Genomic DNA, 143,582 nt, shown 5'->3' on the forward strand with positions numbered 1-143,582 from the left:
GGGGACGTAATAGAGGTGTTAGCAAACACTATTGTAGCAATCATATTGCAACACAGAAATGTGTCAAACCAACACACTGTACACCTTAAACTTACACAATGTCATATGTCAATTATGTCTCAATTGGGAAAAAAAAGGAAGAGAAATGATATTGGGAAGGCAATCAACACACCATTTATATACCATTGACCTCAAATTTATAATTCTATCTCAGACCCCTGCACAAATTGAAGTTGAGTTGAGTTTATGCTGGACTCTCTTTCCTGTTGCAAAAGTATTACTGAATAAAGTCTAGCCTCACCACTTTAGCTAGTGTTCAGCTTTGCTTATCTTTTTTTTTTTTTTTTTTTTGCGGTACGCGGGCCTCTCACTGTTGTGGTCTCTCCCGTTGCGGAGCACAGGCTCCGGACGCGCAGGCTCAGCGGCTATGGCTCACGGGCCCAGCCGCTCCGCGGCATGTGGGATCTTCCCGAACCGGGGTACGAACCCGTGTCCCCTGCATCGGCAGGCGGACTCTCAACGACTGCGCCACCAGGGAAGCCCCAACTGAGTAAAATTTAAAGCCCTCGTTGGCTTTATTCAGAGGTTCATAAATTGGGGAGCATCAATCTAGCAATAGATAGATAGGAACCTCAAAGAACTATACAAGGCAAGAAATGTTACAGGCACAAGGGAGCAGGAACAAGGAAGTTATACTGGTCATTTGCTGATTTGTTAAGGCAGGGTTTCTTTCCTTACATGGAGCAAAGGGAAGTCTTAGAAGAGCTGGGCCAGGTAATTTGTGCTGAGCAGGCAAGAGCTGATGGGTTGGCTTAGGTCTTCCTTTTCCAGGAGAGCCCAACATAAAAACTTAGTGACGTTTTGGTTTGATGACATGTGGTTTAGCGTGAGTGACTCCATCTTGGCCCTAATCTGGTTACTTTAACAGTCTTCATCTTGGTTTACTGCCTAGCTATTGCCCCAACTTACTCCAGGTCAGGTTTCTCATTGTGATCTTTGTCTGACAGCTTTTTAAATTTACAAAAATTTCTTCAAACTGAAGTAAATAGAGTGGACTTGTTTGGGGCCCACCAGGGGGTCCCTTTTGCCCACCCAACCTTCAAGCGTGCTGTATTAAGACTTTTGTTTCAATCCCATCAATGTCCAGTTTTATTTATCTCATTTCTAAGGATTTCCATCCTGCTGGGACGCATCCCTTGATCCGCCCCTCCCCCCACCTTTCCACATTCTCTTGTTCATTAACCTAGAGTTTTTATTAGCATCTGTAAAGCCCATGAGGAGAAACTGAGACAGCAAATTCGATAAGGCTTCTGAATTATTGCTGATTTTGCAGCAGTAAAGTTACACAGGGTGCCCAGTGAAAAAGGGCACCCCTTAACCACAGAATTTATCATGACCTGGGTTACAGGTGTGAAAATTGATAAACAGAAACCTCATTTAAAATGGAGTCAGGGGCTTCCCTGGTGGCGCAAGTGGTTGAGAGTCCACCTGCCGATGCAGGGGACACGGGTTCATGCCCTGGTCCGGGAAGATCCCACATGCCGTGGAGCGGCTGGGCCCGTGAGCCATGACCACTGAGCCTGTGCATCTGGAGCCTGTGCCCCGCAACGGGAGAGGCCACAACAGTGAGAGGCCCGCGTACCACATTAAAAGAAAAAAATAAAAAAAAAGGAGTCAGGATGAGACTTCCCTGGTGGTCCAGTGGTTAAGACTCCACGTTTCCACTGAAGGGGGCACAGGTTCGAATCCTGGTCGGGGAAATAAGATCACACATGCTGTGCGGTGTGGCCAAAATAAACTAATTAATTAAATAAAATGGAGTCAGGAGGCCAGAACGGGGAGCTCTTATGCACTACCACTTGTAGTCAATTGCAGACCCAATAGGAAGAGACATACCTTTGCATCTCCAACAGGAAGAAGATTACTACTTTACTACCGAGCAGGAGAAGGAAGAATTTCTCCTCGCCCAGCAACAGCCCAGCCAATGAGAGGCTGTCACCACTCAGCCAATGAAAAGCCACTACACTTGGAACTCCCCGTTTCCTCCAATGGACTCTTTATTTACAACAGCCCTCCCCAATACCTCCTTTTCCTTTATAAAAGAACATTCTTTTCCTTTGTTCTCCAGCCTTGCTGGTGCTTCGTCAAAGATTTTATGTCCTGAATTGTAGTTCTTTGCTGTTCCCAAATAAACCCATTTTGCTGCAGGTGAATACCCTGGTCACCATAAAGCCAGTCCCACACAGCTTGCATACAGAGCATATCAGCTGCTTCATGTGCGGTGTTCACTTGGCCTTTATAGGGAGAGTCAGACTGTCTGCCTTCTCAGGGTAAAAAGACCTCACATTCACTTTTAGTCATTCACCAGACTGGTGTTTCCTTGGGAATAGGCTATTATGTTTCTGAATCTTGCACAGCCACCTGTGATTGCTCCATCGTGAGCTGTGGGTCCTACATCCACCCAAACATGCTCTTCCACTTTGCAGCTTTCAAAACCAAAGACAGTGCTCCTAAATTACTCTCATAATCTCTTCTAGTAAAGGTTCTTAAGGAAGCTGATGATACCAATCCACAAAATAAGATTCTTCGCGCTGTACCCTCTAGTTTCAATTGTTTCTTGATTTTGCCCTCCCCCAATGTGGACCACCTCCTTGGTGACCAGAGGTATTGGAGTTACTCTCTGTTGTCCCCACATAATCCATACTTTTGGGGTGGCTTTGAGGCTTGAGGCTGAAGCTCAGACTGATAGAAACGTGAGCATGGTTCAGTATCAAGGTCTGACCCAGCACTCTCTTTTAATATCATTTTAGTCTTATAGATAACAATAACTTAGGGACTGTGTGTTTTGCTTTTTTCTTATTCGTTTGCAGTTTTTTTTAAAATTTTTTATTTATTTATTTTTGGCTGCATTGGGTCTTCATTGCTGTGCGTGGGCTACTCTTTGTTGTGGTGCGTGGTCTTCTCATTGCGGTGGCTTCTCTCGTTGTGGAGCATGGGCTCTAGGCGTACAGGCTTCAATAGCTGTAGCACGCAGGCTCAGTAGTCGTGGAGCACGGGCTTAGTTGCTCTGCGGCATGTGGGATCTTCCTGGACCAGGGCTCGAACCCCTGTCCCCTGCATTGGCAGGTGGATTCTTAACCACTGCACCACCAGGGAAGCCCTCGTTTGCATTTCTTATGTATCCAGTGTACCAACTCCCTGGGAGCTATTAATTTTTACTGTTAGTAATTTATCCCACCACAGCTGCTGCTCCTTACTGTGGATGGCCACATGACTACCCAGGGGTTAAAGGTTCCTTATACTCCACTCACTTTTCCTCTTCCCAAATCACATGTTTCAGTGAGCAAGGCCGTTTTAGCAAATCCCACATTTTTTCTGACACTGAAAGAGCTGTTTTAACACACAATACTTGTGATACCAAACATGGGTTTTTTTTTCACATCAACAACCAATTCTCTGATTCTCTGACACCAACTAGGTGTCTTACAATTCAACTCAATTCTAACACTAACCACCCAGAGTCAGCATCAGGCCCACAGGTTTAAGGGCTCAGTCTCATACATCAGACACTGGTCACAAATGGGGTGGTTAGGGTACCCACACTTCTATCTAAATTGGCTAAAGTTTGGGGGTTCCTACAAATCCATCTCCAAGGTTCAATAATTCACTAGAACAACTCACTCAGGAAACAATTTACTTACTATTACTGGTTTATTATAAAGGATACAACTTAGGAACAGTCAAACGGAAGAGATACGTAGGGCATAGTATGGGGTGAGGGGTACACAGCTTCCATGTCCTCTCTAGACACATCACCCTCCCAGCACCTTGATGTGTTCACCAATCCAGAAGGTCCAATAACTGGAAAGCTTTATATGAAATACTATTAAATGAAAAAAAGGGTAGGATATAAAATATAAGTACATGATGACTAAAAACACATAAAAATTAAATTTCCACATGGTGCCTGAGCTTGATCGCTCTCTTCTTGATCCCAGATGGTAAGGCTGAAGTTACGAAAGAAGGCGTGAAACTACCATGAGTCCAGGAAAAGTATTGGGGAGGTAGCTATTCTTTACAACTGTACTCAGACAGTGATCATCAGGAATAGAGAAAATTAAGCCAAGTGACAAATGGGTCACTGAAGAAATCAAAGAGGAAATAAAAAAGTACCTAGAGGCAAGTGAAAATGAAAACACAACAATCCAAAAATCTATGGGGCATAGCAAAAGCAGTTCTGAGGGGAAAGTTTATAGTGATAGAAGCTAACCTCAGGAAACAAGAAAAATCTCAAATAAACAACCTAAATTTACACCTAAAGGAACTAGAAAAAGAAGAACAAACAAAACCCAAAGTTAGTAGAAGGAATGAAATCATAAAGATCAGAGCAGAAATAAATGACATAGAGACAAAAAAAAAAATCAATGAAACTAAGAGCTGGTTCTTTGAGAAGATAAGCGAAACTGATAAACCTTTAGCCAGATTCATCAAGAAAAAAAGAGAGAGGGCCCAACTTAATAAAATCAGAAATGAAAAAGAAGTCAACACCAAAACCACAGAAATACAAAGGATCATAATAAATTACCATGACACAATTAAACACCAATAAAATGGACAACTTAGAAGAAATGGACAAATTCCTAGAAATGTACAACCTCTGAAGACTGAATCAGGAAGAAACAGAAAATACAAACAGACCAATTACCAGTAAAGAAATTGAATCAGTAATTTTAAAACTTCCAGCAAACAAAAGCCCAGGATCAGATGGCTTCATAGGTAAATTCTATCAGATGTTTAGAGAAGAGTTAACATCTATCCTTCTCAAACTATTCCAAAAAATTGCAGAGGAAGAAATGCTTCTGAACTCATTCAACGAGGCCAGCATCACCCTGAGACCAAAACCAAAGATATCACAAAAAAAGAAAATTATAGGCCAATATCACTGATGAATGAACATAGATGCAAAATTCCTCAACAAAATATTAGCAAACCTATGCAACAATACATTAAAAGGCTCATACACCATGATCCAGGGGATTTACCCCAGGGATGCAAGGACGGATCAATATCCACAAATCAATCAAGGTGACACATTAACAAACTGAAGAACAAAAATCATATCATCACCTCAATAAATGCAAAAAAAAGCTTTTGACAAATGTCAGCATCCATTTATGATTAAAAACTCTCCAGAAAGTGGGTATAGAGGGAACCTACCTCAACATAGTAAAGGCCACATATGACAAGCACACAGCTGAACATAATTTTCCATGATGAAAAGCAGAAAGCACTTCCTCTAAGGTCAGGAACAAGACAAGGATGTCCACTCTCGCCACTTTTATTCAACATAGTATTAGAAGTCCCAGCCACAGCAAGCAGATAAGAAAAAGAAATAAAAGGAATCCGAATTGTAAAGGAATAAGTAAAAGTGTCAGTGTTTGCAAATGACATGATACTATACATAGAAAATCCTAAAAATGCCACCAAAAAACTAATAGAACTCATCAGAATTTGGTAAAGTTGCAAGATATAAAATTAATATACAGAAATACGTTGTGTTTCTATACACTAACAATAAACTATTGGAAGAGAAGTTAACAAAATAATCCCATTAAAATTGTATCAAAAATAATAAAATACCTTGAAATAAATCTAACTAAGGAGGTAAAAGACCTGTAGGTGGAAACTGTAAGGCACTGATGAAAGAAATTAAAGATGACACAGATGGACAGATATATGGTGCTCATGGATTGGAAGAATTAATATTGTTAAAATGACCATAATACCCAAAGCAATCTACAGATACAATGCAATCCCTATCAAAATACCAATGGCACTTTTCACAGAACTAGAACAAATAATTCTATAATTTGTATGGAAACACAAAAGAACTTGAATAGCCAAAACACTCTTGAGAAAGAAGAACCAAGCTGGAGGTATCATGCTCCCTGACTTCAAACTATACTACAAAGCTACAGTAATCAAAACAGTATTGGGCTTCCCTGGTGGTGCAGTGGTTGAGAGTCTGCCTGCCAATGCAGGGGATACGGGTTCATGCCCCAGTCCGGGAAGATCCCACATGCTGCGGAGCGGCTGGGACTGTGAGCCATGGCTGCTGAGCCTGTGCGTCCGGAGCCTGTGCTCCGCAACAGGAGAGGCCACAACAGTGAGAGGCCCACGTACCACAAAAAAAAACAAAACAAAACAGTATGGTACTGGGGCTTCCCTGGTGGCACAGTGGTTGAGAGTCTGCCTGCCAATGCAGGGCACATGGGTTCGAGCCCTGGTCCAGGGGAATCCCACATGCCGTGGAGCAAGTGGGCCTGTGTGCCACAACTGCTGAACCTGCACTCTGGAGCCCGCGAGCCACAACTACTGAGCCCACGTGCCACAACTGCTGAGGCCCGTGCGCCTAGAGCCTGTGCTCCGTGACGGGACAGGCCACCGCAATGAGAAGCTCGCACACCATGGCGAGGGTTGGTGTGTGTACACTCGCCGCAACTAGAGAGGGCCCACGCACAGCAACGAAGACCCAATGCAGCCAAAAATAAATTTAAAAAAAAAAACAGTATGGTACTGGCACAAAAATAGACACACAGATCAATGGAGCAGAATAGAGAGCCCAGAAATGAACCCACACTTGTGTGGGCAATTAATCTATGACAAAGGAGGTAAGAATACATCATGGGGAAAAGACAGCCTAATAAATAGTGTTCAGAAAACTCGACAGCTACATGCAAAAGACTCAAGCTAGAGTATGTTCTCACACCATGCACAAAAATAAATTCAAAACGGATCAAAGACTTGAAACCGTAAAATTCCTAGAAGAAAACATAACCACTACACTTTTACATCAGTCTTAGTAACATTTTTTTGGATATATCTCCTCAGGCAAGGGAAACAAAAGCAAAAACAGACAAATTGGGCTGCTTCAAATTAAAAAGTTTTTGCACAGTGAAGGAAACTATCAACAAAATGAACAGGCCACCTACTGAATGGGTGAAGACATTTGCAAACAATATCTCCTATAAGGGGTTAATATCCAAAATATACAAAGAATGCATACAACTCAACATCAAAAACACCTCTCAATTAAAAAATGAGCAGAACATTTTTTCCAAAGGAGACATACATATGGCCAACCAGTACATGAAAAGATGCTCAACATCACTAATCATCAAGGAAATGTAAATCAAAACCACAGTGAGTAGATAAATAACAAGGACTCACTGTATAGCACAGGGAACTATATTCAATGTCCTGTAATTACCTGTATTGGAAAAGAATCTGAAAAAGAATATATATATATATATATTTATATATATATATATACACACACATATATATACATATGTATATATATAATATACATATGAATCAGTAAATAAACTATACTATGATTTATCACCTCATAACTGTCAGAATGGCTATCATTAAAAAGACAACAGGGGCTTCCCTGTCAGCGCAGTGGTTGCGAGTCCGCCGGCCGATGCAGGGGACACGCGTTCGTGCCCCGGTCCGGGAGGATCCCGCATGCCGCAGAGCGGCTGGGCCCGTGAGCCATGGCCGCTGAGCCTGCGCGTCCGGAGCCTGTGCTCCGCGGCGGGAGAGGCCACAACAGTGAGAGGCCCGCGCACCACAAACAAACAAATAAATTAAAAAGACAACAAATACCATGTGTTGGTGAGGGTGTGGAGAAATGGGAACCCTTACGCACTGTTGGTGGTAATGTAAATTGGTGCAGTCACTATGGAAAACAGTATGGAGGTTCCTCAAAAAATTAAAAATAGAACTACCATATGATCCGTCAATTCCACTACTGGGTATTTATCTGAAGAAAACAAAAACACTAACTAGAAAAGATATATGTATCACCTAAGTCCCAAATGAAACTGGAAACATGAAACTGGAAATGCACTTCTCCATTTCTTAAGTAGGTTCCAGGCTTCCTGCGTGATGCTCATAATTTAGTTTGGTTTGTCGAATATTTACCGCGTGCTCTTATATGTCAGGCATTGGGACAGGTACTTGGGATCTGAAGATGAGTAAGACACATTCTTTTATTTGTTTATTTATATTTATTTTTAAACATCTTTATTGGAGTATAATTGCTTTACAATGGTGTGTTAGTTTCTACTGTATAACAAAGTGAATCAGCTATACATATACAATTATTCCCATATCTCCTCCACCTTGCATCTCCCTCCCACCGTCCCTATCCCACCCCTCTAGGTGGTCACAAAGCACCGAGCTGATCTCCCTGTGTTATGCGGCTGCTTCCCACTAGCTATCTATTTTACATTCAGTAGTGTATATATGTCGATGCTACTCTCACTTCGCCCCAGCTTCCCCCTCCCAAACCATGTCCTCAAGTCCATTTTCTGTCTACCTTTTTATTCCTGCCCCGCAACTACGCTACTCAGTACCGTTGTTTCTGTTTGTTTTTTAGGTTCCATACATATGTGTTAGCATATGGTATTTGTTTTTCTCTTTCTGACTTACTTCACTCTGTATGACAGACTCTAGGTCCATCCACCTCACTACAAATAACTCAATTTCGTTTCTTTTTATGGCTGAGTAATATTCCATTGTTTATATGTGCCACATCTTCTTTATCCATTCATCTGTTGATGGACACTTAGGTTGCGTCCATGTCCTGGCTATTGTAAATAGTGCTGCAATGAACATTGCGGTACATGTCTCTTTTTGAATTATGGTTTTCTCAGGGTATATACCCAGTACTGGGATTGCTGGGTCATATGGTAGTTCTATTTTTAGTTTTTTAAGGAACCTCCACACTGTTTTCCATAGTGGGTGTATCAATTTACTATGGATTGTAAATTGATACCTTTTTGTAAATTGATACCAATTTACCTTTTCACCACACCCTTTCCAGCATTTATTGTTTCCAGATTTTTTGATAATGGCCATTCTGACTGGTGTGAGGTGATACCTCATTGGAGTTTTTTTTTTTTTTTAAATAAATTTATTTATTTATTTTTGGCTACGTTGGCTCTTCGTTGCTGCACACGGGCTTTCTCTAGTTGGAGTGAGCGGGGGCTATTCTTGATTATGGGGCGTGGGCTTCTCACTGTGGTGCCTTCTCTTGTTGCGGAGCATGGGCTCTAGGCACGTGGGCTGCAGTAGTTGTGGCATTTGGGCTCAGTTGTTGTGGCTTCTGGGCTTAGCTGCTCCACAGCATGTGGGATCTTCCCGGACCAGGGCACGAACCTCTGTCCCCTGCATTGGCAGGCGGATTCTTAACCACTGTGCCACCAGGGAAGCCCCCTCATTGGAGTTTTGATTTGCATTTCTCTAATGATTAGTGATGCTGAGCATCTTTTCATGTGCCTCTTGGCCATCTGTATGTCTTCCTTGGTGCAATGTCTATTGAGGTCTTTCACTCATTTTTTAACTGGATTGTTTGTTTTTTTGATTTTGAGCTCCACGAGTTGTTTGTATATTTTGGAGATTAATCCTTTGTTGTTTCATTTGCAAATATTTTCTCCAATTCTGAGGGTTGTCTTTTTGTCTTGTTTATAGTTTCCTTTGCTGTGCAAAAGCTTTTAAGTTTAATTAAATCCCATTTGTTTATTTTTGTTTTTATTTCTGTTACTCTAGGAGGTGGTTCAAAAAAGATCTTGCTATGCCTTATGTCAAGGAGTATTTTCCCTATGTTTTCCTCTAAGAGTTTTATAGGGTCTGGTCTTATTTAAGTCTTTAATCCATTTGGAGTTTATTTTTGTGTATGGTGTTAGATAGTGTTCTAATTTCATTCTTTTATATGTAGCTGTCCAGTTTTCCCAGCACCACTTGTTGAAGAGGCTGTCTTTTCTCCATTGTATGTTCTTGCCTCCTTTGTCATAAATTAGGTGCCTGTATGTGTGTGAGTTTATCTCTGGGCATTCTATCTTGTACCATCGATCTATATTTCTGTTTTTGTGCCATTACCATACTGTCTTAATTACTGTAGCTTTGTGGTATAGCTTGAAGCCTGATTCCTCCAACTCAGTTTTTCTTTCTCCAGATTGCTTTGGCTATTTGGGGTCTATTGTGTTTCCATACAAATTGTAAAGTTTTTTGTTCTAATTCTGTGAAGAATGGCATTGGTAGTTTGATAGGGATTGCACTGAAGGTGCAGATTGCTTTGGTTAGTATAGTCCTTTTCACAGTATTGATTCTTCCAATCTATGAACATGGTATATTTTTCCATCTGTTTATGTCATCTTTGATTTCTTTCATCAGTGTTTTATAGTTTTGAGTACAAGTCTTTTGCATCCTTAGGCAGGGTTATTTCTAGGTATTTTATTCTTTATCTTGCAGTGGTAAATGGAAGTGTTTCCTTAATTTCTCTTTCTGATTTTTCACTGTTGGTGCATAGGAATGCCAGAGATTTCTGTGCATTAATTTTGTATCCTGCAACCTTACCGAATTCATTGAATAGTTCTAGTAGTTTTCTGGTGAAATCTTTAGGATTTTCTGTGTACAGTATCATGTCATTGGCAAACAGTGACAGTTTTACTTTTTCTTTTCCAATTTGTATTCCTTTTATTGCTTTTTATTCTCTGACTGCTGTGGCAAGGACTTCCAAAACTACGTTGAATAAGAGTGGCGAGAGTGGACATCCTTGTCTTCTTCCTGATCTTAGTGGAAATGCTTTCAGTTTTTCACCATTGAGTATGATGCCTGCTGTGGGTTTGTCACGTATGGCCTTTATTATGTTGAGGTAAGTTCCCTCTATGCCCATATTCTGGAGAGTTTTCATCATAAACCAGTGTTGAATTTTGCCAAAAGCTTTTTCTGCATCTACTGAGATGATCATATGGTTTTTATTCCTTAATTTGTTAATGTAGTGTATCACACTGATTGATTTGCGTATATTGAAGAATCCTTGCATCCCTGGGATAAATGCCACTTGATCATGGTGTATGATCCTTTTAATGTGTTGTTGGATTCTGTTTGCTAGTATTTTGTTCAGGATTTTTACATCTATGTTCATCAGTGATATTGGTCTGTAATTTTCTTTGTTGTGTGTGACTATCTTTGTTTGGTTTTGGTGTCAGGGTGATGGTGGCTTCATAGAATGAATCTGGGAGTGTTTCTCCCTCTGCAATTTTTTGGAGGAGTTTGAGAAGGATCAGTGTCAGCTCTTCTCTAAATGTTTGATAGAATTCTCCTGTGAAGCCATCTGGTTCTGGACTTCTGTTTGTTCGAAGATTTTAAATTATGGTTTCAATTTCACTGCTTGTGATAGGTCTGTTTATATTTTCTAATTCTTCCTGGTTCAGTCTTGGAAAATTGTACCTTTCCAAGAATTTGTCCATTTCTTCGTGGTTGTCCATTTTATTGGCATATAGTTGTTTGTAGTAGTCTCTTATCATCCATTTTATTTCTGCAGTGTCAGCTGTGATTTCTCCTTTTTCATTTCTAATTTTATTGATTTGTGTCCTCTCCCTTTTTTTCTTGATGAGTCTGGCTAAGGATTTATCAATTTTGTTTATCTTCCCAAAGAACCAGCTTTTAGTTTTATTGATCTTTGCTATTATTTTCTTCATTTCTATTTCATTTATTTCTGCTCTGATCTTTATGGTTTCTTTACTTCTACTGACTTTGGATTTTCTATGTTCTTCACTCTCTGGTTGTTTAAAGTGTAGGGTTAGATTGTTTTATTTGAGATTTTTCTTGTTTCTTGAGGTGAGGCTGTATTGCTATAAGCTTCCCTCTTAGAACTCTTTTTGCTGCACCCCATAGATTTTGGCTTATCATGTTCTCATTGTCATTTGTTTCTATGTATTTTTTAATTTCTTCTTTGATTTCTTCCATGATCTCTTGGTTATTTAGTAGTGCACTGTTTAGCCTCCATGTATTTGTGTTTTTTACAGTTTTTTTTTCCTGTAATTGATTTCCAATCTCATAGCATTGTGGTCAGAAAAGATGTTTGATACTATTACAATTTTCTTAAATTTTCCAAGGCTTGCTTTGTGACCCAAGATATGATCTATCCTGGAGAATGTTCTCTGTGCACTTGAGAAGAAAGTGTACTCAGCCACTTTTGGGTGGAATGTTCTAAATATCAATTAGATCTATCTGGTCTATTATGTCATTTAAAGCTTGTGTTTCCTTATTTATTTTCTGTTTGGATGATCTGTCCATTGGTGTAAGTGGGGTGTTAAAGTTCCCTACTATTATTGTGTTACTGTTGATTTCTCTTTCCACGGTTTTTAGCAATTGCCGTATGTGTTGAGGTGCTCCTATGTTGGGTGCATAAACCTTTATAATTATTATATCTTCTTCTTGGATTGATCCTTTGATCATTATGTGGTGTCCCTCCTTACCTCTTGTAACAGTCTTTATTTTAAAGTCTATTTTATCTGATACAAGTATTACTACTCCATCTTTCTTTTGATTTCCATTTGCATGGAATATATTTTTCCATCCCTTCACTTTCAGTCTGTACGTGTCCCTAGGACTGAAGTGAGTCTCCTGTAGGTAGCATATATATGGGTCTTGTTTTTGTATCAATTCAGCCAGTCTGTGTCTTTTGGTTGGGGCATTTAATCCATTTACATTCAAGGTTATTATCAATATGTATGTTCCTATTACCATTTTCTTAATTGTTTTGGGTTTGTTTTTGTAGGTCTTTTTCTTCTCTTGTGTTTCCCACTTAGAGAACTTTCTTTAGCATTTGTTGTAAAGCTAGTTTGGTGGTGCTGAATTCTCTTAGCTTTTGCTTGTCTGAAAAGCTTTTGACTTCTCCATCGAATCTGAAGGAGATCCTTGCTGGGTAGAGTAATCTTGGTTGTAGGTGTTTTTCTTTTATCATTTTAAGTATATCCTGCCACTCCTTTCTGGCCTGCAGAGTTTCTGCTGAAAAAATCAGCTAATAACCTTATGGGGATTCCTTTGTATGTTATTTTTTGCTTTTCCCTTGCTGCTTTTAATATTTTTTCTTTGAATTTAATTTTTGTTACTTTGATTAATATGTGTCTTGGTGTGTTTCTCCTAGGGTTTATCCTGTATGGGATTCTCTGTGCTTCCTGGACTTGGTTGCCTCTTTCCTTTCCCATGTTAGAGAAGTTTTCCACTACAGTCTCTTCAAATATTTTCTCAGACCCTTTCTTTCTCTTTTCTTCTTCTGGGACCCCTATAATTCGAATGTTGGTGTGTTTAGTGCTGTCCCAGAGGTCTCTGAGGTTGCCTTCTATTTTTTATTTAATAAAATTATTTTATTTATTTATTTTTGGCTGCATTGGGTCTTCATTGCTGTGCGTGGGCTTTCTCTAGTTGCGGTAAGCAGGGGCTATTCTTTGTCGCAGTGCGTGGGCTTCTCATTGTGGTGGCTTCTCTTTTTGCAGAGCATGGGCTCTAGAGCACAGGCTCAGTAGTTGTGGCTCACAGGCTTAGTTGCTCCTCAGCATGTGGGATCGTCCTAGACCAGGGCTCCAACTCATGTCCCCTGCATTGGCTGGTGGATTCTTAACCACTGTGCCACCAGGGAAGCCCCCTGTCTTCAATTCTTTTCCTTCTTTTTTCTTTATTCTGCTCCTTGGCAGTTATTTCCAACATTTTGTCTTCCAGCTCGCTTATTCGTTTTTCTGCCTCAGTTATTCTGTTATTGATTCCTTCTCATGTATTTTTCATTTCAGTTATTGTGTTGTTCACCTGTTTGTTTGTTCTTTACTTCTAGACCTTTGTTAAGCATTTCTTGTATTTTCTCAATCCATGTCTCCATTCTATTTCTTAGATTCTGGATCATGTTCACTATCATTAATCTGAATTCTTTTTCAGGTAGGTTGCCTACTTCCTCTTCATTTATTTGGTCTTGTAGGTTTTTACCTTGCTCCTTCATGTGTGACATTTTTTTGTCTTTTTTTTTTTTTTTTTTTTATGGGTGGGATTGTGTTCCTGTCTTACTGGTTGTTTAGCCTGAGGCTTCCAACACTGGGGTTTGTAGACTATTAGGTAGAGTTGGGTCTTGGTGCTGAGATGAAGAACTCTGTGAGATCTCACTCCTATGGATATTCCCTGGGGTCTGAGGTTCTCTGTTAGTCCAGTGGTTGGGACTCAGAGCTCCCACCGCAGGAGCTTTGGCCCGACCCTGGGCTCATGAACCAAGATCCTTCAAGCTGCCTGGGGCAGCAAGAAAAAAAAAGTAAAAAATAAAAATAGACTAGTAAACTAACAGATATGTTAGGAAGAATATAAAAATAAAAATATAGACAAATCAACAACCGGAAGGTACATCAGTACTACAATAGTAAAAAGGAGGAGGGAAAAGAAAAAAAAAGGGTGGGGAAAGGGCTTGGCTGTGGAGGGCAGGGACTAAACAAGGGAAAGGTTTGGGCGGTGGGTGGGGCCAATGCTCAGGACCCACAGAGTCAGAAAAGGCCCTGGGAGCTGTGGGGTGTGGGGCTTAGGTTCAAGAAACAGAAGGGGCCCAGGCGCACCACCCATCCCTGGTCTCAGAGGGCAGGGGACCTCACCTGGGAGCCCAGCAGGCTTTCTGGGCTCAAATGGGCAGGGAAAACACCCTCCTCTCCTCTCCTGCTCCTCTGGTCTGGAAGGGCCCCTCCCACCTGCCTCTCCTGATCTCCGGTCTCCCTCCTATGACCCCCAAGGACCCGTGTGGCCTGGAGGGGGCTTTGGAGGGCGCTTTTGAGGGCAGGGGATCGGCCTGGGAGCTCAGCAGCCTCCCTCTCCCGAGTGGGCGTGGCAATTGCCCTCTGCTCCTCTCCCACTCCTCTCACCTGCCTCTCCTGTTCTCCCCTCGGCTTCCTTCCTATGCCCCCAAGGACCCACATGACCTGGAGGGGGGTTTGGAGGGTGCTTTTGAGGGCAGGGGATCAGCCTGGGAGCTCAGCAGGTTCCCCAGGCCCAAGTGAGCATGGAAATCACCCTCCGCTCCTCTCCTGCTCCTCCTGGATGGCTCCTCCCACCTGCCTCTCCTGATCTCCCCAGCCTCCCTCCTATGCCCCCAGGACCTACGTGGCCTGGATGGGGCTTTGGAGTGGGGGTACCGGCCTGGGAGCTCAGCAGTCTCCCCGGCCCGAGTGGGCAAGGCGATCGCCCTCCACTCCTCTCTTGCTCTTCCTGGAGAGTCTCTCGCGCCTGCTTCTCCTGATCTCCCCGCTCTCAATGGCGCCAATCCTGTCTAGCCTCCACCTCTCCTCCCCCACTTAGTCCCCCTACATCCTATCAGTTCACTTTGGCATTCCTCCCATCTCCTTGGGCATCAGAGTCCCCCACCAGCAGCCGGCAGGCGCCCTAGTTGTGGGGAGATGCTAACTCCGCGTCTTCCCACACCACCATCTTGACTCCCTCTATTTTATATATAGTAGTGTGTATATGTTAATCTCAAACTCCTAATTTCTCCCTCCCCCCAACCTTTCCCCTTTGGTAACCATAAGTTTGTTTTCGAAGTCTGTGAGTCTGTTTCTGTTTTGTAAATAAGTTTATTTATGTCATCTTTTTAGATTCCACATATAAGTGATATCATATATTTGTCTTTCTCTGTCTGACTTCACTTAGTATGATAATCTCTAGGTCCACCCATGTTGCTGCAAACGGTGTTATTTCATTCTTTTTTTATGGCCGAGTAACAGTCCATTGTATATACATATCCCATCTTCTTTATCCATTCCTCTGTCGATGGACATTTAGGTTGCTTCCATGTCTCATGTATTGTAAATAGTGCTCCAGTGAACACTGGGGTGCATATATCTTTTCAAATTATGGTTTTCTCCATAATATATGCCCAGGAGTGGGATTGCTGGATCACGTGGTAGTTCTATTTTTAGTTTAGTTTTTTTTTTTAAAACATCTTTATCGGAGTATAATTGCTTTACAATGGTGTGTTAGTTTCCATTGTATAACAAAGTGAATCAGCTATATGTATACATATATCTCCATATCTCCTCCCTGTTGCGTCTCCCTCCCACCCTCCCTAACCCACCCCTCTAGGTGGTCAAAAAGCACCGAGCTGATCTCCCTGTGCTATGCAGCTGCTTCCCACTAACTATCTATTTTACATTTGGTAGTGTATATATGTCCATGCCACTCTCTCACTTTGTCCCAGCTTACCCTTCCCCCTCCCCATGTCCTCAAGTCTATTCTCTATATCTGCATCTTTATTCTATTTTTAGTTTTTTTAAGGAACCTCCATACTGTTCTCCATAGTGGTTGTACCAATTTACATTCCCACCAACAATGTAGGAAGGTTCCCTTTTCTCCACACCCTCTCCAGCATTTATTGTTGCAGAGTTTTTAATGATGGCCATTCTGACCTCTGTGAGGTGATACCTCATTCAGAAGGGCTTTCGTATTGGCACTCTCTGCCTACAACCTGCTCGATTACCTATCCTACAGCATAGATAGACCTCCATAAAGTGTAACTAACCTTGCAACAGATGGCCCTAAGTCCGGGGCACAGCTCCTCGTGAGAAATACAATTCTTGTTCTTGCTATCATGGAAGACGTTGCTCCCAAGACTTCTGCAACAGTGAACTACATCTGCCAACAAAGTTGGAAAGAGAACAGCACAAATGAAAAGGTCAAGTTTTTGAAACGAGAAAATGTGGCAAATTTTCATGCACAGATACGGCAAAAAGTGGGTATCACTGAATGGTGAAATCCCAGTCAGAGCCAATGAGGAAGACAAGCACCTGGAACAAAGCGAACTCAAGTGCAGCTCAGGGACTGCACAATGTGGAAGAGGTCCATGGTGTTCCTTCCTCATTCCTGCTCTGGAGTGCTACTCAGCCAAACAACTAGCGAACCCTGAAGGCCTGCCCTGTACCAGGGCCCCAGGAAGTAATCACTAGAAGACGGAGGATCACAGAGGACGGGTAGAGGGCTATGAGACTGAGTAAGGGGGCTGCTAACTTCCCAGGGGAATCAGGGAAGGCTTATGAGAGAAGGTCAGGTTTATGCTGAAACCTGAAAGATGAGTAAGAAAGTAGCTACGTGGGGAGGGGCAGGAGGTCTTTCAATAAGAAGGACACATGAAAAGTCCAGTGTTGGGTGCTGAAGAGTGGAGAGGGGAAAGGCTTCTTCCCTGTTTCTGGCTTTAAGTCTTCCTGAAGACTCAGAGCTCTTGCCTCACTTTAATCCTCCGCAATGAGGAAGGCTGAGTTATCTGATGGGTATCTGTTTTGTGGCAGTCTCAGCCTATGGACAGTGATGCTACCTATCTGCTCGGAATGCCTGCGGGCACTCACCTGGGCCCCTGCTACCTGTGGTGAGCCTCCTCTTCCCCTACTGGAGCCAGTGCTGTGGCTGGATTAGCTCTTGTGGTTCTGATCATGATTGCAAGATGCACCTCACAGCAACCCTCAGGGAACTTTGAAAAAGCAAGGTTGATTACTCACAAGCCCTGGAGGGTACAGGCATGCCTGGGGCCTACATACTGAGGTCATGGCCAAAGAGAAAGAGAGTGCATACCTGGGTTCTGCCTTTACTGGGGTGCCTAGAGTTTCATGAGCTCACTCTTTATTGGTTAATTTAGAACACAGGATTGGGAATGAAGGAGCAGGAAGGGAAAAAGCAGGATCACTCAAGCCGTCAGTCACCTAGGTCACCCAGGGCTTTCTAAAGGGGGAACTTCATAGGCGCAGTGGCCTGGCTCTTTATGTACTTGTGTAGCTGGCAATGTGCTTATTCAATCGAAAGTTTAATGTCAGGCACCTACATTACAATCAAATAAGCTAATTGTCAGGCACTTCCACTACAATATCATCCAAAGTTTAGTGCAGGAAATAGAAAGCACTGTAGATATTTTGGGTAGGAAAGGATTTATCAGTATCAGTGCTCACTACTTCACTGAAAGACTGGAAGGAGGGAAGAAATGGCTCAAGGATAGGGTCTCCAGGGGTGAGTCCAAGAACATGGAAGAACTCGTCCACTACTGTAGCTCCTACCACTGGAACACTGATTTAACACAGACCACCATAGTTGTAAGTCAGGGACCAGGAGCCCTCAGGCAAGAAGATGCCACCCGAAAAGATCCTTCATACACAGGAAGAATGGGTCCTGGAACGTTGCTGCTGAAAAAATCTCACGATTCTACAACCTGGCTTGCGAGAAAAACAAAACCAAACCAGAAGGGCCACCATCTAATATCCACCTCATTTACACCACGAACCCTAGCTACAAAGGCATCTGTGAGTATAGTTTGGGCTTTCTGACCTCTGCACTCCGGAAGGTGCCTGTGAGGGTGGACTGGCAAGTAATTCATAGTGTTCATCACACTGGGGCACAGGTGGTGGTCTACATTTCTTGACTGGGTAGAGCCAATCTAGCATGAATGCTGGCTTGGGGGGATTTGGCTTTCTTTTCCCCTCTCTACCAGGATGAGCAGGAGGCAGTGTCTGCCTTACACACTGTCCCTTTCCCTGGATGGGCTGGTCCAAGGTCAAGACTGGGTATTTGCAATTAGCAAGTGCACTCTGATTCAAACACTAAGCTACATCTTCCAGTTTATTTTGGTTTTCTTATCTGCTGACTTTATTGTGTTGTTTTCAGTTGTTTCAGAACTTGGGTAAGGAAGAGGATACAACTTATAGGGCCCTCTCCAGGAACCCAACTTCTAATAGCACTGCTGTGAAAAGAGAAAGGGGTAGAGAGACGCCAATGAGGCTGAAGAGGGCCCTGATTCTATTAGGTCTTTGGGTCTGGTTAAGGATTTTGGACTTGAACCTAAGGCCATGGGGAAGCCCATTCTTCCACCTCAGGAGTGTGAGGTGTGAGGACAGCCTGAAAGTCTACATCACCATACTTTCTCCTCTGACCCCTCTCATGACAAGAAGAGTTCTGAGGTGAAGAAAGACAGAGGGAGGTATGAGAAAATGAGTGCTGGCCCACCTGGTAGACAGTCTTTCAATGGCTCTCAGCGATGTCTGCTTCCTGTATTCATGCCCTTGTGTAATTCCCTCCACTTGAACGGGGCAGGACATACTGACTTGCTTCTTAAGAATAGAATAGGCAAAGGTGATAAGATAGCACACTGGGATTCGGCTATAAAGGACGGTGACCTGTACCTTGCTCACTTTCTCTCCCCAATTCTTCTCTCTCACTTTGCCACGTCATGCGCTGCCCTGCGGAGAGATTCACATGGCAAATAACTGAGAGAGGCCCTCAGTCCAACCGCCTGTGATGAGCTGAGTCTTGCCAACAATCTCATGAGCGAGCTTGTAAGCAGATCCTTCCCCAGTTGAGCCTTGAGATGACTGCAGCTCTGGCTAACAGCTTGATGGCAGCCCCAGGAGAGACCCCAACTTGACCTACAGAAACGATCAGATACTAATGTTCTAAGTCACCACATTTCTGGGTGATTTGTTATGCAGCAATAGGGAACTAATACTATTCCATCAAATAAGGAGTCCCTAGGTCTCTCTGGACTTCGCTTCTTACCAAAGTGGTTGGTCCAAAAAAACAAATAAAAACAAAGAAAAAAACCAAAGTGATTGGTCCATCCTGCAGCAGGGGACCACAAGAAAACCTAGGTGCCTCTGCCATGAGTGAATAAGGGCCCCAAGTAAGGTTCCCGATACAGACAGCCCACGACTTACAATTTTTCGACGTTAGATGGTGCAAAAGCAATACGCATTCAGTAGAAACCGTACATCAGATTCTGAACTGTGATCTTTCCCCGGGCTGCGACACCTGGTACAACACTCTCTTGTGATGCTGGGCAGCAGCAGCCACAGCTCCCTGTCGATCACACGATCATGAGACACTGACAACCATTCTTTCCCTTTCAGTACAGTATTCAACAAATTACATGAGATATTCAACAGTTCATTATAAAACAGGCTTTGTGTTGGATGGCTGTCCCCAACCGCAGGCTAATGGAAGTGTTCCGAGCACGTTTAAGGTAGGTTAGGCTAAGCTAGGTAAGCTAGGTAGGTTAGGTATACTAAATGCAGTTTTGACTTATTTTCAACTTACGATGGATCTATCAGGATGTAACCCCATCAAAGTCGAGGAAGATCTGTTCTTATTGCTCAAGATCCCAGCATCCACCTCCCTTAGGCACCTGAACAACTAAACAGACCATATGGACCCACAACATCCAATCTTCCAGAATAAGAACTAAGGGGACAAGCTAAAAATTAACCAAAAGAACAGGATGGGGAACGAGATTATTCTATAACTACCCTCATTCAGAGATAAGTATACATAAACAAGCAAACACAATAAACATGAAAAAACACACACACAACCAACCTCAACTAAAATGGAGGAAATCAACACAAAATACAAAAGATAGAGGAAACAGATGAGAAACATTCCTTGGAAGGTTTGTACTAGGAAACTCTAAACACTTTGCTTCCTCTCAAGGAAATTAAAGCAAACACTGAGCTCATGAAATAAGAAATTAAGAAACAGATGAGAAGACAACAGTTCACAAGGTGAAACAGCAGCTGGCCTAACTAGGAAAACTCAATTTCCATCCTCCAAAGGTCATAGCATCTCCAGTCTTCTAGGCCACTCTAATCAGAAACATAGCGGAAATTTAACTCTGGAAAACAGAGTTCGGCCAAGGCAAGTTGAAACATTACAAAGACTACAGTCTACCCCTTCGCAACTGGCCACCCACACGTTGCTCGAAACACCATTTAATCTCCAAATAAAGACAAAAACAAAGCTATGCTTCTGCTTAACATGACACACTATCCCTCTTACAACCAAAACCATTCTAACCTCATCCCCAGGAGAGCATCAAGGTCCCTTTTTCATCTTTGGATAACATTCATTCTTTTCCTAGCTGATTCACACTCCTGTTTTGACATCTTGTAACTTAAAACACTTACATATAAAGGGATTATGAGCACATCTCAGGTTAGATGATAAGAGTTTGAGAGAGGAGATAAAAATTTTTTGGTTAATATTTATTAAAATATAGTCACATCAAAATAAAGAAGAAATACTTTAAACTATTAGAGTCCTCATTCTACAGCTGGTCACAAGGCCACAGCTAGTATTTGTAACTATCATCATCTACTGCTCATTCCATATTTCTTTTGCCCTCAGCAAACACCTCCGTCGTCATAGCTCCTTGCCTGGTGGAATGACTCAAGCCCTTTGTGAAGGATATGGGACGTTAGCAGTCTATATTGGGCGGTTGTAGTTTTCCACTGATTTTTGTTTGTTTGTTTTATTGACGTATAGTTGATTTACAACATTGTGTTAATTTCTGCTGTACAGAAAAGTGATTCAGTTATATATATATATTCTTTTAATATTCTTTAATATCGTTCATCATAGGATACTGAATATAGTTCTCTGTGCTATACAGTAGTAGGACCTTGTTGTTTATGTGTTTTCCATTGATCTTAATCAGAGGATATGGGAGTACTAAGAGGCACCCCAAAGGGTCTCCTGCAGTACCCCTTCTTACCCCCACCGTGCAGCAGCAACCCAGTTTCCCCTTGATAGTCAGGTCAATCACCCCAGCCAGTACTCTGCCTATTGATTCAGTGCCCAAAGAGGCCAGATGGCAGCTTCAAGTTCCAATTTAATGCAATCTTTGCTGTGTCTCCTTGTGAAAGCATTTCTCCAAGATCTCTACACCAGCAGATGCTAAAACTGCAGAGATGGGAAGCAAAACTTTGACTATTGGATCATTAGGGTTAATACTGAGAGGATTGACTTTCATATTTATCCCTTGATTCCTGAACTTCTGAATCCAGGGTATGGGAGAAACATAATGCTGATTTAGAGAATTTACCACAAAGCGGAGGACACTGCCCCAGCCCTTGCAAGATGTCACCACCTATTCGGCAATATAACTGAATCTTCAAAAAGTCATTCAATTGTCTGTCAAAGCAGTTGCTTTGAGATGATGAAGACTAGGGTTGGACCAGTGAATCCCAAAAGCACGAACCCACTGCTGTATTTCATTTGCTGTGAATAACATGATGGCGGATGAGACATCCTGTAAGGCCACAGGTGGTAGTTTTGGCAGAAGCATTGTGGGCAGGGAAGGCAAATCTATGTCCGGAGCAAGTGTCAATTCCAGTAAGAGCAACCTGCTGCCTCTTCCAAAATGAAAGTGGTCCAATGTAATCAACCTAATACCAGGTAGCTGGCTGATTCCTTGCGGCAATGGTGCCACATTAGGGGCTCAGCGCTGTCTCCTGCTGGCAGGTTGGGCACTGAGCAGTCGCTGTAGCCAGTTCAGTCTTGGCGAACACACGTTCATGTTGCTGAGGCCATGCATAGCCTCCATCGCTATCACCAGGGCCACTATGTTCACAAGTCCACAGGAGTTGCTGGGGAAGGGGGCTGTCTGATGTCTACCAAATGGGTCATCCCATCCACCCGATTATTAAAACCTTCCCCTGCCCTTCAGTGAGCATTCACATGGAACCCAAACATCTTCACCCTCTGCCAATCAGAGAGCTCTATCCTCAGACCTCTCTCCTTCAGACCTGTCGATTTTCCAGTTGTGCTCCTTCCAGTTCAATGACCCAACCAAACCATGACTCAGGGCAGACCCTTTCTTCTGGCCATCTCTTTGCAGGCAAAATAAACAGGTGCACTGCTCCCAGTTCTGTCCAGTAGGAGGATTTCCATTCACCACCACCTTCCAGGGCTGTCCCAGAGAGGAACTCCAGTGCCAAAGCAGTCCACGTTCAGGTGATGCATGCATATCGCACAGAACCACCTACAAACCAAGCCTGAGACTTTTCTTCCTCAGTCAACACATCATAGGGAATCCCATGAAGGCACGGGTGTGGGTTGAGAGAGAATACAATGTAGCAGGAACAGGGGCCTTAGGCAAGTCTGGGAATTTGCTATAGGATCTTAGGGCAAGAGACTAACCTCCTCAGACAGGGATGGAAGGGCTGCTCCCAATGGCAAAAAAGCTTTGAGGTCCCAGGTTCATTGGAATCTGCCCATATGACATATCCTAATGTTCAAACTTTCACTCCTTCCCCCCAAATACCCTAACCTCTAACAAAAAGACTCTGTGAGGATGGGAATTCAACTTATGTTGTAATTCAACGCCCAAAGGACTCATAAGACCCAGTAACTAGTTATACTCATAAGACCCAGTAACTAGTTATACTCATAGTTCAATGTTTTTCCAGCAAATGATACCCGGCAGAAGCAGCAGGAGAACGATACGCATTGGTGGAGTCCAGAGGGGCCCAGCACAAGTCTCTGCATTCTTCCCCATCCACACAGGAGTACAGGAGCCCTCTCTTCCCAACAGCAAACCGAACTGTGGGGAAAGCGTGGAGCACCACCCAAGGAAGCCTGTTTTAGTCTCAGGTCAGAAGGGGCTCGTCACGTAGGCGTAACCTGTTAGTAACTCTTTCCTCACATACTGCAGGACGAGACTTTGGGTTTGGTTTTCAAAATCTCAGCCCCACAACTACAGGAAGTGGTATTTCTTTCAGGGCTACCATAGAAGCTATCAGGTCCCTTTGCAGATCTTGAGCCATGAATTAAAACTCTAAAGTCCCAAACTCATCATTTCAATTTTAAAGAAATGTTACAATTTTTTAACTGAGCAAGTATGCTTTTAGGAAATTATTCTAAGAAAATGATAAGGATGTGTGTAAAAATGTAACTAACAGGACAAACCACCAGAGCACCGTTTATAAAAGCGACAAACTAGACACTGCTCATGGGTAACACTGGGCATTTGGTAGGTAAATTATGGTACATCCATAAAATGGAATGCTCAGCAGACATCATACTGACGTGTGAACAAAGTAGACTGTGAAATAACATAGCAATGATTGCGTTTTTTGTGTAAAATATATATGTATACATAGCAAAAAAAGATTTGCAAGAATAAACACTTAAGTGGTAACAGTGCTTATCCGTGGGAAGGGAGCATGAGTGTTCATTTTGTTCTTTGCCTGTATTTCCTGATTTTTCTATAAATCGCATAATTTGCTTTTGTAATAAGAAAATGTTAATCTACTTCAACCCTTTATTTTGATGAAAACAAATCCAGCTTTTAATTTTAATTAATTAATTTATTTATTTATTTGCGGTATGCGGGCCTCTCACTGTTGTGGCCTCTCCCGTCGCGGAGCACAGGCTCCGGACGCGCAGGCTCAGCGGCCATGGCTCACGGGCCCAGCCGCTCCGCGGCATGTGGGATCTTCCCGGACCGAGGCACGAACCCGTGTCCCCTGCATCGGCAGGCGGACTCTCAGCCACTGCGCCACCAGGGAAGCCCCAAATCCAGTTTTTTAAAACTTAGTTTTCAGAAGCAGAAATGATTTCCAAGTTGTCACAGAGGCAATGATTTTGTTCTCTGTCGAAGCTGATGGGACCCTTCACAGTCACAGCCCAAGTGAGGTTCTCCCCCCGAGTCAGATTCAAAGGGAGAAGAGTGGTTCCTACACCTTCAGGGCGCTTGCTTCGGCTTCCGTGCCCCAAGGCCAAGCAGCTCACCTCCAGCCCAGGCCATCCTATTCTTGCTGAGTCACCAGCCTCATCATCTGCAGAGCCATGTCCCCTTGGTCGGAAGGAACCTGGAAGCAAGCAGTATCTGCGTTAGCACTCCTGGTTCTATGCCTGGAGCTGGGGTCAGGGCCGGCATCCCGAGACCCTGCTCCCAGGAAGGGGGCCAGCTCTGTGACAACAACCTGGGAGGACAGCTGCACTTACGTGCCATTCCTTAAAAGAGCGTCCCTTCTAGGGCTTCCCTGGTGGCGCAGTGGTTGACAATCTGCCTGCCAATGCAGGGGACACGGGTTCGAGCCCTGGTCTGGGAAGTTGCTCCCACATGCCGTGGAGCAACTGGGCCCGTGAGCCACAATTACTGAGCCTGCGCATCTGGAGCCTGTGCTCCGCAACAAGAGAGGCTGCGATAGTGAGAGGCCCGCGCACCGCGATGAAGAGTGGCCCCCGCTTGCCACAACTAGAGAAAGCCCTCGCACTGAAACGAAGACCCAACACAGTCATAAATAAAAATAAATAAATAAATCTAAATCATATGGGCTTCTAAGAAGCCCTCTGCTTAAAAAAGAAAAAAAAAAAAAGAGCGTCCCTTCTGTGAAATGACCCTACCCCCACCTGCTGGGCTGCAGGGGTCTAGAGAAGCCAGCATTTAGGAAGGAATCTCCTATTCCATTGGGGCTGATCTGCTGATTTCTTTCTTTCTCTCTTTTTTTTTTGGCCACACTGCATGCAGGATCTTAGTTCCCCAACCAGGGATGGAACCCTCATCCCCTGCAGTGGAAGCGCGGAGTCTTAACCCCTGGACCACCAGGGAAGTCCCTGTTGATTTCTTTATAAGGGCTGTGCTTATGTTACTAGGACCCAGCCTGTTCAAGGAAGAGGGAAGATTGTAAACATTTTAAAGGATTCTATGTGTAGGAAGGGTCCCAGAGTGGAAGGGGAACCAACAGCAAATCTGTAAACCAACAAGACCCTTTGTTTGGGGCAGCCCTGCTTTTACAGTTATTCAACTTTCTGTTTTCCTGTAAGATTTTTCAAATAATCCTTGTAAAAAATCTTCCCACACACCATCAAAAGGGGGAGGGGCAGAGGCCTCAGTTTGTCCTCCACAAGGATGGCGGTAGAGTAGATGGCTCCAAGTTCTGAAATTCTGCGGCTCCACGATTCTCACACTCCTGCCGACCCTCCTGCCAGGCTTGGCCCCCAGGAGGCACAGGCACGGTGGGGTATGCCAAAATGACACTTAATCAGCTAAAGAGGAAGTGGTTGGGGGATGATTTAATAACAGTCTCCAACAGCTATTTTAAGGCTGCCCCAACTGATGCCTTGTTCTATGGGTGACAAACCAAGAGGAAACGGGCCTGAACTCCTCACACCAGTGACAGCCTACAGCTGGTTCCTCCTGCCTCCCCCTCCTCTCTGACTCCGCGGAGACCCTTTCTTGGAATAGTGTTCTGCTCTAAGACCTCCTACTGCCTTTTCCCAGTCAACACCGAAGGTACTCAGAGCCATGACAAAATGCCTTCTTAACCCTGTGTCTTGCTGCCTTGTCCACTGTCTCTTCGGATCAAGTTTATTAAAAGGGTGGGCTACTACTTCCCTCTGGTTTCTTAAAGGAAGTTGTCTTCCGTCTTCACTGCTCATTCTTTCCCTCTGTCCTTTCCGTGCTGGCTTCTGAGCCTGCCGATTCACTAAACATGCTTTTGCCACAATTACCACCAACATCGGTGCACCCGAATCACTGCTTATGCTTCAGTCCTTTATCTGAGCTCCTGGCAGCATTCGACACCACTGGCCTCTCTCTGCTTTGGGGATGCCCCTGGTCTCCCTCCCACTTTTCTAGCTGTTCTTTACTCAAGTCTCATTTGTGGGTCCTTCTTTTTCCTCCTGCCTCTTAAATACTGGTGTATCCAGGGCCCTGCCCCTGGCCTTTTCCATATTTGACTGCCGAATCTCTATCTCTAAGGACAAACATTTAACTCTAGACCCACAAATACACAGTTTATATAGTCAATTGCCTATGGATAGCCCACTCGGCTGGTCTATCGAAAAACAGTTACCAAGTCCTGCTTATTCTCCCTTCCTACATCAAATTCCTCTATATGTCACTCCCGCCTGGACTATTATAAAAGCATCTTAGATCAGCTCTCTGCTCCAGTCTTGTCCCATGCCCTCCATTGCTAGAATGTTATTTCTTAGACAAATCTGGTAATTTTACTCCTTTGCTTAAAACCCCCCAGTGGCACATCATTGCTTTCAGGGTAGGTCTAAGCTCCGTACCAAGGCATGCAAAGTCTCCCTCTCCAGCCTCACGTCTCCTCAGTGATGCGGAGACAACCCTCCGAGGCCGCAGTTGCCTGAAGGCGCCTCTGGACTTGCATGCACTGCTCTCTTTGACCCCACACCTTCTCCTCTTTACCCAGCTAACCCCTGCCCATCCTTAGGGCCTCGTATTTGACCCCCAAGCCTGGGCTGGGCCCCCTTCCCAGGGCCAAGCCCCATCGTGGGATTTCTCACCCCATGTTACTAGAGTCTCTTTGCCTGTCTGCCGTTCTGGTCCATGAGCTCCCAGAGGACAGAGATGGTGTATCATCCATCTGTGTACTCCCAGTGCCTGGCACAGAGATGAGTAGTTATGAGACACTAAAATGTTTGCTCAGTGAATAAAGGAACCAAAGAGTAAAATACCTGCTAGACAGCCACTTGCCATTAGAGAAAAGGTCATTAAGTTTGGGATACTTGTTCTTTTTTTAAAGAATAACAGGCAGCTTTGCTTCAAGTTTTGCACTCATTTTAAGTACTCACTGTGACATAATCAGAGAGACTCTGAGCTACATGAGATGTTATGGTCACTTCCCTTCCTGTTTCAAGCATCCTAATGACTGACTGTATTTTTCTTTTTAACATCTTTATTGGAGTATAATTGCTTTACAATGGTGTTTCAGTTTCTGCTTTGTAACAAAGTGAATCAGGTATACATATACATATGTTCCCATCTCTTCGCTCTTGCGTCTCCCTCCCTCGCACCCTCCATATCCCACCCCTCTAGGTGGTCACTAACCACCTAGCTGATCTCCCTGTGCTATGTCGCTACTTCCCACTAGCTGTCTATTTTACCTTTGGTAGTGTATATATGTCCATGCCACTCTCTCACTTTGTCACAGCTTACCCCTCCTCCTCCCCATATCCTCAAGTCCATTCTCCAGTAGGTCTGTGTCTTTATTCCCGTCTTGCCCCTAGGTTCTTCATGACCTTTTTTTCCCTTTTTCTTAGATTCCATATATATGTGTTAGCATACGGTATTTGTTTTTCTCTTTCTGACTTACTTCACTCTGTATGACAGACTCTAGGTCCATCCACCTCACTACAAATAACTCAATTTCATTTCTTTTTATGGCTGAGTAATATTCCATTGTATATATGTGCCACATCTTCTTTATCTGTTCATCCGATGATGGACACTTAGGTTGTTTCCATCTCCGGGCTATTGTAAATAGAGCTGCAATGAACATTTTGGTACATGACTCTTTTTGAATGATGGTTTTCTCAGGGTATATGCCCAGTAGTGGGATTGCTGGGTCGTACGGTAGTTCTATTTGTAGTTTTTAAGGAACCTCCATAGTGGCTGTATCAATTTACATTTCCACCAACAGTGCAAGAGGGTTCCCTTTTCTCCACACCCTCTCCAGCATTTATTGTTTCTAGATTTTTTGATGATGGCCATTCTGACCAGTGTGAGATGATATCTCATTGTAATTTTGATTTGCATTTCTCTAATGATTAATGATGTTGAGCATTCTTTCATGTGTTTGTTGGCAGTCTGTATATCTTCTTTGGAGAAATGTCTATTTAGGTCTTCTGCCCATTTTTGGATTGGGTTGTTTGTTTTTTGGTTATTGAGCTGCGTGAGCTACTTGTAAATTTTGGAGATTAATCCTTTGTCAGTTGCTTCATTTGCAAATATTTTTTCCCATTCTGAGGGTTGTCTTTTGGTCTTGTTAATGGTTTCCTTGGCTGTGCAAAAGCTTTTAAGTTTCATTAGGTCCCATTTGTTTATTTTTGGTTTTATTTCCATTTCTCTAGGAGGTGGGTCAAAAAGGATCTTGCTGTGATTTATGTCATGTAGTGTTCTGCCTATGTTTTCCTCTAAGACTTTGATAGTGTCTGGCCTTACATTTAGGTCTTTAATCCATTTTGAGCTTATTTTTGTGTATGGTGTTAGGGAGTGTTCTAATCTCATACATTTACATGTAGCTGTCCAGTTTTCCCAGCACCACTTATTGAAGAGGCTCTCTTTCCTCCACTGTATATGCTTGCCTCCTTTATCAAAGATAAGGTGACCATATGTGCGTGGGTTTATCTCTGGGCTTTCTGTCCTGTTCCATTGATCTATATTTCTGTTTTTATGCCAGTACCATACTGTCTTGATTACTGTAGCTTTGTAGTATAGCCTGAAGTCCGGGAGCCTGATTCCTCCGGCTCTGTTTTTTGTTCTCAAGATTGCTTTTGCTATTTGGGGTCTTTTGTGTTTCCATACAACTTGTGAAATTTTTTGTTCTAGTTCTGTGAAAAATACCTGTGGTAGTTTGATAGGGATTGCATTGAACCTGTAGATTGCTTTGGGTAATAGAGTCATTTTCACAATGTTGACTCTTCCAATCCAAGAACATGGTATATGTCTCCATCTATTTGTATCATCCTTAATTTCTTTCATCAGTGTCTTATAATTTTCTGCATACAGGTCTTTTGTCTCCTTAGGTAGGTTTTTTCCTAGACATTTTATTCTTTTTGTTGCAATGGTAAATGGGAGTGTCTTCTTAATTTCACTTTCAGATTTTTCATCACTAGTGTACAAGAATGCCAGAGATTTCTGTGCATTAATTTTGTATCCTGCTACTTTACCAGATTCAATGATTAGCTCTAGTAGTTTTCTGGTAGCATCTTTAGGATTCTCTATGTATAGTATCATGTCATCTGCAAATAGTAACAGTTTTACTTCTTCTTTTCCTATTTGGATTCCTTTTATTTTTCTTCTCTGATTCCTGTGGCTAAAACTTCCAAAACTATCTTGAATAAGAGTGGCGAGAGTGGGCAACCTTGTCTTGTTCCTGATCTTAGTGGGAATGGTTTCAGTTTTTCACCATTGAAGACGATGTTGGCTGTGGGCTTGTCATATATGGCCTTTATTATGTTGAGGAAAGTTCCCTCTATGCCTACTTTCTGCAGGGTTTTTATCATAAATGGGTGTTGAATTTTGTTGAAAGCTTTCTCTGCATCTATTGAGATGATCATATGGTTTTTCTCCTTCAATTTGTTAATATGGTGTATCACGTTGATTGATTTGCGTATATTGAAGAATCCTTGCATTCCTGGAATAAACCCCACTTGATCATGGTGTATGATCCTTTTAATGTGCTGTTGCATTCTGTTTGCTAGCATTTTGTTGAGGAGTTTTGCATCTATGTTCATCAGTGATATTGGCCTGTAGTTTTCTTTCTTTGTGACATCTTTGCCTGGTTTTGGTATCAGGGTGATGGTGGCCCCGTAGAATGAGTTTGGGAGTGTTCCTCCCTCTACTATATTTTGGAAGAGTTTGAGAAGGATAGGTGTTAGCTCTTCTCTAAGTGTTTGACAGAATTCGCAAGTGAAGCCATCTGGTCCTGGGCTTTTGTTTGCTGGAAGATTTTTAATCACAGTTTCAATTTCAGTGCTTGTGACTGGTCTGTGCATATTTTCTATTTCTTCCTGGTTCAGTCTCGGCAGGTTGTGCATTTCTAAGAATTTGTCCATTTCTTCCAGGTTGTCCATTTTATTGGTATAGCGTTGCTTGTAGTAATCTCTCATGATCTTTTGTATTTCTGCAGTGTCAGTTGTTACTTCTCCTTTTTCATTTCTAATTCTATTGATTTGAGTCTTCTCCCTTTTTTTCTCAATGAGTCTGCCTAATGGTTTATCAATTTTGTTTATCTTCTCAAAGAACCAGCTTTTAGTTTTATTGATCTTTGCTATCGTTTCCTTCATTTCTTTTTCATTTATTCCTGATCCGATCTTCATGATTTCTTTCCTTCTGCTAAATTTGGGGGTTTTTTGTTCTTCTTTCTCTAATTGCTTTAGGTGCAAGGTTAGGTTGTTTGAGATGTTTCCTGTTTCTTTTTTTTTTTTTTTTTTGTGGTATGTGGGCCTCTCACTGTTGTGGCCTCTCCTGTTGCGGAGCACAGGCTCTGGATGTGCAGGCTCATGGGCCTAGCCGCTCCGCGGCGTGTGGGATCTTCCCAGACGGGGGCATGAACCCGTGTCTCCTGCATCGGCAGGCGGACTCTCAACCACTGCGCCACCAAGGAAGCCCTTTCCTGTTTCTTAAGGTAGGATTGTATTGCTATAAACGTCCCTCTTAGAACTGCTTTTGTTGCATCCCACAGGTTTTGGGTCGTCATGTATCCATTCTCATTTGTTTCTAGGTATTTTTTCATTTCCTTTGATTTATTCAGTGATCACTTCGTTATTAAGTAGTGTATTGTTTAGCCTTCATGTGTTTGTATTTTTTACAGATCTTTTCCTGTAATTGATATCTAGCCTCATATCATTGTGCTTGGAAAGATACTTGATACGATTTCAATTTTCTTAAATTTACCAAGGCTAGTTTTGTGACCGAAGATATGATCTATCCTGGAGAATGTTCCATGAGCACTTGAGAAAAATGTGTATTCTGTTGCTTTTGGAGGGAATGTCCTATAAATATCAATTAAGTCCATCTTGTTTAATGTATCATTTAAGGCTTGTGTTTCCTAATTTATTTTCATTTTGGATGATCTGTCCATTGGTGAAAGTGGGGTGTTAAAAGTCCCCTACTCAACTGTGGAGTCGGGGCTTTGCTTTGGGGGCACGAGCCGAGGGGACTAAAAAAAAAAAAAAAAAACAACGTCCCCTCTTATGATTGTGTTACTGTCGATTTCCCCTTTTATGGCTATTAGTATTTGCCTTATGTATTGAGGTGATCCTATGTTGGGTACATAAATATTTACAATTGTTATATCTTCTCTTCTTCTTGGATTGATCCCTTGATCATTATGTAGTGTCCTTCTTTGTCTCTTGTAATAGTCTTTATTTTAAAGTCTATTTTGTCTGATATGAGAATTGCTACTCCAGCTTTCTTCTGATTTCCATTTGCATGGAATATCTTTTTCCATCCCCTCACTTTCAGTCTGTATGTGTCCCTAGGTCTGAAGTGGGTCTCTTCTAGACAGCATATACACGGGTCTTGTTTTTGTATCCATTCAGCCAGTCTGTGTCTTTTGCTGGGAGCATTTAATCCATTTACATTTAAGGTAATTATCGATATGTATTTTCCTATTCCCATTTTCTTAATTGTTTTGGGTATTTTATTGTAGATCTTTTCCTTCTCTTGTGTGTCTTGCCTAGAGAAGTTCCTTTAGCGTTTTTTGTAAAGCTGGTTTGGTGGTGCTGAGCTCTCTCAGCTTTTGCTTGTCTGTAAAGGTTTTAATTTCTCCATCAAATCTGAATGTGATCCTTGCTGGGTAGAGTAATCTTGCTTGTAGGTTTTTCTCCTTCTTCACTTTAAATATGTCCTGCCACCCACTTCTGGCTTGCAGAGTTTCTGGTGAAAGATCAGCTGTTAACCTTATGGGGATTCCCTTGTGTGTTATTTGTTGTTTTTCCCTTGCTGCTTGTAATATGTTTTCTTTGTATTTACTTTTTGACAGTTTGATTAATATGTGTCTTGGCGTGTTTCTCCTTGGATTTATCCTGTGTGGGACTCTCTGTGCTTCCTGGACTTGATTAACTATTTCCTTTCCCATATTAGGGAAGTTTTCAACTATAATCTCTTCAAATATTTTCTCAATCCCTTTCTTTTTCTGTTCTTCTTCTGGGACCCCTATAGTTCGAATGTTGGTGCGTTTAATGCTGTCCAAGAGGTCTCTGAGACTGTCCTCAGTTCTTCTCATTCTTTTTTCTTTATTCCGCTCTGCGGTAGTTATTTCCACTATTTTATCTTCCAGGTCACGTATCCGTTCTTCTCCCTCAGTTATTTTGCTATTGATCCCTTCTAGAGTATGTTTTATTTCATTTATTGTGTTGTTCATCATTGTTTGTTTCCTCTTTAGTTCTTCTAGGTCCTTGGTAAATGTTTCTTGCATTTTCTCTATTCTATGTCCAAGATTTTGGATCATCTTTACTATCATTATTCTGAATTTTTTTCAGGTAGACTGCCTATTTCCTCTTCATTTGTTAGGTCTCGTGGGTTTTTACTTTGCTCCTTCATCTGCTGTGTGTTTTTCTGTCTTTTCATTTTGCTTATCTTACTGTGTTTGCGGTCTCCTTTTCGCAGGCTGCAGGTTCATAGTTCCTGTTGTTTTTGGTGTCTGTCCCCAGTGGCTAACGTTGGTTCAGTGGGTTGTGTAGGTTTCCTGGTGGAGGGGACTAGTGCCTGTGTTCTGGTGGATGAGGCTGGATCTTGTCTTTCTGGTGGGCAGGTCCACGTCTGGTGGTGTGTTTTGTGGTGTCTGTGGCCTTATTATGATTTTAGGCAGCCTCTCTGATAATGGGTGGGGTTGTGTTCCTGTCTTGCTAGTTGTTTGGTATAGGGTGTCCAGCACTGTAGCTTGCTGGTCGTTGAGTGAAGCTGGGTCTTGGCGTTGAGATGGAGATTTCTGGGAGATTTTTGCTGTTTAATATTATGTGGAGCTGGGAGGTCTATTGTGGACCAATGTCCTGAACTTGGCTCTCTCACCTCAGTGGCACAGCCCTGACACCTGGCTGGAGCACCAAGAGACTCTCCTCCACGCGCCTCAGAATAAAAGGTAGAAAAAACAGAAAGATGAAAGAGAGAAAGAAAAGAAATAAAGAAAGAAAGAAAGACGATAAAATAAAATAAAGTAAGGTAAAATAAAATAATTATTAAGAAAAAAATTTTGAAAAGTAAAACAAAACAAAACAAAAAACGGACGGACAGAACTCTAGGACAAATGGTGAAAGCAAAGGTATACAGACAAAATCTCACACAGAAGCATACACATACACACTTACAAAAAGAGGAAAAGGAGAAAAAATAATCTATCTTGCTCCCAAAGTCCACCTCCTCAATTTGGGATGATTGGTTGTCTATTCAGGTATTCCACAGATGCAGGGTACATCAAGTTGATTGTGGAGCTTTAATCACTGCTTCTGAGGCTGCTGGGAGATATTTCCCTTTCTCTTCTTTGTTCACACAGCTCCCGGGGTTCAGGTTTGGATTTGGCCCTGCCTGTGCATGTAGGTCGCCTGAGGGTGTCTGTTCTTCGCTCAGACAGGATAGGGTTAAAGGAGCAGCTGATTCGCGGGCTCTGGCTCACTCAGGCTCGGGGGAGGGAGGGGTACGGATGCAGGGTGAGCCCACGGCGGCAGAGGCCAGCGTGACATTGCACCAGCCCAAGGCGCGCCGTGTGTTCTCCTGGGTAAGTTGTCCCTGGATCCCGGGACCCTGGCAGTGGCGGGCTGCACAGGCTCCTGGGAGGGGAGGTGTGGATAGTGACCTGTGCTCACACACAGGCTTCTTGGCGGCGGCAGCAGCAGCCTTAGCGTCTCATGCCCGTCTCTGGGGTCCTTGCTGTTAGCCGCAGCTTGCGCCCGTCTCTGTAGCTCCTTTAAGCAGCGCTCTTAATCCCCTCTCCCAGGCACCAGGAAACAAAGAGGCAAGAAAAAGTCTCTTGTCTCTTCGGCAGCTCCAGACTTTTCCCAGACTCCCTCCCAGCTAGCCATGGCTCACTAACCCCTCCAGGCTGTGTTCACGCCGCCAACCCCAGTCCTCTCCCTGGGATCCGACCTCCGAAGCCCGAGCCTCAGCTTCCAGCCCCCGCCTGTTCCAGCGGGTGAGCAGACAAGCCTCTCGGGCTGGTGAGTGCTGGTCGGCACCGATCCTCTGTGCGGGAATCTCTCCACTTTGCCCTCCGCACCCCTGTTGCTGCGCTCTCCTCCATGGCTCTGAAGCTTCTTTCCCCCTCGCCACCCGCAGTCTTTGCCTGCGAAGGGGCTTCTAGTGTCTGGAAACCTTTCCTCCTTCACAGCTCCCTCCCACTGGTGCGGGTCCCATCCCTATCCTTTTGTCTCTGTTTTTTCTTTTTTTCTTTTGCCCTACCCAGGTACGTGGGGAGTTTCTTGCCTTTTGGGAGGTCTGAGGTCTTCTGCCAGCATTCAGTAGGTGTTCTGTAGGAGTTGTTCCACGTGTAGATGTGTTTCTGGTGTATCTGTGGGGAGGAAGGTGATCTCCACGTCCTACTCTTCTGCTATCTTCCCGTCTCTCTCTGGGAGGTTCTTAAGAGAAGACTAAGGGAAGGGCTTTTTGGTGGCGCAGTGGTTGAGAGTCTGCCTGCCCATGCAAGGGACATGGGTTCGATCTCTGGTTTGGGAAGATCCCACATGCCGCGGAGCAACTAAGCCCATGTGCCACAACTACTGAGCCTGCGCTCTAGATCCCACGAGTCACAACTACTGAGCACACGTGCCACAACTACTGAAGCCCAAGCGCCTAGAGCCTGTGCCCCACAAGAGAAGCCACTGCAGTGAGAAGCCTGCGCACAGCAACGAAGAGTAGCCCCCCTCACCACAACTAAAGAAAGCCCGTGCTCAGCAGCAAAGACCCAACACAGCCAAAAATAAATAAAATAAATAAATTTATATATATAAAAAAATAGAAGACTAAGGGTCAGAGAGGTTGAGGATAAGTTATTCATGGCCAAGATACCTAATAAATATTGTGAGAACAAGTATACCATACACCCAAGCTCCCACTTTCCTCTAGGTCAGGGTTTCTCAACCTGGACACGACTAACGTTTTGCGCAACACAATTCTCTGTGGCGGGGGGCTGGCCTGTGTGCAGCAGGATGTTTACCAGGATCCATGGCCTCTGCCCACCACATACCAGTAGCAACCTGCCCCAAGCTGTGACAACCCCAAATGTCTCCAGACATCCCTGAAGTCCCCTTGGGGCAAAACTGACCCCAGTTGAGAACCACTGCTGGTAACCCTCAAGTCCCTCAGCATTTCCTTGGCGGTCCAAGTGAGTGCTCTATGATGTCCTCACTGTGCACATGAAGCTTTAAGGCCAGTTCCTTAGGCCCTCCTTTCCAGCCAGACAGCTGTCCCTCAGCCCCGGCTCTGTGGAGATTCTGTCTTAGCGCTATGGCGCCAAGCCTTCCCATCTCTCCCACAGGTCTCCTCCAGGAAACTGCCATCTGGGACGAAAGGAGAGGCTGCATTTAAACGGCTGGACCGAAGCATAACCGTGAGGGGAACACCTGGGCCCCTCTGCTTCCTGGGCATTCCCGTCTTTGGCTCCTTTGCAGGTCGTCTGTGTGTGTATGCGTGTGCATGAGTGTGCATGTGCTTGCATAGTGGATCCATCCCTCCATCATCTCCTTCAGCCCAGGGAAAGCTACTCAGTCCACCTACAGCCTAAGGGAAAACACCGTGTTCGCTAGGCAAGTGCAAGAGTGCTGCAGCCTCAGTGCCCGTCTTTGCAGGTGAAGCCTCTTCTGAACTGAAGTTCCAGAGCCACCGCTCCTCACAAACACTTGTACTCTGCACTGTGCTCAGCCTTACAGACCACCGAGCTCTGATTTCACTCCCTGAAAATGTCAGGGAAAGACAATTTCTCCCTCCTCCCTCCCTCCCTCGGGACAAGTTGTTCCTTCAGGACAAACTGTCCAGAGGAAAGTAACATTCAACTCATTTAATCTAAAGAGCAGAGGATAGAGAACCCAGCGGAAGTCTCTCAGGAGGATTTACTCACAAACAGATTTTCATTAGCGACCCCCAAACACCCCCAAACCCAATGCACTTATGAGACCAGTGCGTGTGGCTCCCCCACCCCCAACTCGAGTGGCAAATCTGGAACAAATGCTGACCCTCTCTCACCATGTGTCCAGCTCTGAGAATCCAGTAGAAAGCCAGGTTCTTGTGGGACTTGACAAAGGCAGACGTTTCTGAAGTCTCAGGGTCACTGTGCAGGGGCTTCCACTTCAGCTGACTGAATTTGGGCAGTTCTGCCCACTTCAGTTTTCGCACCCAGGCCTCCTGACCTGGCGAGGGGGATAAAGAAGGCCCCAGCATTAAGAGCTGAGTGGAGGAGAACCCAAAATCTGGGTCCCATGATTCGGCATAGAATCTGCAAGCTGGGATGTACATAAAACTCACTTTGGGATCTTGTTAAAATGCACATTCCAATGCAGTAGGTCTGGGCATGGCCTGGGACTCTGCATTTGTAGCACTGGTTGTCCCAGCCACAGCCAGGCTGCCCAGGAGAAATCTAACAGCTATGACTACTTTTTGCCCCTGACCCTCCCACTGCCCTACGCTCTGTAGGAAGGAAATCGGGGACCTCTGGAGGTGGACAGCACTGTCAGGAGGACGGAGAAGCCTCAGGGTAAGGAGATGCTGGATCACACCGGGGAGGTCGTGGAAGAAACACAGAACCTTTTCAAATCGTCCTCAGTACCCTTGGCTCCCAAGTCCCCAAAATATTCAATCCTGCTGACTTTGAGGAACGCTCAGACCCTCCAGACCATGTGCCTCGATTTATCTGCCAGTTCTGAGAACCTGCCTGAGCTTCTCCCTGGCCCTCCCTGAAACCAGAGGTGGGCACAGGTGGCAGCCAACGCGGGAGGGACCCCACCAAGACCATTTCCCCTGGGTCCTATCTTTACTGGGTCGGCAGGGCTGTCTTGATTCACGCTGCAGTGCTTTCCCATCCCCTGTGACGCTGCACAAGAATCAGGTTTTCCCTCAGTCCAGTGGCTAGGGAAATGTCTTCTTTTTAAATTTCGAGGTGGGCGTGGGTATTATCCTTTTCTGTAATCATACCTAAGGCCTCAAAAGCTGGACAGGCCAGGCTTCTCTGAGGGGTCACAACCTCGGGCAGCCCTACCCTCTGCAAAGAGTCAAGGTCAGGGGTGGATGCATGTAACAGGAAATGGCCTTCCTCCTGCCATTTCAATGTCAACAGTCCCCCAAGAGGCCAGTTCCCTTCCAGCTCAACCCACGACACTGCCTCCATGGGCCCCGAGTGGTTCCTACCCATGGTGTCCACGATGAGGTCAAGCTGTCCATTATACACGGTCACGTTGACCCCGGCTTCCAGCAGCTCGTCCACAATGCTGATGACGGGTTTCATGAAGTCCCCCTTCATGTTCAGGAAGACGCTGGCAGCCTGGCCTGTACAAGGGGAAGGAGAAAGAGGTAGCAGCTTGGAACCTGCCAGAACAAGAGGCACCTTTCAGCCCAGAGCACCCAGCACCCAAAAGTGACCACCGTGCAGCACCTAACAAAGACCGAATACACAGCTGCTTCACCAACAGGGACCAGCTGGCCCAGAAATCTGTGCCCCGAGCTGGCCGTGGAGAAGGGGAGCCCAAACAGCACACGTGTCTGTTCATCCAGGTGCTTGTGATGACAGCAGATGCCATCTGTCATGAGGGATGGAAACCCAGAGAAAGCTAACACCCAAGGAAACAGGGAGGTTTAGAAAATACCCTTTGAGGGACTTCCCTGGTGGCACAGTGGTTAAGAATCCGCCTGCCAACACAGGGGACACGGGTTCAATCCCTGGTTCGGGAAGATCACACACGCCGCGGATCAACTAAGCCCGTGCGCCACAATTACTGAGCCCACATGCCGCAACGACTGAAGCCCGCGTGCCTAGAGCCCGTGCTCCACAACAAGAGAAGTCACCACAATGAGAAGCCCACGCACCGCAACAAAGATTAGCCTCCACTCTCCACAACTAGAGAAAGCCCGCGCGCAGCAACGAAGACCCAATGCAGCCAAAAAAATAAGTAAAATTTTTAAAAGAAAGAAAATACCCATTGCGCTGGTCCTCTCAGGGGACAAACTGATTTGGGGCCAGCATTAGTTTTCCTCCTTTGCTGAGTCACCCCAGAGACAAGGTTTTTTTGTTTTGCTTTGTTTTTGCTTTTTCAGGGCCAAGTTTTAAGCTCTGAACCAGTAGGGCTACCTTAGTAGTCAACAAATCAGTCCTAAACCAATTCAGAGCTGGCCCTTGGTAAAGTCACATGGATGACTAGCCCCACGCAAGAGAGGAGGCGGTCCGCACAGCCTTCTTGCTGGGTCCCTGACCATCACTCTCATCGTATGTACTGAACGACGGCAGCAGCCATCATTGACTTTTAGTGCTAAGTAAGCACTCTGCAAGCAACATCCCATTGCCTCCTTCCTTCACCAACCCTGTGAGGTTAGGCTCTTTAGCCTGTGCAATGGCTAAAGAACATAAGGCTCAGAGAGGCTGAGCAACACGCCCCGGGCGAAACAGCCAGTGGCAAGCTGGGACCGGAACGCAGGTCTGGCTGACTCCTAAGTATGTAGGCCTTAACTACAAACTGGACTTGGGACACTGAGGGTACCCGGAAAGGACAGTCTGTCCTTTCCAGACCCATACACAGGCACACCCGAGCTAGGAAGAGTTTGCTCTTATCAGCTTTCATCTGCAAAAGTGTAGTTGGCTCGCCCGTCTAGCCACACTGGGCAGCGAGGGAGGGTCCCTATAACGAGAGAAGCTGGGGCTGGACAACACTGTCATGAAGGTAAGATGAGGGGGTTGAGCTGAAAAGATGTGCTCTTGTGAGCTTGACCTTCACCTGGCCTCCTGGGGGTGCTCACATCTCCTCCTTCTCAGCATCCAACCTCCCATGGGTGTCTGTACCCCTTTAAGCTCTGACACCGCATTCTTTTGTTTGAGCTAACTTTTCCCTCATTACTAGAAAACTCTAAGGGATGAGGGGGAAATGAAGACACTAGGTCTAGGACGAGTCCTCTGTTGACTGCGTGTTGGGAGATGGCCGTGTCCCCTGAAGAAGCCAGGGCCAGAGCCAAGTCCCAGCCTCTCCACCGCTGTCAACGTTCTGCCCTAACAGAGGCATAGCTTTGGGGTCTCTTAGACATGAACAAAACCCTCCTTAGCTTGAGTGTTTCCCCTCCAGGAGTCTGGGGGTCCCACTTACTCACAGCTTCCCTATAAGACTGAGCAGGAACTTACTGGGGTCCCTGAGGACCCCTGTATTTCCCCACTATGACCTTCAGACCAGAAGGCAACAGACGGCAGGCCACATCCACAGCAGGACGCCTGCAGAGGCCAGCCCGAGAGAGCTTCTCAAACCCTGTCCGGAAGGGCCTTTGTCTGGAAGTCTCACCCACAACCAACTGTGGCCTTGGGCATGGCTTTTTTTTTTTTTTTTTTTTTTTTTTCAGTACGCGGGCCTCTCCCTGTTGTGGCCTCTCCCGTTGCGGAGCACAGGCTCCGGACGCGCAGGCTCAGCGGCCATGGCTCACGGGCCCAGCCGCTCCGCGGCATGTGGGATCTTCCCGGACCGGGGCACGAACCCGCGTCCCCTGCATCGGCAGGCGGACTCGCAACCACTGCGCCACCAGGGAAGCCCTGGGCATGGCTTTTTTAATCTCAATTTTTTATTATGGAAAACCTCACACTGATACAAAAGTAAAGAGGGTGTGATGATTCCCATGTACTCACTCCTGGCTTCCACTTACAAAAAGTCGCTTCATTTCTCTCCCCAGCCACTTCCCTTGGTTCAAAACCCCCGATTTTGAACCAATTTTGGCATGTTATTTACTGTCTTTCTATGTTTGCTCATCTATCAATGTCAATACTATTCTACCTGCAACACACTATCGCCACCACCAAAGCCCATTCAACAGATTAAGGCCTTTGAATTTCCACCTTTTTCACCCCCCCCCCAGCTCTACAAAAGACGTTTTAATTTGATCACACAAGTTACCTCCCCAGGAGCAATCTTCAGGAATAATTTTGAGTTTCTTTCTGACGGGACCATTCATGAGCTGACTTAAGGCATCCTGCTGTAAGTGTCTCACGTGGCGCTGGAAAAGGTGAACTAAAACAAACTGGTACACGGTGAGTCAAAGGACCGGAAATAAGACCATCCTCTTTTCTAAGCGGCCGGGGATGCTGTGTGTAAGAGGGAGACCTGCACCTGGAAGAAGAAAAGTGTCCCCGATGCCCCCCAGATGGCGGGGGGGTGGGGGGAGTCAGGAACATGTTCAAAGTGCAGATGCTTCATTGGTTTTGATTGCTGCATTTTATGTACTCTGGGGCCACTGAGATTAGCCAGCACGGCCAAAGGCAATCAGCTGAGTGGAATCTAGAGGCCTCCTGCAGCTTCTACGTGGCGGGAGGATACCAGGCATTCAGCACCCGCAGGGAAGACAACTCAATCCAGCCTTTAGGAGAACTGACATCGTCATTCAATGTGCAGAAGCTGGTTTCCAAACTTCAAAACACTGTCTAAGTGCAAGAAGCCGGATGCAAAAGCCTACCTAGTGCATGACTCCATCTATGTGAAATGTCCTGAAATGGCAAATGTAGAGAGACTGAAAGCAGATTAGTGGTTGCCTGGGGCTGGGAGTGGGAACAGAAATTGATGGCAGACAGACACGTGGGCTCTTTCTGGGGTGATGGAAATGTGCTAAAACTCGATGGTGGTGATAAGTGCACAACTCTGTAAATAAACTAAAAACCATGGAATTACACACTTAAAATGGGTGAATTTTATGGTACGTAAATTATATATCCATAAAGCTTTTTAAAAAATTGGTTTCCTCTCCCACGGAGGCTGAGACAGGGTCTAGCAACGTCAAGGTCCACTCACCTATGTGGCTCTGGGTGAATTCTAGACTCGATTTCATGGTAGACGTGGGAGACGTCTTAGTTAAGATGTTATAGAAGTTCACTCCGTCTGTGTTCTGAGATACAGAAGAAATATATTCGGCTGTTTGTTTTACTTATTCATTATCAAAGTTGCAAAACAGAACGGCACCTGGCTCTCCACCTTATCCGAGGACAGCTTTAACTCTGTACATTTGCTCGGACCAGAAAGAAACGTAGCCCTTAAGGCTCAGAGACCAGCAGTGTCAGCCCAGTCTCCTGGCAAAGTGAGCAGCTCATTCCAGTGGAGCTCCGATGCCGCAGGAGGAAACCAAGGGCCTGTGTGTTAATTACCAGGGAAAACCGAGCTACAGAGTGTCCTTCATACTCAAGTCCTCAGCCTGTGCATTCCTCCCTCCTGGCTCACTGGGGCCAAAGCACTGCTCGGCAAGGATCCAAACACTTGCCTCTGTGGGACATATTCCTTTTTACAGAAGCCATACCTTCAGTCAAGAGGCAGGCAAGTCTTGCAGGCTGGGTGGCTTTCTGACCCCGTCTTTGCTCAGACTCGCCAGATTTATCGTTTAGTTTGACATTATTTCTCGACTTGTGGGCAGTCTCAGGATAGATCCCAATCTTAACAACGCCAACCAAGGTCCCTTCACCCAAGGGGAAAAGCCAAGCAGGCTGGCCCCGAGCGCGTCCCCTCTTACCTGTTCAATGACCATTTCTGCTTTCTCCCACAGCTCGGTGGCCTCTTTGTAGAGTCTCTTATTTATGGCATCCAGGACTTGTTCTGCAACCCGAGACACCTCTGCCAGACCTTGGTCGTCGAGAAGAGACTGGAACGCAAAGCAAGAACTAAAAGGCCCACTTTGTGAGAGACACAAACCTGGCATGGCTCCAGTTAGGGATGGGTAACAGAAAGAGCGGCAGGAAGGAGAAGGGACCGTCCATATTGATGATGGAAATATAGGAAAACGGTAACTGAGTCTAAGTGATGGGTATATGGGTGTTCCCCATGATCTTTCAACTTTTCTGTGTATTTGAAAATGTCTGTAATAAAAAGCTGGGGGGGGAATTTTAAAATGTGCATTTCTTATAGCTGGAGAAATGGGATAACTGTGCTGATATTTCTTTAAATTTGTCCCCAAGGCCGGCTGTTGCTTAGGGTCTTTGATTTGATACAGATTATTTGATAAGTCCCTAAGGGGCAATGTCAACCACACAGGCAAACCCAGCTAGCTTTGCCCTTCCTTCGGACAGAGCCAGAAGAGGTCAGCTGGGCTGTTAACCACAGAAGGTGCAGAGCTGGGGACTCATCTACTTACCATGCTGTACAAGTAAGGTCCCCAGGAGAGCACTGAATCTAAAGGAAACCACATAAGAAAATAAGTTTGTTGTGGCTCTGTCCTCCCCACAAAATACCTAACTAGTTTTCCTTCCAAAGCAGAAAGAGACAGAAGAAATGCAGTGGCTTTGGGTCTGAAGGCTCCTTAACTCACCAGGGCCCATGCAGGGCTGATGTCTCAGTGGCTGGGAGGTGGGGCGAGGCTGTGGGGGTCTTTCTGGTGACTGGACTAAATGCTACATTAATTTGGCCTGATACTGGCGCGGCCAGTGAGTCGCCAGGGATGGTACCACAGGCGAGCAGTGCGTGTGCAGTGGAGGCCCTCATTTGCAGACTTCTAGACTTTGTGACAGCCTAAAATATTTCCCCACCTTCAGAGTTCTGCTCTGCATCCTGCCTGCTCCTCCAATCTGGGGACGCCAGCTTCCGTCAAGGAGCTAATTAAGGAAAAAGACTAATGACCTCACAAGTGTCTGTGCTGTAACTGCCAATCAATTCATTTCAATCCCGAAAATGTATTGAGAGTTTACTATGGGCCTAAAGCCAGTAAGGAGCTTTATAAGATATAAACACGAGTAAGACAATACCTGACTTCAAAGAGAATAGTTGGGCTTGGTTTGGACAAGTTCACAACTACCATAACACTAAGTACGGCTAGTGCCATTGAGAGATGTGCCCAAAAAGTAGCAAGGCCCACAACTTTTTTTTTTTGGCTTATGTGATTTTCTTCTTCTGTAATTAAAAAAAAAAACTCAAGTATAGTTGATTTCCATCAACGACCACAACTTATAGAGCACATTTGAACACGTCACTCCTTTGCTTAAAAGCCTTCAATGGTTCCCCCTAAGCCCAAGTATCTCAAAGTCTGTTTCAAATAACCCCAGTTCTACAGAACGTTAACCAAAGTATTAGAAGGAAAAATGACTTGGTGGTGAAATACCTTTGGGGTTATGCAAAAGACAACATATTTTTATTTTTTACTGCAGGACTTCTCAGAGCCTTTAATGTACCTGTGAACCGTGAGGAAGTGGCACCAGTATTTGGCACTTCTGAAACTTATTTGGCCATGGAGCCCTTTGCATAGCACTTCATTGGACTGGTATTCTTCAGAGCACACCCTGAGAAATGCAGGCACACCAGGTCCTACAGGACCCAGTTGTCATTCACCTTTCCAGCTAAACCATCAAACCTGTGCCTCAGTTTCTGTTTCTGTTGCCTTTTTTTTTTTTTTTTTTGCGGTACGCGGGCCTCTCACTGCTGTGACCTCTCCCGTTGCGGAGCACAGGCTCCGGACGCACAGGCTCAGCGGCCATGGCTCACGGGCCCAGCCGCTCTGTAGCATGTGGGATCTTCCCAGACCGGGGCACGAACCCGTGTCCCCTGCATCGGCAGGCGGACTCTCAACCACTGCGCCACCAGGGAAGCCCCTCAGTTTCTTTTTCTTTTTTCTTTTTTTTTTTTTTGTGGTACGCAGGCCTCTCCCGTTGCGGAGCACAGGCTCCAGGCGTGCAGGCTCAGCGGCCATGGCTCACAGGCCCAGCCGCTCCGCGGCATGTGGGATCTTCCCGGACCGGGGCACGAACCCATGTCCCCTGCATCGGCTGGCGGACTCAACCACTACGCCACCAGGGAAGCCCCCCTCAGTTTCTTATAAAGAATCATCTGCAGTTCTCCAATGCATCCCATTCCCTGCTTGATCTAGACCAGGGACTGACAAACTTTTTCTGAAAGAAAGAGATAAATAATAAATATTTCTGGCTTTGCAGGCCAGCTGATCTCTGTTACAACTACTCAACTCTGTTTCGGAAGCCTCCCAAGAGTCAGAGGATATGTAAATAAATAGGTGTGACTGTGTCCCAGTAAAAACTTTATTTACTAAAGCAGAGTGGCAGGACAGAATTTGACTTGGAGGCCGTAGTTGCTGAACTCTGATGAGGACCTCTGATGTCCAGTAGAACTTTCTGCAATGATGGAAATGTTCTATATCTTTTTCTTTTTCTTCCACACCGCAAGGCTTGTGGGATCGTAGTTCCACGACCAGGGACTGAACCCATGCCCCCTGCTGTGGAAGCACAGAGTCCTAACCCACTGGACCGCCAGGGAACTCTCAAAATGTTCTGTATCTGTGTGGTCCAAAACAATAGTCAACAGCCACACGTGGCCATTGGGCACTTTGAAATTGTGGGTAGTACAAATGAAAGATGGAAAATTTTATGTATTTTAATTAATGTAAATAGTCATATGTGGCTACGGCTACCAAACTGAACTGTGCAGATCTTCTTGAAGAAATGAAGCATGTCTGCATCTTTCCTAGCACCCAACAAAACAACTACTCCCTAGCAAGCAATTAATAATTGCTTGTGAAAATTAATAGTACTTCTTCAAAAAAGAGAGTACTTCTGGGGTGGAAGAGTGATACGTAAGGTGGATCTGGAAGAAGGGATCAAGGTGGACCTGGAAGGAGGGATTAAGAGCTGGGCAGGAAGATTCAAAAGGGGAGGTGGGTCACAACAATGTGAATTCGGGAGATTTTGGACCAGATGAAGAGCACATGCAAAGCCATGAGGCTAACTTACTGGTCTCAGGGAGGAATGCAGGGTAATGGTTAAGTGCATGGATTCCACTGCCTGCTGCCTTCATGTGCATCCTGGCTTTAGCTGTGTGACTTTAGGAAGATTGCTTAACCTCTCTGAGTCCCCATTTCATCACCTCCAAAACTAGGATAATAATACCATCCATCCCATGGAGCTGTTGCAAGCATTAAGTGAAGTTAACACATGAAAAGTGTTTAGTGTTATTAACACAGCTGTGATGAGACCCTCGAAGGAAGTGTGAGGCCAGGACCGTCACTCTGAGTGAGACACCTGTCAGGAAACCTGCTGACTCCCTCACGCCTCAGGTCAAGGCTTCTGCAACATCTTGGCATCCTAGGAAGTACACCCAGGAAGGAAACACAAAGAGCAGCCCTTTTCACAATGCGGACTGAGCTTTCAGTTCTGTCCTTTAACCCCTGCCCTGGAGATGCCAAGAACGAGAGCAAGAAATAACCATTCCAAGCAGCTTCAGAATGTCTTGAATCCATCAGGGACATACCTCTGTAACAAGCCAAATTTCTATCTTTTAAGGGAAAAATATTACCTTTTATAAATTATTATTTTTAAAAACCTGAGGCATCATCACAAACCATAGACATACATTTAGAAGAGTTTCGATTAACACATCCACTCATGTAACCACCACCCAACGAGAGCCTAAAAAGTTCCTTCGTGTCCCTTTCCAGCTTACTCCCCTCCCTATTTCAGAGGCAACTTCTCTTCTGAAATCTAACTCTACCGTTTGGTTTTGCCTGTGAAAGTCACCTTTTGTTAGGTTAGGGCAGTAGTTCCTAACCGGGGTGATTTTGTCCCCTGGGGACATTTGGCAATATGTCTGGAGATATTGTTGGTTGCCAAGCTGGGGTGGAAATACTGGCATCTAACGGGCAGAGATGCTGCTAACATCCTTCACTGCACAGGACACGCCCCCCAAAACAAAGAATCACATGACGCTCAAAACATCAACATTGCTGAGATTTAGAAATCCTCACTAGAGTTAACCCTACCACAGTGACTATTTCAGATGCCTGAAGCCACACCCTGGGTGTATACATTCCAAACGACTTTTATCTATACTCCCAACGAGGATGCTCAGGTTATGAAACTTCGAACCTCTGAGTTACAGGACCAGATGGTAGCCCTGCCTCACCATCAAAATGAGCAACAGGTGGGAATTTCACCCCAAATGCTCATGTTAGCATAAGGATGGTGGACAGGACGAGATGACAAACAGACTTGGGTTTGTATCCTGCCCAGGCAACTCATTCTGTGTGTCAGAGGGCAAATTCCATCATCTTTCTACGTCTCTAGAATGTCTTCAACCGTAAAATTTGGTTCTTTTGTTGTGAAAATCAAATAAGAGACCTCGGTTCAGCCTGTAGCAGTCCACGGTAGGGGCACTGTAAGTGAGTTCTCACTCCTGAATTTCTTGGAATACTCCTGGAGTAAACATTTTCTGTGTTGACTTTTTCAAGGATCCAGAGAATTCCATTGCCTTGTTCTTTGATCTAGATACCACAGCCCAAAGTCCCGAAGGGTAGGGAAAGGGACTTTTAAAATGTCTGAAAATTCCCTACTTACCGATGGGGGAGATCCAGGAATCACCTAAAGCAACCCCGGCAAAGTTGCACTGGATGGTCCCTTGCTGAGTGGCCTGAAAGAGAAGCCAAGAAAAGTCCTTGTCAAGAAGACCCAGGGGCCTCCATCCCTTCCTCAACAGGAGGGAGCCAGGCCTTTAGACACTGCCTTTCCTGAGCAGAGACAGCTCCTGCCCACCCAGGATACCCTGGCTATCCAAAGACAACAGATGCCCACTAGAGGGCAAGGGTAACTCTTTCCTGCTGCCATTTGCAAAATGAGTAGGAACTGTTTGAGTTTTCCCAAGGGTGTTGGCAGGATGTGCGGGGGACCTGGTGTAGCTCCTATCTCTTCCTTAGAAGGGACGCTGGCACTCTTTCCCCTGGAGGTCTCTGATTTCTCACAAGGTGCTCTGGGGGCTCTCTGGGTACAATCGCCACTGTCTCCAGTGGTCACTGGAGAGCTGGGAGGCCTCCTCAGAAGGTCCTTGAGGGTGGGATGGATGCCTTAGGACTGGGAACTCATGCCCCCTGCTGCTTTTATCCATTTAAAAGGAATTCATCTGCCCAGTAGCAGAACATTGGGAACAACTGAAATATTTATCAATACGGTGGGCTAAATTAATTACGGTTATTTCCATGGTGCATGATGCAGCTTACAAAAAGGAATGAGGGGCTTCCCTGGTGGCGCAGTGGTTGAGAGTCTGCCTGCCGATGCAGGGGACACGGGTTCGTGCCCCGGTCCGGGAAGATCCCACATGCCACGGAGCGGCTGGGCCCGTGAGCCGTGGCCACTGAGCCTGTGAGTCTGGAGCCTGTGCTCCGCCAACGGGAGAGGCCACAACAGTGAGAGGCCCGCGTGCCGCAAAAAACAAACGAACAAACAAAAGGAATGAGAAGGCTTCTTATGGTCGAATATAAAAAGATCTCCAGGGTATATTGTTAAAGTAAAAAAGAGACATGTAGAAGAGTGTGCAGTATATACAATCATTTGTATAAAAATGAGGGAAAAGAATATACATGAACTAGCTTATATAGGCATGAAATACTCTGAAAAGGTACAGAAAAAACTAATACAGGTTGCCTTGGGCAGGGGACAGAGGCAAGACGGACATTTTTTTTTTTTTTTTGCGGTAGGCGGGCCTCTCACTGTTGCAAAGCGGAGAGATTCCCGCACAGAGGATCAGTGCCGACCAGCACTCACCAGCCTGAGAGGCTTGTCTGCTCACCCGCCAGGGCGGGCGGGGCTGGAAGCTGAGGCTCGGGCTTCGGAGGTCAGATCCCAGGGAGAGGACTAGGGTTGGCGGTGTGAACACAGCCTGAAGGGGGCTAGTGCACCACGGCTAGCCGGGAAGGAGTCCAGGAAAAGTCTGCAGCTGCCGAAGAGACAGGAGACTTTTTCTTGCCTCCGTTTCCTGGTGCGCGAGGAGAGGGGATTAAGAGCGCTGCTTAAAGGAGCTCCAGAGACGGGCGTGAGCCGCGGCTAAAAGCGTGGACCCCAGAGACGAGCATGAGACGCTAAGGCTGCTGCTGCCGCCACCAAGAAGCCTGTGTGCGAGCACAGGTCACTCTCCACACCTCCCCTCCTGGGAGCCTGTGCAGCCCGCTACTGCCAAGGTCCCGTGATCCAGGGACAACTTCCCCGGGAGAACGCACGGCGCGCCTCAGGCTGGTGCAACGTCATGCTGGCCTCTGCCGCTGCAGGCTTGCCCCACATCCGTACCCCTCCCTCCTCCGGGCCTGAGAGAGCCAGAGCCCCCCCGAATCACCTGCTCCTTTAACCTCATCATGTCTGAGTGGGAACAGATGCCCTCAGGCGACCTACACAAAGAGGCGGGGCCAAATCCAAAGCTGAGCCCCAGGAACTGTACAAACAGAGAAGGGAAAGGGAAATCTCTCCCAGCAGACTCAGGAGCAGCGGATTAAAGCTCCACAATCAACTTGATGTACCCTGCATCTGTGGAATACATGAATAGACAACGAATCATCCCAAATTGAGGAGGTAGGCTTTGGGAACAACGATATATATATATTTTTTTTTTTTCCTTTTTCTCTTTTTGTGAGTACGTGTATGCTTCTGTGTGTGATTTTGTCTGTATAGCTTGGCTCTTACAATTTGTCCTAGGGTTCTGTCTGTCCATTTTTTTTCCATAGTATAGTTTTTAGCACTTGTTATCATTGTTGGATTTGGTTTTTGGTTTGGTTGCTCTCTTATTTCTTTCTCTCTTTTTTTTTATTAATTTAAAAAATTTTTAATAATTATTTTTAATTTTAAAGACTTTATTTTATTTTACTTTATTTTATTTTATCTTCTTCTTTCTTTCTTTCTTTTCTCCCTTTTATTCTGAGCCGTGTGGATGACAGGCTCTTTGTGCTCCAGCCAGGCGTCAGGGCTGTGCCTCTCAGGTGGGAGAGCCAAGTTCAGAACACTGATTCACAAGAGACCTCCCAGCACCACGTAATATCAAATGGCGAAAATCTCCCAGAGATCTCCATCTCAACACCAAGACCCAACTCCACTCAACAACCACCAAACTACAGTGCTGGACACCCTATGCCAAACAACTAGCAAGACAGGAACACAACCCCATACATTATCAGAGAGGCTGCCTAAAATCATAATAAGGCCACAGAGACCACAAAACACAACACCAGACGTGGACCTGCCCAACAGAAAAACAAGATCCAGCCTCATCCACCAGAACACAGGCACTAGGTTCCCTCCACCAGGAAGCCTACACAACCCACTGAACCAACCTTAACCACTGGGGACAGACACCAAAAACAACGGGAACTACGAACCTGCAGGCTGCGAAAAGGAGACCCCAAACACAATAAGATAAGCAAAATGAGAAGACAGAAAAACACACAGCAGATGAAGGAGCAAGGTAAAAACCCACCAGACCTAACAAATGAAGAGGAAATAGGCAGTCTACCTGAAAAAGAATTCAGAATAATGATAGTAAAGATGATCCAAAATCTTGAAATAGAATAGAGAAAATGCAAGGAACAATTATCAAGGACCTAGAAGAACTAAAGAGGAAACAAACAATGATGAACAACACAATAAGTGAAATTAAAAATTCTCTAGAAGGGGTCAGTAGCAAAATAACTGAGGCAGAAGAACGGATAAGTGACCTGGAAGATAAAATAATGGAAATAACTACCGCAGAGCAGAAAAAAGAATGAAAGAACTGAGGACAGTCTCAGAGACCTCTGGGACAACATTAAACGCACCAACATTCGAATTATAGGGGCCCCAGAAGAAGAAGAGAAATAGAAAGGGACTGAGAAAATATATGAAGAGATTACAGTTGAAAACTTCCCTAATTTGGGAAAGGAAATAGTTAATCAAGTCCAGGAAGCAGAGAGAGTCCCATACAGGATAAATACAAGGAGGAACACGCCAAGACACATACTAATTAAACTATCAAAAATTAAATACAGGGTTTCCCTGGTGGTGCAGTGGTTGGGAGTCCGCCTGCCGATGCAGGGGACACGGATTTGTGCCCCAGTCTGGGAAGATCCCACATGCCGTGGAGCAGCTGGGTCCGTGAGCCATGGCCGCTGAGCCTGCGCGTCCGGAGCCTGTGCTCCGCAACGGGAGAGGCCACAGCAGTGAGAGGCCCGCATACCGCAAAAAGAAAAGAAAAGAAAAAAAAATTAAATACAAAGAAAAAATATTAAAAGCAGCAAGGGAAAAACAACAAATAACACACAAGGGAATCCCCATAAAGTTAACAGCTGATCTTTCACCAGAAACTCTACAAGCCAGAAGTGGGTGGCAGGACATATTAAACTGATGAAGGAGAAAAATCTACAACCAAGATTACTCGAACCAGCAAAGATCACATTCAGATTTGACAGAGAAATTAAAAACTTTACAGATAAGCAAAAGCTAAGAGAATTCAGCACCACCAAACCAACTTTACAACAAATGCTAAAGGAACTTCTCTAGGCAGGAAACACAAGAGAAGGAAAAGACCTACAATAACAAACCCAAAACAATTAGGAAAATGCTCACAGGAACATACATATAGATAATTACCTTAAATGTAAATGGATTAAATGCTCCAACCAAAAGACATAGACTGGCTGAATGGATACAAAACAAGACCCGTATATATGCTGTCTAGAAGAGACCCACTTCAGACCTAGGGACACATACAGACTGAAAGTGAGGGGATGGAAAAAGATATTCCATGCAAATGGAAATCAAAAGAAAGCTGGAGTAGCAATTCTCTTATCAGACAAAATAGACTTTAAAAAAAGACTATTACAAGAGAAAAAGAAGGACATTACATAATGATCAAGGGATCAATCCAAGAAGAAGATATAACAATTGTAAATATTTATGCACCCAACATAGGAGCACCTCAATACATAAGGCAAATACTAACAGCCATAAAAGGGGAAATTGACAGTAACACAATCATAGTAGGGGACTTCAACACCCCATTTTCACCAATGGACAGATCATCCAAAATGAAAATAAATAAGGAAACACACGCTTTAAATGATACGTTAAACAAGATGGACTTAATTGATATTTATAGGACATTCCATCAAAAACAACAGAATACACATTTTTCTCAACTGCTCATGAAACATTCTCCAGGATAGATCATATCTTGGGTCACAAATCAAGCCTTGGTATTTAAGAAAACTGAAATCGTATTATGTATCTTTCTGACCACAACACTATGAGACTAGATATCAATTACAGGAAAAAATCTGTAAAAAATACAAACACATGGAAGCTAAACGTGATACAAACTTAATAAACTTAATACAAAACTTAATAAACTTAATACAAACTTAATAAACTTAATACAAACACATGGAAGCTATACTTAATAACCAAAAGATCACTGAAGAAATGAAAGAGCAAATCAAAAAATACCTAGAAACAAACGACAATGAAAACATGATGACCCAAAACCTATGGGATGCAGCAAAAGCGGTTCTAAGAGGGAAGTTTATAGAAATACAATCCTACCTTAAGAAACAAGAAACATCTCAAATAAACAACCTAAACTTACACCGAAAGCAATTAGAGAAAGAAGAACAAAAGAACCCCAAAGTTAGCAGAAGGCAAGAAATCATAAAGATCAGATCAGGAATAAATGAAAAAGAAATGAAGGAAACGATAGCAAAGACCAATAAAACTAAAAGCTGGTTCTTTGAGAAGATAAACAATATTGATAAACCATTAGACAGACTCATCAAGAAAAAAAGGGAGAAGACTCAAATCAATAGAATTAGAAATGAAAAAGGAGAAGTAAAAACTGACACTGCAGAAATACAAAGGATCATGAGAGATTACTACAAGCAACTCTGTGCCAATAAAATGGACAACCTGGAGAAATGGACAAATTCTCAGAAATGCACAACCTTCCGAGACTGAACCAGGAAGAAACAGAAAATATGAACAGACCAACAACAAGCACTGAAATTGAAACTGTGATTAAAAATCTTCCAACAAACAAAAGCCCAGGACCAGATGGCTTCACAGGCAAATTCTATCAAACACTTAGAGAAGAGCTAACACCTATCCTTCTCAAACTCTTCCAAAATATAGCAGAGGGAGGAACACTCCCAAACTCATTCTACAAGGCCACCATCACCCTGATACCAAAGCCAGACAAAGATGTCACAAAGACAGAAAACTACAGGCCAATATCACCAATGAACATAGATGCAAACATCCTCAACAAAATACTAGCAAACAGAATGCAACAGCACATTAAAAGGATCATGCACCATGATCAAATGGGGTTTATTCCAGGAATGCAAAGATTTTTCAATATATGCAAATCAATCAACGTGATACACCAAATTAACAAACTGAAGGAGAAAAACCATATGATCCTCTCAATAGATGCAGAGAAAGCTTTTGACAAAATTCAACACCCATTTATCATAAAAACCCTCCAGAAAGTAGGCATAGAGTGAAATTTCCTCAACATAATAAAGGCCATCTATGACAAGCCCACAGCCAACATCGTCCTCAATGGTAATAAACTGAAACCATTCCCACTAAGATCAGGAACAAGACAAGGTTGCCCACTCTCACCACTCTTATTCAACATAGTTTTGGAAGTTTTAGCCACAGCAATCAGAGAAGAAAAAGAAATAAAAGGTATCCAAATCAGAAAAGAAGTAAAGCTGTCACTGTTTGCAGATGACGTGATACATAGAGACGTGTACACAGAGAATCCTAAAGATGCTACCAGAAAACTACTAGAGGTAATCAATGAATCTGGTAAAGTAGCAGGATACAAAATTAATGCACAGAAATCTCTTGCATTCTTGTACACTAGTGATGAAAAATCTGAAAGTGAAATTAAGAAAAGACTCCCATTTACCATTGCAACAAAAAGAATAAAATATCTAGGAGTAAACCTACCTAAGAAGACAAAAGACCTGTATGCAGAAAATTATAAGACACTGATGAAAGAAATTAAAGATGATACAAATAGATGGAGAGATATACCATGTTCTTGGATTGGAAGCATCAACATTGTGAAAATGACTACTACTCAAAGCAATCTACAGATTCATTGCAATCCTTATCAAACTAACAATGGCATTTTTCACAGAACTAGATCCAAAAATTTCACAATTTATATGGAAACACAAAAGACTCCGAATAGCCAAAGCAATCTTGAGAAAGAAAAACGGAGCTGGAGGAATCAGGCTCCCGGACTTCAGGCTATACTACAAAGCTACAGTAATCAAGACAGTATGGTACTGGCATAAAAACAGAAATATAGATCAATGGAACAGGACAGAAAGCCCAGAGATAAACCCACGCACATATGGTCACCTTATCTTTGATAAAGGAGGCAAGAATATACAGTGGAGAAAAGACAGCCTCTTCAATAAGTGGTGCTGGGAAAACTAGACAGCTACATGTAAACGAATGAAATTAGAACACTCCCTAACAACATACACAAAAATAAACTCAAAATGGATTAAAGACCTAAATGTAAGGCCAGACAATATCAAACTCTTAGAGGAAAACATAGGCAGAACACTGCATGACAGAAATCACAGCAAGATCCTTTTTGACCCACCTCCTAGAGAAATGGAATTATAACCAAAAATAAACAAAGGGAACCTAATGAAACTTAAAAGCTTTTGCACAGCAAAGGAAACCATAAACAAGACCAAAAGACAACCCTCAGAATGGGAGAAGATATTTGCAAATGAAGCAACTGACAAAGGATTAATCTCCAAAATTTACAAGAGGGTCATTCAGCTCAATATCAGAAAAACTAACAACCCAATCCAAAAATGGGTAGAAGACCTAAACAGACATTTTTCCAAAGAAGATATACAGACTGCCAACAAACACATGAAAGAATGCTCAACATCATTAATCATTAGAGAAACGCAAATCAAAACTACAATGAGATATCATCTCAGACCGGTCAGAATGGCCATCATAAAAAAATGTACAAACAATAAATACTGGAGAGGGTGTGGAGAAAATGGAACCCTCTTGCACTGTTGGTGGGAATTTAATTTGATACAGCCACTATGGAGAACAGTATGGAGGTTCCTTAAAAAACTACAAATAGAACTACCATACGACCCAGCAATCCCACTGCTGGGCATATACCCTGAGAAAACCATAATTCAAAAAGAGTCATGTACCAAAATGTTCATTGCAGCTCTATTTACAATAGCCAGGACATGGAAGCAACCTAAGTGTCCATCAACAGATGAATGGATAAAGAAGTTGTGACACATATATACAATGGAATATTACTAAGCCATAAAAAGAAACAAAATTGAGTTATTTGTAGTGAGGTGGATGGACCTAGAGTCTGTCATACAGATTGAAGTAAGTCAGAAAGAGAAAAACAAATACCATATTCTAACACACATATATGGAACATTAAAAAAAAAAGTTCTGAAGAACCTACGGGCAAGACGGGAATAAAGACACAGACCTAGTAGAGCATGGACTTGAGGATATGGTGATGGAGAAGGGTAAGCTGGGACAAAGTGAGAGAGTGGCATGGACATATATACACTACCAAACGTAAAATAGACAGCTAGTGGGAAGCAGCCACAAAGCACAGGGAGATCAACTTGGTGCTTTGTGACCACCTAGAGGGGTGGGATAGGGAGGGTGGGAGGGAGGGAGATGCAAGAGGGAAGACACATGGGGACATATGTATATGAATAACTGATTCACTTTGTTATAAAGCAGAAACTAACACACCATTGTAAAGCAGTTATACTCCACTAAAGATGTTAAAAAAAATAAAATAAAATATCATTACAAAAAAACCCAGCTTTATTTTTGGACCTTGAAATTTGATTTTCACACAACTTTCATGTGTCATGAAATATTATTCTTCTTTTAATCCACCCCACCCCACCACTGTCACTCGATAATGTAAAAACCATTCTTAGCTCATGAGTCGTATAAAAGCAGGTGGTGGACTGAATTTGACCTATAGGCCATCGTTTCCTGAAATCTGACCTATTATAATATATTCTCTTCAAAACTTTTACCTTGAATGCATCAGGCCTTTAACTATGACCTCCAGTTTTGTAGGAAACACCATGAAGAGAGGAATAAACTAAATTACACCATGAAGATGCTACCACACAATTCCAGAAAATGGGATATTCTGTTAGTCTGGTTTCTTTATCAAATGGGGGTCATAAAAAAGGAACTGTGTTAGATGAAAACGGACTTTAGGGACATCCCAGCCACATGTAATTCACGGATCTGGACTGAGTCCTGGCTTAAACAAACTGACCACAAAGGACGTGTTGGGATTATTAAAGCCTGAATATTTGAGATGAAAGTTTACTGAAGTAGGAAAGGGAGGACTAGTGACGGAAGGAAGCAGGTTACAGACATTATGTATACTACTATCTCCTATTGGTTAAAAAATTTACTTATTTCTAAAAGCGCAGAAAAAGATTTAAAGGCTATACACTGAAGTGTTAACAATGGTGATCTCTTTTTAATTTTTTTAATTTGTGCTTGCTGTATTTTCTAATTTTATGTTATGTACCTATACTGCTTCTTATAAAAGGTTCATTTTTAAAGAGAATTAATAAATCTTAAAAAAAAAAGCTCATACTGTATAACACGAGGAATATAGCCAATATTTTACTATAGAGTATAATCTTTATAAATTGTGAATCACTATATTGTATATGTGTAACTTATATAATACTGTACATCAACTATACTTCAATTAAAAAAAGCTCATACTAGCTCACTGTAAAAAGTTTAATCACAGAAGGAGACAGGAGAAAATGTGAAAAAACTCCTACCTCTGCCCCACCTGCACCCTCACGCTCACTAACCAGTTAACATGGTATATATCCTTCTAACTCCTTTCTTTGTTTTCACAAGCATATATATATACATACATGTATACATATGCACAGATCTACCCATTCTTTCTGATGGCTTCAAAGTGTCCATCACGGAAGGATCCACGTATTTCATTTAAGTAATCCTCTACACACAGCCACTGATCTCGTTTTCTGTTTATGGACATTATAAGCAACGATGAACTTAACATCCTCTGACACACACACGTATAAGTATTCCCACAGGACAGATTCCTGGAAGTGAAATTATTGGGTCAAAGGGCACATATATTTTAAAAGTTTATAGATACTGCCAAAGTGCCCTTTTACAATGATTTACCAGTTTTCATTCCCATCAAACGTGCACAAGAGCACTTGTTTCCCTGACTGCTTACCAAAACTGGGGGTTACCAAATTTTTACTTTATTTTATTTTATTTATTTATTTTTTTGGCCATGCCATGTGGCATGCAGGATCTTAGTTCCCCGACCAGGAATCGAACCCGTGCCCCCTGCAGTGGAAGCGTGGAGTGCTAATCACTGGACCCCCAGAGACCTCCCACCAATTTTTAAAAATATTTGCAAATCTCACAGATTTGACTTACTACTAAAAGTTGAACATTGTTCACATGTCCATAGGCAGTTTGCATTTCTTCTATAAATTGTTTGCCCATATTTTCTGGCCAATATCCTATTAGAATATTATCTTTTTTTTTTTTTTCTTTTTTTTTGTGGTACGCGGGCCTCTCACTGTTGTGGCGTCTCCCGTTGCGGAGCACAGGCTCCGGATGTGCAGACTCAGCGGCCATGGCTCACGGGCCTAGCCGCTCCGCGGTATGTGGGATCTTCCCGGACTGAGGCACGAACTCGCGTCCCCTGTATGGGCAGGTGGACTCTCAACCACTGCGCCACCAGGGAAGCCCCCTAGAATATTATCTTCTTTAATGAACTTATTGATGTGAATACTACTTCTACTATATATTTATTTGTGTGTATATATCTTTTAAAATTGTTTATGAAACTCTAATTAGTTTTAAATTTCTATGTGGTCTAAATATGTCAAACTTATTCTTTTTGCTTTTGGGTGTTTCATCTTATGAAGGAAAAGCAAGTTTTTCGTACCCAAGATTATAAAACTTTTCTCCTATATTTTCAGGTTCTCTTACAGTTTTTATTTTTATGTTTAGATTTTAATCTATCAAGAACTGATGTTTCGGGGCTTCCCTGTTGGCGCAGTGGTTAAGAATCTGCCTGCCAATGCAGGGGACACGGGTTCAAGCCCTGGTCTGGGAAGATCCCACATGACGCAGAGCAACTAAGCCCGTGCACCACAACTACTGAGCCTGTGCTCTAGAGCCCGTGAGCCACAACTACTGAAGCCCTCACGCCTAGAGCCTGTGCTCTGCAACAAGAGAAGCCACCGCAATGAGAAGCCCGCGCAATGCAACAAAGAGTAGCCCCCGCTCGCCACAACTAGAGAAAGCCCGTGGACAGCAACAAAGACCCAACGCAGCCAAAAATAAAATAAATAAAATAAATAATTAAAAAAATAAAAAGAACTGATGTTTCATGTAAGGCAAGAATCTAACTTTACTATTTTCCAAAGTGATAGCCACTTGTCTCCATATCATTTATTGAACATTCTGTTTTCCTCAATGATTTGAAATGCCACCTTATCATTTATATGTTCATATGTAAGCATGATACATATGTATGTGTTATAAACATACACAGATACATATATACATATACATAAGTATATATAAAATATGTTTCTAGATTCTTTAGCCTGATGCACGTATCTGCATTTCTGTTACTATGCCAGCCGCAAATTGCTTTACTCGCTTAGCTGTATAGCCTGTTCGATATCTGGTGGGGCAAACTTCATTGTTCTTTTTGAAACTTTTCATGGTTATTATTACAGACTTACTCTGTATGTACAAGGTCCTATTCAAAGAATATTCAATTATCAGGTGACTATAACAAGTAAGATAATCAGTTTCTGTCCAACATCAAAACAAAGTCATCTTCCTTGTTACCTTATAAAGTTCTAGAGCAATGCCAGCAGCCATTTTTCCTCCATAGGACTCTGAGAAAATGTAGAATGGAATTGTCTAGGAAGAAAAGGAATTTACAAAGAATTAAATATCCTGAATGTCTTTTAATTCACACAAATCAATTTCAAATTTCTATTGCATGTAATGGCCAGACAAAACAAATCTGCTTTTGCTGATCTTTCCTCCCATATCTGATTATTATGTTTAATTAGAATACTGGCTGCAGGGTCATTTTTTTCAAGCTAAAACCACCTTTAGTGATGACTGAAACAGAAGCCCACAATCTGATCCTGGGTGCAAAAAAGTTTTCTCTGGAATCAGTTAGGCATGTAACTCTTGGGGAAGTTTGCATCTGATGGATGCAGTGCTGCAACTGCTAGCCCCCTCTGAGCTTGCTTACCTGGAATTCTTTGTGGCATTCAAAGAAAGTCTTCAGGAGAACCATCATGTCTGATGCCACCATGGCCAGGTCTTTGGTGTACGCGTCACTCTTGTTCACATAACTGAACCCAGTGCCCACTGGGTTATCCACAAACAGGAGACTGGCCGACTGGAGCTACAAGCCACAGAGGAAAGTCAAATGTTGCAATCAGGGGCTTCCCTGGTGATGCAGTGGTTGAGAGTCCACCTGCCAATGCAGGGGACACGGGTTTGTGTCCCAGTCCGGGAAGATCCCACATGCCGCGAAGCTGCTGGGCCCGTGAGCCATGGCCGCTGAGCCTGCGCGTCCAGAGCCTGTGCTCTGCAACGGGAGAGGCCACAACAGTGAGAGGCCCGCGTACCGCAAAAAAAAAAAAAAAAAAAAAATGTTGCAATCAGCCAGCCAGTCACCAACTATCTTCTGATCACCTTATATAAGCTCAACAAAAACCACACATGTGAGGATATCAGTGTGGTTATGATCTGTTACTAAAATGTATTAAAAAAAAAATGGGGGGGCTTCCCTGGTGGCACAGTGGTTGAGAGTCCGCCTGCCGACGCAGGGGACACGGGTTCGTGCCCCGGTCCGGAAAGGTCCCACATGCCGTGGAGCAGCTGGGCCCGTGAGCCATGGCCGCTGTGCCTGCGCATCTGGAGCCTGTGCTCCGCAATGGAAGAGGCCACAACAGTGAGAGGCCCGCGTACCGCAAAAAAAAAAAAAAAAAAATTGGAACAGGAACACAGACTAGTATAGCAAAGAAAGGCAAAGAAAAGGAGAGGCAAGAAGGAAAAATTAACATATACACAGGGATCGAAGCATCTAGGCTGTTACTTTCAGACACTACAAATGTCCTGAATGTAATTCATTCGTGCAGGTAGAACCATGCAGTGTCAGTCTGAGCAACAGCTCGAAGCAGTGAGAGGTTGGAATACCACACGTCTGTTTTCTTCAAGATGAATCCAGTTTCCACATTGGCCTGGCTTTGCTGAACACTACAAGAACAGAATTTATTCTAACACCTTTCCCAAAGAGGTTTAGAGTTATAGAATTTTACATCCTGAAGGATCCCTAGTGATGACACACTACAGCCATGTCCTTTACTGATCAGGACATTAAAGCCCAGAAAGGCCCAGGACTTGTCCAAGGTCACAAAGTTGGATAGGTAATGGCAGCGTCAGGACCAAGGCCAGCATCTCCTCACTTCTTGTTCAGGCTCTCTGCCCCAGTCACATTACCCTGTTAGTCGTGGGAGGCTTGGGGACAAGCCAGTGGGGTACTCTGCTACTGGAAGTGAGTATGTGAATGTTCTAGGCTGAGGGAACAGCATGTGCAAAGACCCTGAGGCAAGAGTAAGTAAAATGTGCTTAAAGAAGACCAGTATGGAGACAGATAAGAAAATCAAAGGGCTCAGAGGGGATCTTCAGGTGGAGGTGCTCCTGCAGAGTCTTAGAGGTGAGTCTGGTGAGCTAGGTGTGACCGGGTGACCAAAGGAATGAAGTGCAAGCCCAGGAATGGCCCGCGCAGAGGCCTCAAGGAGAGTGCGCATGCAGAGAAGCTGGGAGGTATGGCTAGCAGAAGCCAGTTTACGCCCAGGAATCTGGATCCGATCTTTGGGGAACTGAAAGACAGTAAACTAAGGAGTGACTGGCATTGGAGGGTTTCACCCAAGCACCATGTGGGAAGTGGATTGGGGGTGGGGGGTCATGTTGAAAGCACCCACAAGAGGCGATGGAAAAGGGGTGGATGAAGAATATTAGCAACACTTGGGTAGTAAACATAGAGCTACCATAGGACCCAGCAATTCCCCACCCCGCCCCACCAAATTGAAAATAGGGGCCCAAACAAATATTTGTACGCTAATGTTCCCTGCATTATTCACAACAGCCAAAAGGTGAAAACAACCTAAGTGTCCATCAACAGATGGGAGAGGAGCAGAGGAGAAGCACAGAGCAGAGGGTGGCCACCAGCTGGGAGCAACAGCCCCACCCTGCCCACTGGTGTGGGTTTACCCACCAGTGTTTGGCAGCCTGGAGGAAGGGGCTGAGCAGGTGGACAGGGGGACTGACCCCAGGCTGGGCATGGCAAGGATGCGGAGGGAGAAGAATGAGGGAACCAGGGGTGGGGGTTAGGTAAAGAAGTGAAGCGAAGAATGAGGGGGCGGGGTGAGACAGAGAACTAGAGAGACATCAAAAGGGCAGAGGACAAGGGGTTTGAAGTCCTGAGGAAGACAAGAATGGAAGTAGGAGAGTAGGAAGGGAAAGGATTGCAGGTTGTGGCCAGAAGGTGGGACCCCGGGGTCTCAGATTGCAGGGATGGCCAATATGTGGGTCATGACAAGGTCCAGGGGGTCTGCTAGAGTAGACAGAGGTTTCTGCAGGCAAGTGGAGAGAAAGGTCACCGAGTTGGGAAGGTGACCAGTGTGGGATAAGCTGTCCCAAGAAATGGAAGAGGCTGGCCAGAGAGGAAGCCTGTGGACAAGTACGCAAGGTCCCCCCGGACACAGAGGAAGAGGGAGGGGGGTGGAGTGGGATGGCTCAACTTGTGGCGCCACCCAGAATGGGGTAGGGCTGGGTGGGACTCAGCCTGGGGGGGCCACGCGGCAGTTTGAGTTCGAGGCCTTCCTCATTGTACCCAAGTAGTTCTTCGTGGTTTGAGATCTCTGTCGAGGGGCCCGATTTCCTCAAAGTTCCCAAATCCAGTGCTGGAACCACCTGGACCACCCTGTGAAAGCAAAACAAACAAACAAACAAAAATAAAGTCAGAGGAAATGTTAGTCAAACCTTCGTCACTCCAACAATGACCCCATTCACTGTAAACAATTTATGAGTCAGTGATGGCTGGGTCAGCCTTACACACAGGACACAACTGATCCAGTGTCTGCACTAACTGAGCCCCTGGTAACTGCTCAAGTCTTTCTAAGAAAAGGAAGCAACCGGGCTAAGAGCCCCCAGAGGGAACGTTCCTACCTCTGACCCTCTGAGCTCGAGCCTTGGCCTCACGTGGGGTTTGCTGACCTCAAAACATCTCGTCCAAACCTCTCCCTTCAAAGATGAGCAGTATGGCCCAGAGAGGGAACGTGGCAATTAGGGGCTCCACCAGGACTGGACCGGGGCCTTGTGACTCTCCACCACCCTCTCCTCAGTGTCCCTGAGGATTTACAAGGGACCCAGACTGAGGGGCAGTTTGATCAAGATGATCCCCAGGATATAACATAGTAAATGCGGAAGTCCCTGGGCAGGAAGCACTCAACACTGTGGGCATCCAAGGCCAGGGGCGAGGCAGGATTCTGAACAGAAGCTCAGTGCTGGGGGCCCAGACAATGGGAGGCAGAGGTTCTATGGCTTCTAAGGGCTAAGAGAGGGGAGGAGGTCCTTCAGGAGATGGTCAGGGGTAAGGATGGTCAGTGCTTTTCTGGACAAAACCTCAGGGGTCAGCTGAGCCAACAGGATAGGCTGAGGGCCTTGAATAAAAGGATGCTGTGTCCCTGTGCAAGATGGTTAGGAAAGGGAGATACACAATGATGGAAGGAAACAGCTCAGGCAAAACAGAAACCAGGGCAATCTGTACAGGGAAATCTAAAGGAAAAGAGAGACAACATAGAGTCAGGGCTCAGGGGTAACTAAAGGACCCCAACAGAGAGTTTATGAAACTACTGAATGTTTTGAACCAACACCAAGCTAACTATTATAAAACTGGGAGGCTATAAATCCCTCTAAGCAATGTCCTCACCATCGACAGAATGAAAAGACCTATGGAACGGGAGAAAATAGTTGCAAATGATACGACCAATAAGGGGTTAATATCCAACATATATGAACAGCTCATATAACTCAACATCAAAAAAACAAACAACCTGATTAAAAAATGGGCAGAAGAACTCAATAGACATTTTTCCAAAGAGGAAATGCAGGTGGCCAGCATGAACATGAAAAGATGCTCAACACTGCTGATCATCAGGGAAATGCAAATCAAAACCATAATGATGTACCACCTCCCACCTGTCAGAATGGCTATCATCAAAAAGACCACAAACAAGTGTTGGCGAAGATGTGGAGAAAAGGGAATCCTTGTAACACTGTCGGTGGGAATGTAAATTGGTGCAGCCACTGTGGAAAACAGTATGGAGGTTTCTCAAAAAACTAAAAATAGAACTACCACATGATCCAGTGATTCCACTCCTGAGTATATATTTGAAAAAAACAAAAACACTAATTTGAAAAAATACATGCACCCTAATGTTCATAGAAGCATTATTTATAATAGCCAAGATATGGAAGCAACCTAAGTGCCCATCAACAGATGAATGGATAAAGAAGATGCGGTGTATATATATACAATGGAATACTACTCAGCCATAAAAAAGAATGAAATTTTGCCAACTGCAGCAACATGATTGGACTTTGAGGGTATTATGCTAAGTGAAATAAGTCAGACAAAGAAAGACAAATACTGTATGATGTCACTGATATGGAAAATCTAAAAAATACAACAAACGAGTGGCTGTAACAGAAAAGAAGCAGACTCACAGATATAGAGAACAAACTAGTGGCTACCAGGGGGGAGAGGGAAGGGAGGGGGGAATGTAAAGGAAGGGGATTAAGAGATACAAACCACTATGTATAAAATAAACTACAAGGATATATTGTACAACACGGGGAATATAGCCCATATTTATAGAACTATAAATGGAGGAGAACCTTTAAAAATTGTGAATCACTATACTGTATACCTGTAACATATAATACTGTACACCAACTATTATTCAATTTAAAAAAAAGCAAAGCAAAAAACAAAATAAAATAAAAGCAAGGGTCCTTGAGTGAAAGCTGGGCCCCTTTTTCCTAGTGGACTTACTGGGCTGGGATAGGACCAAAGTGAAAGGAGAGAAGCTGGAATCCTAGAGGTACGGTCTTTGTGGGAGAAATCCCATTCTCCTGTTCTGTTCTACTAGATAACACTGCAAAATCTCTTTGTCTAGAACTTTGGGATGGGGGTACTGTCACGGCCCGGGACTATGCAGTGACTCTGAAATATGGCAAGTGTGTCCAAGGACAAACTAAAACGCTTAAATGACTTGAAAGTGTGCCTAACGTAGCACACTGCATCACTCAGAGCTACTCCACTCAGATGACGTGACCTTGATTCCCAAAGACCTGTCCAGAGAAGTCAGCGCATGGATTCTCAGTAGGCTGCTAAGAGAGATCTCCTTTTAACCTGAATTAATTATTTCTTCCTTAATCATACTCTTTTCCCCTTCCCTTGGGCCTCTGAGGAGATGAAGAGCAGGACAGTGAGCCCGTTGATAACCATCAAATAGCATCTCAGCTCACAGAAACCAAAGGTCACAAATGGCACGGTCTTGAGGGGCCAGAAGTACACCACACGGAACAGAGAGGGCAGGTGGGTCCCCTCCCCCAGAAGCTCCTGCCTGTGTGCAAGAGGGGCCCCACCACTCCGCTCCGGGACAGCAAGTTCAGGCCCCAAGTAATCGCATCTCCTGGTTTTGGGAAAAAGGAAGGAAATGTCTTGATTTGTAAATGTTGGCAACTCATTCAAATAAAACAACTGCCCTACTCTGCAGTCAACCAGAAGGAAGGTTTGCCGTTTCAGAAATTCAGTGGTTTTCAAACTGTGTTCCTGGAAGCCCAGAAAGTACCTGAGGGGCAGCACGTGACAAAGGGGAGGCTGAATGGGTGGGACTTGGCACTCCGCCCCAACCTCGGCCCCAGCACTTCCTTCTTCTGCTTTGGCTGGTCTGCAAGCTTTCACTTGGGAGCGGAAGAAGTTCTGCTGATTAATACAAAGTTTGAAAACCGCTGAAATCCCGCAGACCAAAGCCCAGAGAAGGGAAGTGTTTTGCCACGGCTCTAAGTGGCAGGAAGGCAGAACTGGGCTTGTCCACTGCACGGCTCTCCCTGACAGCCCTGCCACAGCTTCATCTCCAGCTGCCCGGGATGCACAAAAGCTCCCTGGGCCACACAGACGGGTTCTTCTTCTGAGACATTTTCATATCTGCGCTCTCGGGCTGAGCCTCACCCCAGCCTTCAAAGAAAATACTTGCAATAATCCCAAGAGAAAAAGGCCCCTCCGTGCAAACTGCTCTTCTTATCTCATCAGAAAGCCTGTATCCACTGGTCTGGAAGGCAAAGCTGGGGGCACTGGGAGGCTGCTTACAAATAATGACATTTTTGGAGGAAGTGACATTTACATCCCATGGGGGTGAGTATCAGGGCGCCCTATTTTTTCTTTTTTTTCCGGTACGCGGGCCTCTCACTGTTGTGGTCTCTCCCGCTGCGGAGCAGAGGCTCCGGACGCGCAGGCTCTGCGGCCATGGCTCACGGGCCCAGCCGCTCCGCGGCATGTGGGATCTTCCCGGACCGGGGCACGAACACGTGTCCCCTGCATGGGCAGGCGGACTCTCAACCACTGCGCCACCAGGGAAGCCCTAGGGCGCCCTATTTACTGGTGAGCAACCTGGTGCCCCAGCTGGGCCATGCCTACAGTTTCCAGAAGGTGAAGCAAGACCGCATTCCTCAACCCCTCCCTAGATCTTGGTCTTCCAGGTGGGTGTGGGCCACCTTTGTACAGACATTTTAGGAATGAAAGGAAGGAAGGATCCTCTGCCTGCCCTCAAATAATTTCCAACCAGTTTCCTGTCTTCAATCCTACCACTAGAGCTCAAGATTAAAAATGCAAACATTCTTTAGGGAGAAGGATAGGGCCCGACACTTAATGCTAAGATACAAAAGGCTGAGTTCTTTCAAAATACCAGTTTTTCTAGGGGCAAGGAATTCAGATCTAGGAAAGGACTGGGAGGGGAGAGGAAGGGCTGGTCAGGGTACCTCAGTCTTTGCTTTGGAACCTTCCAGAAACACTTTCTGTCAGCATATTGTCAAATGTGTCTTCAGGAGCTTCCAGTAAGGGTTCCTACTGCTGCCTGTGCTGGGCTCAATAGAAAAAGACCCCCGTAAAAGACTAGAACCTCTCACTCTCTGATTTGGCTTCCTTGACTGTACCATCGCCTTTGCCTGCCTCAGAAGGACACTGAATTCCCAAGCCTAGGAGAGCCCCAGCTGGCTGCTGGACCACATCAGTTCTTCACTGCTGAGCTGTGAGCCTTTAAGGGCAAGCAAGGTGGTAAGTGGGGGAAACCTGGCCTCAACCTCAGGCCAGGCAGTGAAACCAATTTTACCTGAAGCCACATGACCAGGGGCAGTTCTGAGAAGTTCTTGCTGGGGCTGGTGGCATAATAGAGCCACCAGAACATGTGGGCGTCCTTCCGGACAGTCACATAATCCCATACTTCCTTGCCCTCTTCTGTGGGCCAGCTGATGACAGCTCCTGAAACAGAAGCACAATTCGATTTTCCAGAAGAATGTCTATGTCCAGTTAAATTCCCAGCCCAGGAGACACGGCTGGGTTAGGCTAGTGATGATTTGGTTTATACTTCAGACAATTTATTTACTCCAATATATTGTGGAGATAAGGAAAAAAAACCTCAAAAAACTCAGCTATGAAAAAACATACCAAACTTAATAGTGGCACAGGGGGCTGGAGGCTTTCACATTTTCACCTACACCCTCTGTAACGTTTGGATTTTTAACAGGAAGCATAAAACGTGTTTATAATTCTGTTTAAAAGAGAGAGATTTACACTTCGGGGGAAAAAAATCTCAAAATGCAGCACGTTGATTTTTGTTCCTCATTTAATATACAATTAAAGAAGCATCACGGGCTTCCCTGGTGGCGCAGTGGTTGAGAGTCCGCCTGCCGATGCAGGGGACACGGGTTCATGCCCCGGTCCGGGAAAATCCCACATGCCGCGGAGCGGCTGGGCCCGTGAGCCATGGCCGCTGAGCCTGCGCGTCCGGAGCCTGTGCTCCGCAACGGGTGAGACCACAACAGTGAGAGGCCCACATAACGCAAAAAAAAAAAAAAAAAAAAGAAGCATCACAAGTTAGTGGGGCAAGATTACTCACTATATTACTCTGGAGTAACAGATTTTGGAAGAAAAAAAATAGAGATGTAGGTTCTTTCTTAACACTCTAAACCAAAATAAATTCCAAGTGGATCAGATATTTCAATTTTAAAATTTAGATGTGAAAAATAATATGAAAATAGAGTTGAAAGTCTCTTTGACCTCTGGATGGGGAAACGATTAAAGCATACCCTAGAGACTATAAAACAAAATATCAAGAGTTGAGCACAGAAACTTGTTACATTTCTGTACAACAAAAATAAAAGGCAAAACAACAAAGAAAGGTCGGCAACAAATATGAAAAAGGGTATTTCCTTAATCGTTAGACCAACTAAAAAATGCAAGATCCTTGAAACAATCAAGATAGTTGTACAATACCTAGCACTTACCAGGCATTCAATAAATGCCCCCGCTCACCGCAACTAGAGAAAGCCCGCGCGCAGCAACAAAGACCCAACGCAGCCAAAAATAAATAATAATAAAATAAATTTATATAAAAAAAATCGGGGGGCAACCTATTCGACAACATTTCCCAGACACAAGTCGAAGGGTCATATGATCCCCATTTTACAAAAGGGAAAACAAGTAAAGCAACTTGCCTAAGATCACAAGGCAAGTTTGTGGTTAGTTCGAATTCTCAGTTCTTGATTCACACCAGGGCTCATTTTGCTTAAAGAAAAGACTGAAAATCAATTTGCAAGTCATCCCATTAAACACGAATTTGTTTTTGCCAAAAAGGACTGCGGTGAGGGGACATATTATCCTGCCTGTTCTGATCAGGTAGAGGGAGAAAGGCTTACTCGCAATTAAACGTCCCATTCGTGGTAGGATTTTTCAGTCTTGGTACCGTGTGTTTCAGCTCAAAATAAAAAGACCTTATAATCTTATTTAGCAGCCAATCGCGGCAGGAAAAGGGAGGTGGCCTTAAGATTGCGGAACCCTCATTGATCAGGAGCTTCTCCAAATCTTACATTTTGCAAAACTGCTTCTACCTACACGCAGGGAAGAAACAAGGCAGCAGACCACCCAGAGCCAGAAAAAAGTAGAAAAAGAACTTTGAATCCGGAAAAAAAAAAATAGAGTGAGACTCAAAAGCAAAAATAATTACGCAAGGTAGAAACAGGGGAAAAGGAATATGCTTTAAAAAGCACAAACCCACTAACAGATTCTTATCCCTAAAGAAGAGAAGGAGGCACCGGCCGCTGAAGCACTTTTGCCCGAACCTACCCGTGCTCAGGCCCATGAGCAGCAGCAGCACCGGCATAAGACAACTCCGCGGCGCCAGCTCCATGACGAATACCGCGCGGCAGCATCAGCTACGGGCTGGACGCCGCGCCTCGGCACGTGACGGTTGCGGGCTGGGCGAGGCCGAGCCGGAACGGGGGCGGAGCCTGGGCGTCAGGGGCGGGGCCTGGGCGTCGGGGGCGGGGGCTGGGGCGGGGCGGGGCGGGGGCTGGGGCGGGGCGGGGCGGGGGCTGGGGCGGGGCGGGGCTTGGGCGGGTGGAGAGGCTAGCGACGTCTCGCGCGCCCTTTGCCCAATTGGCCCACTAGGATCCCTGCAACGGCGCTCGGGGTGTTCTTTTTGCCCCACTACGTCGTTCTTTGCCGTTTTGAGGACAAGCAGAAAGGAAGAGGCGTTTAATGCATTGATTTGACTTGGGTTGTGCGACAGAACTGAGACGCTACAGAGAAATAACCACGAGGACCGTCCTTCCTGCCCCGCCCATCTCTTCCATCCCCAACAAAAGACCTGGCATTTCAAACTGCTGCATCTGCCCCAATCAGATTAAACCTGGCCAGCTTAATCTGGAAACTGTGGGATTCCGTTTTCATAGATTTGTTCTTAAAATTATTTTTCTTATAAAATTACGAATATAATGGACATTTTGGAAATTTGGGGGGAAAATTAGATACTACATAAACAGTGTTGGCATTTGGGATTTTTTTTCCTCTAGTCTTTTATGTCATCTTTTTAAATAGGATAATAAAATTTTTTATTCTGTTTTCTTTCTCGATACTTTGTCATTGGCATAATTCTGTGTTGTTAATGATAGGGATTGAGTAGGATAATCAAATAGCTTAGAAACCCCATTAGGGGGATTGTTGATAGGGAACCTTAGGGAGCTTTGGGAGACCACAATAAGATTAATGATCACTCAAGAAAGTAATGGGAAAATCCTGAAAAAATGAGGGCTTGCTTGAGTCAAAGCAGAACAAGTGGCTTAGCATCAAAGCCAGATTGGCTTGCTTAACAACAAAATAAAGCTAGCTTGATTAGCAACAAAATAATGCAACAGAAGCCTAAGACATGCCCCGGAACAATACAACAATGGTGGCATGAGACCTATATCCTGCCCAGTGGTGTCATCAAGTTAATGACAACCGCTACATGCTCTGTGCGCACAAAAAACAATCATTTATGGAAAGGTGACATATCAAAGTGAAAGGTCCTCATTGTACTGAGACCTGAAATAAGTTTTCCAAAGTGCCATGACAGTCCTGGCCTGACTATGTAGGGACAAAAAACCCAATCTGGAGGAGGAACTGATGAGGAAAGCATGACATCTACTCAAGAAAGACAAAGAAGGTCTTCTCCCCCTCCTCTCTCTTCCTCTGATTATAAAAATGTAACCCACTAAGTACTCGGGGCATCGCAATGCTTGCCTGACTGCTTGTTAAGCCTTGCAAGTGTCCTATTCTAATAAATCACTTCTTACCTATCAGTTTGTCTCTCGCTGAATTCTTTCTACGCTGAGACATAAAGGACCGAGCCCCCTAAATAACACCTAACCGTTTCGTTAACGTGACAACAGTCATTTTAAAGAGGCAATTAGAGGTTTGGGAAGGGGAAGGGAGGAAAAAGGATGGGAGAGGTGTTTTCTTGTGTGTGTGTGTGTGTGTGTGTGTGTGTCTAAATGTCACTTTTATTTTAGGGTGTACAGAATAACTCACCTCAGAGCTAGGAAACAAGATTGTGTAGGGCGGTATGAGGGTCAGGCTACTTCTAAATATTCTGCTTCAAAGGTGCACATGGCAAAACAGAAAAACGAAGTACATGTGACAACTCTCTCTTTCCTGTTCCCTTTTCTAACCCTCTGCCCCTGCAGGTAATTAACAGACAGATGTTTTCATCTGCAGCCTTGTGAAATGGCAGAGTGCTGCAGATGAAGGGGGAGGGTGCTGAGATTTGGGCCAGAGAAGAGAAATATGCAACCAGGTTCTCTTAAACTTTAGCATGGGATGCTCCAGAATGAGTAAAATCCCATAATGCTGGTATTGGGGATGAGCCTCTGGAGAAACATTTGAAAGATATTATTTATGTAAAAGTTACACCGTTAGTCAAACAGAAGTAATGATGTAACAAAGATTGTCCTAAACTTTTCCTAGCTAAACATTCAAAGTTGTTCTGTGTCGCCAGAGCTTCAAATACACTTAAACCCTTCCATAATTAGACTCTAGGGCTTCACTTTGTCACAGAAAAATAGCACTATGATAAGTATCTATATTTTGCCTATGGTATTTTCCATATTTGGGGTTATTTCTCTAAGATAAAATAGAAGTGGTACTATTGCATTAAAGGCTGTAACCGTTATTCTGCAAGTCAGCCCTCCCTCACTATTGGCTGGTTCCATATCTGTGGATTCCACATCCGTGGATTCAACCAACAGGAGATAAAAATATTTGGAAAAAATTCTAGAAAGTTCCTAAAAGCAAAACTTGAATTTACTGCATGCAAGCAACTATTTACATAGCATTAACATTGTACAGGCATACCTTGGAGATTTTGCCGGTTTGATTCCAGACCACCACAATAGAGTCACACAGATGTTTTTGTTTCCCAGTGCATGTAAAAGTTATGTCTACAGCATACTGTAGTCTATTAAGTGTGCAATAGCGTTATGTCTTAAAAAATGTACATGCCTTAATTAAAAAAAAATTTATTGCTAAAAAAAATACTGACCATCATCTGAGCCTTCAGCAAGTCATAATCTTTTTGTAATAGTAACACCAAAGATCACAGATCACAAGTCACCGTAACAAATATAATAATAATGAAAGTTTGAAATAGTGGCAAATTGTGAAGAATTACCAAAATGTTACACAAGATGCAAAGTGAGCAAATGTTATTGGAAAAATGGCACCAATAGACTTCCTTGAAACAGGGTTGCCACAAACCTTCAATTTGTGAAAAATGCAATACCTGTGAAGTACAATAAAATGTCCAGATCTGCGGGGGGTGGGGGGGCAGGCAATTTTGTTTCATAGTTGCAACAAAAGTGTTTTTTCTCTTCTTCAGGGCTAATTTCCTGAAGGAACCGGACTAAACGCCATAGCAATTATTTCCAAAACTCGAAAAGGATGATAGCAGGCAGGGAATCATAACAAGGCCCCCCAGGCAAGGAGGAGGGAAGATATAAATGTGCTTGACAAAGCTGAGTGAGAACAGGAAAATATGAGAGAAGGAATGGACTAGAAATCATTCTCAGGAGTGAGGAAAACCCAGGAGGCCAATGCTATTTTCATGCTCCTTAGTTTCAGCTTCAGTTTCTAAATTTAAATCCTGTAGGTGCAACAACAGGAATTCAACTCTATATGTGGAGTGAATCAGAATGCACCTTGTTTCTCAAATTTCCAAACTCAGATAAAAATAAATCAGGGACCAGAGACAAATGAGTTTGCTTGAGTCCATTCTTACATGTCAACCAGGATGGGAACTCCCACCAGTGGCAGCAGCAAGGAGGAGCTTCTCTGCCACTTGCGCCTTCAGGTGTTAACATAGCCCAGGTAAGGAACTTGAACTTCAATCCCCACCTGCCGTACCTCCCCTCCCCCACCAGAGCAGTGTCAGAGAAAGACAGCTAAAACAGAATAAACAAGATCCAGAATCTCAGACCATAATATGAAAATGTTCAGATTTCAACTTCTTCAATTTCATACCCAGAACCAGGAAGATCTCAAACTGAAAAAAAGACAATTAATAGATGCCGACACGGAGATAATGGAGTTGTTAGAATTATCTGACAGATATTTTAAAGCAGACAGGATAAACATGTTGAAATGAATGAAAGAAAAGAAAGACTCAGCAAGGAAATATAAAGTCTCAGCAAAGGAATAGAAGATGTAAAGGAGAACCAGAAGGAAATTTTAGAACTGAAAAATACAATTACCAAAGTAAGAAGCTCAGTGATGGACTCTACAACAAAATGGAGGGGAGAGAGGAAATAATCAGTGATCTGAAAGAGAACAATAGAAAATTCACAATCTGAACAATTGAAAGAAAATAAAGTTAAAAAAAAAAAGAGCCTCAAGGATCTGTGGGACTATAATAAGAGACCTAACGTTTAAGCGATTGGAATCCTAGGAAGAGAGGCTGAAAAAGTACCCAAAGAAATAATGGCTGAAAATGCCCCAAATTTGGCATGAGATATAAACTTACAGATTCTCAAAGCTGAGTGAAACTCCAGCAGGATAAACCTTAAAAAATCCATGCCAAGACACAGCATAATTAAAATTTTGAAACCCAAAGACAAAAAAAAAATCTTGAAAGCAGAGAAAAATGACACCTTACCTATAAAGTAAAGACAATTCCAAGGATAGCAGATTTCTCACCAGAAACCACAGAGGACACACTCGAGGTCCTGATAATAGGGGGAATGGTGGTGTTTTGCGCATCTCCAGAAAGGAAACAAGACTAGCCAGGTAAACACAGCTTAGCTAACTTTCCATGTTTTGGAGTAGCTGTCTTCAAACTGGGCGTAAATGTGTCCTGAGGAGTCGCACGTACTTTCTAAGGAGAGGTAGGCCTGCGTGGTTTTAAGAGAATTCAGTTCATCTCCTTCTTTCACTGGGACTCCTTCCTACAGCTGATTGCCTGAGAATGCACCTGTGCACTGTTTCTGTTCTCCTCAAAGTGTCTTTCTCCCTCCTGACCCCATCCACATAGCCTTACAGCACCTACTGTACTTGTTTGTTTCCTCCAGCTATTATTAAATTTAGATTAACTTTAGGGAAACATGTAGTGGATTCTGCTGTAAATCATGTCCATAACAGCAATCATTCATACAAAAAATGTAACAATGCCCTGAACTTGAGAACCCAGCTTCATTTTATTGGGATTAACTCTTCTTTCTTAGATGTTGATATGCTCTTCCAATTCTATCAAATGAATATTTATAAACATAATTGATTTCAACTATCAGATTAAATTGCTAATAAATCTATATGTAAGAGTTTTATATGGATGATTTATATAGATGATTTATATATAATCATCCATCTCTCTATCCATCTGTCATCAATATACAGGTCTTTGATCATAATCCCCATTTTTATGAATTGTCATTTTTACCCCCGTTTCATCTAAGTTTAGCGCCATAAACAAGGCACCTCTAATTGTAGAAGTAAGTGGTATAATAATCACTTAAATCTTAGTAGAGCCTTCCCAGATATTGAGAAAGTGAACAACTCTAGCGACTGGGTAAACACTTTCTTTGAAAGTCAGGTGATTCCCAATTCTTTGTTTTTAACATTATTGAACCTAACTGAATTGTTGACTGAAGGAGTACTGAAAATAATTTTTAACGAACGATCTCTAGGTGATTTTAGCATGTAAGTTGGAAAGAGTTTTAAGGAGTTGACTGATATAGCCAATAACATAAGTCCTTCCATTCTTGTCTACTTACACAAATGAACATGTTTTCTCAGGGCGTCACATCTATAAAAACGAAAAATAGGTCCAGGTTTGATGGGGAGCCCTGTCTCATTTAGCAATATCCATTCACAGAGACTTGGACTAATTAAAAAAACCCACACAGACCTCCATTTATTTTATTAATAGATATGGTCCATGTCCATTTTATTTTCTCCGTTTAATAATTATGTAACAAAATGTGTGGCGTTTTATGCTATTTTGATCAATTGTGTACCTCTAATAATAGTAATAACTCAATCCAGAAGACCTAGAGCATTAGGGTCACAGGAAAATAAAACTTAAAAAAAACTTTTTTAAACGTATCTACTGACTGCAAGGTATTAGCCACGTACTTAGTCCAGTGACCCTGGGGAAGTTACTTAGCCTCTCTGAACTTTTTGGCTTTTCTTAATCTTCAAAATGGGAATAACAATAGCTTATAATTCATACCTTTGTGATGAAAACTAAAGGAGTTAATATACTATGTGGAAGAAATGGAATGGAAATTCAAGTGATGTAAAACTTCTGATTCACTTACCTAAGAGTTAATAAGAGGACTATTTTTTATATTTTAAAATTTGCATGGTGGTAGGTATTAAACTGCTAAGGTATTTAAATTCCACTGAATACTTTTAAAAGAGTGATTAATGGTTTTATTTTAAAATGTCAATATTTACAATACATTAGGAATTACATCTTTTGCAACTCTGTATGATGAAACATTTTGTAAACTAGATGCATTGGGAGTTACGTTTTTGAAATTATTTTATGTATATGAGCAAATATCTTAGAAGAAGACCACAGCTGAGCAGTGCTTGTTTATCTAGAGAGTTGCCTAAATTCGGACCCTACGTAGGGCTCAGCAGGAAAGGAATAAAGGCATTTCGCTTATTCTCTTCCCTAGCCCTGTCTTGAGCGGACCTGAATCAATCCCGCTCCGCGTTCTCGTCATTCACAAAGCCTGGAGCAGCCGTTTGCCACCAACAGGTGGCACCCGTTAACAGGCTCCAGGGGGCGGGCCCCGAGCACGCCTCTCGGCGGCCCCGTGGAGTCTCTCGGCTTCCGTTGCGCATCGAGCAAGATGGCAGGCTCCGAGACGGTTAGGCTACGCCTTCAATTTGATTACCCGCCGCCAGCCACCCCGCACTGCACGTCCTTCTGGCTTCTCATCGACTTGAACAGATGCCGAGTAGTCACGGATCTCATCAGTCTCATCCGCCAGCGCTTCGGCTTCAGTTCTGGGGCCCTCCTGGGCCTCTACTTGGAGGGGGGGCTCTTGCCCCCCGCCGAGAGTGCGCGCCTGGTACGAGACAACGACTGCCTCAGGTGCGCGGGCGGGATGGGGGCACGGCGGTGGGGCGCCGGGGACGAGCCTGCGCACGTCCGGGGGCGCCTCCGGCGTCTGGAGACCGCGTGTGGGTGTGGGTCCGGGTGAGGGTCGGGGTGAGCCGGGGGGGGGCTGTCAAACTGCACTTCCGTGAACCCCGGAGATTCTGATTGGTCCAGTCAGGTTTGGGGCTCAGGAGTCTGCATTGTAACTAGCATCCTTCCCCGGGAAGCTTCTAATGCAGAAGGTTGGTGGACCACACTTGGAAAAACCCTGATCTTGGGTGTGGGCAGGGCCCGCGTTTCTTCCAGCCTTGACTTAGCAAGCGCTCACTTAGCCGGGCACAGTGTTAGGTGCGCGGGGTGCCGGGCGTGCCTGAGACCCGGCCTTCCCCTGGCAGTTCGCAGGGTCAGGTGCCGGAGACCCAAGCAAACGGACCCGCAGTCATGTTTTCTTCACCGCTTGCAGCGTGTCCGATCTCAGAACTCCTGCGATACCCCCTGGGACTGGTGGGCGTCATTCAGTGTCTCACCTGGGTTCACTTAAATAGGTGTTTGGAACCTTTTGGGTTGTGAATTGGGAAACAAAATAGTTTTAAATATGCTTTTGGAAGTTTTAAAAGATGATACTGAGATGAGTATCAAGGAGCGGTTGTGGTGTAAATTGCTCACGTGTGGCTGATTTATCTCAATAAAATGGTAAGACACGATTTCAGTTCGGATTCATATCTTGGACTGATTTATTCAGGGCTTCTTTTTAAAAGCTTCATCTACAGTGAAAAAAATTCTAGAGTTGTGAACCAGGTTACTTACTTCTGCTTGCCATTTGTTGCATGTTGAATATTCCTTTCCCCAGAGTATGTCAGATTCATAAGATTTCTTCAGAGCATCAGGGAATTTAACTTGGAACAACTGCTACATCTTTGAGCATATGTGTGTCGTTCTCTCTTTTAAAAGCAGGAACACTGATTTACTAATAACGTTTAGCGGTTTCCAGTGACAATTTGAAATAATCCAAGTTTCAAAAAGGGGTCTTTTTCCTTTTTATTCACTGTGAAATAGATCTCCATTCTCTCTGCAATTCAGGGACTATTTAAATATTGCAGTTGTAAGGACTGCATCCTCTCCTGGTAAGTTTACTTTCTGATCTATCTCCTGTCTAATGAATTAATAACTTGCTGATGGCTAACTGCAGTTATACTTCATTTAATGAATCGTCTGGAAATTAGACTCTTTGTAATGAAGTCAACAGTGTCAAAAGCAAACCATGAAAGCTGTTATGGGAAATAAATACAGCACAGTGGCAGGCAGAATTCCTCCTGAACACCAGAATGCACAATTGCATATGGCAAGAAATACCTCTGCAGCTAGCTTCAGTGGTAAATGGGGCAGACCTTAGGAAAAAGTTGAATTTGGAAAAGTTTTGTATGTTTTCGTGGTTTCATGTCCATAGTCATTCTCTGTCTTCCCCTGACAGACTCACGTTTCTTCAGAGCTACAGAAGAAAACAGTTTCTTTTCTCAAAGATACCCAATATTGTTGGAGTAGACCAAAATAACTAGTTTTGTGTTTCTGTATATTATGTTCTTGTGTCATGTGGAGTGGATAATTATCTGACTGGATAATCATACCAGGCTTTGCTGCTAAGTGCAGAAGATGGTTGAAGAGAAGAGATCATCGTGGAACACAAATGGTCAGGGAATTTCACAGTACCTTGAAGGTTGGATAGCCTCGTACAGTTGTGGAGGCAAAAGCTACCCTGACTTGGTGAAGGGATGAGTTTGACCAGCAGAAGAATTCTGTTGGGATTGCCAGGAGTGCTGAGAGAGCTCTCATGAGGAGAAGCGGAGCCTGGTTGTGGGAATCCTGAGAACTAGCCCTGGAGGCGCGAGCATCTCCACACTTGTGTGCCATGGCCACTTCCTCACAGCCCCTTCTTTTGAGCCCCCAGAATCTGACTTCCTCTGCCCCCAGGCTGCTAACGTGGAGCTCCTCAAGGCGGTCTCCATCTCCCCTGGGAGGAGGAAGTGCTCCCATTTGCCTGGAGCCCCATCCATCTGCTAGGGCTGCTCTAACAAAACACCACAGGCTTAAGCAACCGAAATTTCCCTCTCACAGTTCTGGAGGCTGGAAGTCCAAGGTTAAGTGTTGGCAAGTTTTGTTTCTTTATGAGGCCTCTCTGCTTGGCTAGTAGGTGTCTCTCTTCTTACTGTGTCCTCACATGACCTTTTTTCTGTCCTCAGAAAAAGGCACGTGACCTGGTGTCTCTTTGTGTGTCCAGATTTTCTCTCATAAGGACACCAGTCAGATTGGATTAGGGCCCCGCTCTTAACGGCCTCATCTTAACTTGATTACCTCTTTAAAGGCCCTGTCTCTAAATACAGTCACATTTAGAGGTACTATGGGTTAGGGCTTCAGCATAAGAATTTTGAGGGGACACAGTACATCCCATAACACCCCCTGAAGAGAGCTTCACAGAGGCCTGGCTGCAGCACCTGGAGAGCGACCAGCAGGAGTGAGATCTCCCTGTTGAAGAGCCATTCTGTGAGGAAACAGAATGCCTTCTCTCCTCTGTCACTCTTTTGACTCTGCGGCATTTAATACTGATTATTAAATGCTGAACATTAGAGATGAGCTCTCATTTCATGTTGCTGTGATCAGTGGCTCCTTGGATAGCCAGCCAAGCCCCTCTTGACATGTCTGTGAGGCTGGCAGTGGGAGTGAAGAAGACAGAGCGTCTGAGCCAGGCTGAGGGCAGTTTGGTTTCCTGAAACCTCGGGAGCCAGAGAAGATACTTGCCGTTAAGGCTGCCGCTCCTTGTGCAGCTTTGGGTCTCTTGACGCTCAGTCTCGTTTTGTAACGCGCTGATGGTTTTGGGGATATAGAATACTGAGAGCTCTTCTCTCACGTTCAGGAGTGTGTTTGTCCAATGCCCGTGGGTGAGCAGAGACCAGTGGAAGTTAGGCCTGGGCTGCTTTCATTGTGGAACATTGATAGTCCCTTCCTATTCTTTTATTAAAATAAAGCAAACAAAAAGGCTTATTGTTAAAAAAAAATTATACTTCAAAATAGGTCAGGGTACAAAATCCCTTATTTCTTTTCTCATGTACTCTTCCTACACCCCACTCTCCAGAAGTATCCTCAGTTAAATTTGGAGTGTCTTTTCCATACATATGCAAACATATATACTTACACTCTTTAAATACACATGTCATTATAATATACATTTTTTCCTGCACCTCACTTTTTCTTACCTAACGTATCTTGGGTATCTTTCATTTTAGTATATACGATATGTGATGCAATTGCTCCGTCATTCTTTTTAAATGCTATATTATTCCTTTGCATGGCCATGTTAATTTATTTAACCAGCCCCTTATTAATGGACATTTTAGGTGGTAATCTTAGTTTGACTGGGCTTCTATAATAAAAATACCATAAACTGGGTAGCTTATAAATAACAGAAGTTTAATTCTCACAGTTTAGAGGCCAAGGAGCCCAAGGTCAAGGTGCTGGCAGACTTATGGTCTGGTGAGGGCTTGCTTTCTGGTTCACAGATGGTACCTTCTTCCTGTGTCCTTACATGGTAGAAGGGGACTAGGGAGCCCTGGGGGTCTCTTTCATAAGGGCGCTAATCCCATTCATGAGGGCTTTACCCTTATGATGTAATCACTTCCCAAAGGCCCCATCTCCTAACACCATAACATTGGAGGGTTAGGATTTCAACATATGAATTTGGGGGTGACACCGAAACATTCAGCCCTTGGCAGTTGTCATCTGGTTTTCACTGTTACATACTGCTGTGGTGAGTATTCTTCTATATCTTTGTGTACTTGGGCAATGATTCAGTAAGATACATTCCCAGAAGGGGTACTCCTTGGTCAAATTTTAAAATTTGATAAATACTGTCAAGTTGACCTCCAGAAGAGTTGTACAGGTCTGTATTTATGCCAGAAATATATGAGTTACTTTTGTTCAATATTGTGCGAAAGGTAAGAGAGCAGAGTGATTAAGAGCTCAGGGTCTGGAATCAGGGCCCTGGATTCAAATCTTGGCTCTATGACTCATTAGCTGTGTGCCCTTGGTCAGGTAACTTACTTCTCTGAAGGTGGTAATGCAGGGCACTGCAAGCAGCAGCTAGACAGGAGGGAGGCTGCAGGGAACAGGTGGGACCCAAAGAGATTGCAGGTCCCTGCTTTTACCCTCTTTGTTGAATTTCACCTCCATTTGATGGGACAAGTTCATTAAAAACCCATCAACTCCTGCCCTCAGAGGACTAACAACATTCACTGTATTAATAAAAATTAGAGCTAACATTTAGATAGCACTTGCTCTGAGCCCAGCACGGCTCTAAATATATATGATAGCTCATCTGAGTACTATAATTATTACTGTTACCCCCATTTGTACAGATGGGAAAAGTTGAGGTAATGATATTTTAAAATTTTAACTAAAGGCAGAAGAAGGATTTGAATCCAGTCACTTTGGCCTTGGCAGGCAATGGCTAGTGGGAGTGGGGAGGTGTCAGGCAGTGCAGATGGGCATGTCTGTATTTATGTATGATAGAATCCTAGAGGTGAACTTGCAAATTGAAAGGGAATACCTTGCATTTTGATACTAGTGCCCAGTTTGCCCTGCAAAGGGTTTGAATGAACAGTGGAGAGTCTGTTTTAAACATTTCTTGGGATCAAATCTCTTTCATTGCTAATTATACAGGTAATTCACTTTTCTTTGTAAAAGGACAGCTACATTCACTTCCGTTTGTAAAAGGACAGTTACATTTGTTGTCTGTGATCCAAGTGGGGAAATGAAGAACATTGCCAGGGAAAGTGTCCACCCTGAAAAGAATGGTAACTGAGCAGACCCAGGTGAAACGTTTCTTGTTCTCTGGATGGTGTTTTGTTTCTCAGTCTTAATATGCTCCAAACTGAAATTACTCTCTTCAGGAGTAGCAGGTAGCGAGGCTGCAGCAATCACAGGTCAAGTGTCCACAGATCCATGATCTTCAGGATGGGTGAGGTGATGACAGGAGCTGCTCTTGAAAGCATGATGCTGTTGTAGGCTCCTTTGAAAGCCAGGGGTCCTGCCTACACGGGATGCAGCACATGCAGTGTTCCAGTGAATTAATGAACCACAGTGACTGAACAGAAGGTCTTGCATCCATTTTCAAAGTGTGATGGAAAGTTTGGTACTAATTGTCATCTCAGAATTGAAACTTGAATCATAGCATTGTTACAGGTGAAAACAAATTAATCAAGAATGTTATGGAAAGTTCCATATCCAGGAAGTTCCTAAGTAGTTCTTAGATTCACAGGATGCCAAACTAGCTTTTGCCTGTTTAAGAATTACTTTCTTGCTGCTAGGTGCCAAGGTCCACAGCTGAGAACAGGGGGTAATGAGTCTTATTTAAGTCCCTGCTCTTTCAGAGTTTTATTTCTCTCTTCATCCTACTCCTGGTATCAGTAGCTTTTATTTTATCTTCACTTGTATGTGTCTGTGTATTTGTGTATCCTGAAGAATAATTGAGGATTTTTTTCAACTACCACATTGAGATAAATCCACAGGATTACTATACCTTAAAAAAAATTAAAGAATGCCTATAATCTTTCTTATTACTCACCAATTATACTTTATTTTCTATTTTTTAAAAATAAATTTATTTATTTTTGGCTGCATTGGGTCTTCGTTGCTGCGTGCGGGCTTTCTCTAGTTGTGGCGAGCGGGGACTACTCTTCGTTGAGGTGCGCAGGCTTCTCATTGCGGTGGCTTCTCTTGTTGCGGAGCACGGGCTCTAGGCCCGTGGGCTCAGTAGTTGTGGCTCCCGGGCTCTAGAGAGCAGGCTCAGTAGTTGTGGCGCATGGGCTTAGTTGCTCCGCGGCATGTGGGATCTTCCCGGACCAGGGCTCAAACCCATGTCCCCTGCATTGGCAGGCAGATTCTTAACCACTGTGCCACCAGGGAAGCCCTGTACTTTATTTTCAAATATGATTGTCCACATCTTTCCCTGGTCACTAAAAGTACTTAATGAAAGATACAGCTGGATGTAAATGTATTGAAAGAATAATGTATGTTTTTAGGAGACATTTTTTTAAAATAAATTTATTTATTTTATTTATTTTTGGCTGCATTGGGTCTTCGTTGCTGTGCATGGGCTTTCTCTAGCTGCGGTGAGCGGGGGCTACTCTTTGTTGCAGTGAGTGGGCTTCTCATTGCAGTGACTTCTCGTTGCAGAGCACGGGCTCTAGGCATGTGGGCTTCAGTAGTTGTGGCATGTGGGCTCAGTAGTTTTGGCTCACGGGCTCTAGAGTGCAGGCTCAGTAGTTGTGGCTTATGGGCCTAGTTGCTCCATGGCATGTGGGATCTTCCTGGACCAGGGCTTGAACCCACGTCCCCTGCATTGGCAGGCGGATTCTTAACCATTGCGCCACCAGGGAAGCCCCAGCAGGCATTTTTAAACACCCACTATGTGCTTGACATTGACGACACTCACTCAGCTCTCTGTCACTGGGCTGTGCCTATTAGAATTAGCTGTTGCCGGTTCATGGAGGAACAGAATTCCTTTACTATAGTGAAATGACTTTGGATGAACTGTATATTAGTCAGAGTTCTCCAGAGAAACAGAAACAGTAGGAGATGATATAGATATAGACATAGCTATAGCTCTAGGTACAGAAATGAGATTTATTATAAGGACCTGACTCATGAGATTATGGAGACAGAGAAGTCCCAAGATCTGCAGTCGGCAAGCTGGAGACCTGGGAAAGCTGATGATAAAGTTCCGGCCCAAGTGCAAAGGCCAGGAAAGCAGATGGTGTGTTTCAGTCTGATTCCTTGTCTGAGGCAGAAGTTCTTCTGACGTCCCAGCTCAAAGACAGGCAGGCAGGGAAAGCGGATTCCCTCTTGCTCAGCCTTTTATTCCGTTCAGGCCTTCAGGGGATTGGGTGAGGGCCATTCACACTGGGACCATCTGCTCACAAAGGCAGTCTATTTAGTGTACAAATTCAAATGTTAATCTGATCCTGAAACACCCTGACAGACATGCCCAGAACAATGTTTAACCAAATATCTGGTCACCCCAGGGCCTAGTCAAATTGGCACATAAAATCAATAATCACCAAATGTTATGGAATTTTACGATGGCTGTCAGTACCGCAGAGAACATAAATTATAAATTGTTCGGTGTTTTCCTAAATTTAAACAAAATGAAATCTGATTTTTAAAATAGTAGCTTACAGTTAAACCCAAAACGGATAGTTAGCATCATCACCATTTAGCGCAGGCGTATAATGTAGTGGAAAGGTTGTGGACGTTGATGCTACACAAACAGGTTTGACTCCTATTTCTGTGGCTTATTAGCTGTGGATCCTGGGCAGTTACTTGTCTGAACCATAATTTTGTGATCTGTTTTAAAATGAAAGATACTTACTTCATGGTCGTGTTTAGATTAGAGAAAATCTATAGGAAATGTTTAGGATGCAGTAGTTGATCAATAAATAAATTTAGTCATTTGAAAGTTGACTGTAAGTGATGCCATATAGGCCATTTTGTTAAAAAGAGTCTTTTGTCTTCAAGCGATTTGACATTTTTTCATTGCCTGATGACAGTGACAGTTTGCAGTCCTCTTAGTATATAACTACATCCTGGAGACATGCTTATGAATTACTTACTAAAGCTTTCTCTCTTATTCTTTTGATAGAGTTAAATTAGAAGAGAGAGGAGTTGCTGAGAGTCCTGCAACAGTTAACAATGGTAATAGTACTCGTTTATTACCTAGAAAAGCAAAGAAGCGGGCATTCAAGTTGGAGGAAGATGAAGAAACCGAACTAGATTACAAAAATCCAAAGAAGCGTTGGAAGAGGCATGAGAACAATAAAAGTGAGAAGACCTTGGAACTAGAACCAAAAGTTGTCACAGATCAGAGTGTGAGTAAAAAAAACAAGAGGAAAAAGAAAGCCACATGTGGTGTAGTGGATGCTGATGGTGGAGAGACCGAAAGAAAATCACCAAAGAAAACGGAGAAATGTGAATATAAAAAGCAGGCAAAGACTCCCAAGTCTTCTAAAGCACAGTCAGTGAAAGAGTGGACCATCCTGAAGTACAGTCCTCCAAAAGGTCCTGCTGCTAGAAACAGCCTTGTGAAAGCCAAAAGAAAAGGTGGCCCAGGCATTCCTACAAAAGAGAGTCCCGACGACTCCTCAGAGTCTGAGTCTTATCATGAATCAACCAGTGATGGTCTCAGCAATGTCATCTTGGAGGTCACACATTCCCCAGAGAAAATCTCGACTGAAGTATCAAAGGAAGGATCCTCTATGAAAACCACAACTGCAAACAAAGGGGCTGCAAATACTGGTTTTACCTCTACCCCCATCAAGGGCAAGACCTCCAGAACATCATCTTCTAGTTCAGACTCTAGTTCAGAGTCAGATAACCAATGTGTGATGTCAAAGAGTACCCCGGTGTGTACTGCAGATTTCTTAAAGACTGTAGGTCTCTTTGCAGGAAAACGTTGTCCAGGGCCATCCTCACAGGTTCCAAATGCTGCTGGATGGAAGCAATCGGACTCAAATGGTGGCAGACAGGCCCTTGGTCCTCCTCCCAATGTGACTCTCCCCATCACTTTGGGAAGAGGTTGGAGTAGGGGAGAGGACCTTCTTTCTTGGAAGGGGGCGAGGGGTCGGGGTATGCGGGGCAGAGGTCGAGGACGAGGGCATGCTGTTCCCTGTGTTTTAAATAGAAATGCTGATTATCAGAAGCAACAGCAGTTGAATGAAATGGTGACAAACTCATCTACTGTTATCCAGGTAAGTGTTATTTATTGTGAGTTTACCTCTTCCCCTTTCCTCATGTAGTGTTTCTGGAATTGATGTCATGGGTTCACAGTTTCTCACTAGTAACAAAATCACATGACTAATACTGTTTTTCAGAATCCCATAGAGACACACAAGAAGGACTACAGTCTCTTACCGCTTTTAGCAGCTGCCCCTCAAGTTGGAGAAAAGATTGCATTTAAGGTATATTTTTAAAAAACAACAATAGTTACAACAAAAAAGATTATTCCCCCCTAAATAAACTTACTCATTAACATGTCAGGTTACATTTATATTTATAATTTAATATATATTAATAAAATTTAATAAATTTATTAAACTACTTTATATTAAATCATATTTATAATAACTCTTCCTGGATCATATCTTTCGTGTTCTCTTGCCTAGCATGTAGTAGGTGCCTAGTAATTGTTTTCTGAATGAGTAGAAATGGCTCAGCCTGGTGTCTGGAACATAGCAAGTGCTCAATAAAAAAAGCCTCTACATATCACCCCAAAAGCCTCCGAAACCCCAAAAAAAACTTTCCTACTGGAACCCCTGTTTTGCCACAGGCTCATGGTAGGGCTCCCAGAGAGGTGGAGTGGGCACCCCAATATTGTGTGTTTTGTTTTCTCAGGAGTAGGGGAAAGGAGCCACAGGGCATGTGTATTTGTGAGTTTTTTTCTTCTTTTTTAGCTTTTGGAACTAACATCCGATTATTCTCCTGATGTTTCTGACTACAAGGTAAGTTTCTTTATTTTAAAATAATCAAATGTCAGTATATTAAAGAAGCTAAAGTCATGTTTAATGCTGCTAATATGGATAATACGGATTTTTATGGAGTAAATAATGTCATAAAGTAGAAAAAAATATTTTCAAAATGTAAACTTTTTGATAGTATCACTTTGAAGTCTCCCAGTGTTATTTTTCTTAATACTTGGGAAGAATATAGAATGAGAATGACGAATTTAATTTTTTTTTATTACTCATTTATTTCTAATCAGCTTAGATACACAAAGTTATTTGAGAACCGCTCTCCCATGATCCTAAACTTTGAAAGAGAAAAACAGATAGCTCTCAGCCAGAAAATTTGATTATTTTCAGCATAGGAATCTACTTCATATATTTGTGAATTACTACTGGTTATTATCATCTAATATGTTTTGTTTTGCTTTACCAGTTAACCACTGGTAGTTCACAAATACTGTCCTTGGAATTTACTCACTTAATATTTGTATGGGACTTCATGTTGGCATATGAACTTTATCACAGTTCAGTAAAAGTTTGACTCAATCAGTAATTACATGTTTCCTTCCCTTTCTCACCCATTAAAAATTTTGCTGAAAATCTTGTTAAAATGCATACTTTCTTATTTTGATGTGAGATTCAGAATGTAAGTCCATTTTTTTAAGGGAATAATTGATAACGTTAATATATAACGTTTAATATAGTGATACGGATAAGGTATAAGAAGATTTGATTCAATCTGAGTTGATCCCTAGGTAGCCTTTTAAAATCTTGGTAAGAATCTTTCTTCAAAAGCAGGCTAGAAGAAGAATCAGTTCATGAAGGGATTTGGTTGGTTAGTTCTGGGTAACTGGTGTTTTATCATCTTTTTCATCTTAGCCCCTTAATATAGGTGACCACATAACTTACATAAATCAGAACACTTGTGAGTGAAAAGGATGAATATTGTATTAATAATTATACTGAAAGGAAATGTAAATGGACCTGTCTTGGGCAAACCAGGATGTTTTTTCACCCTACCATAGATGACTAATTCAATTCTGTGGTACATGAGGAAATGGAGATAAACATGAATTGGTATGTCCCACGGCCTCTACCGATCGTTGATTCTAGATGATATTGATATTTTTAAACTCATATTAAATGGATGTTGGTCATTATAGTTATCATCTTGGTAAGCTATTTGCTTACTTTATTTCCCAGTGTTTTTAGAACTTTTTTGAAGTTGCTTTCAAAACCGTTTCAAGGGTGAAAATCAGTATCACTTTTTTGCTTTGATGTCAAGTACTTTTATCCAGCTAGATCATTGGCTTTATTCATTAAGCTTGTCTTTAAAAGTCAAATCTACCTTCAAAGAATGTAGTCTCCTCAGCCTCTCACCTGTCTCATTTGTATCCGTGGAATTTTAATTTATGGAGGTGACTGAGTGATGACACAGAGAAGTCAGTGCTACTGAGAAAGGAATTTATTACTTACATTTCCCGAGAGAAGAGGGGGATGCCACACCAGGCAGGACCACAGGGGACAGCACCTGGTTGTGGCTGGGAGGCAGAAGCAGGAGGGAGGAGCTTTTATCGGGGTTTCCTTGGTGTAGGCAAGGCAGGGTGAGGGAGACAGCTTAGGATCAGCTAGTCTGAATAAGTAGCAGGCTGTTGGCTAGAGGGGCTGTCCCTGTTTGGTACCTGCTCCTGGGATGATTGAGACCAGGGGAAATGCTGGCTTGGTATGTGGGAGTTTTATTTCAAATGCATGTTGATTTATTTAAAAACTTTTTTTGTTGAGATAAAACCCACATAACAAAACTCACTATTTAACTGTTTTAAACTGTGCGATTCAGTGGCTTTAGTATATTCGTAATAGTTGACATGTTGACTTTTGACTTGAACTTTTGTTTTTGAAAGGAAGGAAAAATATTAAGCCATAATCCGGAGACCCAGCAAGTAGATATAGAAATTCTTTCATCTTTACCTGGTGAGTGTTCTAGAAAAGAATTTGGCAGTGTAGGCTCTTCACATCTACACTGGTTTCTAAACAGCTTTCACACACAGGCGCTGCTGTCTTCCTTGGCCCCCATGGCTGCCTGGCGCTCTGCATACCTCTGTCAGCACAGAGTGGCCGGGAGGGTGGGTGCTGCACTCCCACAAGTGGAGGTGCGTGTCTACTAAGAGTTGTTGGGTTTGTTCCCAGAGCTGTTAGGCGAGTTGTTCTTCTTGCTGTAGTTATGTAATTTCGTGAAATTACATAAATTGATGAAAATTGATGGCAAAAAAAATTATGTCTGTGAAACCTAAGTTGAATGCTGACTCAGGATTGTTACTGAAAAATTTGCTTTTGAATTATATGTGGTGGGTCAGCTATAAGAGATTGGGAGGAATTTGGTAAAAATCTGTGAAGATTCTACACTTACATTGTGTTGCTAGCTTTTGTATTCTTTTTATAATTATTATTCATTCTTGCATCACTTTAAAAAAAACCCAAAACTCAAAAATTGTGGAAATTACATATATACATTAAGGATATGATTTATAAAAGAAAGACAGCTCTAGTTGGTGGACTCGTAAGACCTGCTAGCTCTGTTTCAAAAGATTGGCAAATGAACATACTTCTGTGTGTTAAGTCAAAATAAAATGTCTAAAGTATAAGTGTATCCACACGCTCACACATTATTATAAATGGTTCCCTGCTTTATCCCTGATTCACCCCACCCATTATTGGTTCTGAAATCCTGGAATAAGAGGGCTTTTACTGTATATGGCTTAACTGGGGTTGTGTTTGCAGGGGTCCCTGGCCAGGGAGTAGAGGAGATCTCTTTTTCTTTAGCAGACTCTAAGGAGTTGATTATTTTCTGTTCGTGTTTAAATAAGGTAGTGAGTAAAAGATTCAAAACTCCAGTACATAGAAATCATTCAAAAAGGTTTTTCAGAGAAACCCCTGGTCGGGGAACAAAGGTCACACAAGCCGTGCAGTGCAGCCAGAAAACACACACACAGACACACAGACACACACACACACACACACACACACACAGACACACACACACACACACACACACACACACACACACACACACACACACACACACACACACACACCTTCCACTGGTTTTCCAGCTTTCTTCTGATTAGGTTTCATTTGAAGAAATCCCCCTTCTTTGGAATGGTGGACAGAGGTTTGTCCGTGATCAAATTTTGTGGACACAGCCTGATCACTTCTTGTCAGGTGATTGACAGTGATGACATCCAATTAGAACTTTTCTTTTTGGGAGCATCAAGAAACAGTTTATCTGTTTTCTAGCAAAAGTACGGGTAGTCCTCACTTTGCATGTTTCTAATATACATGAATTTCAGTTACCATGATTTAGTTAAATAAAACCAGCTCCCCGGTGACATTGGTATGTAACTCTTAACTGTAAGTAACTGTATAGAGTACCGCTAGCTCTCCCATCCACAAATCACTGCATAAATAACACATGGCCATATGATTAGTGACAAGTCACATCACTTCTTTCAAAGTCTGTTGGTGGTTGGTCACTGTGCATCTGTTACTCAATTCCCATAACACAGCAAAGTGTGTAGTTGTGCTGCTTCCTTGTCTCTCAGTGATAAATCCACGTAACACCTTACAAAAATGGATAATTGAAATAGGGAATTGGCCAACAAAGATGAAAGCACAACAAAGAAACAAAAAGTGATAATGCTAAAAGTGACATCCAAATCGAGTTTAAGTGAAATCGTAGAAGAAGTAGCTCACTGTGGGAATGTTGACATTGAGCTTTATGTGAGCTTCTTGACATCAACGAGGAAAGTGGTTGTGATGAAAGGGATGAGGATGTCCTAGAAGTGACATCAGCAAAAACTTCGCAAAACTGTGAAAAAGAAACTCTCAGAGCTATTTCATGATGTTAAAAGCTCAAAGAATAACAAACTGAGAGGAGTATAACAGTTATGTAAGGCGTAGAAAAGATTCTCACTCTGTACTGTGGTTACATGACAAGAAGGTGAGCACTGCTTAAACTACCCTTGATAAGTTTCTTACAAAGACATAGAACACTTTAATTCTCAGTATTTCTGTTTTTTTTTTTTTTTAGTATTTCTGTTTTAAATTAGATCCGTGTACTACATAAATAGCAGTTGTAGTATTTTTTTAATTTCCCTATACAGTAAAGGTTTTAAAGTTTTGACAGAAAATTTTAAAGATCATGAGACAATCATAAGTTTTCCCATTGATTAAGATTGTTTTCCATGATTTCAGCCTGCATGGTCACTTTAACGGCCCCACCCTACCATGTAAAGTGAGGACTGCTGTATTACCAAGTAGTAAGCCTGTGTGATTTCTGAGGATACAGCAAGATATAAGAACTTGGCAGAATTCACATTACCTTCCCTTGTTGAAACATACCAGCTATTTTGGGGATTATCTTGTGGTTACACGTTCTTTTCCGGGATTACTAGTGGTAGCGGATCAAGCTCATTTCTTTTTGATGAAGGAAAGATTGTCACTGATCAGTAGCCGAGAAGCTCCTGTCTTTTGATGCAGGGTTTTCGAAGGCTCTCCCGTCACTGAGCACTCCATACTTTCATGTGTGTCGCCAGCCTCCACATCAATGGACAGTGTGTTTGTGGTTGTTTTTCTAATGATATGAATTCCCTGTAGAGGAACATTTCACTACTGGGAAATGACTTATTGTCTCTCCTTCCTACCGTCTGCTTTCAGCCGTGAAAGAACCTGGGAAGTTTGATCTGGTTTATCACAACGAAAATGGAGCCGAGGTAGTGGAGTACGCGGTGACGCAGGAGAAGAGGGTAGGCGCACTTCTCTTCTTGGGATTTGCTTGGTCGTCCACTCTCTTGACTGGCCACTGGTGGCCTGGAAGGGGACACTGCAGCTTCCTGAACTGCCTGTGTTAAAATCATAAAGGATCTCAGCCTTGGGGACCTCTGTCGTGCCTGCAGGGTGGCTGTGACAGTGCCAAGTGCCAAGTTAGGGTGCATCTTGAACGTCAGAGAGCCTATAAGACAAGATGCACAAATAAATCTTATTTAAGAGTGTACAGTTGCATAAAATCAGTTTTGGGAGTTCCCTGGTGGCCTGGTGGTTAAGATTCTGGGCTTTCACTGCCATGGCCCTGGTTTAGTCCTTGGTCAGGGAACTGAGATCCCACAAGCCATGTGGCATGGCCAAAAATCAAAATCAAATCAGATCAAATCACAGTTTTATAAGGGTGTCAGTAGAAAAGAGTAGCATTTTAAAAACAAAAGTACACATAAATGTACAGCTTGGGCGATTTTCACCAATGAACATACCCCATGTAGTAACCAGCACCCAGATCAAGAAATAGCACATGAGCAGCCCCTCCAGAAATCTCCATCACGCCTCCTTGCACTTACTACTACCTCTCAAACGTTAACCGTGATTCTGACTTACAACAGCACAGGTCGTTTTGAAGAATGACGTGAAATGATGAATCTGTCTTTTGATTTTGTTTCAGTCCTTAAATTTCCATTTTAGGAAGTGTATGGTTTAGAGCTTTGTAGGCAGCAGACTTGCAGAGTTGCTGGAATGGCTGCCTTATTAGAGTATGGTAGCATTGCAGTGAGTAGAATTTATAGTTAAGAAACCATTTCTTAAGGTGTTTATACTTGAAATGTTATGATAGTATTCTGAGTTTTAATACTGCAGAGTCACGTTTTATCTGAAATGTGAATTTGTGGAAACCCTAAGCTGACTGTATGTTTTGCTTTGTCTTTGGGGCAGATGCCACTCAGGGATTTACTCCAAAAGCACATTTTTAGGGTCTGTGGTAGGCTCAGCAGATATTGCCCAGTCTCCTGTACTTCTTCAATTGCAATATATGCAGCCCCACTTTTTTGTAGAAACGTATTCTTGGAAACTACATTGGAAAATTAAACGTTGAAGGCTTTCCTCTTGGAGGCCTTACTAAACAGCAGGCTGAAATAGGGCCTGTAATTACCTTTTTTGACACTAGATGGCTCTCATTATTCATATGGCCAATGTTAGCTTTGCTTTCTCTTGATAAAATGTGAAATACCTCCTATTTTTAGGCAGCACAGGAAAAGAACTACAGAGCTGCACAAAAGGGCATCAGCAGTATAGTGATAACCTTCCTGGGCCACATCTGCCTCCCGGGAGGTCTGTGGGCTGCCTTTCCACAGAGGCTTGCTGGGCAAATCCTCCTGACCGCTTTGTAACCAGCTACCCTCCCCATATAGCCCCTGCTCTAATCAAAGAAAGATGAAGTATGTTTACTGTAAAATTTAGCTGCATTCTAGGTAAACAAGACCTTCTACCCTAAATGAACTGAGTTTACTGGGACTCAAATTACTCCAGGTCTTAAAGCATTCTGCATAAATGGAAATTGACTTTTTAAATGACTAAAATTCATACGACCTCAAAATGAAGTCTCTAAACTGAATATTTTCTGTTTTTCCTCAGATCACCATTTTCTGGAGAGAATTAATTGATCCAAGACTGATTATCGAATCTCCAAGTAACACAAAGTGCGGAGCTTCCCTGAGTATGATCTCTCCACCTCATGGTTTATAAATGTCTTGTTTGTGAAAGTGACTATAACTTGAACTTCTTTTTTTTCTTTTAAAGAAAATTTGAGAGTTGTATGCATTTTTCGTTATCTTTACCGCATAGGAAAAAATCTACCTCATCGTTTAAAATAACATGGGTGTTGCTTTTTTAGACCTCTTTTTTTCCCGCAGGCTTAATTTTAGTAACAAAATTCAGAACATGACATTCTTCAGGCATTGTGTATAAAGCAGGCATGACATTCTTCAGGCTTTGTGTATAAAGCAGTATGTATGGTTTCTTCTCGTTTTTATTTTGTTTGACCATCAAGTAGCCATTGTCAGTAGGAGTTTATAATACCAAGTACAAAAAAGTGCTGCATTTCTTGTCTCAGTAAGTTTTATTAAGTAATATTTTAAAACGTGAAAGCATGTTACTTGACTTAATTTTTTAACATTTAAGATGTTCCATTCAATATGGAACGTCTTATACATTTCAAGTATTTTATACTTGTAATTGTCAAGCATTAACCAGTAGTTGGGTTTATTGCAGGCAGTGAGTTAAGGAATCCTTTCATACTCTTTTCAACTTTCTTTAAAATGAAGGATTCTTAGGGCCTGTGGAGAGCAGTGGAAATAAGTATGTGTGCCTGGGGAAGAACTGGGGCTCCACTCGGGGGAGAGGATTTACTGTGGGCTCAGACCAGGGTTATCTTGCTCCAAATCCCGAGCACCTGGCTGAGTGTGCTGGAGTTAGGATCGTGAACAGAAACTTCCTCTTCTGTTATTATTCAGCACAGAACTAAAAAGGCTAAAATATATAGTGTGAAAATTGTTTTCTTTTCACAAAACATCAGATCCCTCCTTCAGCTTTGCAGATTTTAAATAAAATCATATTGAACTAAACTTCCGTGCTGAGTCATCTTGTTCGGTTGAGTTTTGCAAATTGCTGTCTTGTTTTATAGTAATGCAAAAGATTAAAAATTTCTGAAAAAAAAAAAATTTCTGGAACAAGGTTTGCCTTGACTAAAGACTCTGGTGTTGCAAGGTTTAGTCCAATGGAGTTTGTTAGATTTGGGAGCTATTGGACCAAAGGAGATGCTGTCCAGTTTTAATTTGCATGACATTGGTGTGTATCAAAGTGTGTATTTATTGATTTGAGAGGTATGACTCCAGAAAGAGTGAGATTAACACGAATGATGGAATCTTGGCACTGGGTTTCTTGTGTAAGCATGCTTTCTTTCCAGGGTTTGGAAAACAAGACAAATAGTAAAGGCCAACAGGTGCATGAAAAAAAAAACGCTCAACATCACTAATCTGGGAAATGCAAATCAAAACCACAGTGAGATATCACCTCACACCTGTTAGGATGACTTTTATCAAAAAGAAAAGAAATAACAATTGTCGGAAAGCATGTGCAGAAAAGGGAACCCCTGTGCACTATGGGTGTAAATTGATACATCCACTATGGAAAACAGTATGGAGATTCCTCAAAAACTTAAAAGTAGAACTACCATATGATCCAGCAATTTCACTTGTGGGTGTTTATCCGAAGAAAACAAAAACACTGACTCGAAGTCAGAAAGAGAAAAACAAGTACCGTATGCTAACACATCTATATGGAATTTTGAAAAGCGGTACTGATGAACCTAGTGGTAGGGCAGGAATAAAGACACAGACGTAAAGAACAGACTTGAGGGCAAGGGGGCGGGGGAGGGGAAGCTGGGATGAAGTGAGAGAGTAGCATTGATGTATATACACTACTGAATGTAAAATGGATGGCTAGTGGGAAGCTGCTGCATAGCACAGGGAGATCAGCTCAGTGCTTTGTGACCACCTGGAGGGGTGGGATAGGGAGGGTGGGAGGGAGGCTCAAGAGGGAGAGGATATGGGGATATATGTATATGTATAGCTGATGCACTTTGTTGTACAGCAGAAACTAACACAACATTGTAAAGCATTTATACTCCAATAAAGATATGAAAAAAAGCAAAACACTAACTCGAAAAGATATGTGCACCCCCATGTTCATTGCAGCATTGTTTACAATAGCCAAGATACGGAAACACTGATGTCCATCGATGGATGAATGGATGAAGAAAATGTGGTGTGTGTGTGTGTATATATATATATATATATATATATATATATATATTCAGCCAGAAAAAAGAATGAAATCTTGTCATTTGTGATAACATGGATGGATCTTGAGGGCATTATGCTAAATGAATTAAGTCAGACAGAGAAAGACAAATAGTGTATGATCTCACTTATCTGTGGAATTTCAAAAAAAACCCCAAACTTACAAAGAACAGATTGGTGGTTGGCAGAGGCAGGGGCTGGGTGGTGGGCAAAATGGGTGAAGGAGGTCAAAAGGTATAAACTTCTAGTTATAAAATAAAAAGTCCTGGGGATGTAAGATACAGCATGATGACTGTAGTTAATACTGTATTGCATACTGTATTTGAAAGTTGTTAAGAGTAGATCTTAGAGATTCTCATCACAAGAAAAAAAATTGTTACTACATCTGGTAACTAGACTTGTGATGATCATTTTGCTACGTCTACAAATACTGAATATATTGTACTCCTGAGACTTACGTTATATGTCAGTTATACCTCAGTTTAAAAAAAAAGATAGCTACTAAACATTGAGTAGACCACAGGAGAGTGTTGACCTCAGGGTGTCTTTTCTTCAGATTATAATCAGTTTATTAGTCACCTTTTTCCTCTATGGTGGTGGTTTTCAAACTATGAATAACAGTCTACTAGAAGAGTCATGGTATTGATTTAGGGGGTCATGACCTGCATTTTGAAAAATGAAATAGAATAGAAAAATAGTGCACCACATTTAGTAAATTTCAGTTTGCTTTATGAAAGACGTAATTTACATATAGCCATATGCCATATCCAGGTGTCCTGGATCACCATGTAAAATGTAAATGTATTTCTTACTGCTCGAAATCAGACGTAATTTTCAGTTGTGGAAACTCTAAACAATACCGTTTATTCTAGAAGTGACAGAGAAGAGGAGAGGTGAAAACAGGTGCTAGGCAAAAAGCCCCTGCCAGGGACTGAATGTGCCTCGCTGCTCCTGGACTGGTGGTCCAGAAGCACAGTTCTTGATGTCAGCCCATATTATTCTAGGATTATTCTCTGGGCTCACAGCAGTGACTCATCTAACTCCTCTCAACTCAAAATTGAATAACTTGCCAAAGACCACCCAACCAGAAGAGGGAGAGTCTAGTGTCATTTCAGAGCAGGATGGTGGCTGTCCCTAAAGAGGCTGTGTCTTGGCCTGAGTGTCAGCAGCATCAGGGTGCCTGCCTCACATTTCCCCTTGCTGCCTTTATCCTTGGGAGCTCATGTGAACCTTCTGGCTAATTACCTTTCTGGCCCCATGGCCCAGTTTTGTCCATCTTCAGGTTGTCTCCTCACCATTAAGTTCTTTTTTCTTTTTTTTTTAATCAAGTGTTTATTGTTTTGGTTTGGATTAAAAATTTTTAAAGAACAGCTTTATTGAGTTATAACTGATATACCAAAAACTGTACATATTTATTCAATTTGATAAATGCACACAGTTGTGAAACCATCACCACAATCAAGGTAATAAATATCTGTCACCTCCGAAAGTTTCCATACACTTTTTTTTGGTTTTGTTTTGTTTTTGTTTTGTACCCTCTTAACAAAAATTTTAAGTGCACAGTACAGTATTGTTAACTATATTGTACAGCAGATCTCTAGAATGCATTCATCTCGCATAACAAACTTTATGCCCCTTGAACAAGAGCTCCCCGTTTCCGCTAGCTCCAGTCTCTGGAAACCACCATTCTCTGCTTCTCTGGGTTTGATTTTTCTAGATACCTTATGTAAGTGCAGTCATGCAGTATTTGTCCCTCTGTGACTGGTTTATTTCACTTAGCATAATGCCCTTTGGTTCATCTATGTTGTCACATAGGCAGGATTTCCTTTTTTAAGGCTGAATAATACTCCATGGTATGTATTACCACATGATACATACCATGGATGGACACTTAGGTTGTTTCCACATCTTGGCTATTGTAAATAATGCTGCAGTGACCGTGGTCACTGTTAAGTTCTAAACTGTTTTAGCTCTCAGCTGTTCAACTCTATATAGAAAGACTCTGACCCTGACTTGGTCCAATTTCACACTGGGTCTTTTTCCTCTTCTTGTGAAACCTTCAAGCTCTCCCGTTCAACTCACATCACTGATATGATTGGTCTCCTCTTTGCTGTCCTCATCTTGGACACTGTGATGGTAACTTCATCACCTGTTAACTATTTTTTAAGCTACTTCCAAACCTGAACCGGTTGGATCATTCACTCCCTAGTCCTTTAACTGTTCTGAAGGGAGGACGTCACGAAAACTCTTTGCACTGGTGAAAGAACTAGCCTGCTGGAGATGTAGGTACTATTTGAGTCCAATTTTCTTTCTTTTTTTAAAAATCTTTTTAAAAAATTATTTTATTTTATTTTACTTTAAAAAAAATATTTATTTATTTATTTTTGGCTGTGTTGGGTCTTCGTTTCTGTGCGAGGGCTTTCTCTAGTTGCAGCAAGTGGGGGCCACTCTTCATCGCGGCGCGTGGGCCTCTCACTGTCGCGGCCTCTCTTGTCGCGGAGCACAGGCTGCAGACGCGCAGGCTCAGTAGTTGTGGCTCACGGGCCTAGTTGCTCTGCGGCATGTGGGATCTTCCCAGACCAGAGCTCGAACCCGTGTCCCTTGCATTGGCAGGCAGACTCTCAACCACTGCGCCATCAGGGAAGCCCTTGAGTCTAACTTTCAATTCTTTATTTATATCTAAAAGCAGCTGTTCCAAACTTTCTCCTTCAAACCGCATCCCCGCCCTCCTCCGTGTCAAATAGACAGCTCTTGCTGTTGACAAAGATGAGGAGGGTGGTTGGTCGTGCCCCTCTCCTTGCTCTCTTCCCTTCACAGCAGTGACTGTTCTGGTTTGGTTTTCTTCCCTGGTGACTGATGTCAGCGCTTGCCTGCAAGGCCAGCTGTATCAGCCTCAATCCAATCAGGAGAGAGAGAGACCACACGGTAATTCAACCAGAGAACTACTAACTATAGCAGGGGCTGGAGTCATATATGAGGGGCAGCCACAATCCCTAGGGCTGAGATAGAGCCCCCAAGGAAGAGTCTGCAATACCCTCACCCCCTGGGTTGTGATCAGACCTTGTTGGGAGGGTTGCTGGATATCTGCCATCTTTCAAATCCTGACACATTTAATTATGCAGTATTTTAAAATTACACTTATTAATACTGCCAAGCACCTCATCTCATCAGAAAAGTCTAAGTAGTGGGAAGCTATCAGCTCACTATAGCAGATAGGAGTTTTCCAAAATTCTAATTTTTGCTTGAAAGCTCAAATTTTTTCATTGGCAGCTAACACTGTCAGTTGTTCTTGAAGTGAGAGGCTCACTTCATTCATTGGCAAGACAATGTCTGCCAATACCCATGTCAGAATGACCACTGATTTTCTGTCTGTACTTATTTCAAGTAACACTGGTGTTCCCTGAAAAATGGGGCAGTCCGGCTCACAATGGGACCAGTTGCACGAGTGGTTTTTCTTAAGACAACTGCCGTACTGCGGTATGCTGTGGAAACTGTGCCTTTAAGGGTCACGACTTAATAACAATCGTCTCTGCTCCATCAGGGACATTCTTAAGTGCAACTGGCTTTTTTTTTCTTTCCTACTGTGAGTGAGGCCAAGGACACCACTGACTAGATTGGTGCTCAAGTGCAGCAGTTTGTTGCTTTTGCACCATCATTGCAAACATCAAGATGTGAAAAGACAAATGATGTCTTAGGAGTTTTGACCTCACAGACCCCCCCAAAAGCATCTAGAGGACCTGCAGGAGTCCACAGACTACATCTGGAGAACTGCTGTCACAGTGGAAAGAAAACGGGTTTTGAAATCCGAGTTGCGTCCTCATCTGAGCTGGGTGACAAAGGGTGAGTGTCTTCATTTGTAGAATGAGACTAACCCACCCTTAGATTTATAATGAAATGTTAAAGTAATGCTTGAAAATGTTACATTCAGAAAGTATTGGTCTAAAGACTTTAGTAAGACTCAAAAGAAGCTAATTAATCAACTCTGGCCAATTCCCTGGCGGTCCAGAGGTTAGAGCTCCTTGCTCTTACTGCCAAGGGCCTGGGTTCGATCCCTGGTCAGGGAACTTAAATCCCACAAGCCGTGTGGAGTGGCCAAATAATAATAATAATAATAATAAACTCCAACTCTGGGACTTCCTTGGCGGTCCAGTGGTTAAGACTCTGTGCTTCTACTGCAGGGGGAACGGGTTCTATCCCTGGTCAGGGAACCAAGATCCTCCGTGCCACGCAGCGCGGCCCCATTAAATAAAAAAATAAAAATGAAGTAAACTCCAACTTAAACTTCAGAAAGAAAAGTCACTACTGTATATTAGCATAGGATATTCTTTATGGTGGATTCATTTCACTTTCAAGTTATATTTAGGTATCCTGTTTTAAGATGTTCATTCTAAAGATTCACTGCCTAAATGAGAGTGGGGTTACAGTGAGCAGCTCTTTAAACAGTCCAGGCACCCCCATGGGAATGGATCAGCCAGGAGAATATCATCTCTTCCGTGTCCCAGTGGACTCAAGGGAGAAATAAAGCTCCGGTCTGAACTGTGAGTCTTTTTTTTTTTTTTTTTTTTTTTTTTTGCGGTACGCGGGCCTCTCACTGCTGTGGTCTCTCCCGTTGCGGAGTACAGGCTCCGGACGCGCAGGCTCAGCGGCCATGGCTCACGGGCCCAGCCGCTCCGCGGCATGTGGGATCCTCCCGGACCAGGGCAGGCGGACTCTCAACCACTGCGCCACCAGGCAAGCCCTGACCTGTGAGTTTTCACTGGAATCTAAGCATACAATCTTCGGTCATTGTAGGGTCACAAAATGTTAAAGCCAGAAGCCACCTTTGGAATAATGAAGCCCAACCTCCATTTTACCCTGAAACGGCAGACTCAGCATAGGTGAAATAACAGAGATGCTTGTGGTTAGAACATGGGTGCTGGCGTCTGATGAACCAGGTACAGTTCTGCCTTATACTCTTCTTAGTAGTTTTTTCATAAGACAAATTATCTAACCTCTCCGAGCCTCGATTTTCCTCATCACAATATCCGCCAATAGGAGTGTGGTGAGGACTGAGTGAGATACTAATGCATGTAAAGCATTTTAGCACAGGCCCTGGCACATGGTAAGCGCTTGATGAGACATTAGTTATCATTTATGTTTCCATTATGTGACTTGCTCCAAATTTTTGGTAGCACTTGAACCCCCTTATTTTTAATTTATTTTCACCTGTTAGAAATAACTTGTGTCATGTTTCATATCATATTTGTCATGTTTAGATTTTCTCTAATTTCCTCTTGCAGGTAGGAGGAAGTCAGTCATCTAATTCTCATCAGTGATGCTTTCTAGAATAGGAGGCTTGGAGATTTCTGCGCATCCACCCATTATCTCCAAAGTGTTGTGTCTTATTCTAATGTTTGAGTGGTACAGCTTTTCTCCCAGGGTTCTAGCCACTTAGAACACATGATCTCCACTTTCAAAGTGGTTATATTAAGAAAACAACTCAGGTGGTTTTTTGTTTTGTTTTGTTTTGTTCCAGTTAATGGAAAAGTCATTCGGAGATGAACCAGTGAGAGATTATGGGAACATAAGTATAATGAAACCGCAGAAAAAATGCATTTGGGATATAAGGGGATTGGCAGTTTGCTCTGCAGGACACACAGGCTGGTAAATTTGTTAACCTTGCAGTAATGCTACCCCACGTGTTAAGTGACTGGATTGGGGCAGGGTTTGGGGAGGGTTTTACTGTATGAAATGTGGCTATAAGGTAATGTCTGAATTTTTTTCTTTTAAAAAACAAACCCATCATAACAGAGTCCAAAGGCATTGGTTGTGTTGGTTACACATCTCAGCCAGCAAGTTTCCACTGAACCAGGTCGGTTTCGCTGAGATACAGCCTCAGGGTCAATGGCACAAACCACTCTCTTGGCTCCTGGGTTTCAAACACTGAGGGAAAGGGTTCAGCAGGCTAAGGCAAGACCTTGCTGCTCCGTGGGTCCGCACATCAGCAGCGGCCCCTTCCTGGGAGCTGATTAGGAATGCAGGGTCTCCGCCCACCCCAGACCTGCTGTGTCGGAAGTTGCATTAACCAAACCCCAACCAAACAGGGGACGCGTGCACAGGAAGATCTGTCAAGTACTGAGGCAGAGGAGGACACAGGCGGAACGCTGGCACTGCCCTGCCCATCAGACTACTCAAAGGAACTTCTGCTTGACTGCACCTGCTCTCTGCTGTGAAGCGTTCTCTTGGGGGCTTTCATTGCAGAGGAAAAAGGGAGTGACACAGCTACTGCAACTGGGGGCTGGCTTAGGGCTTTCAGAGGCCGAATGTTTTATCTGGGCCAGGACTGATACATTCAGTGAGTGCTGTGAGCAGTGCTTTGTGACCTTTCTTACACAGGGGCTCACATAGAGAATTATATTGGTAGGGCATACTGGGAGAAGAAAATGACGCTGTTAGGGGCCAGAGGTGACCACCCATGGGTTCTGGCTGGCCCAAAGCTGTGGGGATCCAAGTCTTGGCACACAGGATGCCATGAGCCCTTTGGGTACCTCACACATTTGGACACTGTTTCATGACACAGCAGTTCATTCAGGAGCAGGAAATGGACCCAGCATGGCCTGAGCGGCTCTGAGCAGCCCTACCACCATGCTGGCCCGGTCATCCTCATAGCCTAGGAGGGGCCCCAGACTGAGACCCACAGCTGGAGATGAGAAGATCGTGACAGGGAAGTTTGGAGAATAGAGGTGATGACGACAGCTCTGGGCCCGATGTTTTTCTAAGCACTTTACATGTGTTAATTCATTTACATGAGATAGGAACTGTTAGTATTTCCTTTCTACAGAAGAGCAAACTGAGGCACAGAGGTTAAGTCCCTTGCCTGTGATCACACAGCTAGCAGATGAAGGAGCCGGGGTCCAGATCTAAGGTTGTCCGCTTCAGAGTCTGTCCTCTTAACCACTAAGCTCTACCACCTCCCCAGCAGTAGAAGATTCCAGGGAAGACATAGATGTAGTATTAAGTGAAAATGCAAATTGTAACACATAATATATTTATAGAGTATATTTCCCATTTGCATTAGAAAAGAGGTTCCTGATACAGGATATGGATAAAAATATTCTGGAAGGACTTCTGTGAAACTTAATAGTGGTCACCTCTGCACAGAGGGACTGATGGACGGGGGCTTTTCACTGTTTTAATCCTTCCTCTCTGTAAATGTATTGCCACAAGCATGCCATACCTGTATAATTTTGTAGTAGGTTTTAAAGGGATATGGTATCAGTAGGAATGTTACTTAGGAAAACATCAGAAAGTAGAACTACTGGGCAACAGGAAGGACAGAAGTTGTAGGGTTGGGGTGGGCGCGGGGAGAGAAGATGCAGAAGCAGCTTAGTGATACAGGCCCTGATGGATTTCCAGCGTGGAGTAAGAAATGCACAGCAAACCTTGACCGTCAGAGATGTTTCTGTCTTTCTGAGGCTCCACAGTTACCCCAGGCGACGGGGGAAAGAATAAGGGATCTGCAATTGTCCAAAAGCATAACCCTCTGTGGGGGCGGAGAGCCTGGGGGACACCAAGGAAATGTGACCCAGGGCCTCAATCACGGTGCCTCCGCAGACATCCAGACCTGGCAGTGGCCAGTTGCCAGCAGCTGAGGGGGTGTGGCCAAACGTGCAGGGTCCCACCTCCCCATCACGTGGTTAGTAGCTGAGCAAGAAGAAACAAACAAAACAAAATTCCACTGTTAGGAGCTGAGCAAAAGGTTTGGAGCTAAATCTCTTAAGAATGAGCTCTTGCAAAATCATTAGGTACAAAAAGCCAAGCACAATTGAGTTCCAGAATGTGTTTTTGGCCTCTTAATAGATAATTAGAATGAGCTGCTCTGTGTGCAACATAAGGGTCTTGCTGCTTTTTTTTTTAAATTTCTTTATGATAATAACCAGTGAAATAGTTTTAGGTTTTTTTTCCCCTTCCATATAAATCCAAATGTATGATGTGTCATGCATGGTCATATTGAGATTTTTAACAACAATATAGAAATAGGAGACATATAGGTAACATGCTCCCCCTTCCCATTTTTTAAAACAAATGCTGTCTTATAAAACCCTTGGATTTCCAAACACTTATTGCATTAAAACTGCCAGTCTGCCAACCCTCTTTGGATCTCCTTTTGGGCAACAATCTAGAGAAAGCTAGTCAAATAATCACAGTAATGACAGTGATAAAAATAGGGCTAATCTTCTATTTTGAATTCCAGATTTAATTTCTGGAAACAGCCAAGTTTGGTGGACAAAGTGGAGATACCATCTTTGTTTCCAAATGAGGTACAACTATAATATAATGTCCCTGATTTTACTGTGTGGGTTTGAAGGACAGCCACAAACACAGTTTTAAATACCTTGGTAACACTGGAGATCCAAGGACCTCAGATGAAAAACTCCAACTTTAGAGAATTGCTTTTGGCTCATTTAACTGAAGGAGTATACTAACGCTCTGATCATACCCTCAAGGTGGCTTTTGGCAGGGCGCACACCCTCAGAGGCCATGGCGATTTAAACTACTGAGGGCTCCCTGGCAGACAGGAGCTAAGAACAATAGATCAGCAGAGTTGGAGCCCTGCTTTCCAGTCACAATACTGCATCTGAGCAATGATCTGGCTCGTAGGATGGAAGAGAATGGATGTGACATTGCGCTCCAGCTGACCTTTATCAGTTATTGAGTTCTTACTGTTTTAAGTGCTTTACATACCTTCACTCATTTGATCCTCACAGAAACCCTAAGTCAAGTTGCCTCCCTTTTATGGCTAACACACGGAGGCACCAAGAAGCCAAGTAATTTGTCCAGAAGACACACAGAATAAATGGCAGATTTGGGATTTGAAACCAGCTATTCTGAGCTCCAGAGTTGGTGTTGGTGTCTTTGACCACTGTTGGTGGTCAAAGACACCAACAGTGGTCTTGTTGCTATCCCAACAAGAATCTTAAGCCGCTTAAGTGTGTATTTTGGAATCTTATAATGTAGGTTGTTGGGGTTTTTTTGTTTGTTTTTGTTTGTTTTTAACAGATGTCTCATATAAAAGTCATAGGAACTTGGACAAGTCACTTAACAGCTCCGAAGAAACGGGGAGCTGAAGGAGAATGCAAACTCAGAGTTGTGAAGGTTCCTAAAAAATTGATACAAAGCTCCTGGTATACAAGAGGCATACCCGGCCATTTCCTATAGAAGAAGGGTAAACTATAGAAAATACTGTTCACTTACTACTTTCTTTTTTTGGGCGGGGGGGCACATTATGAGAAGATTAGTATGATTCTAATTTAATGTAATAACATTTTGCTTAATGTCATGAACCATCATTCTTCTGTGGAAATAAAGTTGATAAAAATCAACCATCTTCCCTATTTCTAACATTAACTCCTTTTTGTTCATATCATTCAACTCATTTTAAAAATTATATATTTTTCTTCTTAAAAACAATATATACATTGTAAAAATTTAGAAAATGCATAAATGATAAAGAAGAAAAATGCCCATAATACATTTACCCACAAATAACTAAACATTTTGATGTATAACCTCTTTCTACACACAAATAAATTTAAATGAAACAGGATCAAATTGTATATACTCTTCTGCAAGTTGCTTTGTTCACTTAAAAATGTTATCATGGGGCTTCCCTGGTGGCGCAGTGGTTAAGAATCCACCTGCCAATGCAGAGGACAGAGGTTCGAGCCCTGGTCAGGGAAGATCCCACATGCCGTGGAGCAACTAAGCCCGTGTGCCACAACTAGTGAGCCCACAAGCCACAACTACTGAGCCCACGTGACACAACTACTGAAGCCCGCGCACGACAACAAAGAGCAGCCCTCACTCTACCCAACTGGAGAAAGCCTGCGTGCAGCAACGAAGACCCAATGCAGCCAAAAATAAATAAATAAATAATAATAAAAATAAATAAATCAACTTATTTTTTTAAAAAAAGGTCCAAACTGAAATACACCCACTCTAATAAAGAATAAAACCAAGGCTAAAATGGCCAAAAGGATATACCTGTAATTTAACTACCTACCAGAACAAAAATCAATACCCTTTAAAGGAAGACAATGTAATCCAGACTTCTTAAAATATATCACCCACAATGGGGACTTCCCTGGTGGCGCAGTGGTTAAGAATCCGCCTGCCAATGCAAGGGACACGGGTTCGAGCCCTGGTCCGGGAAGACCCCACATGTCAGGGAGCAACTAAGCCTGTGCATCACATCTACTGAGCCTGTGTGCCACAACTAGTGAAGCCTCTGCGCCTAGAGCCCATGCTCCACAATAAGAGAAGCCACCGCAATGAGAAGGCCGCACACTGCAACGAAGAGTAGTCCCAGCTTGCCACAACTAGAGAAAGACCCAAAGCAACAAAGACCCAACACAGCCAAAAATAAATAAATAAATTTATAAAAACATAAAGTAAATGTAATAATATAATACTGTTAAAAGATAAACTGAGGCACATTAAACTTTTGAAGAGTTCATTGGAGCGAACATTGATTTGAATCAGGCAGTGCCAAACTGAAACTGGTTAGAGGGCACTCTACTGTCAGGAGCCAAGGGAAAAGGCTTTTACAGAGCAGTCGCAGGAGCAAGGCAAGGACATTATTTAACTGGCTCTAGCTTGAGCAGTTGCATTATCTGGGAAAGCCTAGTTGGCTGTTTGTGATTCGCTGTTCTCAAGTGTTGATTTTTTACCCTTGAGGCATTTATAGAAATTGACTCTGGCTTAGGTTTTGGCTTGCTTACTTTGGGGGCCAAAGCGTTAGAGCCACCCTAGTCTAATGACTTCCTTGTTAATGACTTTCACGATAGTATGGGGTTTATTATGTATGTCTATGTAAAATACATGACAACAATAGCAAAAGAGGCGGTAAACAAAATTTTAATGTAATAAGATTCTCGTATTTTACATATTCATTCATTTAATATATTCATTCTAAATAGACTGTGATGAGTTAAGGATGCAAATTATAATCCCTAGAACAACCACCAGAAATGTAACTGAAAGACAGGATAGTTAGGGCGTTTGGGATTGACATGTACACAATGTTATATTTAAAATGGATAACCAACAAGAACCTACTGTATAGCACAGGGAACTCTGCTCAATATTATGTAACAACCTAAATGGGAAAATAATTTGGAAAAGAATAGATACATGTATATGTATAACTGAATCACTTTGCTGTACACCTGAAACTAACACAACATTGTTAATCAACTATATTCCAGCCCCTTTTCCTCTCGCGGGTCCCGGGTCTTGGTTTGCTAAGTGCACTTGGGACCGGCAGGTGCTGAAAGGTTGGGGTCGTGGACCCTCGCCGGGTCTCAGCAGCACGGAGGTGCGGGCTGTCGCCGAGGGCGCGGGGCCGGCGCCGCTAGCGGGGCGCTCCGCCCCGGGACCCCCGCCCCTGCCCCCGGCCAGGCCCTGGCTCCAGCCCCCGTCCCGGCTGCGGCCTCACAGTTTACCCTGCTGGTGATGCGCCCCTGTGGAGAGCAGGACGCGGCTGCGGCCGGAATGTGTCCTGCGGCAGGCTCCGGCCCTGGGGGGGCAGCGCCAGGGCTGGCAAGCCCGTTCGGTACCTGTGCGAAGTGGCGGGGGATGGCGAGGAGGAGGCGAGGGAAGGTGAGACAGACCTGCTGTACACTTCGGACCCCGGGGGGAGGCGAGAGCACGGCTAGTTTGGAGGATCTGGAGGACGAGGAGACCCACTCTGGGGGAGAGGGCGGCAGTGCGGGAACCCGGGGCCGGGGCAGAGGCAGGGGCAGCGGCGGGGGCCTCATGAGCAAGACCTGCACCTACGAGGGCTGCAGCGAGACCACGAGCCAGGTGGCCAAACAGCGCAAGCCGTGGATGTGCAAGAAACATCGCAACAAGATGTACAAGGATAAGCACAAGAAGAAGAAAAGTGACCAAGCCCTGAACTGCAGTGCGGCCGCCCAGGCTGGCAGCGCGGGAAACGTCAAACTTGAGGAAAGTGCAGATAATATACTCTCTACTGTTAAACAGAGAACAGGATCTTTTGGGGATCAACCTGCAAGACCTACTCTTTCAGAACAAGTGTTAAATCAAAAAAGACTTCTTACTAAGAAGTCCAGAAGTGGTGCAGTTTTTACAGAAACAGCAACAACTATTATATTAGCAAGTTTTGGAGCAAAGACAACAGCAGTTTCCAGGAACATCAGTGTGAGGGAATTTATCAAGAAGATCTATACTTTTTTTATCTTATTGTAGTGGGTGGACATATTTTTATACTAAAGATAAATGGGGTAAGATTTGCCAGTAGAAGGTAAACAGTCATTTTCCTGTCACTGTATGTGTCCATTTGGGGACGATAAGTTTTGCACATTGTGCATCTAATCCTTTCAGATCACTGTGGATGTGAAGAAATCAGCTTATCTTTCCAAAGTCATATTTAATTACAATGTTTTTTTAAACAATGTGTTCCTCTTCAGTCATTGTTATTGAAGGTAATGAAGTAGTTGCTTTCTGTGGGAGTCAGGAAGTTAATAGATTTTAATCTTGGATCTCAGTGATTCTCATTAAGGGGCAGTTGGAAACATATGGGTATGTTTTTGCTTGTCACAGCGACCTTGAAAACTGCTGGGTTTTAGTGAATAGGACAGGAATGCTAAGTGTCTGGAATGGTCCCCCACAACTAAAGATTATGTTACACGCAATGCCAATAATCCTCCTGTTTAGAAACACTGAGAGCTATTTGTGATGATAAAATGTAGTTGGGCACCTAGAATTGGGTTCTTGTAATAACCTTTTCTTTGCAGTCAAGACTGGAGCTGTCAAAGAGGTAAGCATATTTTCTGTGTATAAGGAAAGTGATCACTGTTAAATAGCTGTGAGATTAGGATGTGCATCTCCTTTCAGAGATACGCTGGTAAAACCCGAGAGGCATTAACCAAGTACCCTGGAATGAATGCATCTCCTAAAGTTGGCTTCTCTACTTCTTGTTCCCTATTTGTGTTGATCTTATTTAAAACAGGCAGTCCTGTGTGTAGAATTTGTGAACAGTACAAATGTGTCTCATCCCACCAATGTCAGGACAAAATTACTCTTTTATACTCATTTCTTTTTCAAAAAGAGATCCTGAGTGTAAGAGTAACACTCCAGCATTTTCTCAGTGTTTTTCAAAATTGAGCTATTTTAAGATTGTGTTATTCCTAAGTAATGTTCAAAGAGTGATGGGTAATCTGGATAGATGCCTTTTTCTTGTATTTTCTCCCAGGAAAACTTTTAAAAGGCAAAGCTTACCAATAAGAGTATCAAATCAAATGTCAAGAAAGTATTTCCAGTGTTAGGACAATAAATGCATATGCCTCAAGTTAAACTTGTGCAAAAATTTGTTAGTTTCTTGGGTTTTAAACTCTGAAACATATATCAAGTTAAACTTAGTCATGGCTGTTCTAAGATGTACTTAAGGAGAGAAGGAATCTTTTTGTTCATTTTATTTATTTATTTATTTTTGATTGCGTTGGGTCTTCATTGCTGCACGCAGGCTTTCTTTATTTGCGGCGAGCAGGGGCTACTCTTTGTTGCGGTGCGTGGTCTTCTCATTGCGGTGGCTTCTCTTGTCGCAGAGCATGGGCTCTAGGTGCACAGGCTTCAGTAGTTGTGACTCACGGGCTCTAGAGTGCAGGCTCAGTAGCTGTGGCACACGGGCTTAGTTGCTCCACGGCATGTGGGATCTTCCCAGACCAGGGCTCGAACCTGTGTCCCTTGCATTGGCAGGCGGATTCTTAACCACTGTGCCACAAGGGAAGCCCTCTTTTTGTTCATTTTTGATATATGTTTTATACCTGCATATCTGTGCACAAACGCTTTTACCAGAATTATTCATTAAAGTCCAGTTATTGACCTTTGGAAAAAAAAACTATATTCCAATATAAAATAAAAAGTTAAAAAAAGAAAGAAATAGAAGTATAGGCAAAAGGCCAATAAGAGGAAATGAAAATGAAATGTATAGCATATTGGATTAGTCCAAAAGAAGACTGGAAAAGAGGAACATAGGGAAAAAAAACACAAAGAGACAACCAAAAAACAAGTAGCATTTTGGTGGACTTAAAATCAATAAGTACGTTAAATACAAATGGACTAAACACACTAATTAAAAGGCTGAGCTTGTCAGACTGCATAAAAAGCAAGACCCAAATATGTTCAGTATACAAGAGACACACTTTAAACATAAAGACACAGAGAAATAGAAATTAACACGTTAGGGCTCCCCTGGTGGCACAGTGGTTGAGAGTCCGCCTGCCGATGCAGGGGACACGGGTTCGTGCCCCGGTCCGGGAAGATCCCACATGCTGCGAAGAGGCTGAGCCCGTGAGCCGTGGCCGCTGAGCCTGCGCATCCAGAGCCTGTGCTCCACAACGGGAGAGGCCACAGCGGTGAGAGGCCCGTGTACCGCAAAAAAAAAAAAAAAAAAAAAAGAAATTAACACGTTAGAAAGCTATACCATGCAATGTGTACGTACTTGTATTAGTTTCCTAGCGTTGCCATAACAAAGTACCACAGACTAGGAGATGTAAAACAAAAATTTATTCTCTCACAGTTCTAGAGGCTGGAAGTCTGAAATCAAGGTATCGGAGGGCCACGCTTCCTCTGGAATCTGTAGGAAAGGCTTTCTTGCTTCTTCCTAGCTTATGAGGATTTTCTGGCAATCTTTGGTGTCCCTTGGCTTGCAGCTACAGCAGTTCAATCTGTGCCTTCAGTGGCATCTGAATTTGTCTTCACATGGCATTTTCCTATATCATGTTGAATTAGGGCCCACCGTAATGACCCCATCTTAATTGATTATACCTCCAAAACTGTATGTCTAAATCAGGAGTTAGGACTTCAACATATATTTTGCTTATGTTGGCTGCCAAAGCATTAGAGCCACCCTATTTTGGGAGGATATAATTCAATGCATAATAGTGCCTAATAATAAAGCTTCACAATACATGGGGGAAAAAAGGGACAAATACAAAGTGAGAAAGAGACAAGTTCATTATCATATTGAAATTAACATCCTGCCAGTCTCAACATGTTTCAAAAGACAAACATCTGAGATAGTAGAGCTGACTAAAATGGAATTATATTAGTAATTAATAACAATAAGATATACTGGAAAGCACTAGATAGTGGGAAATGAAGCCATATCTTTATACGTAATTACAAAGAAATTACAAAGAAGAAATTATAAAGGAAATTAGAAAATATTTTGAATGAAATTGATAATGAAAACACTTATCAAAACTTGTGGAATATAACTAAAACAGTGCTTAGAGGGAGATTTATATTTTTAAACACCTATATTAGACAAGAAGAAGGTTTAACAATAATGATCTGATGTTCCAGCTTAATAAACTTGAAAAAGAAGAGCAAATTAAACCAAAAGTAAATAGAAGGAAATAACAGATATGAGGAGAAATCAATGAAAAAAAGAGCAGACAGAGAAAATTAAAGCCAAAAGCTGGTTCTCTGAAAAAATTAATAAAATAAATAATCTATTAGATGGATTAATCAAGAAAAAAGAAAGAAAACAGATTACTTAAATCAGGAACGAAAGAGGGGTTATTACTACAGTGTCTACTGACATTGAAAAAGTAATATGGCAGAATAAGGACCCCTGAAAATTCTGCCTCCATAAAAGAAAACTAGCAAAAATTGTCAGGATCAACTTTTTCAGAACTCTGTAAATTAGCAAAAAGCTTGCAACAATTCAGAAAAATGCTTATTCAAAAAAAGTGGTTGAATCTTGGTAAGAACAGCAAGCTTTGTGGGGTTTTAACTTGACCTTTTCCCATTACCCCCACCCTAGCTCCATGGTAGTCTTAAAAACCAATAGTCTGCAAATAACTCCAAGCCCTTGGAAAACACTGGGAAACTTACTGGTTTTAGGCACTTAAGGAAATCCTTATCTAGTCATTAGCTGATCATGAAGCTAACCAAGCAGACAGTTTAGAGAAACACATGATGAAGAATACACACTTTACGGAATTAATTCAGAAAAGTCACTAAACAAATAACAACAACAGACAGCCACAACAACAAACCCTAGGAAGGGGGGAATCTGGTGTCCACAGTGCTACATTGTATTATTTTAAATGTCCATGTCCAGCTTTGAACAAAAAATTGATGACAATTGGTGATACATACAAAGAAACAAGAAAACATGGCTCATATAAGAAAAAAAAATCAACAGAAACTGTCCCTGAGTAGGCACAGATGTTGGACTTTCTAGACAAATACTTTACAACAGTTATTTTAAATATGTTCCAAGAACATTAGGAAATCATGTCTGAAGAAATAAAGGAAAGCATGAGAATGAGGTCTCTTTAAATAGAGTATCAGTAAGGAAACAGAAATTATTATTATTTTTTAAAAAGAACCAAATGGAAATTCTGGAGTTGAAAAGTACAATAACTGAAATGAAAAATTCACTAGAAGGGCTCAACAGCAGATTTGATCAGGCAGAAGAGAGGATTCATGAATCAGGAGACAGATCAATTGAGATGATTCAGTCTGTGAATCAGAAAAGAAAAAGAATAAAGAAAAATGAACAGAGGCTCAAACACCTGTGAGACATCAACAAGCTCACCAACATACACATGATGGGAGTTCCTAAATGAGAGGAGAGGAAGGAGGGCAGAAAGAAAATTGGAAGAAATAACAAAGGAATAAAAAGAGTATACTAGAAAATATTTAACACAGAAGAAGGCAGTAATGGAGAAATTGAAGAGCAAAAAAGATATATCACATAAAAATAGGTAGTGAATGGCAGACGTAAATCCTACTTCTTAGTAATTTAATGTAAATGGATTAGATGCTCCAATTAAAAGGCAGAGACTGGCAGAATGCACAAAAAACATGATCTGACTACATTCTGTCCACAAGAACCACACTTTAGTTTCAAAGACACCAATAGGTTGAAAGTAAAAGGAGACACCATGCAAATAGTAACCAATAAGAAGACAGACCACATTTGGGTCTCAATAAATTTAAAGGATTGAAATAATACAAAGTATATTCTCTAACCACAGTGGAATGTATTTAGGTAGGTCTTAGTAAATATCTACTGCATAGAATTTGATACACATAAAGTGTGCCCCTCCTGGTGTTCTTCACTGGCAAACCAGCCTTTTTAAACTTCTCTGCCTGGAAGGAGAGTTCTACAAGCCTTCTGGCATGAGTCAGGTCACCTCGCACACAAGAGCTAGGTCAGAGGGGATTTCATAATGTTCATTTCCTGGAAACTGCTCCCCATGGAGGCGGGGCAGCATTTTATAGTAGGAAATGCTTTGCTTCTGGAATCAGATAGTCTGGATGCCAATAACCATTACCTTTGGCAAGTTATTTAGTTTCTCTAAGCCTCAGTTTTCTCATTTGTGCCATGAGATAACTATACCTCAAAGATTTAGTGGGAGAATTAAATGAGGTACTAAATAGCTAAATACATAAATCTTAATTTCCTACCCTCCTCATTCTTCTGTCTTCCTTCTTCTCATGGAAATAACAACGCAATATGAAAGAGAAGAAATGGGTAAAGAGTCCTGGAGGAATAGAATTACTATTATTATATTACTATAGTAATTACTATTACTGTTACTATTACTACAGGAAAAGCGGGAATTAGAATATTAAATAAAGCAATCCTGAGCTAGTATCCTAGTCCTATTTTGTATAAAATACGTGACCTTCATCTGTAAAATGATACAATGACTTCTGTCTTGTAGTGCTTACAAGGATTATAAGAGATTATAAGGATATCTATGACTTGTCTAGCACCCAGCAGGTGCCCAATAAATGGTAGTGATCACTATTAGCATTTACCTTGTCCTCCTTTTTGCTGCCCACCCTATCCCCAAAGCAAACTCCAGCTTATTCCTCCCAAAACACTTTCTCTTCGCTCCCCATCCCCTCTCTTGAACACTTCTCCCTTATTGTACACCCACTTTACCTGCACCCAGGCCAGAGCAGGGAGGGAAACAAAGCTAAAAATAAATGAAAGAAAATAAACCTAAATAAACAATTTTGAGAAAAATGTTTCAAAATTATATTTGTGTGTGTGTGTGTGTGCACGGGCAAGTGTGTATGTATGTGTGTGAGAGGAAAACTTTGTTAAACTGGGATGAATCCGAACTCCAGTAAAGTAGAAATGGAAAATAAAATAAAATAAAAAGCATGTTATACCGGCGGCATGGAAAGAAATCACCAAGTTTAAGCCTGAGCGTGTGGGTGTGTGACCATGGGCTCCAGGCTGCAGAGATTGTAAGCCGATACGCCAGCGCCCAGGACCAGGGAAGAGAAAGGAAGGATTTAAAAAAAAAAAAAAAAAAAAAGGCAGTCAGTCATTTACTGTTCCTGCAGTTATTTTTTTAAGACCCTGTCCTGATAAGATAGCCTTGCTCGCGGGGCGGTGCGGACAACTCCTGTCCGGATGAGTTCTCCGAAGGAAGGTACCTGCTGCAGGGGCTTCTGTGCAGTAGTCCCCTCACTCCCGGGATCCGGGGTTCACCACTCGAGGCGTCAGTTTCCTCATCCGCAGAGTGGCCGCAAGAACCCCCTGGTGGTCGAGAGGCTCGTCTGAAACCCCGAGCCCAGCGCCCCGCACCCAACCCCCGGAAACCACCGGGGTACGAACGTCGCAACTCGCACGTCAGCAACCCCGGGGGCCCCGCGCGGCCCGCCCCACCTGCCCCACGTGACTTCCCGAAAGGCCCGGGGACCGCCCCTCCCGCAGATCAGTTTCGTTTCCTTGGCGGCCTCCGGGCGATAGTGCAGCAGTCGCGGCCGCGGTTCCAGCGCGTCCCGTCGGGTTCCCCCAGGATGGCCATGGCGGAGCTGTGCCCCCTGGCCGAGGAGCTGTCGTGCTCCATCTGCCTGGAGCCCTTCAAGGGGCCGGTCACCACGCCCTGCGGCCACAACTTCTGCGGGTCGTGCCTGGACCAGACGTGGGCCGTCCAGGGCCCGCCGTACCTATGCCCGCAGTGCCGCACCGGCTTCCAGACGCGGCCACAGCTGCACAAGAACACGGTGTTGTGTGCGGTGGTGGAGCAGTTCCTGCAGGCCGAGCAGGTCCGTCCCGAGCTCCCCGACGACTGGACGCCGCCCACCCGGGCCGCCGCCCCCAACCAGGCCGACCAGGTGCCTTGCGACCACTGCCTGAAGGCGGCCGCCGTCAAGACGTGCCTGGTGTGCACGGTCTCCTTCTGCCAGGAGCACCTGCGGCCGCATCTCGACAGCCCCGCCTTCCGGGACCACCCGCTGCAGCCGCCCATCCGTGACCTGATGCGCCGCAAGTGCCCCCAGCACAACCGGCTGCGGGACTTCTTCTGCCCTGAGCACGGCGAGTGCATCTGCCACATCTGCGTAGTGGAGCACAAGACCTGCTCGCCTGCGCCCCTGAGTCAGGCCAGCACTGACCTGGAGGTAGGGGCTGGCGGATGAGGGCCCAGAGGGGCAGCCTGGGCCTGCTGGGTTGTGCGGAGGGCACCACTGTGGGCATCTTGGCCTACTTGGGTCACCTGGGTGCGGGGGATGGGCCTCGCTGGGCCTGAGATCAGGGCAGGGGCATCCCCAGGGTCCAGGTAGAAAGGGGCTGGGAGAACATACAGCCCTTCTGGATCATTCCTGGTCCACCTTCTCTGCCCCCACCCCTCTCACCCATTATACGGAGGGACATTGCTTGCCTTAAGCCTAGCACTTGTCTGACATGGTTAGTACAGGGTTTTGAACATCAGATATGAGCGCTAGAGGTTACCTCTGTTCTCTCAATAAATCCGGGTAGCACCCGGGAGGTGGGTATAATTAGTTATTTACAGCTGAGGAAATGGAGGTTCAGAGAAGTTAATTTAACCTGAGCTAACCCAAGTGGCCAAGTGGGCATTGGGACCCCAGCTGGTCTGGCTCCACATGTGCTGTTTCTCCCTATGGACCAGCCTCAAAGCCAAGTCCACGGAGTTCAGAGCATAGGACATTCCTGAGGTCATGTGAGAAAAAGCCTTTGGTGAGCCAGAGACTTCCAGCGACCAGGGAGGACAGTTACGGGTGGGAGGGTGGGCAGAGTCCCAGGAATCCCTGGACAGGATGCACAGCCAGACTCCTGCACCGTGGCGCCCTATATACTTCCTGTGCCGCTTTAAAGCACAGGACTGGCCCTCATCAGTAAAGTGAGGGGCTGGGGCTGGGTGGATTCATTCCCAAGGGGCCTTCTGGGTCTGTGGTGATTTCAGTGGTTTGGGGATCATAATTTCCCCCTGTGGACTCCAGGCAGAGGCTGAAAAGCTGTAGTCTAACTACCTTTCATTGCATCCGTCTGAGCTCCAGAGTGAAGCCTGATTTCCTTTCACTCCGGCAGTGCTGTCCGGGAGAACAAGGGCTGTCCTCGTATCATCAAAGGAGACGGGAGGCCTGTGGGAGGTTTGCAGTGGCGCCAGGGCCAGGGTGAAGGCTTTGCTCCCGTCCGGGCACGGCTCCTCCCTGGCCTGGTCTGCTTCTCCAGTCTGAGCTGGGTTTCTGTGTACTTCCTCCCTGAGTCCCAGAAGTCAGACCTCAGGCAGTGCCTGACAGTTGACTTTGGAGGTACCACCATCTCAGGCCCAGACTACCTGGGTCTCTACCTGTTGCAGGAAGGAACCTGCCTGGCCTGCGGAGGCTGGAGCCCTGCTCTGCCCCGCATCCGCTGTGGTTCAGGGCAAGTCACTGAGTTCTCTGAACCTTATCTTCATCCGTAAAATGGGATTAATAGCATTCCCTCCCCACCTCCAAGGGTGACCAGGAGGCTCCGGAGGGATGAATTGCGTGGGAAGTGCCTCGTAGGCAGGCCCCAGGGTCAGGCTGGTTGACACAAGCTCTGACCAGAGCTGGATGTTGAGATTTGGGTTTGAATTCTGGCTCTGCTTCCTAGCTAGGAACTCAAAAAAGGGGCGCAATAATAGTACCTATCTCAGAAGGTTATTGGGAAGATTAAATGAGATGTTCCGTAAATGGCGTTTTACAGTTCGCTAATGCTGCACAGACGTGCCGCTATCATTTCTGTTACTCAGAAATCCCTGAGCAGAGTTTGCTGCATGGAGGGGGTTAGGCTGCCCAGATCTTCTTTGCCTCAGGATGCATGGCTCTGAGGACTAGGGTAGCCTGGCTCCTATCGAAAGACCCTTCTAGAAGTTCTTATCCAGGAGGCTGAAGGCAAGTAGGGGCAGAAGGACCCATTTCCGCCTGGTCTGGAGCCCCAGCTCCCTCTCAGCCTCCAGGGCCTGGAGCTGGAGTCTGCGCTCAGATTATTTGTATGCCATACACACTGGGCTTTTTAATCCTTTTACCAAGGCTTTCCTGCCATCTCTCCCCTTCCCCTCGTTGTCCTGGCTTGCTCAGTCCTTTAACCTGTCTCCTTTTCCAGCCCTGCTGCTGGTCAGTACTGGTGGCAGAGCCAGCCCAGCTTGGCCCAGTCACTGGTGTGGGGTGGACTCAGGACTCCGGTGCCTCCCACGTGGAGGACCCAAGTCCCCAGTCTGTGAAGCGATCCTCAGAACTTCGAAAGGTTCTCTACCCTTGATTAGGGGATTGTCGCTGCTGTCAAAGTCCTTGGGTGGCTTTCCTTTCGTCATCTATAGCCCTGTGGGCCCCTCTCTACCATCAGGGGACTGTTGTATGCATTTGATTAATAGTGGGTAAAATCTTTCAGAATATAGGGTTCAGGGGTGTACTACTAAGAGTGAGTCTTGGAGGTGAAACATTTGGCAGCCCCCAGGTATTCTGAGGTCTCTTCCAGCTCTGAGACCTGTGAGGCCAGATCTGCCCGGGCCTGGCCTTCTGCCTTTGGCCCACAGTTCATCTTGGCCACTGTTAGAGACCAGGTCAAAGGGCATTGTCACAGAGGTCACATCTGAAACGCTATCAGTGACTTGGGCTTTTGGGGTTGAGTTAGTGTGGCCTTGGTCTCTGCTTCTAGCTTTTACATGTGACTCTCTCTGGGTTGTTCAAATCCAGAGTCAAGGTCAGTGGTGGAGTGGGAGAGGCAGGGAAGAGGAAGGGAGGGCCAGAGTATTGTTGAGCCAGCTAGTTAGGGGACATACATTTTTTTCTAGAATTTTCCTGTGTGCTCAGTTTGGACACAAGTCTGTAATTGTAACACCAGGATCTTGTAACACTAGTTAATGGCGATGTGACCTAGGGCAAGCCACTTAATTACTCTGTGCTTCAGTGACCTCATCTGTAAAGGGGGGATAACCCTCTACCTCCTAGTGTTGCTTTTAGCTTTACATAGTTAATACATGGAAAGCACTAGAACAATGCCTGGCTGAGAGTAAGTACATGATAAACACTAGCTCCCATTATGGTAGTGGTGGTGGTGATTTTCCTACCCATTTCTACGCCCCAACATTTCACCTGAGTAGGGTGAAATTGGACATTGACTATGAAAATTTATGGCAATACTAAGAGGCCTTGGGTGATATTAGCTTCCACTGGGCATAATTTACCTTTGTATCTGAAGGCTAGGGGCCTAGCAATTCTGAATCACCTTAGTTCAGTTTCAGGGACTGAACTGTCGATGGCTGGTTTACTGCTGGTTCGTCCCTATTCCTAGGGTTTAGCCCTTGGAGGTCCCTGCCTGTGGGGCTTATCAAGTGAGCCTTGGACTCTGATCTTTGTCCACCTGCCTCTCCGAGGCTGACAGAGGCCCTCCCAGCTGTCTTCCAGAACTGGCAGATGGATCTGGGAGAACAACCCCCGATGCCAGGCTTATCTCTCTGGGTTTCCTTCTTCTGGATCTTAATTACATAATCCTTCCCTGCTTTCTTAGCTCCCCATTGGTTTTTAATAGATCCCCCCTCCCCCAATATTCTGTCTGCTTTTATGGTTGTTTGCAGTGGGAGGCTTGGTTTGTACAACCCCGCCTGCCACTTTCTGAAGCAGCTGCCCCAGCTCGTTCTGTCTGTGTGAGCTTGACCACCTTGCTGTCCTCTTTGCCTCAGTTTCATCATCTATAAAATGGGTGCTAGTGAAGAAGCTCATAATCAAGCTGAAATTTACTAAGACCATTTGTCCTGACTAAGATCCAGGCACTATGCTGAGGACTTAACCCTGCTTCAGTTAATTCTCCTACTAGCCCTGCGGGGTGGGAACAGTTGCGTTGATATCTATTTCATGGCCAAAGAAACAAGTGAGAGACAGCTGGAGAGCCTGGGTATTGAGTCTTGTCCGTCTGGCTCCAAATCCTATCCTTGTAACTTCTTTACTGTCCAGTTCCCCTGAAAGGATGAAGGGAGGCAGTAAATATGAGAATGCTTCAAAAATCTACAAGCAGGGACTTTCCTGGCTGTCCAGTGGTTAAGACTTCACCTTTCAGTACAGAGGGTGCGGGTTTGATCCCTGGTCAGGGAGCTAAGATCCCACATGCCTCGTGGCCAAAAAACCAAAACATAAAACAGAAGCAATATTGTAACAAATTCAATAAAGACTTTAAAAATGGTCCACATCAAAAAAAACAAACTTAATAAAAAACAAAGCTACAAGCAGATGAGACTTGGGGTGGTGGAAACACCTGTGGGATAGACTTGAGGGCAGTCGCTGGTGTTGGGTGCTGGTGGGGGGCTGGATGGGGTATTTTCTCACTCGGTTTGTTTTCTCCGCAGAACAAGTTGAGGCATAAACTGACTGTCATGTACAGTCAGATCAACGGGGCGTCAAGAGCACTGGAGGACGTGAGAGCCAGGCAGCAGGACGTGCGGGTGAGTGACAGGGCTCCCCGCCACCAGCCTGGCCCTGGAGCCTCCCTTCACCTCTGGGGAGGACAAGGCTTGTGTCAGGTTCACTCACAGTGTCAGAATTCGACTTCAGCCTTGCAGAACATGCAAAAAGCTATGTGCCCAGAGAGATCCTTCACAGACTCAAAGCCTACCTACAAGCCCAACCATTAAAAATTAGGGTTAAAATATAGTCATATAAAAAGTGGTTATGATTTAAGGGGGAGAAAAACAGGAAGTAAAAGTTGCATCTATTTATTTTTAAAAAGTGTATTTGTTTCTAGGGCGACTGTAACAAGTTACTGCAGACTGGGCTTACAACCACAGAAATGTGGTCTCCCACAGTTCTGGAGGCCAGAAGTCCCAATTCAAAGTGTCGACAGGGCCACACTCTTTCCGAAGGTTCTGGGGAAGAATCCCTCCTCGCCTCTTCCAGCCTCTCGTGGCTCAGGCATTCCTTGGCTGGTGGCTGCATCACTCCAATCTCTGTCCCTATCTTCACACGGCCTCCTCTGTCTTCTCCTCTTTTGTCTCTAATAAGGACACTTGCTATTGGATTAGAGCTCACCTGGGTAATCCAGGATGATCTCATCTCAAGATTCCTACCTTAATTACATCTGCAAAGACTCATTTTCTAAGTAAGTTCCGAAACGTGGACATATCTTTTGGGGGGCTGCCATTCAACCCATTACAGGAAGTATAGGAAAAAAGACTGGAAGGAAATATAATAAAGGAATAGTAGTGCAAGTGTTGGAGTGGTAGAATTAGGGATATTTTTTTCCCTCTAGTTTTTTTTACAGTTTTTATAAGGTTACAATGCTTTTACATTGAAAGAAGATTTGATTTTTAAGCATTCTGGTCTGGAGCTGCAGCATTCAGTTTTATTGCCACAGCTGTGGCTTAATTAGATGAAATGTGGGTTAGAATACTAGCCTGTGTTGGCAGATCTCTGAGCCTTAGTTTTGAAGCAATCACAACTTCTTTCCAGAGGTGAGTTATGAGGCTTAAATGAAAGGATGCACATGAAAATACCTGTATCAGTGGGGGGGCAGGCTAAACTGCTGTAACAGAGATACCCCTCAAAATCAGAGGTTTAAAGAAGATAGCCGTTTATTTTGCTCCCTGTGACAGTTCAGGTGAGGAACCCAGGCTAGTGGGATGGCTCTGCTCCATGTGATCCTTCAGAGTTCAGGATCTTTCCTTTTTATTGCCCTTCCTCATCTCTGTGGTTGCAGCTGGGTCACCATTACATCTTTGCTCTAGCCTGTGAGAAGGGGGAAGGAGAGTGTTGCCATTATCACTTTTGCTCCTGTTGTGAGCAGCTTAGTCACATGACCAAGCCCAGCTGCAGGGGATGCTGGGAAATGTAGTCTGCGGCTGGGCTGCCACGTGCCGGTCTAAACTCCAGGGGTGTTCTCTTATTGACGGGAGCAGAAGGAGGATGAATACTCAGGGACATTGGTAGTCACACTGGAGGTGGCAGGGTAAAGTGTTGGTTAAAGAAAGAATTGAATTCCCGGGACTTCCCTGGTGGTCCAGTGGTTAAGACTCTGTGCTTCCACTGCAGGGGGCACGGGTTCAATCCCCGGTCGGGGAACTAAGATGCCATGTGCCGCGCAGTGTGGCCAAAAAAGAAAGAAAAAGAGTTAATTGAGTTCCAGTCTTCCTGTTCCTCTTATGTGTGTTTCTGTCACGTTTGATTCTGAGCTATTGAGGTTTCCCAACATGTAAAGCGAAACTGCAGCTTCTAGAGCAGTGCTGTCCACTAGAAATATAAAGTGAGCCTTATACTGTGTATAACTCTAATTTGAATAACACATGAAATTAATTTTAATAATATATTTTATTTAACTCAGTATATCCAAAGTATTATTTTAATCAGTGTAAAGTATTAATGAGATATTTCAAATTCCTTTTATTTTACACTTATAGCACATCTTAACTTGGACTAGCCATAGTTCAAGTGCTCTGTAGCTGCGTGTAGCAAGTAGCTATGGTACTAGAAAGCGCAGTTCTAGAGGAAATTTTCTAGAGCAGCCTCATACCCTTTAAAAAATTACTCATGAACTGCTTTCCAGCTTAAGAAATAAAATATCGCCATGGAAGATGAAGCCCCTGCTTTGCTTCTCCCTTTTTATATCCCCTTTCCTCTCTTCCAGAAGTAACCACTATCCTGAATTTATACATTCCCATGTGTTTCTTTATACTTGTAATATGTATGTAATGTATTCCTTTGGCAATAAATACTACCATTCTGTTTGTTTCTAACCTTTATGTAAGGAGCATCATACTGTATGTCTTCTTCTACAAGTTGTTTTTCCCTTATTACTGTTTAATATTCCATCCTGTGAATAATTTTCCGTCTTCTATTGATAGACATTCAGGTTGTTTCCAGGGTTTTGCTAATTCAAACAGTGCTGCTTAGAGCATTCTTGTGTGTCTCTTGGACAGGTTCTGAGATTTTTTTCTTTATTTATTTACTTGGTTGCATGGGGTCTTAGTGGCTGCAGGTGGGCTCCTTAGTTGCAGCTCCAGGACTCCTTAGTTGTGGCTCGCCAGCTCCTTAGTTGCGGTACGTGGGCTCCTTACTTACGGTTCGCGGGCTTCTTAGTGGTGGCATGAGAACTCTTAGTTCCAGCATGCATGTGGGATCTAGTTCCCTGACCAGGGATTGAACGCAGGCCCCCTGCATTGGGGGCACGGGGTCTTATCCACTGCGCCACCAGGGAAGTCCCCAGATTTTTTCTAGAGTATATTCCTAGACTGAGTTGCTGGGTCAAAGGGTATGAGCACCTTCAGATACACCAGATCTTGCTCTCCAAAGTGGTTGCATCCCTTTGTATTCCCAGGAAGTATAGGTAAGAGCTCCTGGCGCTCCGTGTCTCAGGCTTAGCTTTTTTGCCGGTCTGATGGATGCCCTCTTGTTTTGGCTTCTCAGGAGGTTGCACACAGGAAGATGGACCAGCTTAGACAAGAATACATGGAAATGAAGGCTCTCATTGATGCCTCAGAGGCCAACTCCACACGAAAGATAAAGGAAGAGGAGAAGAGGGTCAACAGCAAGTTCGACAACATTTATCAGATCCTCCTCAAGAAGAAGAGTGAGATCCAGACCCTGAAGGAAGAGATTGAACTTGCCCTGACTAAGGGGGACGAGTATGAGTTTCTGGAGGTGGGTCAAGATGAGGGCGTTGAGTACTCTTTCTGCCTAGCGTCATGATGTTCACTGTGGGTGCGTTGGGGCCCTCGAGGAGCTGAGGCTGTATGAGGTCATGGGAAGCATCCCTGAGACACATGCTGTGTTAGTTTTCTACATTTCATGACAACTTACCACAAACTGAGTGGCTTAGAAGAACATCTGTCTGTTATCTCACACTTTCTGTGGCTCAGGGCATGGCTGAGGTCTCACCAGGCTACATTCCTTTTGCAGCTCAAGGTTGTCTTCCAAACTCACATTCTTGTTGGCAGAATTCAGTCCCCTGTAATGCAGGACGGGGGTCCCCATGTCCTTGCTGGCTGTCAGCAGGGGCCGTCCGCAGTTCCTAGAGGCTGCTGTGATTCCTCGCCGTGTGGCCCTCTTTCGAGTTGGCAGCCGGCTTCTTCAAAACCGGCAGAGAATTTCTCCCTCCCCGAAAGCCCAGTTCCTTTTTTAAGGACTTTTACCTGATTAAGTGAGGCCCACCTGGGAGAATCATCTTTTTGATTAACTCAAAACCAACAGATTCGGGATCTTAATTACATCTCAGTATTCCTTCAGTTTTCCCATGTAATGTAACCTAACCATGGAGTAATATCCTTTCATACTCAGTGTCATGCTCATACTCAGGAGGAGAGGATGTATAGGATGTGTGCCCGGGGCAGGCAGGAGTCTTGGGGGCCATCTTAGCATGCTGCCTACTGCATAGGCCTCCACCGCTTGCCTCCATCCTGCCTCTGCACGGCCCCTGGAAGTGTCTCTCTAAAGCACAGGCACCACCCCCTGCCCTTTCTGATTTCACATTCCCACAGGACCTTGGTGACCAGCCTGCCTTTGCCAGCCACCCCCTGCCCATGCCCTGTGCTCTAACCACAGCAGAGCACTCCTCAGATGCACTGGGCATTGGGAGGGAATGCCGTGGCTGGCTCTGCCTAGTAAACCCCGTCCTTTGTCCTCAGATCCCGTTATTCTGCCATTGCTGGCGATCCGGAGCATGTTACCTGCCTCTGCTCTTGCCCTCGACAACGTTGTTTTAGATGTGCTTGTTTTCATGTCTGTTTAAAAGGCTGTCAGGGGACCTGCCTGGTGGTCCAGTGGTTAAGACTCCGTGCTCCCAATGCAGGGGGTGTGGGTTCAATCCCTGGTCAGGGAACTAAGATCCCACATGGCGCACAGTGTGGCCAAAAAAAAAAGAAAAAAGAAAAATGCTGTCAGCTCTTTTCAGGCGGGGCCCTTCACCCTCCTGGCATGTCCAGTGCACGGCAGAGTGTCTGGCATGCGGCAGATGTTCTGGGGTGGCCCGTTGATTGGGTGACGTGCTACTTTGACACGTCCAAGGCCCAGATTCCATGTTCAGGTCCTGAGGAAGGACAGGAGTGCCTGGCAGCCTTCTCTTCTCTGTTCAGGGTCTTCTAGCCACACCTAGGCTGGATGGCATTAAGTTTCATCTCACGTGCTCTTTCCCGTTTGCTGGCCTAGCCGCCTTGAGCGCCCACATAAGGATTCCGAGTCCACATCTGGTCCTCTGGTTGCTGTATGACATGATTTGGTCCCCAGGTCTGGAACCTTCTGTAAGATCCTGCTTTTTCGTTGGATATGTGGCTGAATCCTGCAGCCTTCCAGGCATTCCTGTGTATTTTCAGGACTTGTGTTCAGAGCTGGTCCTTGCGGGATGGAGATGGTAATGAGTCTCCTGTACTTCTTCAGCCACAGCTGGAGGGGTGGAAAGAGCATTGTCCATGGGGGTCAGGAGATCTGGGTCCCAGCTTTGTCCCTGCCATGAATTGGCAGAGGTCCTGGCAAGACACTTGTCATTTTTGACTTCAGTTTTCCCGTTTGTAAGGTGAGGGACCTCTGAGGGCCCTTCCAGCTCCAGATCGCTGTGTCTTGAAGTGGCACTTTAACCCCCAGTGACCTCTGGCTCTAATTTGAGAGGCTGATTAGACTTAGTGCCCATGGGCACAGGGAAGCTCCTTCTGGGGTTCATGAGGCCTGAGCCCAGGCCCTGGCTTCACCAGAGCTGCCTGAACTAACCCCCTGGCTTGTTGCAGAAAGCAGCAAAACTGCAAGGAATCACAACGAAGCCAGTCTATGTCCCCAAGGTGGAGCTGAATCACGAGCTGATAAAGGGTGTCTGTCAGGGCACCTCTGAGCTCAAAAATGAGCTGAAGCAGTACCTCAAACAGCTCCAGGACAAGAAGCCTGAGGAGCTCATCATCCCAGGTAACTATTAGCAACCTCCTATGCTTTCCACTGGGACCCCTGAAATGGGATGTGTCCCCTCAGTGTTTTGGGGTGGGAGAGAAATCTTGAACTGGAGCATTGGGGCTTGAGTTTCGGGGGTTATAAAACATTTACCCTCCATCTAGGAGGTAGTGGGGAGTTTTTGCCTCTTCCTGAGATTGTAGCTGTCCTTCCTAAAATATTTTTGGGGGCTGGATGTTGTGAAGGGTCTTTCTAGATAGGCTTTTTTTTGTGAGTCTGAGGTTGGCTCAGATGGGCTGAATGGATTCTGGGTTGTCAGTGTTATTTGGTAGGGAAGTGGCTAGTTTGGGGGTCAGAGAAACATGGAACTCCTTGATACCCCCTGCCCTTCCACTTATATCCAACCCATTGTCAGATTTTGCTTCTTAAATATCTCGTGCTTCAGTCCGCTGATTTCACTGCCAGCCACCAGTCACCTGCTGTCCATTGCAATCACCCGTGGCAGCTTCCTAATGAGTCCCTCTGCATGCACTCCTGTTGCAGCTGGAGAGAGCTTTTCAGGATGCAAATCTGATTTCTTGGCACCTTCTCCCCTGCCTCCTGTTCAGAGACTTTCCGTTGCTTTTAGATTGCAGACCAGACTCTTGACCCTGGCTGTCAACCCCTGCCTGGTCAGGCCCCGTCTGTCTCTTTAGCCCTGAAGTTACCCCCTCCTCCCATACATCCCTCTACACTCTACAATTCTTCAAATATGTTAAGCTTAAAAAAAAAAAAATGTTAAGCTTCCTGCCACAGGGCCTTTGTACATGCTCCCCCACTGCCTAGAGGGCTCAGACTCCAACATCTTCACCAGGTGACTCCTGTCACCCTTCAGAGGTCAGTTGAAACATTCCATTTCTCAGCAAACCTCCCCTGTTGCCACTCCTCCTCCTCAGACCAGGTTGCCGGGTCCTTATCATCCCTCGGGGCCCTTAGCGCATCTGTCATTTTACTCTTCCTTGCCATTCACCAGACTGTGATCAGTGAGGGCAGGGGCTGGGTCTGTTTTCATCCAGCACTCTCCCCAGCGCCTGGCACAGAGGGGAAAGCCACCGATGGATTAGCCCTGCATACTTGTTTTCCTGCTATGTCAGTGATCACTGGTCTGGGGAAGGAGGGGTGAGAGGAACCAGAGGGAAAGGAGCTACCACGACATGCCAGACATCTTGATCTCACCACCACGAGCGAGGAGAGTCAGCCCCGTCATACGTCGGAAGAAACCAAAGCTCACGGACGGTTCAGAGGTCATGGAGCTGGGTGCTGGTGGAGGAAAGACTCCACCCTGGCTGCATGTTAAGGCAGAGAAAAGAGGGAACACGCCGAATTTGTCTTTCAGTTATCTTGTTTCTAGTGCTTGTAAGTGATCGGATGGGGAAGGTCAGCGGAAATCAACTTTGTAAGCCTCTCCCCGCCTGCCGACCGCGGGGCTGGCTCCTAGGCTTGGTTCGGAAGAGCCGCATAGACTACCCTCTTCTTCTTTGGCACAGGGGGCCCTGGAGGACATGACCTGCCGCACATGCCGAAACCCCCACGGCCTGTGAAGAAGATCCCAAGTAAGTAAAGTAAGCCCACCTCTGTCCCTGGGGCAGCAGCGACTGTGGCAGGCGGTGCTCGGGCTGAGGCACTGGCAGGCGTCACGGCTCCTTTCAGTGGGGCACAGCCCATCCCAGGCTCCGCGGGGCCCGGGCGCACCTGGAGGCAAGTGCTGCCTGACCCCACTGAGGGGAGGTGGCAGGACTGTTGCAGGAGCCCTGCTGGGGCACGCGGGAGGACCGGCCATCAGCACTGGATATTCTGACTGCCTGGAACGGCAAGATGACCGAAGCTGGCTTGTCTTGAGAAATACTTACGATGCCCGAGTTCTGGCATTTGGGGTGACCCCCTGAGCAGAGGCTGAGCCTCACCGTAGCCCAGTGCCGTTCAGCCTCGGGTTGGGATGTGTTTCTGCCATCACAGAGCTCTTCAACCTTTTTTCCCTGTTGCCCTCCTTTGCTCTTACCTCTCGGGCCCTTTTAGAAATTATTTTCCTAATCACCCCCATCCATGAAATTTTAATACCGCACATACGATATATCTGTTTATATACTGTGCTTTTATACATAAAAAGAACAAGTTTTTTCCATCCTTCTCTCCCCCTCACCTCCTAAGAATCAATTTTTGCTCCCCCTTGGGGGCGAAATCACCTTGTTGAGATGGGGCTGGGGTGAAGAATGGTCCTCAGTTTCCTCATCTGTCAAATTTGGACCATAATGATGTCCACCTCATGGGATTATTGTGTGAGGTTCACATGGGACACTGATGGTGAAAGCTCTCTAAAGGACGGGCATATGTCACCGAACTGTTGGCCAAAAAGTCAGTGAGGACGGAGGAGGGCTGCCCCCTATTGGGTGGTTGGGATGAGAGAACTCCGGGCTGGTTTTTGTTGTTGTTTGCTTGGTGTTAGTGTTTAGTGGTTGTCTTTGGCAGACAAATGTGTGATACCAGTTCCTGAGTGGAATGGGGTCGGGGACTGGGATGCCTGGGACAGGTGAGGAGGGAGCCATCAGCGGAGCCTGAAAACGTGGAAGGGCACCTTGTGTGAAGAGGGAGGTACTGTAAACCTGTGGCCTTCTCAAGGCACAGCTCCTGAAAGCCTCCTTCCCGCTGCCCCACTTCATAAGCCCCGCGCTTCACGTGAGTGAGCTGTGGGGGGCTGAGGCGGGGAAACAGGCAAGGAAGGGGTAGGCTCATCACTGTGGATGAGGCTTCTAAGAATCGTGCTGACTGGGGGGGGGCCCTTTGCCTGAGGCCAAGGTCATAGCCCGGGGTCCTGCCAAGATGCTGGTCCAGTGGCAGTGGGCAGGAGAGGAGCAGGGGGGAGATGGGAAGAGTGAGAACGACTCCCGAGAAATACGGCTGTGAAGCGGGAGGAACCGGGAGCCAGAGGGGCATGTGGGACCAGGGAGGGTCTGGTGGGGAGAGAGCAGGGCTGGTCTGGAATGTACAGGATCCTGCAGGCAGGCAGGGATGAGATCCAAAACCCCCTTTGTCATTTCAGTGGTGGGGAAGGTGGCAGAAAGGGAACCTGAAATCTTCTAGCCTGCTCAAACTTGAGCCTTCATTGCAATCCCAGGGGCTTGTAAGAGACAGACTTCTGAGCCCCACCCCCAGACTCTCAGTTTCAGCTGGTCTGGGTGGGTCTGAGAATTTGCATCCCTACAGCTTCCCAGGTGATGCTGATGCTACTGGTTTGGGGACCACGCTTTGCGGACGGGTGTTTTAGCTAAACTCAGTTCCCACAGGCACACACTCGTGATACTTTCTAAAGACTGCCGTGATCCTTGGCAAGCACATTTTTTTGGCCGGCTCCCTATGTGAGTCTTTTTTTGTGTTTGTTTTTGCATTTTTTCTTCTGTGGAGATATAATTTAATACTACAGTAAAATGCCCAGATCTTAAAAGTACAGTTAGATTAATTTTGACAAATGCACACATCTGTGTTACCATTACCCAGATCAGGATAAAGATTTCCATTATTCCAGGAAATTCGTTCCTGCTGCTTATTAGTGAGCCCCCTCCCTACCAAAACCATGATTCAGGCTTCTATCAGCGTAGATTGATTTGCCTGTTGACCCCTTATATTTTTCGAGTTTAAAACATCCTAGCTTTATTTGCGTGGGTCACATTAGTGCATTGATTGCTATTATGGTGTTTTGAAAGGGTCATTGTGTTTAAAATATGTTAATTCTGAAAATTTTCTTTTTCAGAAGAAGAAAAGAAACCCAAGAAACCTGGTAAGTTACGCATTTCTGCATCTCTTTGTTTCTTGAGTGCCTGAGTGTAGAACTGAATGCCAGCAGGGAAGGCTGAGCCATGGGGTTCGGGGGTCTGGGCTCTGTGACTGTGTCCCGTGCTGGCAGCCAGGCCTGGGCTTGGAGGCGGCAAGTGTAAATGCATAAGACCAATAGGATGAGTGTTGCCCTGTCTGGACTCATTTGTGTCGCCGTGGCTGTCCAGGTGTGTGTTTGTGGAAGCAGCTCTTGAGAATCAGCGTGGCAGGGAGTATAGGCCATCAGGTCACCCTGTCACGTCCCCAACTCATGCGTCTCCTCCCTCAGCCCCAATCCTTGTCTCAGCCAGCAAGCTTCCCACCTTCGGAGCCCCAGAACATTTAGTGGATCTCAAACAAACTGGCCAGGAGGGTGAGTTCTGGTGGGCCAGGGGCAGTGGGCTGCCCACTCTGAGTTTGTTCTGAAAACATCTCTCTCTTCTTCATCCAGCTGAGGCCAAAGTCCCCGCCAGACCGTTGACCCCAGTGACTCTCAAGGCCAAGGTGCTGGAGACCTTCCTAGCCAAGTCCAGGCCTGAGCTCCTGGAGTGTGAGTAGCTGCTGGCTTGCTTACCCTTGCCTCTGTCTAGCTTGGTCAGCCTCTCCCCTAGAGGACCCACTGTGCTCTACTCTGTCACACCCTTACTTGCTCCCCTCTGGCTTCCAGCCCGGAAGTGGTGGGAGTTCCTTCCTCCAGGCCAGCCTAGGGGCCACCTGCCCGTAGCTTCACCCACAGAGCATCCTCCACTTGTGCTCACTTCCACGCAGTGGCCATAACCTCTCTCTGCAAAGTGCGCTCTGGCCCTCCTTTCCCCACAGCCACAGCAGGCTTGGTGGGGAGCAGTGGATGGCTGGTTCTCGGGCCGGCGCCTCCCCCCACCGCCCCCCATTTGTGGGGCCCCCTGTGCTCTGTGATACAGCCGTGTAAGCAGAGGAAGCGAGTTCTAGGGACTTAGGATCTTAGAGGACATTTTCCCAGGCCATTCATTTTGCCCGGGGGGAAAACCGGAGCAAAGTATCCTTCCCTGAGCCCCCGAGCCAGGGAGTGGCAGATAACCCCAGTCCTGAATTCCCAAGCTAGGGATTGTCTTCTCTGCCTGCTGTCTCCCACTGGTCCAGGGTTCCCTGTGAGCAGAGGGGCAGAGATGGGTGTGTCCTGGGGAGGAGGTGGAGGGTGGGGACAGCACTCATCTCTGCTCAGTCTTCGGACTTGCCAGAACTGGCTGGAAGTGTGGCAGGAAGGGCGGGGAGGCCATGCTCGTGTCCCAACCAAGGAGTATATTCAGGTCATGGGTGTGCTTCCAGACCTTGACTGGTTCCCCGTTGCAACCAATTCAAGTCTAGACCGCTTAGCTCTCTACTTGTGGCCCCATGTGTCCCTCTCCTCCTGCTGTGGCCTCTGTGCTCCCAGCTGCCCAGCCTTCTCTGGTCCCAGCACCTGTCCACCGTCCTCGTGACTCCACGTTTGCCTTCACTGTCCCCTCTGCCGAGCATAGCCTTTCTCCCTCCTCTGCTCTCCTCTGTTTAATTCTCTTCCTCTTCCTGTCGCCAGCTCCAATTCTAGCCCACCTGTGAAGTGTTCCCCTGTGCTCTCCCCACCCTTTAGCCGTTGCCCCGTGGCTGTGTCCCTCCAGCAGTGTGCCTGCCCTTTAGCAGAGTGCAGGGCCCGTAGTGTTGTCATTACTGACAGGCTTGCCTTGTTTGTGGGAGTGTGAGCTCCACAAGGCCAGGCACCGTGTCTGGTTCATGGTTGTACATCCTGCATGGAATCTGGCATAAGCCAGGGGCTCAATAAATGGTCTTAGATGGAGGAATAGACAGAGAGATGGGTGACTAATAGAGGCACAGATGGCTGGATTGATGGATAGAGAGATGGACAAATGTCCGCCTGGCTAGATAGAATGGATGGATGAAACAAATGAATAAATATGACCAGTTAGGAAAAGGATTGAAAGTGAGAGCACTTTGGGCTCCTTGTAACTGACTCCTTGGTGCTCCCTTAGATACTGTTAAAGTCGTCCTGGACCACAACACTGCCCACAACAAGGTGACTGTGTCCAAGGACTACACCGTAGCTTCTGTGGCTAACGTACCCCAAAACTACCGATCACATCCCCAGAGGTTCACATGCTGCCCTCAGGTGTTGGGCCTGCACTGCTACAAGAAAGGGATCCACTACTGGGAGGTGGAGCTGCAGAAGAACAACTTCTGTGGGGTGGGCGTCTGCTATGGCAGCATGGAGCGGCAGGGCCACGAGAGCCGGCTTGGCCGCAACAGTGCCTCTTGGTGCGTGGAGTGGTTCAATACCAAGATTTCTGCCTGGCACAACAACGTGGAGAAAACCCTGCCCTCCACAAAGGCCTCGCGAGTGGGCGTGCTTCTCAACTGCGACCATGGCTTTGTCATCTTCTTCGCCGTGGCTGACAAGGTCCACTTGTTGTATAAGTACAAGGTGGACTTTACTGAAGCTCTGTACCCGGCCTTCTGGCTGTTCACCACAGGCGCCACGCTCTCCGTCTGCTCCTCCAAGTAGGCGGGCTCTGGACGCTTGGCCTGACTGCCTGTGCAGTGCCCGGGACTCTAGTGAAAATGCTGTATGTAGGTGGAGCTCTCAGGGGGGTTCCTGAGAGTCCCCAAGGGCTGAAAGGATGGGAGGGGAGCTGGTGAGGGTGGGAGGATAGGGAGATGGGCTAAGAGGATGGGTTTGGCCAGGGAAAGGGATGGGGTGATTGCGTTATGGGTGAGGAAGCCTTTCTGCCTTCTGCTGCCCATCAGGCAGGATGACCCCCCCCCCTCTTGTTCTGGTAGATCTCCAGGCTGCCCGGTGGCCGGGTGCGGCTTTGCGGAGTGAAGTCCTTAGTGCCCCTCTGCTCTTGGACATAATCTATAGACACTGTGGGTTCTTCCTTAGGCCTCTGGTGTCTGCCTCTCTGCTGTCTGGGGTAGCCTTCAAATCTTGGAGTTTTGATGATTCTCTACAGAGCTACTTAACTCTATAGATTTTTTAAAACATTCCAAAGTCACTGAATTTCATTATTACTCACCCTCCACTACCTACACGTGGGAGTTGGGGTGAATGCTCAGACCTCTGGTTATTTTCTGTGCTTGAGGGAAGCTGCGCACAGCAGGTCTCCACCCAGACCAGAGTTTCCCAAAGAAGTATGTCCTTTTCCTCCACTGTTTCCCTTTCTGTCTTGGACCTCAACACCCCATCCATGGTTTTAAAGTGTTGAGTCCAACAGGACCCTTTTCAGTCTAAGATTTCAAACCATAATCTGAATCAGCCTGTTTTGGATTTGTGATTCAGGGTCAAGGTGACCCAGGTCCCATGTGGCTAGAAACCCCTCCCACTCTCATGTATTGTGAAAGGCGTCTCAGCAGAGATGCCTTGGTTACAACTACAGAGCCTTCTTCCCCTAGCCCAGGCTTTGGGGCAAGGCTCTTCACCAGGCAAGAGGGACCCTGACTGTGTTCACAGTTGGAGGTTTTCTTCTGAGTGGAGCCTCTTGCCTTCTTACTGATCACCCTCCTCAGTGACAGCCTCTGTTCCCGAGGATTGTGAGATCCTGCACTGGCTGGTGGAGATACCACCGTGGCCAGCACAGTTGAACGTTCAGCTAAGCCCGCTGTCAGGCAGACAGGCCAGGTGTGGCTACCTCAGGGACCATACTAGGTCACCTGCTGGGCTGACTACCTATGGCCAGAAGGGCCTTCTAGCAGATCCATGGGAAACAGCAACATTCCCGTTCAACCCAGCACTGGTCCTTGTGTGAGTTAGAGGCCTGTCACCAGCCCTAGCCCTTTCTGCTTTCCTCCTCGTTTGAGCCAATTCCAGATGTAGGAATTGACCAGGCAAAGGGTCAGGAAGACTTAAGGACCAGGGAGGAAAGAAGCTGCCAGGCTTCAGCACAAGGAGCTATTTTTCCTGCAGTGTTTCTGTGCAGTGAAAATAACCCCAGTCCACTCAGGGCGGGAGTGAATGGATTGCTGGAATTTCCCAAGCTCCTTATATCCTGATACTGTCAGGATGTAAGTTCTGATCCCCAAAGTGAGAGAAATGGAACCTCTTGTGGTGAAATGTGTCCTGCTCTGGGCTTTGCCAAGAGGGAGAGCTGAAGTCAGCCTCCTTGTGGTATGAAAAGGATAATAATACCACTGGAGACGGGGACCCCAGGCCTGTCCACATGGATGTTTGACAAGTTAGTGCTTCTGGAGCCTTGTGCTGGGCCCCCAGGGCACTCTAGCCAGGCCCAGAGCACTTGATATTTCTGACAGATGTGTTCATCTGTGTCACCTCCCAACAAGAACTTCCACTTCCTTGGGAGAGAAATCATCTTTGTAGGGAAGATCCCCCTGAGATAGCTGAAATGTGGTTTTTAAAAGTTTTCTTTCTTTGCTCCTGGGAAGAAAAGTTCTTTGTTGATTCTTCTCTGCTTTTGGAGATGGTCCAAAGCATCTTCATCGATCTCCTGAAACAAACGCCTTGTTTGAAGCCAGTTTATACTCGGGAAACAGCTGGGTTTAGAGGGGAATGCCGAAGATTAAACCACGGGTCCTGCTTGGGCTCTTCTGCAGAAATGAGGGCAGCCAAGAGGGCTGTTCCCTGATGATCTGTCATCCAGCTCAGGAAAGGGAAGCCTGAGCCCCTGTGTTGATGAGAGGCAAGCAGGTAACCCAAGGTGAGCCCTGTGTGGGTTCTTTGCGTGAACTGAGGGGCATTCCGAACCATTCTGTTTCCAGTGGTGAGACTTTACGTCCCCTCCCTTGACTTGCGGGGCCGGTGCCCGACACTAGCGTCCTAGAGTTGGGGGAAATTTTGTGTTCATCTGACTTCCCGTTTTGCAAAGTAAGTCAGATGGGGAGGTATCGGATGACTCCACTCACCGCTCTTGACATCCCATTATGGAGGAGGTGCCTCCTTAGATGCCCCTGGTACCCTGGAGGAAGGGTCAGAACTTCCCAGATACGCAGACATAAAAACACTCTCCCAACCTAGGTATCAGGGGCTGTCTCAGTCACTCTGGTGTGACAAACGAAAGGTCAGGGTCAAGTGTTCATTATTATTCAAGGGCTGATTGGTTCTCCTGTTATAATTACTCTGAAATGGGTCTGTGATCTATACATAATACTGATACATTATTTCTTACCTTATTCTGCCCCACTGTATTGATTTTAAATAATTAGGAGTATTTAAGCTTATATTCTTGAGCTTATATTTTTAAGAGTTGATTCTTTCAGAGATAATAAGGGCTGTAGACACAGATCTTCTGAAACCCACGAGAAATACCAGAGCCAGGGCCCGCTGACATGCCTTAGAAGCTTTGAATGCAATAAAGCTGTGTGTGGTATTGTTTCACACATTGCAGTGTGTGTAGAAAGTGTTACTTACCTGTCATGCTGGAGTCAGCACATGAGGTGTCCAAGGGCCCCTGGCTGCCCCCCACCCAGATGCCTGGGGGCTGGGATTTCAGCAGAACTATAGCCCATTTGAGGCTGTCATGGGTGTGGCAGCCACTCAGGAAGCTTTCGATGCAGAAATCCCAGCTGGATAAGATGTCCTTCTGGGCTTTGCCTCAGGATGTGGGTGGGGAGGAAGGGGAGGGGTATGAGTGAAAAGGTAAATGGGGTAATCAGGGCAACAGTGATGGAAGTGGGAGGGTTCATTGTATTATGCCTTCTATTGTTATCTCTGTTTGAAATTTTCTGTAATAAAAAGTTGAAAAAATGAAACAAAAACCAGCCAGCAGTGGGCCCTGTTCACGGATTTTATCCTTGTTTGAAGAGAGGTAGGAGTTGGGCTTGGTGTGGATTTGAGGTTGTTGAATAATAATTTGACTGGCTGTTGTCTCTTGTTCCTGCTGGGGAGATACTAAATCCTTGGAATTTCCCCAGTAATAGGAGCGTCCTTATTATTCATGAGCCCCTTGGATCACACCTGAATTTATGCTAAGAAGTGAGATGACCCAGGATCGGGGCTGGTCGGCAGAGAGACCAGGCGTGAGATTAGAGGGTTGGTCTCCCTGAGCCAGCCTTACCCCCAGGAGGGGAGAGGGGCTGGAAATCGAGTTGAAATATGTGGTCAGTGATTCAATCAGTCGTGCCTGATAAAAGCTGGTCACCCCAAAGACCTGAAACAGGAGGGAAGAGGGCAGGGCACAACCTTTGAAAGAATGACATAGCCCGAGGACATGACATAAACTGATTAGAAGCAAATGAGTCCAAGCTGGAGGACAAGTCGACTTCACTAGACGTTGTGCCTCAGTATACACTCTTCTTCTTTTTAAATGTATTTATTTTATTTATTTTTATCTTTGGCAGCGTTGGGTCTTTGTTGCTGCGCGCGGGCTTTCTCTAGTTGCGGCGAGCAGGGGCTACTCTTTGTTGCGGTGCGTGGGCTTCTCATTATGGTGGCTTCTCTTGTTGTGTAGCATGGGCTCTAGGTGCACGGGCTTCAATAGTTGTGGCACGTGGGCTCAGTAGCTGTGGCTCGTGGGCTCTAGAGCTCAGGCTCAGTAGTTGTGGCGCACGGGCTTAGTTGCTGCGTGGCATGTGGGATCTTCCTGGACCAGGGCTCGAACCCATGTCCCCTGCATTGGCAGGCGGATTCTTAACCACTGCGCCACCAGGGAAGCCCGGTATACGCTCTTTGTAACACATCAGCAAGCTAAATGACACAGCCACAGGCGCCATGACAGTTCCAAGGCCCACCATAAGGATCAAAAAGTGGGCGGTGGCCCAATTCCTGGAAATCCCCACCCCTTCCTGAAATAGCTGGAATACTCCTCCCACTCATTAGCCTATGAAATCACCCACCTCTTTAAAAACTGAGAACTGCATACCCTGGGGCTGCTCTCAGCTTCTGAGATGGCCCACACTCTGTCTGTGTAGTGTGTTTCTTTCTAAATAAATCCACTTCTTACCTATCACTTTGTTTCTCACTGAATTCTTTCTGCCATGAGACATCAAGAACCTGAGCTTCATTAAGTCCTGAAACCAGGTGTGTGATCTCAGTTGGAAGACGGTGGGTTTTGCCCGGGTTTGAGTCCCGGCATGTGGGTTCAAGTCCCAATCTGAGGTGCATGGTTTCAGCTCCACTGAACACCCCGATTCCACAGGGAGAGGGACAGGAGCTCTGGGTTGGTGTCCCTTCTGGACCTCACTCCATATGTCTCTTCATCTGGGCAGTCTTGATCTGTATCCTTTCCAATGAAACTGTAATCATAAGTATAGTGATTTCCTGAGCTCTGTGAATTCGAGTAACACTTACCCTGAAGCTGAGGGAGGTCATGTGCTATAGACCGGAGGTTGGTGCTGCCGCCCAATTCATATGTTGAAACCTCACCCCCAGTGTGGTGGTATTGGAGGTGATTAGAGGGTGGCACCCTCATGAAAGGGGTTAGTGCCCTTATACGTGAGACCCCAGAGAGCTCCCTCACCCCTTTTGTCATGTGAGGACAGAGCAAGAAGACAGCTGTCTCTCAACAAGGAAGCAGTTCTTACCAGACACAACCTGCCAGCGCCTGCTTCTTGGACTTCAGCCTTCAGAGCTGTGAGAAATAAGTGTTTTTGTTTAAGCCACCCAGTTTATGGCATTTTTGTTATAGCAGACCAGACTAAGCCTTCTGGATGTGTGTGTAGCCAGTTGGTCAGAAGTGTGGGTGGCCTGGGGACCCCCTGAAGTGTGGCTGGGGTCTGAAGTGAGGGCAGTCTTGCTGGGACTGTGTCCTTTGGCCTGTGGAGCCTGACTGACTCCAGGGGTTATCAGCAGAATTGTACTGCAGGATGCCAGCTGGTGTCAGAGAGAGATGGCAGGACTTGCAAACTTTGAATAAGCCCTTGACCAACTTGTCAGAAGAAACTACACTGTTCTTTCTTTCTTTTTAAACATTTCTTATAGCAGGTTTATTTGCAAAAACTAGAAACAACCCAAGTGTCCATAAACAGGGTGAACAGATAAATTTTGCTGTAGCCATACAGTGGAAAACTGCTCAGCAGTATAAGGAAGGAACTATTGATGCACGTGAAAACATAGATAAATCTCAAAATAATTATGCTGACTGAAAAAAGCCAGACGTGAAAGAGTATATAGTGTATGATTGCATTTATGTAAAACTCTAGAAAATGCAAACTCTCTATAGTGACAGAAAGCAGTTTAGGTATTGCCCTGGAAGGGGGGTGGGCAGGAGAGGCTGCAGGGAGGGATTATAATGAGGCATGAGGAAACTTAGGGGAAGATGGTTATGTTCACTATCTTGATTAAGGTGATAGTTTCATGGGTATTTGCGTATGTCGAAACTTAAATTGTACAACTTAAATATATGCAGCTTACTGTGTCAATTATACCTCAGTAAAGCTTTTTTTAATTTTAATTTTTTAATTGAAGTATAATCGTTAGCTCCAGGTGCACAATATAGTGATTCAATATTTCTATACATGACAAGATGATCACCACGTTTAGTTACCATCTGTCACCATCAGTCTCCCTCACCTCTTTCATTCATCCCCACAACCCCCTCCCCTCTAGCAACCCCCTCCCCTCTAGCAACAACCTGTTTTGTTCTCTGTATCTATGAGTCTGTTTCTGTTTAAAACACATTGTTCTATATATGCAATCTAAAAAAAAAAAAAGGTTCTGGTGAACCTAGGGGTTGGACAGGAATAAAGATGCAGATGTAGAGAATGAACTTGATATGGGGAGGGGGAAGGGTAAGCTGGGACGAAGTAAGAGAGTAGCATGGACATATATCCACTACCAAATGTAAAATAGATAGCTAGTGGGAAGCTGCTGCATCGCACAGGGAGATCAGCTCAGTGCTTTGTGACCATCTAGAGGGGTGGGATAGGGAGGGTGGGAGGGAGGGAGATGCAAGAGGGAGGGGATATGGAGATATATGTATGCATATAGCTGATTCACTTTGTTGTACAGCAGCAACTAACACACCATTGTAAAGCAGTTATACTCCAATAAAGATGTTAGAAATATATATATAAAATAAAATAATAAAATAAAACAAAACACATTGTTCGTTCTTTTTTTTCGTTTTGGCCGCGCCTCTTGGCTTGTGGGATTTTACTTCCCCAACCAGGGGTTGAACCCGGGCCTTTGGCAGTGAGAGCACCGAGTCCTAACCACTGGACCACCAGGGAATTCCCTAAAACACACTGCTCTTAAAGGAGCTTCGAAAGTTTCTTCTTTCCGATGCCAGGTCTCCAGGGCTTAAAGTCTTGGGTTTTGCTCTCTCACCCCCACTCCTCTTGCAGCTTTTTCTTCCTCACTGTCACTGTGCCCACAAAAATACTCAGGATGTCAGTTACAGAAGTGTCCTCCCATTCAGAGATGCCACTTAAACTGTCATGGGACACTCTTCTGTTCCAGTGAAAAGTTCAGGACAGTAACTTTAGACTCCTTAGTAAAGTACAGAAGGGTGGTGAGTGGTGTGTGTGTGTTTATGTGTGTGTGTGTTTGTGTTTATGTGTGTGTGTTTATGTGTGTGTGTGTTTATGTGTGTGTGTGTTTATGTGTGTGTGTGTGAGGGGCTAATTTCAAAGTCACCTGTGGTCAGGGAATGACTCATTTATTTTTCCTCGATTCTCTCATGGGTCTTCCATCTGTTTTCTCTCCAGTTCCCAGGTGGTCTTAAAAGGCCATTGCACCTTCATTAATGGGAGGCTCCCCAGCCTTTACTGACCCTGGGTGTTGGTCTACCTGTCTTCTACTGTGGAACAATCTTAATGCGTATACTACAGGAAGACACTAAAACAGTGGGTCTAAGAGTGGGGGTAAAGGAAGGGATTGTAATACTGACACAATAAGAAAGCCTAGTGGAAAGGGGATAATTGGGGTAAAAACGCCTCATGACTGATGATTTTCCTGCCTATCTTCTGTGCTGAGGTTATTTCCTCTCAAAAGTTCAGACACTTGAGTTTCTTTTACATTTCCCCATATGCTTCTGGCTTTTCTTGATTGAAAACATGTAGGTGGGAGCACATCTTCCAGTTGGATTTGGAAAAGTTCCTGCTGGGCAGCCCCCAGGCCCTTCCCTCAGAAGCTTGCTGATGAGAAGCTGCATGGCGTGGGGCATGGCACAGGCTGCAGTGCTTCTAGGATGTCCAGCTGCTGGGTCCACCGCATGGGCTGACAGTGTCTGAGTCATGGGAGAAATCCATGCTCTGTGGCTTCTGAAGAGTCCTGGAGCCTGGATATGTGGGTCTCATCCTGGATTTCCACAGAATCCCTGTGAGGGACTTAGTGGGCAGACACGAATGTAGTGTGACTCTAGGTGATGGTCTTTCTCCATAGGGATTTCCCAGAAGGTTTATGCCCTAAAACCTTATTATCTACAGATGGAATGTGAGTATAGGATTTGAGAAGCTGCTTCACTGCTAACTGGCTCTTAACCAGGGGTCACACACCATTTCCAAACTTGCATTAGTGACTAATGATGATTTTCCATTTCCATGGCACCAACAATTCAGCTTTTTAAAGCATCCCTGAAGACTTCGTTTTGTACTCATCTCACCTGTCTTTTCTACAAGGGTCCCATGGCCTTGAAGGATCCAACTCAGCTTTCTCAGACGTGTCCCCTCTGAGAAGGATGTCGAGAGAGATTCCTCACTCTTCCTGCACCCTGACCCATGGCTCATCCTCTTTGGGTCCCTGGCAGCAACACCATTGTGCCACACTCAATGCTAGTCTGCCATCCAGTGTCATATGCAAAAAGCAGTTCTTTGCCTTATGAGGATAGTTTATTCCAGGAAAAGATGTAAGAAGTTTGAAGCTCCCCAATTTCTTACCCCTAGACCAGTGATATTGTCTCCATTAAACAAGAACTAATCCATCTATTAGAAGTTGTAAATTCTCACCCAGCCTTGACAACCAGTTCGTCCAGGTCAAATCTGGAAGAGGTCTTGCCTAGGTCAGTCCCTCTCCTAGAGCCAGGAGCTCAGTGAGACAGAATTCCCACTGAGAATTCCTGAATCATTCAGGATTCAGAATGTTCTGTCTGAGTACTGAGTGTTTACTCACCACCAGGATTCACCCCATACTGGCTGGATTGGGCCATTCTGGGTCTGGACCTCAATGTTTCAGAACCCTTGATGGCTGGAAGCAGGGACAGAATACCTATTCTAAAATCACCTGAAATACATGTCTAATGGCTAACAGTGGAATCAGGGAATTTTTCTTTGGGCAGATATTTTCATTGTCTTGGGACAGATATCTTGGGTGACTTCCAGTCATCAATGAAATAATCCAAGTGCAAACACCTCAGACTGGGATGCTAAGTGATTATCAAATCTGTGGGCATGGAGTTATTCATAGTATCCCTTTATTAATGTTCTAATGCTCATAGGGTCAGTAGTGATATCTCTTTTTTTCATTTCTGATATTAGTAATTCATGTCCTTTTTTTTGGTCTTAGTCTGGCTAGAGGCCTATTGATTTTACTGATTTTTTTTAAAGAATCAGTTTTTGGTTTCATTGATTTTCTCTATTAATTTCCTGTTTTCAATTTTACTGATTTCTGCTCTATTTCTTATTGTTTCTTTTTCTGCTAAATTTGGATGTAACTTGCCTTCTTTTACTAGTTTTCTAATGTGGGAACTTATATTATTGATCTTAGATCTTCCTTCTTTTCTAATATTTGCATTCAATGCTATAAATTTCCCTCTAAGCATTGTTTTCACTTCATCCCACAAATTTTGATAAGTTGTGTTTTAATTTTAATTCAGTTCAAAATATTTTAAAATTTCTCTTGAGATTTCTTCTTTGACCCATGTGTTATTTAGAAGTGTTTTCAATCTCCACATATTTTGGGATTTTCCAGTTACCTTTCTGTTACTGATTCCTAGCTTAATTCCATTGTGGTGTGAAAGCAGACATTGTATAATTTCTATTCTTTTAAATTTGCTAAGGTATGTTTTATGCCTCAGAATGTAATCTATCTTGGTGAATGTTTCATGTGAGCTTGAGAAGAATGTATATCTTGCCACTGTTGGATAAAATAGTCTATAGATGTCAATTATATCCAGTTAATTGATAGTGTTGTTGAATTTGCTTATGTCCTTATGACTTTGTCCATTTCTGATATAGGATTGTTGAATTATCCAACAGTGATAGTGGATGCATCTATTTCTCTTTGCAATTCCATTCATTTTCGCCTCACATGTTTGATGCTCTGTTGTTAGGTGCATATATATTAAGAATTGTTGTGTCTTCTTGAAGAACTGATCCCTTAACCATCATGTAATGCCTTTTTTTAAAATCCCTGATAATTTTCTTTGCTTTGAAGCCTATTTTGTCTGAAATTAACATAGCTACTCCTGCTTTCTTTTGATTAATGTTAGCATGATGTACTTTTCTCCATCCATTCACTTTTAATCTATATGTGTCTTTATATTTAAAGTGGGTTTCTTGTAGAGAACACATAGTTGGGTCTTGTTTTTTGATCCACTCTGACAATCTCTGTGTTTTAACTGGTACATCTAGACCATTGATGTTTAAAGTGAATATTGATACAGTTGGATTAATATCTGCCATATTCATTGCTTTTTTCTAGTTGCCTCCCTTGTTCTTTGTTCCTATTTTTCTCTTCCACTCTTTTTCTGCCTTCCATGTTTTTTATTTTTTTTAACATCTTTATTGGAGTATAATTGCTTTACAATGGTGTGTTAGTTTCTGCTTTATAACAAAGTGAATCAGTTATACATATACATATGTTCCCATATCTCTTCCCTCTTGTATCTCCCTCCCTCCCACCCTCCCTATCCCACCCCTCCAGGCGGTCACAAAGCACCGAGCTGATCTCCCTGTGCTATGCGCCTGCTTCCCACTAGCTATCTACCTTACGTTTGGTAGTGTATATATGTCCATGCCTCTCTCTCATTTTGTCCCAGCTTATCCTTCCCCCTCCCCATATCCTCAAGCCCATGCTCTAAAAGGTCTGTGTCTTTATTCCCGTCTTGCCCCTAGGTTCTTCATGACCATTTTTTTGGTTTGTTTTTTACATTCCATATATGTGTGTTAGCATACGGTATTTGTTTCTCTCTTTCTGACTTACTTCACTCTGTATGACAGACTCTAGGTCTATCCACCTCATTACAAATAGCTCAATTTCGTTTCTTTTTATGGCTGAGTAATATTCCATTGTATATATGTGCCACATCTTCTTTATCCATTCATCCGATGATGGACACTTAGGTTGTTTCCAACTCCGGGCTATTGTAAATAGAGCTGCAATGAACATTTTGGTACATGACTCTTTTTGAATTATGGTTTTCTCAGGGTATATGCCCAGTAGTGGGATTGCTGGGTCATATGGTAGTTCTATTTGTAGTTTTTTAAGGAACCTCCATACTGTTCTCCATAGTGGCTGTATCAATTTACATTCCCACCAACAGTGCAAGAGGGTTCCCTTTTCTCCACACCCTCTCCAGCATTTATTGTTTCTAGATTTTTTGGTGATGGCCATTCTGACCGGTGTGAGATGATATCTCATTGTAGTTTTGATTTGCATTTCTCTAATGATTAATGATGTTGAGCATTCTTTCATGTGTTTGTTGGCAGTCTGTATATCTTCTTTGGAGAAATGTCGATTAAGATCTTCTGCCCATTTTTGGATTGGGTTGTTTGTTTTTTGGTTATTGAGCTGCATGAGCTGCTTGTAAATTTTGGAGATTAATCCTTTGTCAGTTGCTTCGTTTGCAAATATTCTCTCCCATTCTGAGGGTTGTCTTTTGGTCTTGTTTATGGTTTCCTTTGCTGTGCAAAAGCTTTTAAGTTTCATTAGGTCCCATTTGTTTATTTTTGTTTTTACTTCCATTTCTCTAGGAGGTGGGTCAGAAAGGATCTTGCTGTGATTTATGTCATGTAGTGTTCTGCCTATGTTTTCCTCTAAGAGTTTGATAGTGTCTGGCCTTACATTTAGGTCTATAATCCATTTTGAGTTTATTTTTGTGTATGGTGTTAGGGAATGTTCTAATGTCATTCTTTTACATATAGCTGTCCAGTTTTCCCAGAACCACTTATTGAAGAGGCTGTATTTGCATATAGTTGCTTGTAGTAATCTCTCATGATCCTTTGTATTTCTGCAGTGTCATTTGTTACTTCTCCTTTTTCATTTCTAATTCTATTGATTTGAGTCTTCTCCCTTTTTTTCTTGATGAGTCTGGCTAATGGTTTATCAATTTTGTTTATCTTCTCAAAGAACCAGCTTTTAGTTTTATTGACCTTTGCTATCGTTTCCTACATTTCTTTTTCATTTATTTCTGATCTGATCTTTATCATGTTTCCTTCTGCTAACTTTGGGGGTTTTTTTTTGTTCTTCGTTCTCTAATTGCTTTAGGTGTAAGGTTAGGTTGTTTATTTGAGGTGTTTCTTGTTTCTTAAGGTAGGATTGTATTGCTATTAACTTCCCTCTTAGAACTGCTTTTGCTGCATCCCATAGGTTTTGGGTCGTCATGTTTTCATTGTCATTTGTTTCTAGGTATTTTTTGATTTCCTCTTTCATTTCTTCAGTGATCTCTTGGTTATTTAGTAGTGTATTGTTTAGCCTCCATGTGTTTTTATTTTCTACAGATTTTTTCCTGTAATTGATATCTAGTCCCATAGCGTTGTCATTGGAAAAGATACTTGATACGATTTCAATTTTCTTAAATACCAAGGCTTGATTTGTGACCCCAAATATGATCTATCCTGCAGAATGTTCCATGAGCACTTGAGAAGACAGTGTATTCTGTTGTTTTTGGATGGAATGTCCTATAAATATCAGTTAAGTCCATCTTGTTTAATGTATCATTTAAAGCTTGTGTTTCCTTATTTATTTTCATTTTGCATGATCTTTCCATTCGTGAAAGTGGGGTGTTAAAGTCCCCTACTATGATTGTGTTACTGTCGATTTCCCCTTTTATGGCTGTTAGCATTTGCCTTATGTATTGAGGTGCTCCTATGTTGGGTGCATAAATATCTACAATTGTTATATCTTCTTCTTGAATTGATCCCTTGATCATTATGTAGTGTTCTTCTTTGTCTCTTGTAATAGTCTTTTTTTAAAGCCTATTTTTTTCTGATATGAGAATTGCTACTCCAGCTTTCTTTTGATTTCCATTTGCATGGCATATCTTTTTCTATCCCCTCACTTTCAGTCTGTATGTGTCCCTAGGTCTGAAGTGGGTCTCTTGTAGACAGCATATATATGGGTCTTGTTTTTGTATCCATTCAGCCAGTCTATGTCTTTTGGTTGGAGAATTTAATCCATTTACATTTAAGGTAATTATCGATATGTATGTTCCTGTGACCATTTTCCTAATTGTTTTGGGTTTGTTATTGTAGGTCTTTTCCTTCTCTTGTGTTTCCTGCCTAGAGAAGTTCCTTTAGCATTTGTTGTAAAGTTGGTTTTGTGGTGCTGAATTCTCTTAGCTTTTGCTTATCTGTAAAGGTTTTAATTTCTCTGTCAAATCTGAATGAGATCCTTGCTGGGTAGAGTAATCTTGGTTGTAGGTTTTTCCCCTTCATCACTTTAAATATGTCCTGCCACTCCCTTCTGGCTTGCAGAGTTTCTGGTGAAAGATCAGCTGTTAAACTTATGGGGATTCCCTTTTATGTTATTTGTTGTTTTTCCCTTTCTGCTCTTAATATTTTTCTTTGTATTTAATTTTTGATAGTTTGATTAATATGTGTCTTGGTGTGTTTCTCCTTGGATTTATTTTTGTATGGGACTCTCTGTGCTTCCTGGACTTAACTATTTCCTTTCCCATATTAGGGAAGTTTTCAACTATAATCTCTTCAAATATTTTCTCAATCCCTTTCTTTTTCTCTTCTTCTGGGATCCCTATAATTCAAATGTTGGTGCACTTAATGTTGTCCCAGAGGTCTCTGAGACTTTGCTCAATTCTTTTCATTCTTTTTTCTTTATTCTGCTCTGCAGTAGTTATTTCCACTATTTTATCTTCCAGGTCACTTATCCGTTCTTCTGCCTCAGTTATTCTGCTATTGATCCCTTCTAGAGAATTTTTAATTTCATTTACTGTATTGTTCATCACTGTTTGTTTGCTCTTTAGTTCCTCTAGGTCCTTGTTAAACGTTTCTTGTATTTTCTCCATTCTGTTTTGAAGATTTTGGATCATCTTTACTATCATTATTCTGAATTCCTTTTCAGGTAGACTGCCTGTTTCCTCTTCATTTGTTAGGTCTCATGGGTTTTTGCCTTGCTCCTTCATCTGCTGTTTCTCTCTCTTCTCATTTTGCTTAACTTACTGTGTTTGGGGTCTCCTTTTTGCAGGCTGCAGGTTCACAGTTCCTGTTTTTTTTGGTGTCTGCCCCCAGTGGCTAACGTTGGTTCAGTGGGTTGTGTAGGCTTCCTGGTGGAGGGCACTAGTGCCTGTGTTCTGGTGGATGAGGCTCATCTTGTCTTTCTGGTGGGCAGGTCCACGTCTGGTGGTGTGTTTTGGGGTATCTGTGCCTTATTATGATTTTAGGTAGCCTCTCTGCTAATGGGTGGGGTTGTGTGCCTGTCTTACTAGTTGTTTGGCATAGGGTGTCCAGCACTGTAGCTTGCTGATCATTGAGTGGAGCTGGATCTTGGCGTTGAGATGGAGATCTCCAGGAGATTTTCACCACTTGATATTATGTGGAGCTGGGAGGTCTCTTGTGGTCCAATGTCCTGAACTTGGCTCTCCCACCTCAGAGAAACAGCCCTGACACCTGGCTGGAGCACCAAGAGCCTGTCATCCACATGGCTCAGAATAAAATGGAGAAAAAAAAAGGAAAGAATGAAAGAAGAAGATAAAATAAAGTAAAATAAAATAAAAGTTATTAAAATAAAAAATAATTATTAAAATTTTTTTTAAAAAATTATAAAAAAGAAAGAAAGAAGAGAGCAACCAAAAAAAAAAAATATCCACCCATGATAACAAGCGCTAAAAACTACACTAAAAAACAAAAACAAAAACGGACAGACCAAACTCTAGGACAAATGGTAAAAGCAAATCTTTACAGACAAAAATCACACACAGAAGCATACACATACACACTCACAAAAAAGAGAAAAAGGGAAAAAAAAAAATCTTTGCTCCCAAAGTCCACCTCCTCAATTTGGGATGATTCGTTGTCTATTCAGGTATTCCACAGATGCCGGGTACATCAAGTTGATTGTGGAGATTTAATCCACTGCTCCTGAGGCTGCTGGGAGAGATTTCCCTTCTCTTCTTTGTTCGCACAGCTCCCGGGGTTCAGGTTTGGATTTGGCCCCGCCTCTGTGTGTAGGTCGCCTGAGTACGTCTTTTCTTCACTCAGACAGGACGGGGTTAAAGGAGCAGCTGATTCGGGGACTCTGGCTTACTCAGGCCGGGGGGAGGGAGGGGTACGGAGTGCGGGGCGAGCCTGCGGCAGCAGAGGCCAACATGACGTTGCACAGCCTGAGGCGCTGTGCGTTCTCCCTGGGAAGTTGTCCCTGGATCCCGGGACCCTGGCAGTGGTGGGCTGCACAGGCTCCCGGGAGGGGCGGTGTGGATAGTGACCTGTGTTTGCACCCAGGACTCTTGGTGGCGGCAGCAGCAGCCTTAGCGTCTCATGTCCGTCTCTGGGGTCAGCCGCGGCTCCCGCCCGTCTCTGGAGCTCCTTCAAGCAGTGCTGTTAATCTCCTCTCCTCGCGCACCAGGAAAGAAAGAGGCAAGAAAAGGTCTCTTGCCTCTTTGGCAGCTCCAGACTTTTCCCGGACTCCCGCCTAGCTGTGGCACACTAGCCCCCTGCAGGCTGTGTTCATGCAGCCAACCCCAGTCCTCTCCCTGGGATCCGACCGAAGCCCAAGCCTCAGCTCCCAACCCCCGCCCGCCCCGGCGGGTGAGCAGACAAGCCTGTTGGGCTGGTGAGTGCTAGTCGGCACCGATCCTCTGT

At 44.3% G+C, this 143,582-nt stretch overlaps 3 protein-coding genes and 1 pseudogene across 6 annotated transcripts; 3 read left to right on the top strand and 1 right to left on the bottom strand.

Moving 5' to 3' along the window:
- Nucleotides 1-23,936: 23,936 nt before the first annotated feature.
- Nucleotides 23,937-67,802, bottom strand: SCPEP1 (serine carboxypeptidase 1). 2 transcript variants are annotated; one of them, XM_030881647.3, is made up of 13 exons: nt 67,666-67,802; nt 65,654-65,802; nt 61,093-61,182; nt 58,441-58,596; nt 58,023-58,097; nt 46,638-46,710; nt 42,443-42,480; nt 41,825-41,953; nt 41,116-41,209; nt 40,228-40,341; nt 37,496-37,633; nt 36,338-36,501; nt 23,937-24,497 (listed from the first exon to the last, which is right to left on the bottom strand). In XM_030881647.3, exons 1-13 carry the CDS (start codon nt 67,727-67,729, stop codon nt 24,435-24,437), a joined length of 1,347 nt encoding a protein of 448 aa, XP_030737507.1. In that variant the 5' UTR covers nt 67,730-67,802; the 3' UTR covers nt 23,937-24,434. The 2 variants fall into 2 exon arrangements, with proteins under 2 accessions (XP_030737507.1, XP_060146800.1); XM_060290817.2 differs by lacking the exon at nt 23,937-24,497 and adding an exon at nt 34,335-34,667.
- A 6,397-nt stretch (nt 67,803-74,199) lies between these two features.
- Nucleotides 74,200-91,445, top strand: COIL (coilin). Of its 2 annotated transcripts, XM_030881643.3 has the most exons (7): nt 74,200-74,455; nt 82,152-83,256; nt 83,380-83,466; nt 83,959-84,006; nt 85,911-85,980; nt 88,723-88,811; nt 90,463-91,445. In XM_030881643.3, exons 1-7 carry the CDS (start codon nt 74,211-74,213, stop codon nt 90,571-90,573), a joined length of 1,755 nt encoding a protein of 584 aa, XP_030737503.1. In that variant the 5' UTR covers nt 74,200-74,210; the 3' UTR covers nt 90,574-91,445. The 2 variants fall into 2 exon arrangements, 1 of the variants encoding a protein (XP_030737503.1); XR_009560410.2 differs by lacking the exon at nt 85,911-85,980 and having other exon boundaries at nt 90,463-90,481.
- Nucleotides 91,446-97,578: 6,133 nt separating this feature from the next.
- LOC115866272 (regulatory factor X-associated protein pseudogene) lies at nt 97,579-104,892 on the top strand (annotated as a pseudogene).
- Nucleotides 104,893-111,434: 6,542 nt separating this feature from the next.
- TRIM25 (tripartite motif containing 25) lies at nt 111,435-134,522 on the top strand. Of its 2 annotated transcripts, XM_030881639.2 has the most exons (9): nt 111,435-112,130; nt 116,336-116,431; nt 119,385-119,618; nt 121,694-121,865; nt 123,374-123,439; nt 125,632-125,658; nt 125,983-126,066; nt 126,145-126,243; nt 127,697-134,522. In XM_030881639.2, the coding sequence occupies exons 1-9, from the start codon at nt 111,528-111,530 to the stop codon at nt 128,224-128,226; spliced, it is 1,911 nt and encodes a 636-aa protein (XP_030737499.2). In that variant the 5' UTR covers nt 111,435-111,527; the 3' UTR covers nt 128,227-134,522. The 2 variants fall into 2 exon arrangements, with proteins under 2 accessions (XP_030737499.2, XP_030737501.2); XM_030881641.2 differs by lacking the exon at nt 125,983-126,066.
- Nucleotides 134,523-143,582: the final 9,060 nt, after the last annotated feature.

Source organism: Globicephala melas, chromosome 20, assembly GCF_963455315.2.
Source record: "Globicephala melas chromosome 20, mGloMel1.2, whole genome shotgun sequence".
Classification (NCBI taxonomy): Eukaryota; Metazoa; Chordata; class Mammalia; order Artiodactyla; family Delphinidae; genus Globicephala; species Globicephala melas.

Coding starts and splice junctions, on each gene's coding strand:
- SCPEP1 (XM_060290817.2), bottom strand. CDS start 67,729: ATGGAGCTGGCGCCGCGGAGTTGTCTTATGCCGGTGCTGCTGCTGCTC. Junction 42,481..46,637: donor TTCCTGGATCTCCCCCATCG/GTAAGTAGGGAA, acceptor GGTTTCCTTTAG/ATTCAGTGCTCTCCTGGGGA. Junction 40,342..41,115: donor ATTCACCCAGAGCCACATAG/GTGAGTGGACCT, acceptor AGTTTGTTTTAG/TTCACCTTTTCCAGCGCCAC.
- COIL (XM_030881643.3), top strand. CDS start 74,211: ATGGCAGGCTCCGAGACGGTTAGGCTACGCCTTCAATTTGATTACCCG. Junction 74,456..82,151: donor CGAGACAACGACTGCCTCAG/GTGCGCGGGCGG, acceptor TTCTTTTGATAG/AGTTAAATTAGAAGAGAGAG. Junction 88,812..90,462: donor CGGTGACGCAGGAGAAGAGG/GTAGGCGCACTT, acceptor GTTTTTCCTCAG/ATCACCATTTTCTGGAGAGA.
- TRIM25 (XM_030881639.2), top strand. CDS start 111,528: ATGGCCATGGCGGAGCTGTGCCCCCTGGCCGAGGAGCTGTCGTGCTCC. Junction 123,440..125,631: donor GCCTGTGAAGAAGATCCCAA/GTAAGTAAAGTA, acceptor TTTCTTTTTCAG/AAGAAGAAAAGAAACCCAAG. Junction 126,067..126,144: donor CAAACAAACTGGCCAGGAGG/GTGAGTTCTGGT, acceptor TTCTTCATCCAG/CTGAGGCCAAAGTCCCCGCC.